We start from the raw sequence: 144179 nt of genomic DNA, 5'->3' as shown, positions 1-144179 counted from the left end.
TGACTCGTCTTTCAACACCAATGACACCAACGCACTTTTCATTGGCGCCATTTGGTTCATTGGAATTCCAGTTTTCGAAATTTCCAACCAAAGATGAGTTTCCCCATGTGAGTATACTCTCACTAGGGTTATTTGCATCACACCAATAACAAAATTTCCACAAATGCGTTCCAGGCGAAGCTTCTGTTACCAAAGATAGGACTTCATCAATAGCACTTTGTATTTGTTCATTCAGAATTTGGACAAGGTGTGATCCTGATTGTGCGCATGCTGATGCAGCATCTGGTTTATTGTAGGTATGGCTGAAAAAGGACAACGCATACTTGTCCACTGTAGTAGTTGTAATTAATCCTGCAAAAGATTGAAAAACTCAAGTTTGAATTAGTTGTCAGTAAAATGCAAACCACGACGCTAGATGTCGCTAAAACAAGACCTTGAAATCATAGAATACTAAGTAACATCATAAAAAAAATAAAAAGTAAAATCATAGTATAGAGTATACTATGTTGAAATCATAGTTACCACCAAGGAAAATCATAGAATACTAAGTTGCCATACACTTGCTATAATTTTCGCTGGAGTTTGCAATTAAACTTGGAGCAATAACTTTTAAAATCATTGCTTGGAGTAAGGCAAGGAGACCCAGTTTTTGTTTTATGTATAGAATGTCTTGCGACAGCATTTAAAAAGGCCAACTTTCCAGGCATTGAAATTAACCAACACGAATTTATAGTTTTAATGTGTGCAGACGATATAATCGTTTTTTGGAAGGCGCCTTTTTTAAAAATTAATCGGGAGAAGATATGTTTGGCGGCCTCGGCGTGATTGACATTCACCTACCTTCTTGCACTAAACTTAAAATGCTTTTAAAAAACTACACGATGATGAGGTTAAAGAATTTTTAGAAGGTGATGGAAATGCTCTTTTGCAACAAAAACTGGTTAGAAACAATTTTAAATGGAAATGTAATCTCCACGATTGAGGCGAATCTTACCCTCATGATCCACTATTGGAGCTTGTATGGAAAAAGTTTTTGGAACGTGTAACGTTTATGCCGTGACGTAATGAGAGTGACTTAGCAGTTCGTACCAGGAAGTGTAACTCCCATTTTCTAGAACGACACAGGAGAATCGCTCGTAACATGTAATTATGTATCGCGGTTCTCACGCAAGCCGCATAACTGGTTAATATGAATTGCCTATAAATCTCTGGTTTCTGTGGCCCGAATTCATTCCACATCGTGGAATCGCCACTCCGCGCTGGGCTTCTGCCTAGTGTAGTTTCACCATTCCATTCTACATTTTGGTTCGCCTTGAGCGTAGAATCACCGTCTGTATATTCTACTCTGGGGCTCAGTTGTATTCTGCACATATATCTTTCGTCTTTGGTGAATAAAACAAACTAACACAAGTTTGGTTAGTTACAAAGAGGAGTCAGGAGTCAGGGAAACGCAGATCGCAGTTGAACACGTAATCAACACACCAATTCCTGCAAACGCTTGGTTTACGTCCTATGTGACATACGACACAATTGAAAAAAATTGCGGTCGTCGAATTCATCAAACTTTTCTTGAAATTTTTCCCCGAATGGAAATGTGGACTGTTTCCCACCACACAAATCCCATGTCAATTCTATAAATCAAACTTTACACGCCCGGATCAAAACAAAAGGCATTTATTGTTTACTTTGTAACATACGTCACAGAAACCAGTGCTTGTATTGCGTAATGTTTTGCGTGCAGCTTTGCACATGTATTGCATAATCCCATAATGTGACACAAATGATTTAGCCATCGAATGTTCTCGAGTAAAGTGATTCATTCAATATCCAGTTTACCACATAAAATGTTCTCCTATGCTTATATCACATCACACCTATGTTCTCGTATTAGGTATATTACTTCAAGCGCCTCATGATATCACGTGACATTATTGACCAATCAGCGCTCAGTGAGCAGAGCTTTAAAACAGCCCAGTGTCTACCTGTAAAGCCTATTCAGTCTAGTCTATTCTATTCTACTCGCTGCTATTCTATTGTAATCTGTTTGGTGACAAGACAATGCTATTATTACTTAGACTCTACAAGCTATTCGCCGGCTTGGGATTTCTTCCCACAGCCTGATAATAAACTGTTTATTTGGGGTGAGGGAAGGTAAACCCTTACAACTTCAACAAAAAGGCTGTCAACCGAAAGCACAATATATTTGGGACAAAAGATTTAGAGAACAAATCCGATACGGCATCTTGTTTATCAGCATGTTTAGGTGCTTATCAACCATACGAGCCAAACTAAGAAGCTTCCAAATTGAATTGAATCTTAACGCCGTGACAAGCAACGAGTAACTACAATCGTTTGGGGAAATAAAGAGTATCACGTGCTTTTTTGCAAGAAGTAGAAACTGTTTGTCATCTTTTTTGTTCGTGCCCTATTGTCATTGTGTACTGGGGTGATGTTATTTCATTTTAGGCGAAAAAATACGACGAAATAGAAATTTAACAGATTCTGAAAAACTATTTGGAATTCACTCGGATATATAGCCTACATGATAAACTTTTCATAGATTGTGCGTTTGTAGCAGACTTGTTATTTACATGAGCAAGTACGTGAAAAAGAATCCGCCCATTTCTTAATTTGTTAATTTTTTGAACAATGCACATGCGCTTACTGTGAATTATACATAGCAAAAAAACACTGTATACCTTCAAAAAACTAAATGGTCGTGTACTGTCTGAAATATCCCACGTAATTTGTTATGTCTGCGGTTTGCATTGTTTTAATTTCAAGTGCATGTTCGAAGAGTATTTACATTTTTTACTCATTGACTGTGATAAACAACATCACAAACTTATCAAGCCAACTTAAAGATGAAACGAACTTTTCTCCTGGATCAAATTTATTTTCCAAAACTTAGATCACAAAAATACTGAGGTCATTTTATTGTTACATAGTAAATTATGTGGAGCAACCACACAAAATTGTTGGGTTTAGTTTGCATTAACAAATCACACTTACCTTGACCAATAGAAGGTTGAAGCAAAGCATGAAGCACGACAAGAATCAACCAAGAAATCATTGGGTTTGTAACAACTTACAACTATAAACTTTCGACGCAAAACACTACAAGATAAACATCCAGAGTTGTTTATAAACATTGACACAAATAAATTATTGTATTACAGAAGAGAATACAATGTTTACAACAGTTGCAACTATTATTCTGGGCTGATGTTAACTCTTCTACATATCCTGAACTCCCGGCAGCAGTTCTACGTAGACAGCATGAGTCAATTGTTATTCCTGTGTGTGGAGCCACACCATGAGTGTTTAATACGTGAATCATCAACTATATACCTCCTGCATGAAATAACAACTCTATAAAACGACGTCATGTTTTTTCCGCAGTTGCTATAGTTATGTCTAAGATCTTTGGAGTAATTTAAATACGCCCCCTATGGTTTTTAAGCATCTTTACGAATTAACACTTTTGTGGTATTATATGTCAGTATACCTTAATATTCTGTACGTTGGAGAGTTTAAATGTACTTCCTGAGGCAAAAACTTATATTAATTGTGTATAAGCTGCAGACAGATGGCCACTGTTTCGACCTAAAAGGTCTCATCAATGCAGCTGGTGTGACTATAAGACGATGATTGTATAGTCACCACAAGTGGAAGTCTTCTTGGCCGTTTGGTCAGCAAAGTCGTCTTATAGTCATACCAGCTGCACTGATGAGACATTTTAGGTCGAAACAGTGGCCATCTGTCTGCAGCTTATACACAATTCATATTATTGGCTCCACATTACTTAACTTATGTTAATGTCGCTTACAATGTCAAAGTGTGTGAAGCAACTTCTATCTGTAACACACGAATGTAGCGCTTTACTGACATCTACCGGAACTATCCACCACAGAATTTGCAGATTCGTTTTGGTACGGTCTTGCTGCATAGTAATTATTCTGTTCTTTTTCTGCACTATGCAGTATACAACATACTGAAACATTCTAACAATAATTTTAAAAAAATAATGTCGAACAAACAAATATATTTCTTGAGCTTTGCTTGGCCATAGTGGTTCCACCTTGTTTTCTTCGTAAGCTTGCACCTGGTTTGGTGCCCAACGGATAACGGTGATTATATAGTCACCACAAAGTGGAAGTCTTTGCTTGGCCGTTTGGTCAGCAAAGTCGTCTGATAGTCACACCAGCTGCACTGATGAGACCTTATAGGTCGAAACAGTGGCCATCTAGCTGTCTGCAGCTTATACACAAATATATTTCTGTTTTTGATGTTATAATTCACTAGTATATTGCAAAAATGAACAAGATGTTTTGTATGTACCCAGACCTTTCTACTACAGAGGTGGTGAGTTTTCTACATAGTTTTTCAAAAATTGTTGTAGCTGTGGTTTAAGTAATTGTAAAAATACATGTAAAGCTTTGTTGTTACCATACACTTTTATTTACACGTTTTGTACCCATAGCAGAAAGTATTACATGTAGGCTTACAAGAAAAACAAAATCGAAATCAGCAAAACACGAACGTAAAAAGAAGTGTTTGTCAATATAGGTTAAATAAAGATTCGTTCTTGTATCCGAACATCACAGGTTGGAATAAATAATTTTGGACGGGAGGTAACTTTTCATAGCTCTGCACAGCATGAGATATTCATCCTAAAAATATGACGTCATGAGGCCAATAATATGTTTAAAGTAAACTGTATACAGGACATTATAGGTCGAAACAGTGGTCCTGTATGTAGCATACGTTAAGTGTTAAGTTATCATCCTCTGTCCTATGTTGTTATTGCTGGAATTAAACAATGCCTGAATACCCTGTTTGAAAAATAAAGAGAATAATTGGCAAACATTAGCCCCTTTTTACCTGAGTTCGAACCATAAGTGGTCTCATATCCCGTAAATCTTTGACAGTTCTGAAAATATCGATCCAGCATTCATTTCTACATCGGTCCACGAGGTTGGAGAGAGCACAGAAGATCCCGGACAAACCAGCTCCATCTCTGCATCAACAACAAATTTGTGATAGATATTGGCAAGCAATAATGTTACTGTGGGGACGACCGCAATACCTGCAATGTACAACAATCGGACGACTGTCTTGTTTCATTGAGTGCGCTTCTCCAACCAGCTGAATTAAACGATCAATCATCACACTTTCCTCACCCAGGTTTGTCACGTCACATTGAAGATGCGTCACTGTTCTCTGTTATAAAGGTAGCTGTATGCTTAATACGTCACCTGCAGCGACCGTAGATATTAAAAAATTACTTTAATAGGGAACCTTTTCGGCGTTCCGGGTACGTGGGACAGGTCATGCCAATTGGATAGTAAGGCTAATAGTTAATTTTGTCCCTTAACAACACTACTATATACACATATTTAAAGGAGGAAACGCCAATATTAACGTTACGTACTATTGGGAAGTGTTTTCATAACTTTCACAAGTAGCAAATGATTCACCACGAAATTGCAAGCGTCGGCCACTTATAAGATTATAGAGCCCCAACACAAATCTTTAAATAAGTTTTAAGTCGATGGGTCACTGTATCATTATTGGATAACTACAGTATATAAATATATATACAGCCTCGTGGAAGACAAAATTACCGAGTCGTCAGGATCTTCCACATGAAAGTCGCGCCTCATAATACCGGGTGTCGATTGATTTTTCGTTGTCATGGTAACGTTCAGGTAACTGAACTGAAGTTGGGTGTTGACGTCGTCCGTCCAATACCGGAAACTCGATCTCTGGTGTAAATGCGTTGTAATGAGATTACGAAAATCACAAGAAAGAACATGTGGATCAACTGACTGTCTATGGATGTTGTTACGAATGTAACTACAGCTTTTTTATATCAATCACCACATTCCAAAAAGTAATTTACTTTGTCTGTAGACGTAAGCATGACTATCCCAGCCACGTTGTAAGATGAAACCATCTGCCAGAAGATTTCAGCGTTTTGCGAAGTTGGACCTTGTGTTACGATGAAGGCGTTGGTCCCGTCATAACCCTAAATGTAGTATTTGCAAATCTTTGTCCATTTTTTGTTGGTTCGTAGTTCATACCAACGTCAAGGTAGATTTCGAAATTACGCATTACGTAATACATGATACATAACATGACCCGTGGCCATGCGTAGATTTACCTGCACGAATGATGCATTGATGTAAGAGTTGTCACCAAGTTGCACAAGTGAGCGATTATCTGTGAGAAAAATTACCTTATATTTTACAAAAAGCGATGTTTATCGTGGGTTACTCACATGGCAACACGGTGTTGTCGCGACTTGATGCGATGTTGGAAGTTTTTCGAGCAATAGATTGATTTGTGTCAATGGGAGAAACCACGTCCAACAACTTGAATTCAGTCTCCAACCTGAAACGTGAAAATGGCTTCAAACATGTAACACAACAAACCTGTCATATGAAAATAAACCGAAATCGCAATAACATTAATCCTTAAAAAAGAATGTCAACACGATGTGTTTATTGCGATCCAAGTAGTAAAAGTGTCCAGTCTGTAGTTGTAAGCTGGTTGTTACGTTAAACTACAATTATGATCATACTGAAAAATTTGCATAGGGGCTGTTTGGATTTCATTGGAAAAACATCCGCACGTTTGTAGCACATTTTATATTGTGTTACTTACTGTTCTTGTCTGGCACAATTCTGAGCGAAGTTGTTACATGAAAAGTCAGTGGATCCAATCACGTGAATTTCTGCAAGCAGCTTATGGACTAGAATGTATTGGTTCTAAAAAGATTGAAGGAATTCTCTACGTTTGTGTAAACATGTATAACAGAGACGAATGCCCGATTATAATTGGCAATTATGGAAACAATTTTCATGGAAAATCAATGCAGGAAGTGAAGTCTTCAAATAATACAGGGCATATATTTTCGAGCTTGTCAATACTCACAAGGTTTTGAACCATGTCGCATCTCTGCTTCCGCATATTCAGCACAGCAGTAAACACGTCGACCCTTCCTTCTGCCGACATTTGCTCCTGCAGAATGTCCAAGGCAATGTAGGTACCTGTTCTTCCAGCGCCAGCACTTAAAACAATAGACAAGGTTTAAGGAAACTGTGTGTAACATAAATAAGTTGCAAACAAAACGATTTAAGCATTTTCAAAATGTTATTCCCGAACAACCCGTGAGAAAAGTGATTTTAATTTGCACAAACAATTGTTCATGGTCTTAATCACAGTTTTACCACAAAGCAATGACAACAAACTTTATTCAAAACAAATCACTTGAGATTGCGCAAACCTGCAATGAACAAGAACAGGGGAATCATCCTCGCCTCGGCTTTCTTCAACCACTTGGTGGAGCCGGAGAAGCGGAGTTGTGCAAACGGGAACCCCGTGGTTGGGCCAGGTCGAGTAGTGGCACTGAGTCACCACGCGGTATTGCTGTACACAAATACACGTTACACGTAGATTACGAATCTGGCATGATGATGACACTCGTAGTTCTGTGCAACGCCACCAACTTCCGGGTCCAAGTATTCCCGGTTTCGCAAACGTAGGAATTTTTAATTTCGCAACTAAAATTTATCGAGCATATAAACTAGAATATGACAAATCCATATGTTTAAGAGTGTTTAAAACTATGTTGTGAGTTCTTTGTTTTACCGACTGGTCGCTCTGAAAGATAGAGAATGTGCGAACGATGTAGCTCCCAAAACTTTTCTCTCGTGTAGCTTTAACGAAGAATTTCCCGTACTGGATATCTTCGTTTACTTCAGGCCAATATTTCTCACATTTATACTACAAAATATGATAAAGTATTTGTATGTTGTTTGCTGGAAAGGGCTTGGAGTCGTAAAAAAGCTCACTTTGCCGTTTTCCCAGATGTTGGTTAGCATGACGATAACCTTGCAGTTATTTTCCCATATCATCTGCCAGAAGTGTTCGGTGGTTGTGAACACAGGGGCCTGAGCGGCGATGAATTTAACGTTGCCAGAGTAACCCTTGTGGTTTAACAACACAACATGTTTATTTTCATTGGAAATTGTGTACTGATTATAGTTTTAGAAAGTCTTCTTTTTACAAAAGTATATGTGAACTCTACCGTATAATACACAGCATAACAATCAACACTAAATATGGGTATGACGCATAGTGTGCATTTAGGTGTTTACGCAACCAGCTTAGCGAGAGAAGTCAATACTTACTGTGACAAACGACGCGTTAATGTAGTCGTTGCTCTCAACCTCTTCCGTCTCCAGCTTCACTCGGTTGAAGTTATCTGCACATAATTTTGCATTGGATAAGTTTTTTCCTTGTGTGTTTTTTAAAGGGTCTTACATGGAAGGTTGTTTTTGTATTTGTTTCGGTCTTTGTTGTGATTTGCCCTTGCAACGGTTTGATCCAAAACAATTTGTTCCGAAACTTGTTTTAATTCCTGTTTAAAGTAAAAAAAAATAGTTTTACTGAATTTATCGTTATTATCTTCCTAGCTACAGCACTAATTAAAAAACTACCAGAACACTTACATGTAGTAAAATATAATTGTGCGACTACTTCGGTCTTAAAATATGACAAAGCGAAGGCAGAATTAGTTAATAGTTGCAAAGTTATGTTGAAGAATAAACATAAAAAAGAAAATGCCAGATACAAGAGCACATATGTAAATTAAAGTTCCAGCATACGGACATATTGTGTAATACCTCAAACTGTGATTTCAACTTTGCGGAATCACGTGTGTAGTTGTCATATGTTCTGAGTAATTGGTTGAGTGCGATAGAATGATCTAAACCTATGTTGGCATACACGCTAAACCCAGTGTTTGCGTACACAGCTTCATCATTATGTTGCAGGCCTGCATCATACAAGGAAGCGCATGGTTATGCATAACTAAGAAACTTACTATATCAGAACGATCGCAATGCAAAGAACGATTCCAAGCCCCAGGTTACTGTACATGTTATTCAATAAGTGATAGCGTGTTTAAACCTTCGCTTTGGTTCCAGACATTATTTGTTCGTTCGTTAACAACATGTTTTCCAGATGTATTTGAGCCCTTTTCCGCCTTTCTCTTCCTTCAAAACACGAGTTTTATTGAGGTGTAAAACAGAATAAGCACACCATTAGCTCAAACTTGAACCTGTAGAAAATGATTCCGGCCACAATTAAGACAAGCAATAGGAACACGACACAACTTCCAACTATAATACCTGCAATAAAATGCTTGTACCACCTAACTGAACCTTACATGTACAATAGCAAACTATCCAATACAAAATGTAGAATAGCCATAGTATACTTTTTTTTGTATAGAAAACGTTAAACAGAAGCATTGAGAATCAACCTATTGGCAAATCTTTGGGTGGAAGTTGTGTGGGTTGAGGTTCTGTGTTCTTGGTCATTTTAACAGGTTGACTGGATTTCACAGCAACAGAGCTACCAGTTGCAGTTGTGGATACAACGAAAAAACTGTTGTACAAAATCAATAAATGGTGGTTTATTGTAGTTAAAAAAACATGCATACAAACTTGTAAAGTTTTGTGATGTTTAATGGCTTGTTGGTGCAATTGTAAGTTTCGAAGTTGGGTAATGAAAAGTTTATCCTCACTTGACAAGAAGTTTGTTCACCATCGCCAATTGTTTTAGAAATTGAGTTCCCACTAAATCTATGAAGTATATTAAGTCAATTACGGTTCCTGCATTTATTATGAAGTAACCAGTACCTTGGTATAGCTATAGCACAATACCACCCAGACTCTACATCACTAAGAACTTTTTTTAATTGATTCCAGGTTGAAGTTCTACTAAATGAACTGTTTTTCTCTTGACCAATGATCAATCCAACGACAAAATAGCAACTTCAAAAGAAATTAATATTTTGGAACAACAATTTAAAAATGAAGTGCAAAATTACACTTTTTTGTTATTTTTCCATGTTAGCATGGAAAACAAAAGCCATTGGGCTTACAAAGTTTTAGGTTGTGAAAACAAATGACTTTCATTCAAAATGATTACAGATGAGTACCTAATGGGTCCATTCATTTCATCTGCAGCAAATATAGTTAATGACAGGCCATTAGGAAACTTTGTTGGTGTGGAAATAACATCAGGCTCTGCAAAAAAAAACACCAAAAGAATATTGCCATGTTAAAAATGGCTTGAGTTCAGACTAACCTGTTGGTGGTGCAATACATTGGCCGTGAGCTACAAGGTGTAACTCAGTTTTTGAACAACTCAAGACTTGAACAGAAACAGAAACTTTTCGGTTTGGCAACACTTTGAACTCATAGGAATGTGAGGAGTTGCTTATGTTGCCGACTGGGAATTCATCCACAGCCACTTTTTGCCATGAAGCTAGTTGTGTTGACTTTGATGATAAGAGGTTCAATGTACTTGTTTTTTTAAGCAGAACAATATATTTAATTATTATTGCAGAACACAAGATATTGTATTTTGTTTAATGCATACCAAGTGTACAGATACTTTCATGACAAGCATTTGAGAAATATATTTTGATTTGTTTTAATGTATAGCCCTACCTTTAATCCAGTAACCTTGATGGAGTTTACATTATTTGGCCACATCCAAGTAATTGTACATTTTTTCTTGTTCATTGATAACAAAATATTTTTTAGACGAATGCTTGAAGTTGTCAATACAGTTTCAATCGGTGCAGGAAAATTCCACAATTGTGGAAAGAGCTTGACCTAGAATTAAATTGGCATCGACATAAAGCACACAGAAATACCAATTTGTTTGTAGCAAAATGAACCTGTATAATGTAATCTTGCATAGGATGGAGGTCTTTGAGTAATGTTTGATACCCATGATTTGCAGATGATTGCACTGTTTCTGTTTTGTCATACACTGTTTGCATTCCAGTAGATGTGTTAGTCACAATGTTTAGATTAAATGTAAGGTTTCCATTGAAACCAGTCATGTCTCTCCATCTAACAGCAAGTTGGTTGGTTGCACATGTTACAGGTCCAGATGGAAGAAATGTAATTGGCAAGGCTAAAATTACAAACAAACTACACTCAACAAATTGTAATGGTCGTAAAAACCGTAATAACGTGAATGTTCAATAAAAATAAAATTTTCATTATTTTATCACGAAAACAAAAAACTACCTTCAAACTGACAAATAAAATAGTGGAGTTCATTACAACTGGATGTTTTCCACAAAAACTCAGAATTCACATTTCCATTGTTGGAATAAACAACACACTCATGTGTCCCTGATGATCCAGTATGCCAAGGTTGAAAGGTTGAATCTATTTGATTGAATTGAAATACATTTGAGTTAAACATAATTTTGTAGTGAGGCAAACACCTCGCTACTTACTTAGCTGTGTACCATTGACCCAAAAATATTGACCATTCTCTTTTTTTGCTCCTATGTAGGCTGAAAAAGCAATAATAAATTAATTATTGATGAATTTATATGCTTAAATCACTTGAGCTAGCATTACTTACTTAACATTACTAAACTAGCCATAACACTAGATGATCAAACTATATGCATAAGATGCTTACCTGATGTATCTGCTGCAATCCAATACCCTGTACTCGCATAAAAGTTTGCCCTTTGCTGAACAAACTGATGTATTTGTTGACTTGTAACAATAGCCAGGTGGGAATTTAAACCATATTTCTGACAGTGAGTTTCTCCATCTTGATAACTTTTTTTAGTCGATGAAAACAAATAATAGTTTTGGTCAAAATAATCCAAACCTAAACATAAAATTTTGCTTTTAAATTAGATACTTGTGGACAAATGAAGTTGATTGCTTACCAAACGTGAAAAAGTTGCTCACGTTGCCATAGGAATTGATAGCATGACATGAAATATTGGCTTGTGGTCCCAAAATTAGAGGATTATAAATAAAAAGTGTTGTTTCCACAGTTTGATGATTTATCTTATGTGTGAAGATATAAATTGGCATAGCTTGGTTGCTTGATGTCACACTATTTCCATTAACATTCCAACTAACTGTAGATAAAGGCAAAGAACAGAAAGTGCAAGTGAGATTGAGCTGTTGAGAAAATGGTACAGCTGCTGTGTTCCCTGGTAGAGAACTAACAAGTTGTGGAGTGGATTCAACTGTGAAAAAATGAAGATCAGTGGAACAAGTACATATAACTATGGTATAAAACAAACCATAAACTTGTGCACTTAGTTGGACTTCTTCTGTAACATTTTGAGGCCCAACTGTATTAGAGGCTTTGCAAATATAAATTCCTTCATCAGATTTTGATGCATCTTTCAGAACAAGACGTGAAACCACGGAATTAACTCCTGATGTTTGGGTTATTTGGTGTATGAGCCATGAAGCATCAAAGGGAATTGGAGTAGGTCCTCTATATAGTAGCATATTTTTATATGAAATAAAAACCTAACCACATGACTAACCTGTACCAAGTGACAGTAGGAACAGTGTATCCACCTGAGATACAGTCAATGTAGGCTCCACTTCTGTCAACTCCAACAGTTAGGTTGGAAGTTGATAAAGAAATTTTAGCAGGTACTAAAAAAATATTCACACCAATTACAACTAATACCTTCAATAGAAAATAAATATCACACTTACCATAAACTGTAAAGTGAATTGATTGTGCTTCAGGATTAGTTGAATAACTCATCTTTCCAAACAAGGTCAAAATGTAAATACCAGCATAAGAAGGCGATTGAATGCTTATTGAATAGTTAAATAATTGGGGTTCACCATTCAATGATATCAAGTTGGTTCCAATAGTACTGTCATTCGTTGCAGTATTGATTGTTGAGACGTTTACTATTTCTTTATACCATGTTTTGCCAGATATGTAAATGTTTGTAAAATTGTGCACAACAAAACTTGTCAAATCCAGAATTAACAACTCTATAAAAATAAAATTTAAATGTATGTGTGAGGTAGGCAAGTACAGTAAAAAGAAAATGTGATACCTTTTTGGCACATGTAGTAGTTTAGCAATTTACTACATTCAAAATCAATCCATTTTCCAACAACAGCAGTTAGTCTTTTATCACCAACAACACCAACGCATTTTTCATGGTCGTAATTAGGATCGTGTGAATTCCAGTTTTGGTAATTTCCAACCAAAGATGAGCTTCCCCATGTCAGTATATTTGCACTAGGATTATTTGCATCACACCAAAAAGAAGATTTCCACAAATGCGTATCAGACGAAGTTACTGTTACCGAAGATAGAAGGACTTCAATAGCACTTTGTATTTGTTGATTTAGAATTTGGACAAGATGTGATCCTGATTGTGCGCATGCTGATGCAGCATCTGCCTTATTGTAGGTATGGGTGAAAAAGCACAACGCATACTTGTCCACTGTAGTAGTTGCAATTAATTCTGCAAAAGATTGAAGAACTCAAGTTTGAAACCAGTTGTCAGTAAAATGCAAACCACGACGCTAGATGTCGCTAAAACTAGACCTTGAAATCATAGTTAGGTACCATCATAGAATATTAAAAGTTCTAGTATTCTAGGTTTTAGTATTCTCACTATAATTTTCGCGAGTTTGCAATTAAACGTGGAGTAAGGCAAGGAGACCCACTTTTCATTCTATGTGTAGAATGTCTTGCGAGAGCATTTGAAAAGGCCAACTTTCAAGGCATTGAAATTAACCAACACGAATTTACAGTTTCAATATTTGCAGACGATATAATCTTTTTATGGAAGGGACCTTATCAAATTTCTTTGGAGTTCAAAGTGGGAAAGAGTTCGAAGGTATACGATATGGTTTAATGTAGACGAAGACGTCCTTGGCGTGATTGACAACTACGTTCTTACAATAAACTTATATTTGATTAAAAATACCTTTTTGCCTTGTTTTTAAAAATGCATTTTTGCAACAAAAACTGGTAGCCAATTACAAATGGAAATGTAGAGGTCGATTCTCCACGATTGGGGTTAATTTTACCATTACAATCTGTACGATCCACTGTGGGAGCTTGCAATAGTTTTCATGAAACGCTTGGTATGCGACCAAACAATTAACCATTATAGTTTAATGCAAAAAAATGTAAATGTCAACGCAAAACCCGGGTTGGTGACTTCATTTATTAAAGCGGGGATGTTATTTCAGGCAGATTTAAATGAGATGTGGCATACAACACAATTGCAGAAAATCGCGGTTGATAGCCAAACAATGTTGATCTTCAAATATTTCATATCCGTAAACTTTCGCTCTTTTATGTTCAATTGTTTTTTACCGATTTTTTTAATTGGTGCTTTTTGCTTTTTTTCACAATTGTTGAAGGATATAGCCTACTACGCGATTCGCTTAAATCAGTTATTTTCAAAGTGGGCGCCAGAGAATTCTATGGTATAGAATAGAGGCGCTGAAAATAAATGCACAATTTAGTGTTAAAGTGTTTACATGTGTCATGCGATCATGAATTAAAGTTAGGTTTTCGTGTCTGAGTTGATATTATCTTCATACAAAAGCAAAGTTAACATGTCATGAGCTTTTGCCAATTAAGGGAACGTTTCAAGTAAAAAATACGGTATTTTATAGCAGTATTCTTTACCTGTAGGCCAACTGGTCAAAAATATAAAGAGTATGTTTTAATAGTAATTTATGTTAAACGAATTTGTTGGGTTTTGTTTGCACTTACCTTGACCAATAGAAGGTTGAAGCAAAGCCTGAAACACGACAAGAATCAACCAATAAATCATTGGGTTTGTAACAACTTACAACTATAAACTTTCGACGCAAAACACTTAAAGATAAACGTCCAGAGATGTTAATAAATATTGACACAGATAAATTGTTGTAGAAGGCTATTACAGAAGAGAATACACTGTTTGCAGCTGTTTCAACTAATATTCTGGTTTAATGTTAACTCTTCTACCAATCCTGAACCTCCGACAGCAGTTCTTTGTAGACACAATGAGTCAATTATTATTCCTGCGTGTGGAGCCGCATCATGAGTGTTTAAATCGCGAATCATCAACTACATACCTTCTGTATGAACTAACAACTCTAAAAAACGATGTCACGTTTTATCCGCAGTTGCAAATTATGTCTAAGATCTCTAGAGTAATTTAAATAGGCCCACATGGTTTTGGGGCATCTTTACAATTTAACACTTTTGTGGTGTTGTATGTCAGTAGGCTATACCTTAATATTCCGTACGTTAAAGAGTTAAAATGTACTTCCTGAGGCAAAAACTTATGTTAATGTCGCTTACAATGTCCTTGTGTCAAAAATGAATCCAAATGGTTGCCTGTGCCAAATTATCAGCCAACGATTATCGTATTTAGATCCGTCATTTTTTTGTGACGCATTTGCGTCAATTTAGTTATATTTGTTATTTTACTCTTTTTGTTTTGATGTGGTGACTGAAAAACTTTTGCAAGTACAATTAGTCTGTTAAAAAAATTTGAAATGCCAATGCTTTCAAGTCAATATCGAAGCGTAAAAATATCTGGTGTCAATGCATGGTTCGATGTAGTTTACACATCATTAGTTGTACCATAAAACAGAAAAAAGTGTTTTCACTGAAAACAGTCAAATTTATTGCCATAGATTCGTATCTTGCACTCCCAAAGAAAGCTTTGCAATCACTTCTACAGAATATTGTCAAAATAGAGTGACCGAAAGTGTGTAAGGCAACTTCTATCTGTAAGACACCAAAGTGGCGCTTTACTGACATCTACCGGGACTATCAGCCAGAAGATTTACAGATTTCGTTGTGGTAGTCAACAGCCTTGTTGCAGAGTAATTATTCTGTTCTTTTTCTGCATTATGCAATAAATGTATACACAACATACGGAAACATTCAATGATTTGAAAAATTAATGTTGAAACAAACAATATAAATATGTTTTTGATGTTATAATTCACTAATATATTGCAAAAATGAACAAGATGTTTTCGATGTACCCAGACCTTTCTGCTACGGAGGTGGTGAGTTTTCTACACGGCTTTTAAGAATTGTTGTAACTGTGGTTCAAGTAATTGTAAAAACGCATGTCTTCTGCAAAGCTCTGTTGTTCCCATACACTTTTATTTACACGTTTTTTACACATAGCAGAAAGTTTTACATATAACAAGAAAAACAAAATCGCAATCAGCAAAACACAAACGTAAAAAAAAGTGTTTATTATCAATAAGTCAAATAAACATTCGTTCTTGTATCCGAACATCACAGGTTGGAATAAATAATTTTTGACGGGAGGTAACTTTTCATAGCTCTGCACAGCATGAGATATTCATCCTAAAAATATGACGTCATGAGGCCAATAATATGTTTAAAGTAAACTGTATACAGGACATTATAGGTCGAAACAGTGTTCCTGTATGTAGCACACGTTAAGTGTTAAGTTATCATCCTCTGTCCTATGTTGTTATTGCTGGAATTAAACAATGCCTGAATACTCTTCCGTTTAAAAAATAAAGAAAATAATTGGCAAACATTAACCCCCTTTTACCTGAGTTCGAACCATAAGTGGTCTCATATCCCGTAAATCTTTGACTGTTCTGAAAATATCGATCCAGCATTCATTTCTATATCGGTCCACGAGGTTAAAGAGAGCACAGAAGATCCCAGACAAACCAGCTCCATCACTGCATGAACAACAAAATTTGTGACAGATATTGGCAAGCAATAATGTTACTGTGGGGACAACGGGAATACCTGCAATGTACAACAATAGGACGACTGTCTTGTTTCATCGAGTGCGCTTCTTCAACCAGCTGAATTAAACGATCAATCATCACACTTTCCTCACCCAGGTTTGCCACGTCACATTGTAGATGCGTCACTGTTCTCTGTTATAAAGGTAGCTGTATGCTTAATACGTTAGCTGCAGCAACCATAGGTGTTAAAAAATTGCTTTAATAGGGAACTTTTTCGGCGTTTCAGGTACGTGGGGCATTCATACCAATTGGATAGTGAAGCTTATAGTTAATTTTGTCCCTTAACAACACTACTATCATAGGCGCCTAGTCCGGGGGTGCAGGGGGGGGGGGGGGGGGGGGGCGCCCACCCAGGTTTTGAAAAAAAGAAAACGAGTGGTTATGACGCGCGTCTGTCCGCACCATGTAACTCGTCGCATTTGTAACGTTCGAAGATAATAAGACCTAAAAACAATGTGTTTCTTACACGACGCACGAAAATATGTTGACCTAGTTTCGCTTGCGTAACTGACATCGGTTGTTGCAACGTCAGTCTCGCAGTATGATATGCCAATAGGTTCTTATTGGTCGTGTCGTAGACCGATCTCGTGTGTTCATCGTTAACCCTGCCCTTTTGGCTAACACGCCTCATGCATTGAAATTCAAACACAGTTTTTCGATACTTGATGACGTCATAGTAACAAATTATGACGTCATAATATAGCCGCCCCCCCTGGAAAAATGAAAACTAGGCGCCTATGACTACTACATACACATATTTAGGGTGGGAACGCCAATACTAACGTTACGTACTATTGGGAAGTGTTTTCGTAACTTTCACAAGTAGCAAATGATTCACCACGAAATTGCAAGCGTCGGCCACTGATTAGATTATAGAGCCCCAACACAAATCTTTAAATAAGTTTTAAGTTGATGGGTCACTGTATCATGATTGGATAACCACAGTATATAAATATATATACAGCCTCGTGGAAGACATCATTACCGAGTCGTCAGGATCCTCCACGAAAAAGTCGCGCCGCATAATACCGGGTGTCGATTGAATTTTCGTTGTCATGGTAACGTTCAGGTAACTGAACTGAAGTTGGGCGTTGACGTCGTCCGTCCAATACTGGAAACTTGATCTCTGGTGTAAATGCGTGGCAATGAGATTTCGAAAATCACAAGAAAGAATATGTGGATCAACTGACTGTCTATGGACGTTGTTACGAATGTAACTACAGCTTTTTTATATCAATCACCACATTTGACGTCATATATCATAACGTTCTAAAATGTAATTTACTTTGTCTGTAGACGTAAGCATGACGATCCCAGCCACGTTGTAAGATGAAACCATCTGCCAGAAGATATCAACGTTTTGCGAAGTTGGACCTTGTGTTACGATGAAGGTGTTGGTCCCGTCATAACCCTAATGGAAGTGTTTACAATTCTTTGTCCATTTTTTGTTGGTTCGTAGTTCATACCAACGTCAAAGTAGATTTCGAAATTACGCATTACGTAATACATGATACATAACATGACCCGTGGTCATGCGTAGATTTACCTGCACGAATGATGCATTGATGTAAGAGTTGTCACCAAGTTGCACAATTGAGCGATTATCTGTAAGAAAAATTACCTTATAATATACAAAAAGCGATGTTTGTCGTGGGTTACTCACATGGCAACACGGTGTTGTCGCGACTTGATGTGATGTTGAAAGTTTTTCGAGCAATAGATTGATTTGTGTCGATGGGAGAAACCACATCTAACAACTTGAATTCAGTCTCCAACCTGAAACGTGAACATGGCTTCAAACATGTAACACAACAAACCTGTCATATGAAAATAAACCGAAATTGCAATAACATCAATCCTTAAAACAGAATGTCAACACGATGTGTTTATTGCGATTCAAGTAGTAAAAGTGTCCAGTCTGTAGTTGTAAGCTGGTTGTTACGTTAAACTACAATTATGATCATACTGATAAATTTGCATAGGGACTGTTTGGATTTCATTGGAGAAAGCATCCGCACATTTGTAGCACAATCATATTGGGTTACTTACTGTTCTTGTCTGGCACAATTCTTGGCGAAGTTGTTACATGAAAAGTCAGTGGATCCAATCACGTGAATTTCAACAAGCAGCTTATGGACGAGAATGTATTGGTTCTAAAAAGAGTGAAGGAATTATCTACGTCTGTGTAAAGATTTATAACAGAGACGAATGCCGGATATAATTGACAAGTATGGTAACAATTTTCATTGAAAATTAGTGCAGGAAGTGTGAAGTCTTCAAACAATACAGGGTGTATATTTTCGAGCTTGTCAATACTTACAAGGTTTTGAACCATTTCGCATCTCTGCTTCCTCATATTCAGCACAGCAGTAAACACGTCGACCCTTCCTTCTGCCGACATTTGCTCCTGCAGAATGTCCAAGGCAATGTAGGTACCTGTTCTTCCAGCGCCAGCACTTAAAACAATAGACAAGGTTTGAAGAAACTGTGTGTAACATAAATAAGTTGTAAACAAAAAGATTTATGCATTCTCAAAATGTTATTCCCGAACAACCCGTGAGAAAAGTGACGTCAATTTGCACAAACAATTGTTCATCGTCGTAATCACATTTTTACCACAAAGCAATGACAATAAATTTTATCTGAAACAAATTACTTGTGATTGCGCAAACCTGCAATGAACAAGAACAGGGGAATCATCCTCGCCTCGGCTTTCTTCAACCACTTGGTGGAGCCGGAGAAGCGGAGTTGTGCAAACGGGAACCCCGTGGTCGGGCCAGGTCGAGTAGTGGCACTGAGTCACCACGCGGTATTGCTGTTCACAAATACACGTTACACGTAGATTACGAATCTGGCATGATGGGGACACTCATAGTCCTACGTAACGCCACCAACTTCCGGGTACAAGTATTCCCGGTTTCGCAAACGTAGGAATTTTTGATTCCGCAACTGAAATTTATCGAGCATATAAACTAGAATATGACAAACCCATATGTATTAAGAGTGTCTAAAACATAAAACTTTGTTGTGAGTTCTTTGTTTTACCGACTGGTCGCTCTGAAAGATGGAGAATGTGCGAATGATGTAGCTTCCAAACCATTTCTCTTGTGTTGTTTTAACAAAGAATTTCCCACACTGGATGTCTTCGTTTACTTCAGGCCAATATTTCTCACATTTATGCTGCAAAATATGATAAAGTATTTGTATGTTGTTTGCTGGAAAGGGCTTGAAGTCGTAAAAAAAGCTCACTTTGCCGTTTTCCCAGATGTTGGTGAGCATGACGATAACCTTGCAGTTATTTTCCCATATCATCTGCCAGAAGTGTTCGATGGTTGTGAACACGGGGGCCTGAGCGGCGATGAATTTAACGTTGCCAGAGTAGCCCTTGTAGTTTAACAACACAACATGTTTAGTTTGATTGGAAATTGTGTACTGATTATAGTATTAGAAAGTTTTCTTTTCACAAAAGCATAAATAAACTCTACCGTATAATATACAGCATAACAATCAACACTAAATTTGTTTAAGATACCTTGCAATACTAAACATTGAATTCACGTCGTAGAACAGTGCCCTACACCAACATAAACAAACCACTATTGGTCTGAAACGTTTCGTGCTTTCCAGTGAATAATAAAGGATATCATATCGCCTCCTTTAAGATTAGTCCCTATTTCTGATTGGGCGTCTTTGTTTTTTTTAGCAATTCAAGTTGATTATTCTAAATAATAATAGAGAATAAAAAGACTGGCCCATACTGCTATGAACATTGTCATGTTTGAAAAACTTATGCCATCATCATTTGAACTTTTTCAAACATGACAATGTTAATAACAATATGGGCCAGTGTTTTTGTTCTCGAAATTATGCGTAAATTCGTGATTTGTGTTCCTAAACTGTTTATCTCCAATAATTTTAAATTCATGTCGTTTTCTGTCATTTGCTAACATGGTTTGTATGACATTATGATAATACCCTTGGCAAAGAAGTCATAATGTTCAGTTTCTGTAGTACCATAACACTTTGGCTACATCAAAAGAAAAAAAAACGTATCCTTCTTCCAGTCGTCCCTATTTTAGGTTCAAGGTTGACGGCAACCAATTGTATGACATATAGTGTGCATTTAGATGTTTACACAACCAGCTTACCGAGGGCAGTCAATACTTACTGTGACAAAGGACGCGTTAATGTAGTCGTTGCTCTCAACCTCTTCCGTCTCCAGTTTCACTCGGTTGAAGTTATCTGCACATAATTTTGCATTGGATAAGTTTTTTTACTTGTGTGTTTTTTAAAGGGTCTTACATGGAAGGTTGTTTTTGTATTTGTTTCGGTCTTTGTTGTGATTTGCCCTTGCAACGGTTTGTTCCAAAACAATTTGATCCGAAACTTGTTTTAATTCCTGTTTAAAGTAACAAAAAATAGTTTTACTGAATTTATCGTTATTGTCTTCCTAGCTACAGCACTAATTAAAAAACTACCAGAACACTTACATGTAGTAAAATATAATTGTGCGACTACTTCGGTCTTAAAATATGACAAAGCGAAGGCAGAGTTAGTTAATAGTTGCAAAGTTATGTGGAAGAATAAATATAAAAAAGCTAATGCGAGATACAAGAGCACATATGTAAATTAAAGTTCCAGCATACGGACATATTGTGTAATACCTCAAACTGTGATATCAACTTTGCGGAATTACGTGTGTAGTTGTCATATGTTCTGAGTAATTGGTTGAGTGCGATAGAATGATCTAAACCTATGTTGGCATACACACTAAACCCAGTGTTAGCGTACACAGCTTCATCATTATGTTTCACGCCTGCATCATACAAGGAAGCGCATGGTTATGTATAACTAAGAAACTTACTATACCAGAACGATCGCAATGCAAAGAACGATTCCAAGCCCCAGGTTACTATACATGTTATTCAATAAGTGATAGCGTGTTTAAACCTTCGCTTTGGTTCCAGACATTATTTGTTCGTTCGTTAATAACATGTTTTCCAGATGTTTTTGAGCTCTTTTCCGCCTTTCTTTTCCTTCAAAATACAAGTTTTATTGAGGTGGACAACAGAATAAGCACACCATTAGCTCAAACTCTAACCTTTTGAAAATGATTCCGACCACAATTAAGACAAGCAATAGGAACACAACACAACTTCCAACTATAATACCTGCAATAAAATGCTTGTACCACCTAACTGAACCTTACATGTACAATAGCAAAATATCCAATGCAAAATGTAGAATAGCCATAGTATACTTTTTTTGTATAAAAAACGTTAAACAGAAGCATTGAGAATCAACCTATTGGCAAATCTTTGGGTGGAAGTTGTGTGGGTTGAGGTTCTGTGTTCTTGCTCATTTCAACAGGTTGACTGGATTTCACAGCAACAGAGCTACCAGTTGCAGTTGTGGATACCACGAAAAAACTGTTGTACAAAATCAATAAATAGTGGTTTATTGTAGTTAAAAAACATGCATACAAACTTGTAAAGCTTTGTGCTGTCTAATGGCTTGTTGGTGCAATTGTAGGTTTCGGATATAGGTAATGAAAAGTTTATCTTAACTTGACAAGAAGTTTGTTCACCATCACCAATTGTTTTAGAAATTGAGTTTCCACTAAATCTATGAAGTATATGAAGTCAATTGCGGTTCCTGCATTTATTATGAAGTAACCAGTACCTTGGTATAGCTATAGCACAATGCCACCCAGATTCTACATCACTAAGAACTTTTATTAATTGATTCCAGGTTGAAGTTCTACTAAATGAACTGTTTGTCTCTTGACCAATGATCAATCCAACGACAAAATAGCAACTTCAAAAGAAATTCATATTTTAGACCAACAATTTAAAAATGATGTGCAAAATTATACTTTTTTGTTATTTTTCCATGTTAGCATGGAAAACAAAAGCCATTGGGCTTACAAAGTTTTAGGTTGTGAAAACAAATGACTTTCATTCAAATGATTACAGATGAGTACCTAATGGGTCCATTCATTTCATCTGCAGCAAATATAGTTAATGACAGGCCAATAGGAAACTTTGTTGGTGTGGAAATAACATCAGGTTCTGCAAAAAACACAAAAAGAATATTGCCATGTTAAAAATGGCTTGACTTAAGACTAACCTGTTGGTGGTGCAATACATTGGCTGTGAGCTACAAGATGTAAATCAGTTTTTGAACAACTCAAGACTTGAACAGAAACAGAAATTTTTCGGTTTGGCAACACTTCGAATTCATAGGAATGTGAGGAGTTGCTTATGTTGCCGACTTGGATTTCATCCACAGTCACTTCTTGCCATGAAGCTAGTTGTGTTGAATTTGATGATAAGAGGTTCAATGTACTTGTTTTTTTAAGCTGTACAATAGAACTAATTATTATTGCAGCACACAAGATATTGGATTTTGTTTAATGCATACCAAGTGTACAGATACTTTCGTGAGACTCAAGCATTTGAGAAATTTATTTTGGTTTGTTTTCATGTATAGCCCAACCTTTAATCCAGTAACCTTGATGGAGTTTACATTATTTGGCCACATCCAAGTAATTCTACATTTTTTCTTGTTCATTGATAACAAAATATTTTTTAGACGAACGTTTGAAGTTGTCAATACAGTTTCAATCAGTGCAGGAAAATTCCACAATTGTGGAAAGAGCTTGACCTAAAGTTTAATTGGCAGCGACATAAGGCACACAGAAACACCAATTTGTTTGTAGCAAACTAAACCTGTATAATGTAATCTTGCATAGGATGGAAGTCTTTAAGTAATGTTTGATACTCATGATTTACAGATGATTGCACTGTTTCTGTTTTGTCATACACTGTTTGCATTCCAGTAGATGTGTTAGTCACAACGTTTAGATTAAATGTAAGGTTTCCATTGAAACCAGTCATGTCTCTCCATCTAACAGCAAGTTGGTTGGGTGCACATGCTACAGGACCAGATGGGAGAAATGTAACTGGCAAGGCTAAAATTACAAAAAAATGCACTCAACAATGTTTAATGGTTGTAAAAACTGTGATAATGTGAATGTTCAGTAGAAATGTCAGTAGGATCATCATTATTTTGTATTGATGACAAAAAATTACCTTTAAACTGACAAATAAAATAGTGTAGTTCATTACAATTGGATGTTTTCCACAAAAACTCAGAATTCACATTTCCTTTGTTTGAATAAACAACACACTCATGTGTTCCTGATGATCCAGCATGCCAAGCTTGAAAGGTTGAATCTGTTTGATTGAATTAAAATACATTTGAGTTGAACATAATTTTGTAGTGAGGCAAACACCTCGCTACTTACTCAGCTGTGTACCATTGACCCAAAAATATTGACCATTTTGTGATTTTGCTCCTATGTAGGCTGAAAAAGCAACAATAAATTAATTATTGATGAATTTATATGCTTGAACCACTTGAGTTAGCATTAATTACTTGTAACATTACTAAACTAGCCATAACACTAGATGATCAGACTATATGCATATGATGCTTACCTGATGTATCTGCTGCAATCCAGTGCCCTGTACTAGCATAAAAGTTTGCCCTTTGCTGAACAAACTGATGTATTTGTTGACTTGTAACAATGGCCAGGTGGGAATTTAAACCATATTTCTGACAGTGAGTTTCTCCATCTTGATAACTTTTTTGAGTCGTTGAAAACAAATAATAGTTGTGATCAAAATAGTCCAAACCTAAACATAAAATTTTGCTTTTAAATTAGATACTTGTGGACAAATAAACTTGATTGCTTACCAAGTATAAAAAAGTTGCTCACGTCACCATAGGAATTTATTGCATGACATGAAATATTGGCTTGAGGTCCCAAAATTAGAGGATTATAAATAAAAAGTGTTGTTTCCACAGTTTGATAATTTATCATATGTGAGTAGATATAAATTGGCATAGCTTGATTGCTTGATGTCACACTATTTCCATTAACATTCCAACTAACTGTAGATAAAGGCAAAGAACAGAAAGTGCAAGTGAGATTGAGATGTTGAGAAAATGGTAAAGCTGTTGTGTTCCCTGGTAGAGAACTAACAAGTTGTGGAGTGGATTCAACTGTGAACAAATGAAAATCAGTGGAACAAGTACATATAACTATGGTATAAAACATACCATAAACTTGTGCACTTAGTTGCACTTTTTCTGTAACATTTTGAGGCCCAACTGTATTAGAGGATTTGCAAATATAAATTCCTTCATCAGATTTTGATGCATTTTTCAGAACAAGACGTGAAACCACTGAATTAACTCCTGATGTTTGGGATATTTGGTGTATGAGCAATGAAGCATCAAAGGGAATTGGAGTAGGTCCTCTATATAGTAGCATATTTTTATATAAAATAAAAACATCTCCACATGACTAACCTGTACCAAGTGACAGTAGGAACAGTGTATCCACCTGAGATACAGTCAATGTAGGCTCCACTTCTGTCAACTCCAACAGTTAGGTTGGAAGTTGATAAAGAAATTTTAGCAGGTACTAAAAAAATATTTACACCAATTACAGCAAATACCTTGAGAGAAAATAAATGTTTTATTTGCAATATGGGACTACTCCAACACACTTACCATAAACCGTAAAGTGGATTGATTGTGCTTCAGGATTAGTTGAAGAACTCATCTTTCCAAACAAGATCAAAATGTAAATACCAGCATTAGATGGCGATTGAATGCTTATTGAATAGGCAAATGAATGGGGTTCACCATTCAATGATATCAAGTTGGTTCCAATAATACTGTCATTTGTTGCAGTATTAATTGTTGAGATGTTTACTACTTCTTTAAACCATGTTTTGCCAGATATGGAAATATTTGTAAAATTGCGCACTACATAACTTGTCAAATCCAGAATTAACAATTCTACACAAAAAAAAAAAATTGTGAGTCAGGCTAAGACAATAAAAAGCAAAGGCAACAAGGATACTTTTTTGACATATGTAGTAGTTTAGCAGTTTACTGCAAGGAAAATCAATCCATTTCCCCAAAATATTTTGACCGTTGATTCGTCTTTCAACACCAATGACACCAACGCACTTTTCATTGGCGCCATTTGGTTCATTGGTAACGTTATTCCAGTTTTGGTAACTTCTAACCAAAGATGAGCTTCCCCATGTGAGTATATTCTCACTAGGGTTATTTGCATCACACCAATAACAAAATTCCCACAAATGCGTTCCAGACGCTTCTGTTACCAAAGGTAGGACTTCATCAATAGCACTTTGTATTTGTTCACTCAGAATTTGGACAAGATGTGATCCTGATTGTGCGCATGCTAATGCAGCATCTGCCTTATTGTAGGTATGGTTGAAAAAGTACAACGCATACTTGTCCACTGTAGTAGTTGTAATTAATTCTGCAAAAGATTGAAGAACTCAAGTTTGAAACCAGTTGTCAGTAAAATGCAAACCACGACGCTAGATGTCGCTAAAACAAGACCTTAAAATCACAGAATACTTTTAAAGAGTAAAATCATAGTATAATAGAGTATACTATGTTGAAATCATAGTTACCACCAAAAAAAATCATAGAATACTAAGTTGCCATACACTTGCTATAATTTTTGCTGGAGTTTGCAATTAAACTTGGAGCAATAACTTTTAAAATCATTGCTTGGAGTAAGGCAAGGAGACCCACTTTTTATTTTATGTATAGAATGTCTTGCGACAGCATTTAAAAAGGCCAACTTTCCAGGCATTGAAATTAACCAACACGAATTTATAGTTTCAATGTGTGCAGACGATATAATCGTTTTTTGGAAGGCGCCTTTTTTAAAAAATTAATCGGGAGAAGATATGTTTGGATGTAGACGAAGGCGGCCTCGGCGTGATTGACATTCACCTACCTTCTTGCACTGAACTTAAAATGGTTTAAAAAAACTACACGATGATGAGGTTAAAGAATCTTTAGAAGGTGGTGGAAATGCTCTTTTGCAACAAAAAGTGGTTAGAAACAATTTTAAATGGAAATGTAATCTCCACGATTGTGGCGAATCTTACCCTCATGATCCACTGTAGGAGCTTGTATGCAAAAAGTTTGGAACGCTTGGTTTACATCCTATGTGACATACGACACAATTGCGGTTTAACACCCAACAATGTTGATTTTGTCGAATTTATTAAACTTATCTTGAAATTTTCCCCCGAGTGGGAATTTTGAGTGTTTTCCACCATACAAATCCCATGTCAATTCGATAAATCTAGCTTTACACGCCCGGATCAAAACAAAATACATTTATTGTTTACTTTAACAAAAAGGTTGGTCATAAACCGAAAGCACAATAGGCTATAGGCCTATTTGGGACAAAAGAATTAGAGAACAAATCCCATACGGCACCTTGTTTATAAACATGTTTAGGTGCATATCAACCATAGAAGACAAACTAAGAAGCTTCCTAATTAAATTGAATCTTAGTGCCGTGACTAGCAACAAGCAATTACAATCGTTTATGGGGGAATACATAGTAGCCTATGTGCTTTTTTGAAGGAAGGAAGTAGAAACTTTGAATAAAAAAGCCAAAGCTAAGATGCTGTTGATCATTTTTTGAGTAAACGTTTCGAACCTATAATTGGTTCATCATCAGTACCACATCAGTTTACTTGAAATGATTAACAGCATCTTATAGCTTTGTTTTTTTTTCAAAGTTATTAACTCCAATTATTTTGCAAAGTAGAAACTGTTTGTCATTTTTTTTGTTCGTACCCGATGGTCATTGTGTACTAGGAAAATGTTATTTTATTTTAAGAGCAAAAATACGACGAAATCTAAATTTAACAGATTCTGAAAAACTATTTGGAATTCACTCGGATATAGCCTACATGGTAAACTTTTCATAGATTGTGCGTTGTAATGTGGCAGACTTGTTATTTGCATGAGCAAGTATACGTGGAAAAGAAATTTTTTGAACAATGCACATGCGCTAACTGTGAATTATACATAGCAAAAAAAACACTGTATACCTTCGTGAAACTAAATGGTCGTGTACTGTCTGAAATATCCCACATAATTTGTTACGTCTGCGGTTTACTTTTTTAAAATTTCAAGTGTTTGTTCGAAGAGTATTTACATTTTTTACTCATTGACTGCGATAATTAACATCACAAACTTATTAAGCCAAATTAAAGTTGAAACGAACTTTTCTCCAGAGTGGAGTTTATTTTCCAAAACTTTAATCACAAAAATACTGCGGTCATTTTATTGTTATGTAGTAAATTATGAAACAACCACACAAATTTGTTGGGTTTTGTTTGCATTAACAAATCACACTTACCTTGACCAATAGAAGGTTGAAGCAAAGCCTGAAGTACGACAAGAACCAACCAAAAAATCATTGCGTTTGTAACAACTTACAACTATAAACTTTAGACGAAAAACACTACAAGATAAACATCCAGAGACGTTTATAAACATTAACACGGATAAATTGTTGAATTACAGAAGAGAATACAATGTTTACAACTGTTGCAACTATTATTCTTGGCTGATGTTAACTCTTCTACCAATCCTGAACCCCCGACAGCAGTTCTTTGCAGACAGCATGAGTCAATTGTTATGCCTCTGTGTAGAGCCACACTGTGAGTGTTTAATTCGTGAATCATCAACTATTTACCTCCTGCATGAACTAACAACACTATAAATCGACATTATGTTTTGCAAAGTTATGTCTCTTTGGAGTAATTTAAATACGTACCCATGGTTTTTAAGCATCTTTACGTATTAACACTTTTGTGGTATTATATGTCAGTATACCTTAGTATTCTGTACGTTGAAGAGTTTAAAGGTACTTCCTGAAGCAAAAACTTGTGTTAATGTCGCTTACAATGTTCTTGTGTCAAAATTGAATCTAAATGGTTGGTCATGACAAATTTATCAACTAACGATTGTTGTATTTATTCGTCATTTTTCTGTGACACATTTACTACAATTCGGATACATCTGTGTTTATACTTATTTTACTTTAATTTGGTGAAAAATTAACTTGGTTTGAAAGTACAGTTGGGCTGGTAAAAATTGATAATACCAATGCCTTCATGTCAACGTCGAAGCGTAAAATTGCTGGTGTCAATGCATGGTTCGATGCAGTTTACTCATTATTAATTGTACCACAAAAACAGAAAAAAATGCGTTTTCACTGAAAAGAGTCCAACTTATTGTCATTGATCTATGTCTTGCGCTCCCGAAAAAAGCACTACAACGTTATTCGACAAACTACTGTCGGAATAGAGTGACCGAAAGTGTGTTAAGCAACTTCTATCTGTAACACACGAATGTAGCGCTTTAATGACATCTACCGGAACTATCCACCACAGAATTTGCAGATTCGTTGTGGTACGGTCTTGCTGCATAGTAATTATTCTGTTCTTTTTCTGCACTATGCAGTATACAACATACGGAAACATTCTAACAATGATTTAAAAAAATAATGTCGAACAAACAAATATATTTCTTGAGCTTTGCTTGGCCATAGTGTTTCCACCTTGTTTTCTCCGTAAGCTTGCACCTAGTTTGGTGCCCAACGGATAACGGTGATTATATAGTCACCACAAAGTGGAAGTCTTTGTTTGGCCGTTTGGTCAGCAAAGTCGTCTGATAGTCACACTAGCTGCACTGATGAGACCTTATAGGTCGAAACAGTGGCCATCTAGCTGTCTGCAGCTTATACACAAATATATTTCTGTTTTTGATGTTATAATTCACTAGTATATTGCAAAAATGAACAAGATGTTTTGTATGTACCCAGACCTTTCTGCTACGGAGGTGGTGAGTTTTCTACACAGTTTTTTAAAAATTGTTCTAGCTGTGGTTTAAGTAATTGTAAAAATACATGTAAAGCTTTGTTGTTTACCACACACTTTTATTTACACGTTTTTGTACAAATAGCAGAAAGTATTACATGTAACAAGAAAAACAAAATCGAAATCAGCAAAACACAAACGTAAAAAGAAGTGTTTATCATCAATAAGTCAAATAAACATTCGTTCTGGTATTCGAACATCACAGGTTGGAATAAATAATTTTGGACGGGAGGTAACTTTTCATAGCTCTGCACAGCATGAGATATTCATCCTAAAAATATGACGTCATGAGGCCAATAATATGTTTAAAGTAAACTGTACACAGGACATTATAGGTCGAAACAGTGGTCCTGTATGTAGCATACGTTAAGTGTTAAGTTATCATCATCTGTCCTATGTTGTTATTGCTGGAATTAAACAATGCCTGAATACTCTTCTGTTTGAAAAATAAAGAGAATAATTGGCAAATTAGCCCCCTTTTACCTGAGTTCGAACCATAAGCGGTCTCATATCCCGTAAATCTTTGACAGTTCTGAAAATATCGATCCAGCATTCATTTCTACATCGATCTACGAGGTTAAAGAGAGCACAGAAGATCCCGGACAAACCAGCTCCATCTCTACATGAACAACAAAATTTGTGATAAATATTGGCAAGCAATAATGTTACTGTGGGGATGACCGCAATACCTGCAATGTACAACAATCGGTCGACTGTCTTGTTTCATCGAGTGCGCTTCTCCAACCAGCTGAATTAAACGATCAATCATCACACTTTCCTCACCCAGGTTTGCCACATCACATTGAAGATGCGTCACTGTTCTCTGTTATATAGGTAGCTATATGCTTAATACGTCACCTGCAGCAACCATAGACGGTAAAAAATCACTTTAATAGGAAACCTTTTCGGCGTTTCAGGTACGTGGGACAGGTCATGCCAATTGGATAGTAAGGCTAATAGTTAATTTTGTCCCTTAACAAAACTACTATATACACATATTTAAAGGTGGGAACGCCAATACCAACGTTACGTACTATTGGGAAGTGTTTTCGTAACTTTCACAATTAGCAAATGATTCACCACGAAATTGCAAGCGTCGGCCACTTATTAAATTATAGAGCCCCAACACAAATCTTTAAATAAGTTTTAAGTCGATGGGTCACTGTATCTTTATTGGATAACTATAGTATATAAATATATATACAGCCTCGTGGAAGACAACATTACCGAATCGTCAGGATCCTCCACGAAAAAGTCGCGCCTCATAATACCGGGTGTCGATTGATTTTTCGTTGTCATGGTAACGTTCAGGTAACTGAACTGAAGTTGGGTGTTGACGTCGTCCGTCCAATACTGGAAACTTGATCTCTGGTGTAAATGCGTTGTAATGAGATTTCGAAAATCACAAGAAAGAACGTGGATCAATTGACTGTCTTTGGACGTTGTTACGAATGTAATTACAGCATTTTTACATTAATCATCACATTTGACGTCATATATCATAACGTTCTAAAATGTAATATACTTTGTCTGTAGACGTAAGCATGACGATCCCAGCCATGTTGTAAGATGAAACCATCTGCCAGAAGATTTCAGCGTTTTGCGAAGTTGGGCCTTGTGTTACGATGAAGGCGTTGGTCCCGTCATAACCCTAATTTACAATTTTTGTCCATTTTTTGTTGGTTCATAGTTCATACCAACGTCAAGGTAGATTTCGAAATTACGCATTACGTAATACATGATACATAACATGACCCGTGGTCATGCGAAGATTTACCTGCACGAATGATGCGTTGATGTAGAAGTTGTCACTAAGTTGCACAAGCGAGCGATTATCTGTGAGAAAAATTACCTTATATTTTACAAAAAGCGATGTTTGTCGTGGGTTACTCACATGGCAACACGGTGTTGTCGCGACTTGATGTGATGTTGGAAGTTTTTTGAGCAATAGATTGATTTGTGTCAATGGGAGAAACCACATCTAACAACTTGAATTCAGTCTCCAACCTGAAACGTGAACATGGCTTCAAACATGTAACACAACAAACCTGTCATATGAAAATAAACCGAAATTGCAATAACATTAATCCTTAAAAAAGAATGATGTGTTTATTGCGATCCAAGTAGTAAAAGTGTCCAGTATGTAGTTGTACGCTGGTTGTTACGTTAAACTACAATTATGATCGTACTGATAAATTTGCACAGGGGCTGTTTGGCTTTCATTGGAGAAAGCATCCGCACATTTGTAGCACAATCATATTGGGTTACTTACTGTTCTTGTCTGGCACAATTCTTGGCGAAGTTGTTACATGAAAAGTCAGTGAATCCAATCACGTGAATTTCTGCAAGCAGCTTATGGACTAGAATGTATTGGTTCTAAAAAGAGTGAAGGAATTCTCTACTTCTGTGTAAACATGTTTTACAGAGACGAATGCCGGATATAATTGAGAATTATGGTAACAATTTTCATGGAAAATCAGTGCAGGAAGTGTGAAGTCTTCAAATAATACAGGGCATATATATTTAAGCCTGTCAATACTCACGAGGTTTTGAACCATGTCGCATCTCTGCTTCCTCATATTCAGCACAGCAGTAAACACGTCGACCCTTCCTTCTGCCGACATTTGCTCCTGCAGAATGTCCAAGGCAATGTAGGTACCTGTTCTTCCAGCGCCAGCACTTAAAACAATAGACAAGGTTTAAGGAAACTGTGTGTAACATAAATAAGTTGCAAACAAAACGATTTAAGCATTCTCAAAATGTTATTCCCGAACAACCCGTGAGAAAAGTGATTTTAATTTGCATAAACAATTGTTCATGGTCTTAATCACAGTTTTACCACAAAGCAATGACAACAAACTTTATTTGAAACAAATTACTTGTGATTGCGCAAACCTGCAATGAACAAGAACAGGGGAATCATCCTCGCCTCGGCTTTCTTCAACCACTTGGTGGAGCCGGAGAAGCGGAGTTGTGCAAACGGGAACCCCGTGGTTGGGCCAGGTCGAGTAGTGGCACTGAGTCACCACGCGGTATTGCTGTACACAAATACACGTTACACGTAGATTACGAATCTGGCATGACGGTGACACTCATAGTTCTATGCAACGCCACCAACTTCCGGGTACAAGTATTCCCGGTTTCGCAAACGTAGGAATTTTTAATTCCGCGACTGAAATTTATCGAGCATATAAACTAGAATATGACAAATCCATATGTATTAAGAGTGTCTAAAACATAAAACTATGTTGTGAGTTCTTTGTTTTACCGTCTGGTCTCTCTGAAAGATGGAGAATGTGCGAATGACGTAGCTTCCAAAACATTTCGTCTTGTGTTGCTTTAACAAAGAATTTCCCATACTGGATGTCTTCGTTTACTTCAGGCCAATATTTCTCACATTTATGCTACAAAATATGATAAAGTATTTGTATTTTGTTTGCTGGAAGGGCTTGAAGTCGAAAAAAGCTCACTTTGCCGTTTTCCCAGATGTTGGTTAGCATGACGATAACCTTGCAGTTATTTTCCCATATCATCTGCCAGAAGTGTTCGATGGTTGTGAACACAGGGGCCTGAGCGGCGATGAATTTAACGTTGCCAGAGTAGCCCTTGTGGTTTAACAACACAACATGTTTAGTTTCATTGGAAATTGTGTAATGATTATAGTTTTAGAAAGTCTTCTTTTTACAAAAGAATATGTGAACTCTACCATATAATACACAGCATAACAATCAACACTAAATATGGGTATGACGCATAGTGTGCATTAAGGTGTTCACACAACCAGCTTAGAGAGAGAAGTCAATACTTACTGTTACAAACGACGCGTTAATGTAGTCGTTGCTCTCAACCTCTTCCGTCTCAAGTTTCACTCGGTTGAAGTTATCTGCACATAATTTTGCATTGGATAAGTTTTTTTACTTGTGTGTTTTTTAAAGGGTCTTACATGGAAGGTTGTTTTTGTATTTGTTTCGGTCTTTGTTGTGATTTGCCCTTGCAACGGTTTGTTCCAAAACAATTTGATCCGAAACTTGCTTTAATTCCTGTTTAAAGTAACAAAAAATAGTTTTGCTGAATTTATCGTTATTTTCTTCCTAGCTACAGCACTAATTAAAAAACTACCAGAACACTTACATGTAGTAAAATATAATTGTGCGACTACTTCGGTCTTAAAATATGACAAAGCGAAGGCAGAGTTAGTTAATACTTGCAAAGTTATGTTGAAGAATAAATATAAAAAAGAAAATGCCAGATACAAGAGCACATATGTAAATTAAAGTTCCAGCATACGGACATATTGTGTAATACCTCAAACTGTGATATCAACTTTCCGGAATCACGTGTGTAGTTGTCATATGTTCTGAGTAATTGGTTGAGTGCGATAGAATGATCTAAACCTATGTTGGCATACACACTAAACCCAGTGTTAGCGTACACAGCTTCATCATTATGTTTCACGCCTGCATCATAAAAGGAAGCGAATGGTTATGTATAACTAAGACACTTACTATACCAGAACGATCGTAATGCAAAGAACGATTCCAAGCCCCAGGTTACTGTACATGTTATTCAATAAGTGATAGCGTGTTTAAACCTTCGCTTTGGTTCCAGACATTATTTGTTCGTTCGTTAACAACATGTTTTCCAGATGTATTTGAGCTCTTTTCCGCCTGTCTCTTCCTTCAAAACATAAGTTTTATTGAGGTGGAAAACAGAATGAGCATACCATTAGCTCAAACTCTAACCTGTAGAAAATGATTCCGGCCACAATTAAGACAAGCAATAGGAACACGACACAACTTAGAACTATTATTCCTGCAATAAAATGCTTGTACCACCTAACTGAACCTTACATGTACAATAGCAAAATAGCCAATACAAAATGTAGAATAGCCATAGTATACTTTTTTTGTATAGAAAACGTTAAACAGAAGCATTGAGAATCAACCTATTGGCAAATCTTTGGGTGGAAGTTGTGTGGGTTGAGGTTCTGTGTTCTTGCTCATTTCAACAGGTTGACTGGATTTCACAGCAACAGAGCTACCAGTTGCAGTTGTGGATACCACGAAAAAACTGTTGTACAAAATCAATAAATGGTGGTTTATTGTAGTTAAAAAACATGCATACAAACTTGTAAAGCTTTGTGCTGTCTAATGGCTTGTTGGTGCAATTGTAGGTTTCGGATACAGGTAATGAAAAGTTTATCTTAACTTGACAAGAAGTTTGTTTACCATCACCAATTGTTTTAGAAATTGAGTTTCCACTAAATCTATGAAGTATATGAAGTCAATTGCGGTTCCTGCATTTATTATGAAGTAACCAGTACCTTGGTATAGCTATAGCACAATACCACCCAGATTCTACATCACTAAGAACTTTTTTTAATTGATTCCAGGTTGAAGTTCTACTAAATGAACTGTTTGTCTCTTGACCAATGATCAATCCAACGACAAAATAGCAACTTCAAAAGAAATTCATATTTTAGAACAACAATTTAAAAATGATGTGCAAAATTACACTTTTTTGTTATTTTTCAACGTTAGCATGGAAAACAAAAGCCATCGGGCTTACAAAGTGTTAGGTTGTGAAAACAAATGATTTTCATTCAAAATGATTACAGATGAATACCTAATGGGTCCATTCATTTCATCTGCAGCAAATATAGTTAATGACAGGCCAATAGGAAACTTTGTTGGTGTGGAAATAACATCAGGTTCTGCAAAAAACACCAAAAGAATATTGTCATGTTAAAAATGGCTTGATTTCAGACTAACCTGTTGGTGGTGCAATACATTGGCCATGAGCTACAAGATGTAAATCAGTTTTTGAACAACTCAAGACTTGAACAGAAACAGAAACTTTTCGGTTTGGCAACACTTTGAATTCATAGGAATGTGAGGAGTTGATTATGTTGCCTACTTGGATTTCATCCACAGTCACTTCTTGCCATGAAGCTAGTTGTGTTGAGTTTGATGATAAGAGGTTCAATGTACTTATTTTTTTAAGCTGTACAAAATATTTAATTATTATTGCAGAACACAAGATATTGGATTTTGTTTAATGCATACCAAGTGTACAGATACTTTCATGACAAGCATTTGAGAAATATATTTTGATTTGTTTTAATGTATAGTCCTACCTTAAATCCAGTAACCTTGAAGAAGTTTACATTATTGGGCCACATCCAGGTAATTCTACATTTTTTCATGTTCATTGATAACGAAATATTTTTGAGAATAACACTTGAAGTTGTCAATACAGTTTCAATCGGTGCAGGAAACTTCCACAATTGTGGAAACAGCTTGACCTAGAATTAAATTGGCATCGACATAAAGTACACAGAAACACCAATTTGTTTGTAACAAAATGAACCTGTATAATGTAATCTTGCATAGGATGGAGGTCTTTAAGTACTGTTTGATACTCATGATTTACAGATGATTGCACTGTTTCTGTTTTGTCATACACTGTTTGGATTCCAGTAGATGTGTTAGTCACAACGTTTAGATTAAATGTAAGGTTTCCATTGAAACCAGTCATGTCTCTCCATCTAACAGCAAGTTGGTTGGTTGCACATGCTACAGGTCCAGATGGGAGAAATGTAATTGGCAAGGCTAAAATTACAAAAAACTACATTCAAAAAATTGTAAAGGTTGTAAAAACTGTAATAATGTGAATGTCCAATAAAAATAAAATTTTCATTATTTTATCGTGAAATCAAAAACCTACCTTTAAACTGACAAATAAAATAGTGGAGTTCATTACAACTGGATGTTTTCCACAAAAACTCAGAATTCACATTTCCATTGTTTGAATAAACAACACACTCGTGTGTCCCTGAAGATCCAGCATGCCAAGCTTGAAAGGTTGAATCTGTTTGATTGAATTAAAATACATTTGAGTTAAACATAATTTTGTAGTGAGGCAAACACCTCGCTACTTACTTAGCTGTGTACCATTGACCCAAAAATATTGCCCATTCTGTGATATTGCTCCTATGTAGGCTGAAAAAGCAACAATAAATTAATTACTGATGAATTTATATGCTTAAATCACTTGACATAGCATTACTTACTTGTAGCATTACTAAACTAGCCATAACACTAGATGATCAGACTATAGGCATTAGACACATACCTGATGTATCTGCTGCAATCCAGTGCCCTGCACTCGCATAAAAGCTTGCCCTTTGCTGAACAAACTGATGTATTTGTTGACTTGTAACAATAGCCAGGTGGGAATTTAAACCATATTTCTGACAGTGAGTTTCTCCATCTTGATAATTTTTGTGAGTCGATGAAAATAAATAATAGTTATGATCAAAATAATCCAAACCTAAACATAAAATTTTGCTTTCAAATTAGATACTTGTGGACAAATGAAGTTGATTGCTTACCAAACGTGAAAAAGTTGCTCACGTCGCCATAGGAATTGATAGCATGACATGAAATATTGGCTTGTGGTCCCAAAATTAGAGGATTATAAATAAAAAGTGTTGTTTCCACAGTTTGATAATTTATCTTATGTGAGTAGATATAAATTGGCATAGCTTGATTGCTTGATGTCACACTATTTCCATTAACATTCCAGCTAACTGTAGATAAAGGCAAAGAACAGAAAGTGCAAGTGAGATTGAGCTGTTGAGAAAATGGTAAAGCTGCTGTGTTCCCTGGTAGAGAACTAACAAGTTGTGGAGTGGATTCAACTGTAAACAGATGACAAATCAGTGGAACAAGTACATATAACTACATGGTATAAAACATACCATAAACTTGTGCACTTAGTTGCACTTCTTCTGTAACATTTTGAGGCCCAACTGTATTAGAGGCTTTGCAAATATAAATTCCTTCATCAGATTTTGATGCATTTTTCAGAACAAGACGTGAAACCACTGAATTAACTCCTGATGTTTGGGATATTTGGTGTATGAGCAATGAAGCATCAAAGGAAATTGGAGTATGTCCTCTATATAGTAGCTCATTTTTATACAAAAAAATAAAAACATCTCCACATGACCAACCTGTACCAAGTGACAGTAGGAACAGTGTATCCACCTGAGATACAGTCAATGTAGGCTCCACTTCTGTCAACTCCAACAGTTAGGTTGGAAGTTGATAAAGAAATTTTAGCAGGTACTAATAAAATATTCACACCAATTACCTTAAGAGAAAATACATGTTTCATTGGCAATATGGGACTACTCCAACACACTTACCATAAACCGTAAAGTGAATTGATTGTGCTTCAGGATTAGTTGAAGAACTCATCTTTCCAAACAAGGTCAAAATGTAAATACCAGCATTAGATGGCGATTGAATGCTTATCGAATAGTTAAATAATTGGGGTTCACCATTCAATGATATCAAGTTGGTTAGAATTGTGATGTCATTCGTTGCCGTATTGATTGTTGAGATGTTTACTATTTCTTTATACCATGTTTTGCCAGATATGTAAATGTTTGTAAAATTGTGCACAACAAAACTTGTCAAATCCAGAATTAACAATTCTATAAAAGTAAAACAAAATGGTAGACTAGTACAATAAAAAGCAAAGGCACATATGCTACCTTTTTGACATATGTAGTAGTTTATCAGTTTACTGCAAGGAAAATCAATCCATTTTCCCAAAATAAATTCACCTACATATCGTTTTCTAACACCAATCACACCAACGCATTGTTCATTCTCGCCATTTGGATCACGGAAATCCCAGTTTTGGAAATTTCCAACCAAAGATGAGCTTCCCCATGTGAGTATATTTCCAGTAGGATTATTTGCATCACACCAATAAGAAAATATTCCCGAATTCGTTCCAACCAAAGCTTCTGTTACGTCAACCAACGATTGTAGGACTTCATCAATAGCACTTTGTATTTGTTGACTCAGAATTTGGACAAGGTGTGATCCTGATTGTGCGCATGCTGATGCAGCACCTGGCTTATTGTAGGTATGGTTGAAAAAGTACAACGCATACTTGTCCACTGTAGTAGTTGCAATTAATTCTGCAAAAGATTGGAGAACTTAAGTATGGTCACTTACACTTACTATAATTGTCGTCGGAGTTAGCCATTATTCTTGGAGTAAGGCAAGGAGATCCACTTTTCCCGCCCTTTTCATTCTATGTGTAGAATGTCTTGCGACAGCACTTAAAAAGGCCAACTTTCAAGGCATTGAAATTAACCAACACGGAATTATAGTTTCAATGGTTTAATAAACTACACGATGATGAGGTTAAAGAATCTTGGAAGGTGATGGAAATGCTCTTTTGTAACAAAAACTGGTTAGAAACAATTTCAAATGGAAATGTAATCTCCACGATTGAGGCGAATTTTACTCTTACGATCCACTGTTGGAGCTTGTACCGTATGCAAATTTAAAACGCTTGGTTTACGTCCTATGTGACATACGACACAATTGCAGAAAATTGCGGTTGAACGCCCAACATTGAACTTTTCTTCAAATTTCCCCCGAGTGGGAATGTGGACTATTTCCCACCACACAAATCCAATGTCAATTCTATAAATCAAACTTTACACGCCCGGATCAAAACAAAAGACATTTATTGTTTACTTTGTAACATACGTCACAGAAACCAGTGCTTGTATTACGTAATGTTTTGCGTGCAGCTTTGCACATGTATTGCATAATCCCATAACGTGACACAAATGATTTAGCCATCGAATGTTCTCGAGTAAAGTGAGTCATTCAATATCCAGTTTACCACATAAAATGTTCTCCTATGCTTATGTCACATCACACCTATGTTCTCGTATTATATTACTTCAAGCGCCTCATGATATCACGTGACATTATTGACCAATCAGCGCTCAGTAAGCAGAGCTTTAAAACAGCCCAGTGTCTACCTGTAAAGCCTATTCAGTCTATTCTATTCTACTCGCTGCTATTCTATCGTAATCTATTTGGCGACAAGACACTGCTATTATTACTGAGACTCTACAAGCTATTCGCCGGCTTGTGATTTCTTCCCACAGCCTGATAATAAACTGTTTATTTGGGGTGAGGGAAGGTAAACCCTTACAACTTCAACAAAAAGGCTGTCAACCGAAAGCACAATATATTTGGGAAAAAAGATTTAAAGAACAAATCCCTATGAAAAAAAACCTTGCTTATAAGCATGTTTAGGTGCATATCAACCATACAAGCCAAACTAAGAAGCTTCCAAATTGAATTGAATCTTAACGCCGTGACAAGCAACGAGCAGTTACAATCGTTTGGGGAAATAAAGAGTATCACGTGCTTTTCTGCAAGAAGTAGAAACTGTTTGTCATCTTTTTTGTTCGTGCCCTATTGTCATTGTCTACTGGGATGATGTTATTTCATTTTAAGCGAAAAAATACGACGAAATAGAAATTTAACAGATTCTAAAAAACTATTTGCAATTTTTTGAACAATGCACATAGGCTAACTTTAAATTATACATGGCAAAAAAACACTGTATACCTTCAAAAAACTAGATGTCGTGTAGGTACTGTCTGAAATATCCCACGTAATTTGTTATGTCTGCGGTTTACATTTTTTTAATTTCAAGTGCATGTTCGAAGAGTATTTACATTTTTTACTCATTGACTGCCATCATCAACATCGCAAACTTATCAAGCAAACTTAAAGTTGAAACGAACTTTTCTCCTGAGTGAAGTTTATTTTCCAAAACTTTGATCACAAAAATACTGCGGTCATTTTATTGTTATACAGTAAATTATGTGAAACAACCACACAAAATTGTTGGGTTTTGTTTGCATTAACAAATCACACTTACCTTGACCAATAGAAGGTTGAAGCAAAGCCTGAAGCACGACAAGAACCAACCAAAAAATCATTGGGTTTGTAACAACTTACAACTATAAACTTTCGACGCAAAACACTAAGATAAACATGCAGAGTTGTTTATAAACATTGACACAAATAAATTATTGTATTACAGAAGAGAATACAATGTTTACAACAGTTGCAACTATTATTCTGGGCTGAGGTTAACTCTTCTACCGATCCTGAACTCCCGGCAGCAGTTCTTTGTAGACAGCATGAGTCAATTGTTATGCCTGTGTGTGGAGCCACACCATGAGTGTTTAATACGCGAATCATCAACCATATACCTCCTGCATGAACTAACAACTCTATAAAACGACGTCATGTTTTTATCCGCAGTTACGACGAGCCTAAAATCTATGGAGCAATCATAATCGGACCCTGGATCTCATGTTTGCTATCATCTATACAAGTTTTGGGTGATGTCGGTACCCCTATTCTGTATAGGTCGATTAGTTTAATGGACTTCCCCTGAGGACGAAACTTGTGGCAATGTAGTTTATAATGTCCCTGTGTTAAGACGGAATCAACTGGTTGGCCGCGGCCAGTTTAATAGGCAACGGTTGTTGTATTCATCTACCATCTTACTGTTACCCCCACAGGCCCACCAAGTGATCTACATCTGTTTAGTTACTTTTTTGTTTGCGGTAATTTAGTAAATGTATTTTTACCAGAACCCCATCTGTTTATTATGTATTGTTTGAATAAAGCGTAAAAAACAAAATCAAACAAAAAATACAAAAATGACAGGTTTGTTGGGCGTCGTTGTTATGGCAGAGAAGATTGCACTTTAGCCCCACCTAGTGTACATATATTTAACACACAGATGCATTGCAAGTAAAAATTAATGAAAATCATACTTCTTAAACTTAAGGATGCGATTATTTCATCAACACTTCACTAAATACATTAAAGGAAACAAGCATAATACAACCGGAGACAAACAAACATTTACAAAAAGGATTTTTATAAAAAAAGATTGATTTGTGGCTCATTGGATTCTTGTATCTAAACGTCACAGGTTGGCGTAGATACTTTGAGAGGAGAGATGACTTTCCATAGCTTTGTACAACATCCGATATTCATCCTAAAAAAAGATGTTTTTATTGAAGCAATCTAAGGAAATAACAAGTGCAACACATTTAAACTTCCACATTCACATTTCACTCACGTCATGCCTCTACTAAATATTTACAAAGTTATCATTACGTTTTATTGACAACGTGCAAAACCATTACGAAACTGTATTGGAATAAAATGCACCAGATGAATTTTTATTTTACCTGATTTCGAACCATGAGTGGCCTCATATCCCGTAAATCTTTGACTGTTCTGAAAATATCGATCCTATGTTCGATTCTACATCGGTCCACGAGGTTGGAGAGAGCACAGAAGACCCCGGACAAACCAGCTCCATCTCTGCATGAACAACAAATTTGTTATAGATGTTGACAAGCAATAATGTTACTGTGGGGACGACCGCAATACCTGCAATGTACAACAATCGGACGACTGTCTTGTCTCATCGAGTGCGCTTCTCCAACCAGCTGAATTAAACGATCAATCATCACACTTTCCTCACCCAGGTTTGCCACGTCACATTGAAGATGCGTCACTGTTCTCTGTTATACAGGAAGCTATATACTTAATGGTTGCCATCAAGGACAAACATATTAAAGACTAGAACAAACCATTATTAGATTATTTCAAAGTCCTAATTCATGCGTCAGGGCACAAGAAATAATATGGCTGACTAAATGTCATCATCATAAGCTTATGATGAAAACACCCAACAAAAGGACATATTTTATGTCACGTTTTGGCAAATATTGAATCAGAAAAAAAATGGCATTATTATGTGTGAACCAATAACTGTTCCGACTGCTTCAAGGAAAGGAAAAGTGCGGACAACATTTAGGCATATACAGAGAAACTTGCAATTCTGCAACATTACCGAATCGTCAGGATCTTCCACGTTAAAGTCGCGCCTCATAATACCGGGTGCAGATTGATTTTTCGTTGTCATGGTAACGTTTAGGTAACTGAACTGAAGTTGGGAGTTGACGTCGTCCGTCCAATACTGAAAACTTGATCTCTGTAAATATTTATGTTAAAATAATAGAATTTGCGAATTGCAAATACACCTGTAAGACTGTGTATCGTGTATAAATGTTAATTCGATCAAAATACTTTTACGTAACTCAAATTATTTAACCATCAGGCGCTGCAACTAACGTTTAACAATCCCGCATTTTCATATACACCACATCTATATTGTGAGGCTATAAAAAAGTAATTTACTTTGTCTGTAGACGTAAGCATGACGATCCCAGCCACGTTGTAAGATGAAACAATCTGCCAGAAGATTTCAGCGTTTTGCGAAGTTGGACCTTGTGTTACAATGAAGGCGTTGGTCCCGTCATAACCCTATAGATTTATATAAAGCCATTTTTATGTGCTGTATTTCCTCTGTGCCAAGGATTAATGGCTCTGTTCATGTTTGCACGCAAGATGCTGAAATTTTTAACATGATTTACCTGCACAAATGATGCATTGATGTAAGCATCGGCAAGGTTCACAAGGGAGCGATCATCTGCGAATGAAAAATATCGTTGTTAGTGCTAATTTTTTACAGATATTACATACACAAACTCTATAGCAGTTACGATATTTATGATAAATGATAACAGAAACTATTTTGTAGAAGCAAGTGAGCCTGAATGTTTAGTGAGCACTGTTTTAATGACTAGCCAGACACAACCAGACCGGACTCAACCAGTTGTACTGATGAGACCTTACACATCATAATATTGAGCACTGTCTGCAGCTCTAATTTGGTTTGGTGATTTTATGTTGTCACTTTGGTGCAAAAAGCGATGTTTATCGTGGGTTACTCACATGGCAACACGGTGTTGTCGCGACTTGATGTGATGTTGGAAGGTTTTCGAGCAATAGATTGATTTGTGTCAATGGGAGAAACCACATCTAACAACTTGAATTCAGTCTCCAACCTGAAGAATAATAATTTGCCATTAGGATCTGAGACACAAATCTCACAGTAATCAACCACAAAACCTGTTTTTGTATGTGCCGCTGTAAGTCTACATACGTTTCTTCGTTCAAACGACACAAAACGAGCAAATACTATCAAAATCATTTTATACTCTTACATATGCCAAGTGATTATCGCAAAACCACCATGTCTTAATAATTGCTGGTTTTTAAATTCTTTAATTGTGCAACATTTCAGTAAATGGAGAAAAAACTGCAATGTGTTTGTCATGCAATCGTATTAAATCATACTGTTCATCTGTGGAGTGATGCTGGATAAAATCATCGCATGACATGTCAGTGGATCCCATCAAGTGAACTTCAACAAGCAGCTTATGGACGAGAAGGTATTGATTCTAAAAAATGGAACTGTTGTTTCTATGGTATTGCAAGGATGTCCCTCATAGCAGGGACGAATGCTTGATGAAAAATGTTGTGACAACTTGCTATTTAGTTGTGTGGGTTGAGAGGAAAAGATAATTACGAGCCAGTCAATACTCACAAGGTTTTGAACCATGTCGCATCTCTGCTTCCTCATATTCAGCACAGCGGTAAACACGTCGACCCTTCCCTCTGCCGACATTTGCTCCTGCAGAATGTCCAAGGCAATGTAGGTTCCTGTTCTTCCCACTCCAGCACTTTAAACAATACGAAATGCTTTTAACGAAAAACTATTGACGATACAAAACCGTTTTCGCCATATTGCAACGATAACCGTGACGTAGAATTAATGTTATTTAAGTTTTGTATAAGACGTCCTTGTTTGGCCGACATGTTTTTGCGGGAATAAATTCCACACTTAGTTTGCCAAATCCGTATAACAGCTACACTGGGCAACTTTGTTCAGTTGTGAAGAGTTCCGTTGGTCTCGGTATTCAATAATAATACAATCATTTATCGATTTGAAATATGGATTTAAATAATAGTTTTCACCTGCAATGAACGAGGATGGGTGAAGCATTCTCGACCTGGCTTTCTTCAACCACTTGGTGGAGCCGGAGAAGCGGAGTTGTGCAAACGGGGACCCCGTGGTCGGGCCAAGTAGAGTAGTGGCACTGAGTCACCTCATAACATCTCTGTACACACAACACATTATGAACGCTTTTGTCTTGTTGGCATTTGTGTGAACCGCGCTTGGAGCAATGACGGAAGTTTCGACCACGCGTGGGGTTTCCAGAAAGCAGTTTGTAACTTTCGGTTTAGATCAACTTGCGATGAAGAAAGTTAGGTACAGAAAGCGACAAAAAGATTTACCGACTGGTCGCTCCTAACTAGGGAGAATGTGCGACGAACGTAGCTTCCAAAACTTTCCTCTTGTGTTGTTTTCACAGAGAATTTGCCGAAATGAACCTCTTCGTTTACTTCGGGCCAATATTTTTCACATTTTTGCTAAAAAAACAAGAGTTCAAAGAAGTGTAGCGAAAAAAACATGGGAATCGCCGACCAAACTACACTCTTCCTTAAAAACGAACAATCAAGCGTCAACAAACGCCATTTACGTCATAACTCACTTTCCCGCTTTCCCTGATGTTGGTGAGCATGACGATAACCTTGCAGTTATTTTCCCATATCATCTGCCAGAAGTGTTCGGTGGTTGTGAACACAGGGGCCTGAGCGGCGATGAATTTAACATTTCCGTTGTAACCCTAGACAAACATGGAAAAATAATGTCATTAGGACTCGATTTAGAGATTCAAGGTCCTTTACAAATTTTAAAAATGCAAAAGATTTCTGTACATTTTGTATTTTGCAAAACAGCTGTGGAAAAAATACAACATTATGTCTTTGCCAAAACAGCGTGAACTCGCGAACAAGATTGTCTGCAGTTTTGGTAGAGGTTTATTCAAATTGACAACAAGCTCACAGCCAGTAGTATAAAACAAGGCCCATTTTAAAATCAACATGCGATATACGTAGGCATTGTGTTGTACTGCCCACAACGAAAACGCAACTCGTATGAAACATAGCAGCTCTATTGTGCGTGGGGAAACCTGCATTAATCAGTCCCGCATGGGGTTAACACTTACCGTGATGAACGACGCATTAATATAATCGTTGGTTCCGTTGTTTCCTTGTAGTCCCACGCGGTTGAAGTCAACTGCGAATAAAGTTGACTGGATTCACGTCGGTTGCAATGGAAGTCTGATATTGTGTAGCGATTGTTTACAATTTTACTACTGTTTTTTTTTTACTAATACGCATTTTTTATGTCGGGACGTTGCAGTTAACGAGAAGGCAAAACTTATTTACTGTTTTCCCAATTACATTACAAATAAACAGCAATATTCTTCAATACAATAACTGAAAGGTTAAGTATAAGAGGACGACATAAAAAAAGGGAAATTGGGAAGCGACCTTACATGGGACAATGTTTTTGTATCTGTTTCGGTCTCTGTTGCGGTTTTCCTGTGCAACGGTCTGATTCAAAACAATTTGACCCGAGGCTATTTTCAACTCCTGGTAGAAGCGAAATAGTGGTTAGAACGCGGAAGTAGTATTACAAACCATGAATAATGTCGCAACCAACACAGCATACTGAAAAGAAGTTTTACAAAAACACAAAGCCTGCTTGGTTGAGGTAATGTTATATTTGTGATAAATCAAACACAAATTACATCAAACGGTTTTATAGTTGTGACGTAATGACACATTATACGACGCTTTTGCTTGCAAACACATATTTTCTCTCAAAACCAAATAATTATTGTCTTACGTTTGAATTATTTTATGGAGGTGCGTTTTGTCTGATTTTTCGATAATAATATGGTTTATAACTTAAGGAGTCTGGAAGGAAAGGCGGGAAACCCACATACCTCATACAGTGCTTTTAATCTAGCCGGTTCCTGTATGTAGTTGTTATAAGTCCTAAGGAGTTTGCCGACAGAAATTGAATGTCCAATATCCGTGTTGATATAAACCGCCTCAACATTATCCGGGAAGTCTTCATCTTGAAACAACACGCAACTGTTTAAAGAAGCAATACTAGTGCGATACACATCATTTAGTGTTCATGATTGGACTTAAGACACGACATTGAATTTATCCCACAATTTAAATTACACTGTATGAAGAAACGTATTTAAACCTTCATTGTGAATCGGCACGGCGTTTGTTGGTTGGTAAACCACGGCACTTTGAGGAGTTTTCGATGTCTTTTTTGCTTTTCTTTTTCTGCAAAACGATTTTGTGCAAGCTTTGTCGACTACGACCGATTATATATTATTTCATCACTTCTGGTGTGCGTTGTATATGTAAATTTGTATATTTGGCGTTACTTTGGACACTTGACATAAAAAAGAAAGAGGTATTCAACAAATTCACCTGTAGAAAATCATCACGACCACAAGCAAGATGAGCAACAAGATCAATCCGACACATATTCCAATTATCATACCTGAAATAGAAATTGTAACAACCTGTACTAAAACGGAAAACCATCATAAAAGGTATGTTGCAGCAAACCTAAAGGCGGGACATTCACAGGAGGGGGATTGCTGATTACAACACGAGGGCTGGATTTCACAGCAATGGCGTTACCAGTTCCAGTCGTCGAAACAACAAATAAACTGCATGGAAACACCGTTATACTTTAACAGCTGGATCTTAAAATTCCATGTAAAGTTAAGCCAACCTGTACAGCTGGGAATCGTTTAAAGGCTTGTTGTTGCATGTATATGTTTCAGAAACAGGCAATGAATAGTTCATCTTCACATCGCAAGACGTCTGATCACCGGTGCCAATTGTTTTAGAAATGGAATCAACAATAAATCTGAGGCATATCAACATACATGTAGTGCAAGCAACGTCAAGAAGGTCAAAGGTACATTACCTTGGAATAGCTATTGCGCAGTGCCACCCAGGTGACCTATTTTGAAGAATGCTTAGTAACTGGCTCCAAGTTGTTATTTCTGATGAGTTGTTTGTTTGACCAACTGCCAGCCCAACAACGAAATAGCAACTGGAAAATATAAGAGTTGTTACTAAAGATTTATTTTTCCAAATCAAGCCTAAAATCATTTGGATGCAGTTTGTTGTTCTTTACAATGCCTTACAATACCCAATAGTGCTGCAGTTACTTACAGTATCACAAGGAAAATACCTGAGTGGTCCATTCATTTCACTTGCAGGAAAGATAGTTATTGAAAGTGTGTTGGGAAACTTTGCAGGAGGAAGTATTACATCCGGTTCTGTTTGAACATGAATATCATATGTGTAGGTGCAGTTGTTAAATTAATTTATTAATAAACTATACCTCTGGGTGGTGTTACACACTGGCCCTGAGCTACAACAGACAATCCAGTTTCAGAACAAGTCAGAACTTGCAATGACGCAGAAACTTTTCGATTTGGCAATACTTCAAACTCATAGGAATGTGTTGAGTTGCTTATGTTGCCGACTGGGATATCATCCACGGTCACTTCTTGCCATGAAGCCAATTGAGTTGTGTACAGATTTAAGGTACTTGTTTTATTCAGCTGCAAAATACAATTCAAAATTTTTGGGTTTGAAGTATAGGGAAATTTGCAAACTCTTTCTGTGGTATTACCTTAAATCCTGTTATTTCAATGAAGTGTATATTTTTTGGCCACATCCAAGTAATTTTGCATTTTTTTATGTTTTTTAGTAAGAAAGTATTGCTGACTTGACCAGGAATAACCTTTGAAGTTTCCAAGACACTTTCCATTGGTGCAGGAAAATTCCACAATTGGGGAAACAACTTGACCTTCAGTGAATGCTGTTACTTAATAGCGAATGGTTGTTTGGCAAAATGTACCTGTATTTTGTATTTTTGCAATAAATTGAGGTTTGTCAGTAATGTTTGATACTCATGATTTGCAGATGATTGCACTGTTTCTGTTTTGTCATACACTGTTTGGATTCCATTAGATGTGTTAGTCACAACGTTTAGATTAAATGTAAGGTTTCCTTTGAAACCAGTCATGTCTCTCCATCTAACAGCAAGTTGGTTGGTTGCACATGTTACAGGTCCAGATGGAAGAAATGTGATTGGCAAGGCTAAAATTACAAAAAACTACACTCAACAAATTGTAAAGGTTGTAAAAACTGTAATAATGTAAATGTTTAGCAAAAATAAAAAGTTTCATTATTTTATTGTAAAATCAAAAACCTACCTTTAAACTGACAAATAAAATAGTGGAGTTCATTACAATTGGATGTTTTCCACAAAAACTCAGAATTCACATTTCCATTGTTTGAATAAACAACACACTCGTGTGTACCTGATGATCCAGTATGCCAAGCTTGAAAGGTTGAATCTATTTGATTGAATTTAAATACATTTGAGTTATTTTTGTAGTGAGGCAAACACCTCGCTACTTACTCAGCTGTGTATTGACATTGACCCAAAAATGTTGACCATTCCGTGTTTTTGCTCCTATGTAGGCTGAAAAAGCAATAATAAATTAATTATTGATGAATTTATATGCTTAAATCACTTGAGTTAGCATTAATTACTTGTAACATTACTAAACTAACAATAACACTAGCTGATCAGGCAATAGGCATAAGATGCATACCTGATGTATCTGCTGCATTCCAGTGCCCTGTACTTGCATAAAATTTCACCCTTTGCTGAACAAACTGATGTATTTGTTGACTTGTGACAATAGCCAGGTGGGAATTTAAACCATATTTCTGACAGTGAGTTTCTCCATCTTGATGACTTTTTTGAGTCGATGAAAACAAATAATAGTTGTGGTCAAAATAATCCAAACCTAAACATAAAATTTTGCTTTTAAATTAGATACTTGTGGACTGATGAAATAAGTGGTTGTTTACCAAATGTGAAAGAGTTGCTCACGTTGCCATAGGAATTTATGGCATGACATGAAATATTGGCTTGAGGTCCCAAAATTAGAGGATTATAAATAATAAGTGTTGTTTCCACAGTTTGATAGTTTATCATATGTGAGTAGATATACATTGGCATAGCTTGGTTGGTTGATGTCACACTATTTCCATTAACATTCCAACTAACTGTAGATAAAGGCAAAGAACAGAAAGTGCAAGTGAGATTGAGCTGTTGAGAAAATGGTACAGCTATTGTGTTGCCTGGTAGAGAACTAACAAGTTGTGGAGTGGATTCAACTGTGAAAACATGAAAATCAGTGGAACAAGTACATATAACTATGGTATAAAACAAACCATAAACTTGTGCACTTAGTTGGACTTCCTCTGTAACACTTGGAGATCCAACTGTATTAGAGGCTTTGCAAATATAAATTCCTTCATCAGATTTTAATGATTTTTTCAGCACAAGACGTGAAACAACTGAATTAACTCCTGATGTTTGGTTTATTTGGTGTATGAGCAATGAAGCATCAAAGGAAATTGCAGTAAGCCCTCTTAAGATACAAGAATATATTTTTTGTATAAAATAAAAACATCTCCACATGACCAACCTGTACCAGGTGACAGTAGGAACAGTGTATCCACCTGAGATACACTTAATGAAGGCTTGACTTCTGTCAACTCCAACAGTTAGGTTGGAAGTTGATAAAGAAATTTTAGCAGGTACTAAAAAAATATTTACACTAATTAAAACAAACTTTGAGAGAAAATAAATGTTTCATTGGCAATACGGGACTACTACAATCTGCTTACCATAAACCGTAAAGTCGATTGATTGTGCTTCAGGATTAGTTAAAGAATTCATCCTTCCAAACAAGGTCAGAATGTAAATACCCGCATTAGATGGAGATTGAATGCTTATTGAGTGGTTAAATAATTGGGGTTCATCATTCAATGATATCAAGTTGGTTAGAATTGTGCTGTCATTTGTTGCAGTATTGATTGTTGAGACGTTTACTATTTCCTTAAACCATGTTTTGCCAGATATGTAAATGCTTGTAAAATTGTGCACAACAAAACTTGTCAAATCCAGAATTAACAATTCTATAAAAATAAAATTTAAATACATAATTGTGAGGTAGGCTAGTACAATAAATGCAAAGGCAAATATGATACCTTTTTGACATATGTAGTATTTTAGTGGAAAATTAGTACAATGAACGTCAACCCATTTTCCCACAACATGTTGACCGCCATTTAGTCTTCTAACACCAGCAACACAAACACATTTTTCATCCTCGCCATTTGGTTCCTTGGAATTCCAGTTTTGGAAATTTCCATCCAAAGATGAGCTTCCCCATGAGAGTATTTTTCTTCTAGGGTTATTTGCATCACACCAATAACAAGATTTCCACCACTGCCTTTCAACCGAAGCTTCTGTTACGTCAACCAACGATTGTAGGACTTCATCAATAGCACTTTGTATTTGTTCATTCAGAATTTGGACAAGATGTGATCCTGATTGTGCGCATGCAGATGCAGCATCTGGCTTATTGTAGGTATGGTTGAAAAAGTACAACGCATACTTGTCCACTGTAGTAGTTGTAATTAATTCTGCAAAAGATTGAAAAACTCAAGTTTGAATTAGTTGTCAGTAAAATGCAAACCACGATGCTAGATGTCGCTAAAACAAGACCTTAAAATCATAGATACCGCATACATAACTATAATTGTCGTCGGAGTGGAGTGGAGTGGAGTAATGCAAGAAGACCCATTTTCCCCTACCCTTTTTATTTTATCAAAAGAATCTAACCAAAAGAAAATTTAACGACCAACAATAAAAATTTCTTAGGCGTTCGACGTGAAAAAAAAGTTGGAAGAGAGACGATATGTTTGGTTGTAGTAGACGAAGACGTTTTCCGCGTGATTGACATTAACTACTTTCCTGCACTAAACTCAAAACGGTTAAAAAAAACTACACGACAATGGGGTTAAAGAATTGGAAATCCATTTTTGCAACAAAAACAGGTTGGAAACAATTTGGAATGGAAATGGGAAGGTAGATTCTCCACGATTGGGACGAATTTAACCCTTAATTAAGGCCGGGTCCACACACACGCTTTACGCTGGCGGATTCTTTGTTTATTTCATTATACGCCGAGCGTGCGGACGTACGCTCGGGACATTAAAACATACAAAGATATACGCCGAGCGTGCGGACGTACGCTCGGGACATTGAAACAAACAAAGATTCCGCCGGCGCAAAGCGCGAGTGTGGACCTGGCCTAAGATCTTTGCGATCCTTTGTAGGAGCTTGCAAAATTTTTTTAAAACGGTTGGTTTACAACCGATCTATCGACCATTATGGTTCAATGCCCAAGCAAAATACCACACAAAACCCGGGTTAATGGATATATTCATTGAAGCGGGGATTTCATTGCAGGCAGACATTTTAGACTCGAATGGAGAGTATATGGCATCATAGAATACTGCTTTGGTATTCTATGGTGGAATATACGACACAATTGTTGATTTCGTGGAATTTATGAGGCTTGTCTTCAAATTTAACTGATTCTAAAAAAACTATTTGGAATTTACTCGGATATAGGCTACATAGTAAAATTTTCTTAAATTGTGCGCTTTTATGTGGCAGATTTGTTATTTACTTTTATAAATTTGTTAATTTTTTGAACAATGTACGTAGCTGTGAATTTTTACAAGTTAGTGGTGCTTTTTGCTTTTCTACAATGTATTATTGAGGGATCTACTACGCGATTCGCCTAAATCAGTTATTTTCAAAGTGGACGCCAGAGCCCCAGGCGAGCGTTTGTAGGATTGTAGAATACTAAATATGAAATTCTATGGTAGGATACAGGCGCTGAGAATAAATGCGCAATTTAGTATTTAGTGGTTGCAGGTGTTATGCGATCATGAAGTAAAGTCATGTTTTCAGTGCAAATTATGTTTGAGAAGCTGGTGGTTTTGTTTAGTCAGTTTTGTTTGAATTTAGGTCGATATTGTCTTCATACAAAAGCAAAATAAATCAAACCTTACACATGTCGTGATTTTTTTGCCAAAAACGGGGGGTTTCAAACCACCAAGCTCTTTAGGGGCGGTAATGCAAAAAATCAGGAGAAGAACGCCACCTCCAAGCTGTTTAAAAAAAATGGTACTTCGAAGCAGATATTTTCTACCTGTATTCCTACTGTTCAAAAATATGAAGAGTATGTTCTGAAAGTATTTACATTTTTTACTTATTAACTGAGATAACAAACTTATCTAACTAATTTAAAGTTGAAACGAACTTTACTACTGCGTGAAGTTTATTTTCCAAAACTTTGATCACAAAAATACTGCAATCATTTTACTGTTAAATAGTAATTTATGTTAAACGGTCACACAAAATCATTGGGTTTTGTTTGCACTTACTTTGTTCAATAGAAGGTTGAAGCAAAGCCGGAAACACGACAAGAATCAACCAAGAAATCATTGGGTTTGTAACAACTTACAACTATAAACTTTCGACGCAAAACACTACAAGATAAACACGCAGAGTTGTTTATAAATATTGACACAGATAAATTGTTGTATTACAGAAGGGAATACATGTTTACAACTGTTGCAAATGTTATTCTGGTCTGATGTTAACTCTTCTAACAACTCTATAAAACGACGTCATGTTTTATCCGCAGCTGCTATAGTTATGTCTAAGATCTTTGGAGTAATTTGAATAGCCCCCCTATGGTTTTCAAGCATCTTTACAAATTAAAACTATTGTGGTATTATATGTCAGAAGAGTTAAAATGTACTTCCTGAGGCAAAAACTTACGTTAATGCTGTCGCTTACAATGTCCTTGCGTTAAAATCAAATTCAACTGGTTGACTGCGACTTAAAAAATATAATGCCAATGCTTTCAAGTCAACAGCGAAGCGTAAAATAGCTGGTGTCAATGCATGGTTCGATGCAGTTCACTCATTAATAATTGTACCATAAAACAGAAAAACATGCGTTCTCACAGCAAACAGTCAAACTTATTGCCATCGATATATGTCTTGCACTCCAAAAGAAAGCTTTATAACCTTATTCAACAAACTAGTTTCGGAATAGAATGACCGAAAGTGTGTAAGACAACTTCTGTCTGTGACACACCTATGCAGCGCTTTACTGACATATAGCGGAACTATCCACCAGAAAATATACAGATTCGTTGTGGTACGGTTTTGCTGCATAGTAATTATTCTGTTCTTTTTCTGCATTATACAACATATGGAAACATTCCAACAATGACCTTCCTGCTACGGAAGTGGTGAGTTTTCTACACGGCTTTTAAGAATTGTTGTAGCTGTGGTTTAAGTAATTGTAAAAATACATGTCTCCTGTAAATCGCTGTTATTTACTTTATTTACACGTTTTTGTACACATAGCAGAAAGTATTACATGTAGCCTAACAAGAAAAACAAAATCGCAATCAGCAAAACACGAACGAAAAAGAAGTGTTTATCAATAGATTAAATAAAGATTCGTTTGATTCTTGTATCTGAACATCACAGGTTGTGGAGTAAGTACTTTGGGAGGAGAGGTAACTTTTCATAGCTCTGCACAGCATGATATATTCATCCCAAACATATGACGTCATGAATTGTTATATTTACGCAATGAGGCCAAAAATATGTTTCAAGTAAACTGTACACAGGACATTATAGGTCGAGACAGTGGTCCTATGCAGCATACGTTAAGTGTTAAGTTGTCATCCTCTGTCCTATGTTGTGATTGCTGGAATTAAACAATGCCTGAATACTCTTCTGTTTGAAAAATAAAAAGAATAATCACCAAACAATAGCCCCTTTTTACCTGAATTCGAAGCATGAGTGGTCTCACTATGGTCTCATATCCCGTAAATCTTTGACAGTTCTAAAAATATCGATCCTATGTTCGATTCTACATCGGTCCACAAGGTTGCAGAGAGCACAGAAGACACCGGACAAACCAGCCCCATCTCTGAATAAACAACAAAATTGTGATAAACATTGACAAGCAATAATGTTACTGTGGGGACAACCGCAATACCTGCAATGTACAACAATAGGACAACTGTCTTGCCTCATTGAGTGAGCTGAATTAAACGATCAATCTTCACACTTTCCTCACCCAGGTTTGCCACGTCACATTGTAGATGCGTCACTGTTCTCTGTTTATAGGAAGCTATATGCCACACTATGAGTGCTTAATTCGTGAACCATCAACTATATACCTCCTTCATGAACTAACAACTCTATAAAATGACGTCATGTTTTATTCGCAGTCACGACGAGCCTAAAATCTTTGGAGCAATCATAATCGGACCCTGAATCTCATGTTTGCTATCATCTGTACAATTTTACAGTTTTTGGGTAATGTCAGTACCCCTTTTCTGTAGGTCAATTAGTTTAAACGGACTTCCCCTGTGGAGAAAACTTGTGTCAATGTCCCTGTATTAAGACGGAATCAACTGGTTGGCCGCGGCCAGTTTAATAGGCAACGGTTGTTGTATTCATCTACCATCTTACTGTTACCCCCACAGGCCCACCACGTGATCTACATCTGTTTAGTTACTTTTTTGTTTTCGGTAATTTAGTGAATGTATTTTTACCAGAACCCCATCTGTTTATTATGTATTGTATAAATAAAGCGTAAAAAAGAATCGCAAACGTTCAATATCAGACAAAAAATACAAAAATTACAGGTTTGTTGGGCGTCGTTGTTATGGCAGAGAAGATTGTACACCTAGTGTACATATTTTTAACACACAGATGCATTGCAAGTAAAATTTATTGAAAATCATACTTCTTAAACTTAAGGATGCGATTATTTCCTCAACACTTCACTAAATACATTAAAGGAAACAAGCATAATACAACCGGAGACAAACAAACATTTACAAAAAGCATTTTTATAAAAAAAGATTGATTTGTGGCTCATTGGATTCTTGTATCTAAACGTCACAGGTTGGCGTAGATACTTTGAGAGGAGAGGTGACTTTCCATAGTTTTGTACAACATCCGATATTCATCCTAAAAAAAGTTTTTTTTATTGAAGCAATCTAAGGAAATAACAAAATTGGTTAAAATTTTGGGAAATAACAAGTGCAACACATTTTAACTTCCTCATGTATATTTCAACCTTCAAGGAACGCACGTTAAACTCACGTCATGCCTCCACTGAATATTTACAAAGTTATCATTACGTTTTATTGACAATGCGCAAACCATTACGAATCTGTATTGCGATAAATTGTACCAGATGAATTTTTATTTTACCTGATTTCGAACCATAAGTGGCCTCATATCCCGTAAATCTTTGCCTGTTCTGAAAATATCGATCCTATGTTCGATTCTACATCGGTCCACGAGGTTGGAGAGAGCACAGAAGACCCCGGACAAACCAGCTCCATCTCTGCATAAACAACAAATTTGTTATAGATATTGGCAAGCAATAATGTTACTGTGGGGACAACCGGAATACCTGCAATGTACAACAATCGGACGACTGTCTTGTCTCATCGAGTGCGCTTCTCCAACCAGCTGAATTAAACGATCAATCATCACACTTTCCTCACCCAGGTTTGCCACGTCACATTGAAGATGCGTCACTGTTCTCTGTTATACAGGAAGCTATATACTTAATGGTTGTCATTAAGGACAAACATATTAAAGTCTAGAACAAACCATTATTAGATTATTTCAAAGTCCTAATTCATGCGTCAGGGCACAAGAAATATTATGGCTGAATAAATGTCATCATCATAAGCTTATGATGAAAACACCCAACAAAAGGACATATTTTATGTCACGTTTTGGCAAATATTGAATCAGAAAAAAATGTCATTATTATCTGTGAACCAATAATTATTCCGACTGCTTCAACAAGAAAAGGAAAAGTGCGGACAACATTTAAGCGTATACAGAGAAACTTGCAATTCTGCAACATTACCGAATCGTCAGGATCTTCCACGTTAAAGTCGCGCCTCATAATACCGGGTGCCGATTGATTTTTCGTTGTCATGGTAACGTTTAGGTAACTGAACTGAAGTTGGGAGTTGACGTCATCCGTCCAATACTGGAAACTTGATCTCTGTAAATATTTATGTTAAAATAACAGAATTGCAAATGCACCTGTAAGACTGTGTATTGTGTATACATGTTAATTCGATCAAAATACTTTTACGTAACTCAAATTATTTAACCATCAGGCGCTGCAACTAACGTTTAACAATCCCACATTTGTCATTTACACCACATCTATATTGTGAGGCTATAAAAAAGTAAATTACTTTGTCTGTAGACGTAAGCATGACGATCCCAGCCACGTTGTAAGATGAAATCATCTGCCAGAAGATTTCAGCGTTTTGCGAAGTTGGACCTTGTGTTACGATGAAGGCGTTGGTCCCGTCATAACCCTATAGGTTTATATAAAGCCATTTTTATGTGCTGTATTTCCTCTGTGCCAAGGATTAATGGCTCTGTTCATGTTTGCACGCAAGATGCTGAAAATTTGTAACATGATTTACCTGCACAAATGATGCATTGATGTAAGCATCGGCAAGGTTCACGAGGGAACGATCATCTGCGAATGAAAAAAATCGTTGTTAGTGCTAATTTTTTACAGATATTACATACACAAACTCTATAGCAGTTACGATATTTATGATAAATGATAACAGAAACTATTTTGTAGAAGCAAGTGAGCCTCAATGTTCAGTGAGCACTGTTTTTGTAACTAGCCCGACACAGCCAGACCGGACTAAACCAGTTGTACTGATGAGACCTTACACATCATAATATTGAGCACTGTCTGCAGTTTCCAATTTGGTTTAGTTATTTTATGTTGTTACTTTGGTGCAAAAGCGATGTTTATCGTGGGTTACTCACATGGCAACACGGTGTTGTCGCGACTTGATGTGATGTTGAAAGTTTTTCGAGCAATAGATTGATTTGTGTCAATGGGAGAAACCACATCTAACAACTTGAATTCAGTCTCCAACCTGAGAAGCGAAAAATTTGCCATTAGAATCTGAGACACAAATCTTACAGTAATCAACCACAAAACCTGTTTTTTTATGTGCCGCTATAAGTCTACATACGTTTCTTCGTTCAAACGACACAAAATGAGCAAATACTATCAAAATCATTTTATACTCTTACATACTATACCAAGTCATTATCGCAAAACCACAATATATTAATAATTGCTGGTTTTTGAATTCTTCAAATGTGTAACATTTCAGTGAATGGAGAAAAAACTGCAATGTGTTTGTCATGCAATCGTATTAAATCATACTGTTTATCTGTGGAGCGATGCTGGATGAAATCATCGCATGACATGTCAGTGGTTCCCATCAAGTGAACTTCAACAAGCAGCTTATGGACGAGAAGGTATTGATTCTAAAAAATGGAACTGTTGTTTTTATGGTATTGCAAGGATGTCCCTCATAGCAGGGACAAATGCTTGATGAAAAATGTTGTGACAACTTGCTATTTAGTTGCGTGGGTTGAGAGGAAAATATAATTACGAGCCAGTCAATACTCACAAGGTTTTGAACCATGTCGCATCTCTGCTTCCTCATATTAAGCACAGCAGTAAACACGTCGACCCTTCCCTCTGCCGACATTTGCTCCTGCAAAATGTCCAAGGCAATGTAGGTTCCTGTTCTTCCCACTCCAGCACTTTAAACAATACGAAATGCTTTTAACGAAAAACTATTGACGATACAAAACCGTTTTCGCCATATTGCAACGTTAACCGTGACGTATAGAATTAATGTTATTTAAGTTTTGTATAAAACGTCCTAGTTTGGCCGAAATGTTTTTGCGGGAATGAATTCCACACTTAGTTTGCCAAATCCGTATGACAGCTACACTGGGCAACTTTGTTCAGTTGTGAAGAGTTCCGTTGGTCTCGGTATTCAATAATAATACAATCATTTATCGATTTGAAATATGGATTTAAATAATAGTTTTCACCTGCAATGAACGAGGATGGGTGAAGCATTTTCGCCCTGGCTTTCTTCAACCACTTGGTGGAGCCGGAGAAGCGGAGTAGTGCAAACGGGGACCCCGTGGTCGGGCCAAGTCGAGTAGTGGCACTGAGTCACGTCATGACATCTCTGTGCACACAACACATTATGCGCACGGGAATACGAACGCTTATATCCTCTTCATGTTTGTGTAAACCGCGCTTGGAGCAATGACGGAAGTTTCGACCACGCGTGGGGTTTCCAGAAAGCAGTTTGTAACTTTCGGTTTAGATCAACTTGCGATAAAGAAAGTTAGGTACAGAAAGCGACAAAAAGATTTACCGACTGGTCGCTCCTAACTAGGGAGAATGTGCGACGAACGTAGCTTCCAAAACTTTCCTCTTGTGTTGTTTTCACAGAGAATTTGCCAAACTGAACCTCTTCGTTTACTTCGGGCCAATATTTTTCACATTTTTGCTTAAAAAACAAGAGTTCAAAGAAGTGTAGCGAAAAAAACATGTGAATCGCCGACCAAACTACACTCTTCCTTAAAAAGGAACAATCAAGCGTCAACAAACGCCATTTACGTCATAACTCACTTTCCCGCTTTCCCTGATGTTGGTGAGCATGACGATAACCTTGCAGTTATTTTCCCATATCATCTGCCAGAAGTGTTCGGTGGTTGTGAACACAGGGGCTTGAGCGGCGATGAATTTAACGTTTCCGTTGTAACCCTAGACAAACATGGAAAAAAATATCATTGGGACTCGATTTAGAGATTCAAGGTCATTTACAAATTTTAAAAATACAAAAGATTTCTGTACATTTTGTATTTCGCAAAACAGCTGTGGAAAAAATACAATATTATTTAATTGCCAAAACAGCGAGACCTCGCGAACAAGATTGTCTGGAGTTTTGGTAGAGGTTTATTCAAAATGACAACAAGCCCACAGCGGGTAGGATAAGGCTGTGCAAACTTTAAAATCAACATGCGATATACGTAGGCATTGTGTGGTATTGACGCAACGCAAACAAACCCGGGAAGGAAACTACCGAAACGCAACTCGTATGACACATAGCAGCTCTGTTGTGCGTGGGGAAACCAGCATTAATCAGTCCACTTACCGTAGTGAGCGACGCATTAATGTAATCGTTGGTTCCGCTGTTTCCTTGTAGTCTCACGCGGTTAAAGTCAACTGCGAAGAAAGTTTACTGGATTCACGTCGGTTGCAATGATGGGAGTCTGATATTGTGCAGCAATTGTTTGCAGTTAACGAGAAGGCAAAACACATTCACTGTTTTCCCAATTACATTACAAATAAACAGCAGTATTCTTCAATATAATGACTGAAAAGTTAAGTATAAGATGACGACATAAATAAATAAAACATATGTGAAATCGGAAAGCGACCTTACATGGAACAATGTTTTTGTATCTGTTTCGGTCTCTGTTGCGGTTTTCCTGTGCAACGGTCTGATCCAAAACGATTTGACCCGAGGCTATTTTCAACTCCTGGAAGAAGCGAAATAGTGGTTAGAACGCGGAAGTAGTATTACAAACCATGAACAATGACGCAACCAACACAACATACTGAACAGAAGTTATACAAAAACACAAAGCGTGCTGCTGGGTTGAGATAATGATGTGTTTGTGATACATCAAACACAAAATTACATTAAATGTTTGGTTTTACAGTTGTGACGTAATGACACATTATACGACGCTTTTGCTAGCAAACACATATTTTGTCTCAAAACCAAATAATTATTGTCTTACGTTTAAATTATTTTATGGAGGTGCGTTTTGTCTTATTTTTCGATAATAACATGGTTTATAACTTTAGGAGTCTGGAAGGAGAGGCGGGAAATGCACATACCTCATACTGTGCTTTTAATCTAGCCGGTTCCTGTATGTAGTTGTTATAAGTCCTAAGGAGTTTGCCGACAGAAATTGAATGTCCAATATCCGTGTTGATATAAACCGCCTCAATATTATCCGGGAAGTCTTCATCTTGAAACAACACGCAACTGTTCAATTAAGGAATAGTAGTGCATCAATACATGAGGTTTGCAGGCTTGGCAGCCCAGGCAATGCAGCCTAGCTGGATCAGCCACTTTTTCCCGACAAGTCGGAGCAAGATTTGAAAAATCAAGCTCCCTGTGAGGTTTGAACTCATGACCCTTGGCTAACCAGGCCCAACGCTACCAACTGGTAGCTCAGTGGTTTTACAGGGTAAACTGTGGCCAAGGTACACTAGTGCGCAAGCGCACAACTTGCCAGGCAACCTTCACATATACAGGGGATCTCTACCACCGTATCAGATAACTCAGTAATATTACATGCAATGGCATGATAGGCAGGATCGCGCCACTGCGCAGGTCCTTGCTTGGCGATCACAGCTAACGTATCGCGATCATGAGGTTTGCAGGCTTAGCAGCCCAGACAATGCAGCCTAGCTGGATCAGCCACTTTTTCCCGACAAGTCAGAGCAAGATTTGAAAAATCAAGCTCCCGGTGAGGTATGAACTCACGACCCTGGGCTAAACAGGCCCAACGCTCTACCAACTGAGCTACAGGAGCTCAGTGGTTTCACGAGGTATATTGTGGGCCGATCCTGCCTATCATGCTATTGCATGTAATATTACTGCGTTACTCGTGCAATAAACATCATTTAGAACTCGTCATTAAACTTAAGACACAACATTGGATTTATCCCACAATATTAATTACACTGTATGAAGAAGCTCATTCGAACCTTCATTGTGAATCGGCACGGCGTTTGTTGGTTGGTAAACCACGGCATTTTGAGGAGTTTGCGATGACTTTTTTGCTTTTCTTTTTCTGTAAAACGTTTTTGTGCAAGCTTTTTCGACTACGACCAATTATATATTATTACATCACTTCTGGTGTGCGATGCATATGTAAATTTGTATATTTGACGGTATACCTGTAGAAGATCATCACGACCACAAGCAAGATGAGCAACAAGAACAGTCCGACACATATTCCAATTATCATTCCTGAAATGGAAATTGCAATAACCTGTACTAAAACGGAAAACCATCATAAAAGGTATGTTGCAGCAAACCTAAGGACGGGAGAATCACAGGAAGGGGTTTGTTGATTGCAACAGGAGGGCTGGATTTCACAGCAATGGCGCTACCAGTTCCAGTCGTCGACACAACAAATAAACTGCATGGAAACACCGTTATAATTTACCAGCTGGATCTTAAAATTCCACGTAAAGTTACGCAAACCTGTACAGCTGGGAATCGTTTAAAGGCTTGTTGTTGCATGTATATGTTTCAGAAACAGGCAATGAATAGTTCATCTTCACATCGCAAGACGTCTGATCACCGGTACCAATTGTTTTAGAAATGGAAGTACCAATAAATCTGAGGCATATCAACATACATGTAGTGCAAGCAACGTCAAGAAGGTCACAGGTACATTACCTTGGAATAGCTATTGCGCAGTGCCACCCAGGTGACCTATTTTGAAGAATGCTTAGTAACTGGCTCCAAGTTGTTATTTCTGATGAGTTGTTTGTTTGACCAACTGCCAGCCCAACAACGAAATAGCAACTGGAAAATATAAGAGTTGTTACTAAAGATTTATTTTTGGTTATTTTTCCAAATCAAGCCTAAGATCATTTGGACACAGTTTGTTGTTCTTTACAATGCCTTACAATACCCAATAGTGCTGCAGTTACTTACAATATCACAAGGAAAATACCTGAGTGGTCCATTCATTTCACTTGCAGGAAAGATAGTTATTGAAAGTGTGTTGGGAGACTTTGCAAGAGGGAGAATTACATCAGGTTCTGTATGAACATGAATATCATATGCGTGGGTACAGTTGTTAAATTAATTTATTTATAAACTATACCTCTGGGTGGTGTTACACACTGGCCGTGAGCCACAACAGCCAATCCAGTTTCAGAACAAGTCAGAACTTGCAATGACACAGAAACTTTTCGATTTGGCAATACTTCAAACTCATAGGAATGTGTGGAGTTGCTTATGTTGCCGACTGGGATTTCATCCACAGTCACTTCTTGCCATGAAGCCAATTGAGTTGTGTACAGATTTAAGGTACTTGTTTTATTCAGCTGCAAAATACAATTAAAAATTTTTGGGTTTGAACTATAGGGAAATTTGCAAACTCTTTCTGTGGTATTACCTTGAATCCTGTAATTTCCATAAAGTGTATATTGTTTGGCCACATCCAAGTAATTTTGCATTTTTTGATGTTCTTTATTAAGAAAGTATTGCCGACTTCACCAGGAATAACCTTTGAAGTTTCCAAGACACTCTCCATTGGTGCAGGAAAATTCCACAATTGGGGAAACAACTTGACCTTCAGTGAATGCATTACATACAACATAAATATTGAATGGTTGTTTGGCAAAATGTACCTGTATTTTGTATTTTTGCAATAAATTGAGGTTTGTGAGTAATGTTTGATACTCATGATTTACAGATGATTGCACTGTTTCTGTTTTGTCATACACTGTTTGCATTCCAGTAGATGTGTTAGTCACAACGTTTAGATTAAATGTAAGGTTTCCTTTGAAACCAGTCATGTCTCTCCATCTAACAGCAAGTTGGTTGGCTGCACATGTTACAGGTCCAGATGGAAGAAATGTAATTGGCAAGGCTAAATTTACAAAAAAATACACTCAACAAATTGTAAAGGTTGTAAAAACTGTAATAATGTGAATGTTCGGTAAAACTGAAAATTTTCATTATTTTATCATAAAATCAAAAACCTACCTTTAAACTGACAAATAAAATAGTGGAGTTCATCACAATGGGATGTTTTCCACAAAAACTCAGAATTCACATTTCCATTGTTTGAATAAACAACACACTCGTGTGTCCCTGATGATCCAGTATGCCAAGGTTGAAAGGTTGAATCTATTTGATTGAATTTAAATACATTTGAGTTATTTTTGTAGTGAGGCAAACACCTCGCTACTTACTCAGCTGTGTACCATTGACCCAAAAATATTGACCATTCTGTGTTTTTGCTCCTATGTAGGCTGAAAAAGCAATAATAAATTAATTATTGATGAATTTATATGCTTAAATCACTTGAGTTAGCATTAATTACTTGTAACATTACTAAACTAACAATAACACTAGCTGATCAGGCAATAGGCATAAGATGCATACCTGATGTATCTGCTGCATTCCAGAACCCTGTACTTGCATAAAATTTCGCCCTTTGCTGAACAAACTGATGTATTTGTTGACTTGTGACAATAGCCAGGTGGGAATTTAAACCATATTTCCGACAGTGAGTTTCTCCATCTTGATAACTTTTTTGATTCGATGAAAACAAATAATAGTTGTGGTCAAAATAATCCAAACCTAAACATAAAATTTTGCTTTTAAATTAGATACTTGTGGACTGATGAAATAAGTGATTGTTTACCAAATGTGAAAGAGTTGCTCACGTTGCCATAGGAATTTATAGCATGACATGAAATATTGGCTTGAGGTCCCAAAATTAGAGGATTATAAATAAAAAGTGTCGTTTCCACAGTTTGATAGTTTATCATATGTGAGTAGATATACATTGGCATAGCTTGGTTGGTTGATGTCACACTATTTCCATTAACATTCCAACTAACTGTAGGTAAAGGCAAAGAACAGAAAGTGCAAGTGAGATTGAGTCTTTGAGAAAATGGTACAGCTATTGTGTTGCCTGGTAGAGAACTAACAAGTTGTGGAGTGGATTCAACTGTGAAAAAATGAAAATCAGTGGAACAAGTACATATAACTATGGTATAAAACAAACCATAAACTTGTGCACTTAGTTGGACTTCTTCTGTAACACTTGGAGATCCAACTGTATTAGAGGATTTGCAAATATAAATTCCTTCATCAGATTTTAATGATTTTTTCAGCACAAGACGTGAAACAACTGAATTAACTCCTGATGTTTGGGATATTTGGTGTATGAGCAACGAAGCATCAAAGGGAATTGGAGTAAGCCCTCTTAAGATAAAACAATATATTTTCTATATAAAATAAAAACATCTCCACATGACCAACCTGTACCAAGTGACAGTAGGAACAGTGTATCCACCTGATATACAGTCAATGTAGGCTTGACTTCTGTTTACTCCAACAGTTAGAGTAGAAGTTGATAAAGAAATTTTAGCAGGTACTAAAAAAGTATTCACACCAATTACAACAAATACCTTAGGAGAAAAAAAATATTTTCGTTTGCAATATGAGACTACTACAATTTGCTTACCATAAACTGTAAAGTGGATTGATTGTGCTTCAGAATTAGTTGAAGAGCTCATCTTTCCAAACAAGGTCAAAATGTAAATGCCAGCATTAGATGGCGATTGAATGCTTATTGAATAGTTAAATAATTGGGGTTCACCATTCAATGATATCAAGTTGGTTCCAATAATACTGTCATTTGTAGCAGTATTAATTGTTGAGATGTTTACTATTTCCTTAAACCATGTTTTGCCAGATATGTAAATGTTTGTAAAATTGTGCACTACAAAACTTGTCAAATCCAGAATTAACAATTCTACACAAAAAAATTGTGAGTTGGGCTAGTACAATAAAAAGCAAAGGGAATTAGGATACCTTTTTGACATATGTAGTATTTTTGCAAAGCACTGCAAGGAAAATCAATCCATTTTCCCAAATCATATTGAACACCTCTTCGTTTTCTAACAGCAGCAACACCAACACATTTTTCATTTTCGCGATTTGGTTCACCGAAATCCCAGTTTCGGTAATTTCCAACCAAAAATGAGCTTCCCCATGTGAGTGTATTTCCACTAGGATTATTTGCATCACACCAATAACAAGATGTCCACCAACTCGTTCCAGCCGAAGCTTCTGTTACGTCAACCAACGATTGTAGGACTTCATCAATAGCACTTTGTATTTGTTGACTCAGAATTTGGACAAGATGTGATCCTGATTGTGCGCATGCAAATGCAGCATCTGCCTTACTGTAAGTATGGTTGAAAAAGTACAACGCATACTTGTCCACTGTAGTAGTTGTAATTAATTCTGCAAAAGATTGAAAAACTCAAGTTTGAAACCAATTGTCAGTAAAATGCAAACCACGACGCTAGATGAGACCTTGAAATCATAGATACCGTACACTTACTACAATTGTCGTCGGAGTTTGCAATTAATCTTGGAGTAAGGCAAGGAGACCACTTTCCCCACACGCATTTTATGTGTAGAATGTCTTGCGAGAGCATTTAAAAAGGCCAATTTTCAAGGCATTGCATTAACCAACACGAATTTAAAGTTTCAATGCTTGCAGACGATGTAATTGTTTTACGGAGTGGGCCTTATTTAAAAAATTAAACGTTCAATATTCAAATGTCTTTGGGGTTAGAAGTGCGAAATTGTTAGAAGAGAGACAAAATGTTTGGATGTAGACGAACACCTCCTTGGCGTGATTGACACTAAACTTAAAATGGTTTAAAACACTACTCGATGATGAGGTTAAAGAATCTTGGAAGGTGATAGAAATGCCCTTTTGCAAAAATAATTGGTAGTGTAGCAACACGCATGTTTCCCTAATTAATTCTTCACACATTTGGAACACAGACGGACCGAATGCTGCAGACGGTGTTAGGCCTTCCTGCAGAACTCGCACAGTCTTCTGGCATCCGGCTCGACGACAAACCTTTTTTTCATTGTAACTTGTTAAATACCCGTTCGCACTTTGCTCGGTCAATTCGTGGTCATCATTCGCTTTCGATATTCTCTGCCATTTTACTTTGCCACCCAACTAGTCTCGGTCACTTAACTAACAACTGGCACGCGGTAGAAGTTACTCGCTCAGTCACTAACGCGCTTGGAACAAATTAAATTTAACGCCGCCTGACATTGCAAACGTGTGTTTCAATTAATACATAAGTCTGCTCTCGGAGTCGAAATTAGTATTAACAGCAAGAACACGCAAGCAGACTTAGCCTCAGTTATAGCAGCCGACCGGAAACAATTGGTACGCTGCAGTAGCCAATTTTGAATGTAGATGTTGATTGTCCACGATTGAGGCTAATTTTAACCTTACGATCTGTGCATTCCTCTGTAGGTGCTTGCAAAAAGTTTTTTTAAACGCTTGGTTTGCGACCAAATAATGGACCATTACAGTTTAATGCAAAAAATGTAAAATAGAAAGCAAAACCCGGGTTTATGGCTTCATTCATCAAAGCGGGGATTTTATTTCAGGCAGATTTGAATTGACTTGAATGGAGAGTTTGTGGCATACGACACAATTGCAGAAAATTGCGGTTTAACGCCCAATAATGTTGATTCGAAATTTGTCATGTCCGTTCACTTTCGCTCTTTCATGCTTCAATTGTTTTTTTACAGGTTAGTGGTGCTTTTTGCTTTTCTTACAACGTATTGTTGAAGGATATAGCCTACTACGCGATTCGCTTAAATCAGTTATATATTAAGTGGTTACATGTGTTATGCGATCATGAATTAAAGTTATGTTTTCGTCTTTGAGTTGATATTGTCTTCATACAAAAGCAAAATTAACATGTCATGATTTTTTTGCCAATTAAGGGGACGTTTCAAATCACCAAGCTCGTCAGGGGCGGTAAGGCAAAAATCAGGAGATAAAGCATAAGAACGCCACCTCCAAGTTAGTTAAAAATACGGTTCTTTGAAGCAGTATTCTCTACCTGTAAGCCTACTGGTCAAAAGTGTGAAGAGTATGTTCTAATGGTATTGACTGCGATAAACAACATTACAAACTTATTAAACCAATTTAAAGTCGAAACCAACTTTTCTACTGCGTGAACTTTATTTTCCAAATCTTTGATCACAAAAATACTGCAGTCATTTTATTGTTAAATAGTAATTTATGTTAAACGATCACACAAAATTATTGGGTTTTGTTAGCACTTACCTTGCTGAATAGAAAGTTGAAGTAAAGCCTGAAGCACGACAAGAATCAACCAAGAAATCATTGGGTTTGTAACAACTTACAACTATAAACTTTCGACGCAAAACACCTAAAAGATAAACATGCAGAGTTGTTTATAAACATTGACACAGATAAATTGTTGTGGCCTATTACAGAAGAGAATACAATGTTTACAACTGTTGCAACTATTATTCTGGTCTGATGTTAACTCTTCTACCAATCCTGAACCCACGACAGCAGTTCTTTGCAGACAACATGAGTCAATTGTTGTGCCTGTGTGTGGAGCCACATCATGAGTGTTTAAATCGTGAATCATCAGCTAAATATATCTCCTGCATGAACTTACAACTCCATAAAACGACATCATGTTTTATCCGCAGTCACGACGAGCCTAAAATCTTTGGAGCAATTATAATCGGACCCTGGATCTCATGTTTGCAATCATCTATACAAATTTACACTTTTTGGGTGATGTCAGTACCCCTGCTCTGTAGGTCAATTAGTTAAAACGGACTTCACCTGAGGCCAAAACTTGTGTCAATGTCGTTTACAATGTCTCTGTATTAAAGCGGAATCAACTGGTTGGCCGCGGCCAGTTTAATAGGCAACGATTGTATTAATCCGCCATCTTACTGTTACCCCACAGGCCGACCAGGTGATCTAAATTTGTTTGTTTACTTTTCTGTTTGCGGTAATTTAGTGAATGTATTTTTAACCGAACCCCATCGGTTTATTATGTATTGAGTAAATAAAGCGTAAAAAAGAATCGCAAACGTTCAATATCAAACAAAAAATACAAAAGTTACAGGTTTGTTTGGCGTCGTTGTTTTGGCAGAGAAGATTGTGCTTTAGCCCCACCTAAGGTACATATTTTTAACACACATACGCATTGCAAGAAAAATTTCATAAAAATCATATTTCTTAAACTTAAGGATGCGATTATTTTGTCAACACTTTACTAAATACATTAAAGGAAACAAGCATAATACAACCTGGGACAAACAAACATTTACAAAAAGGATTTTTATAAAAAGATAGATTTGTGGCTCGTTGGATTCTTGTATCTGAACTTCACAGGTTGGCGTAGATACTTTGAGAGGAGAGGTGACTTTCCATAGCTTTGTACAACATCCGATATTCATCCTAAAAAAAGGTTTTTATTCATTGAAGCAATGTAAGGAAATAACAAAATTGGTTGAAATTTTGGGAAATAACAAGTGCAACACATTTTAACTTCCTCATGTATATTTCAACCTCCAAGGAACGCACGTTAAACTCACGTCATGCCTCTACTGAAAATTTGCAAAGATATCATTACGTTTTATTGACAACGCGCAAACCATTACGAATCTGTATTCGGATAAAATGCACCGGATGAATTTTTATTTTACCTGATTTCGAACCATAAGTGGCCTCATATCCCGTAAATCTTTGACTGTTCTGAAAATATCGATCCTATGTTCGATTCTACATCGGTCCACGAGGTTGGAGAGAGCACAGAAGACCCCGGATAAACCAGCTCCATCTCTGCATCAACAACAAATTTGTTATAGATGTTGACAAGCAATAATGTTAGTGTGGGGACGACCGCAATACCTGCAATGTACAACAATCGGACGACTGTCTTGCCTCATCGAGTGCGCTTCTCCAACCAGCTGAATTAAACGATCAATCATCACACTTTCCTCACCCAGGTTTGCCACGTCACATTGTAGATGCGTCACTGTTCTCTGTTATACAGGAAGCTATATACTTAATGGTTGTCATTAAGGACAAACATATTAAAGTCTTGAACAAACCATTATTAGATTATTTCAAAGTCCTAATTCATGCGTCAGGGCACAAGAAATATTATGGCTGACTAAATGTCATCATCATAAGCTTATGATGAAAACACCCAACAAAAGGACATATTTAATGCCACGTTTTGGCAAATATTGAATCAGAAAAAAATGTCATTATTATCTGTGAACCAATAATTATTCCGATTGCTTCAAGAAAAGGAAAGTGCGGACAACATTCATTTAGGCGTATACAGAGAAACTTGCAATTGTGCAACATTACCGAGTCGTCAGGATCTTCCACGTTAAAGTCGCGCCTCATAATACCGGGTGCCGATTGATTTTTCGTTGTCATGGTAACGTTCAGGTAACTGAACTGAAGTTGGGAGTTGACGTCGTCCGTCCAATACTGGAAACTTAACCTCTGTAAATATTTGTGTTAAAATAATAGAATTTGCGAATTCAACTGTAAGACTGTGTATCGTGTATAAATGTTAATTCGATCAAAATACATTTACGTAACTCCAATTATATAACCATTAGGCGCTGCAACTAACGTTTAACAATCCCGCATTTTCATATACACCACATCTATATTGTGAGGCTATAAAAAAGTAATTTACTTTGTTTGTAGACGTAAGCATGACTATCCCAGCCACGTTGTAAGATGAAACCATCTGCCAGAAGATTTCAGCGTTTTGCGAAGTTGGACCTTGTGTTACGATGAAAGCGTTGGTCCCGTCATAACCCTATAGGTTTATATAAAGCCATTTTTATGTGCTGTATTTCCTCCGTGCCAAGGATTATTGGCTCTGTTCATGTTTGCACATAAAATGCCGATAATTTTAACATGATTTACCTGCACAAATGATGCATTGATGTAAGCATCGGCAAGGTTCACAAGGGAACGATCATCTGCGAATGAAAAAAATCGTTGTTATTTGTTCATTTTACAGATATTACATACGCAAACTCTATAGCAGTTACGATATTTATGATAAATGATAACATAAACTATTTTGTAGAAGCAAGTGAGCCTCAATGTTTAGTGAGCACTGTTTTTATAACTAGTTAGACACAGCAAGACCGGACTAAACCAGTGGTACTGATGAGACCTTACACATCATAATAGTGAGCACTGTCTGCAGCTCCACGTTAGTTGACTTTATGTTGTCACTTTGGTGCAAAAAGCGATGTTTATGGTGGGTTACTCACATGGAAACAAGGTATTGTCGCGACTTGATGTGATGTTGAAAGTTTTTCGAGCAATAGATTGATTTGTGTCAATGGGAGAAACCACATCTAACAACTTGAATTCAGTCTCCAACCTGAAGAGTGAAAATTTGCCATTACGATCTGAGACACAAATCTCGCCACGGCACCGGAGTAATCAACCAGAAAACCAGTTTTTTATGTGCCGCTCTGAGTCTACATACGTTTCTACGTTCAAACGACAGAAAATTACCAAATATTCTCAAAATCATCACATGCTCTTACATACTATGCCAAGTCATAACGCAAAACCACCATCTCTTAATAATTTCAGTGAATGGAAAAAAAGCTGCAATGTGTTTGTCATGCAATTGTATTAAATCATACTGTTCATCTGTGGAGTGATGCTGGGTAAAATCGTCGCATGACAAGTCAGTGGATCCCATCAAGTGAACTTCAACAAGCAGCTTATGGACGAGAAGGTATTGGTTCTGAAAAATGGAACTGTTGTTTATATGGTATTGCAAGGATGTCCCTCATAGCAGGGACGAATGCTTGATGGAAAATGTTGTGACAACTTGCTGTTTAGTTGCGTGGGTTGAGAGGAAAATATAATTACGAGCCAGTCAATACTCACAAGGTTTTGAACCATGTCGCATCTCTGCTTCCTCATATTCAGCACAGCAGTAAACACGTCGACCCTTCCCTCTGCCGACATTTGCTCCTGCAGAATGTCCAAGGCAATGTAGGTTCCTGTTCTTCCCACTCCAGCACTTTAAACAATACGAAATGCTTTTAACGAAAAACTATTGACGATACAAAACCGTTTTCGCCATATTGCAACGATAACCGTGACGTAGAATTAATGTTATTTAAGTTTTGTATAAGACATCCTAGTTTGGCCGACATGTTTTTGCGGGAATGAATTCAACACTTAGTTTGCCAAATCCGTATAACAGCTACACTGGGCAACTTTGTTCAGTTGTGAAGAGTTCCGTTGGTCTCGGTATTCAATAATAATACAATCATTTATCGATTTGAAATGTGGATTTAAATAATAGTTTTCACCTGCAATGAACGAGGATGGGTGAAGCATTCTCGCCCTGGCTTTCTTCAACCACTTGGTGGAGCCGGAGAAGCGGAGTTGTGCAAACGGGGACCCCGTGGTCGGGCCAAGTCGAGTAGTGGCACTGAGTCACCTCATAACATCTCTGTACACACAACACATTATGCGCACGAAAAAACGAACGCTTTTGTCTTGTTGGCATTTGTGTGAACCGCGCTTGGAGCAATGACGGAAGTTTCGACCACGCGTGGGGTTTCCAGAAAGCAGTTTGTAACTTTCGGTTTGGATCAACTTGCGATGAAGAAAGTTAGGTACAGAAAGCGACAAAAAGATTTACCGATTGGTCGCTCCTAACTAGGGAGAATGTGCGACGAACGTAGCTTCCAAAACTTTCCTCTTGTGTTGTTTTCACAGAGAATTTGCTAAACTGAATCTCTTCGTTTACTTCGGGCCAATATTTTTCACATTTTTGCTAAAAAAACAAGAGTTCAAAGAAGTGTAGCGAAAAAAACATGTGAATCGCCGACCAAACTACACTCTTCCTTAAAAAGGACAATCAAGCGTCAACAAACGTCATAACCCACTTTGCCGTTTTCCGTGATGTTGGTGAGCATGACGATAACCTTGCAGTTATTTTCCCATATCATCTGCCAGAAGTGTTCGATGGTTGTGAACACAGGGGCCTGAGCGGCGATGAATTTAACATTTCCGTTGTAACCCTAGACAAACATGGAAAAATAATATCATTAGGACTCGATTTAGAGATTCAAGGTCATTTACAAATTTTAAAAATACAAAAGATTTCTGTACATTTTGTATTTTGCAAAACAGCTGTGGAAAAAATACAACATTATGTCATTGCCAAAACAGCGTGAACTCGCGAACAAGATTGTCTGCAGTTTTGGTAGAGGTTTATTCAAATTATAACAAGTCCACAGCCAGTAGTATAAGACAAGGCCCATTTTAAAATCAACATGCGATATACGTAGGCATTGTGTTGTACTGCCCACAACGAAAACGCAACTCGTATGAAACATAGCAGCTCTATTGTGCGTGGGGAAACCTGCATTAATCAGTCCCGCATGGGGTTAACACTTACCGTGATGAACGACGCATTAATATAATCGTTGGTTCCGTTGTTTCCTTGTAGTCCCACGCGGTTGAAGTCAACTGCGAATAAAGTTTACTGGATTCACGTCGGTTGCAATGGAAGTCTGATATTGTGTAGCGATTGTTTACAAATTTACTACTGTTTTTTTTTTACTAATACGCATTTTTTATGTCGGGACGTTGCAGTTAACGAGAAGGCAAAACTCATTTACTGTTTTCCCAATTAGATTACAATTAAACAGCAATATTCTTCAATATAATGACTGAAAAGTTAAGTATAAGATGACGACATAAAAAAAAGGGAAATTGGAAAGCGACCTTACATGGGACAATGTTTTTGTATCTGTTTCGGTCTCTGTTGCGGTTTTCCTGTGCAACGGTCTGATCCAAAACAATTTGACCCGAGGCTATTTTCAACTCCTGATAGAAGCGAAATAGTGGTTAGAACGCGGAAGTAGTATTACAAACCATGAACAATGACGCAACCAACACAGCATAGTGAAAAGAAGTTTTTACAAAAACACAAAGCCAGCTGGGTTGAGGTAATGTTATATTTGTGATACATCAAACACAAAATTACATCAACTGGTTTTATAGTTGTGACGTAACGACACACTATACGACGCTTTTGCTTGCAAACACATATTTTGTCCATCTCAAAACCAAATAATTATTGTCTTACGTTTGAATTATTCTATGGAGGTGCGTTTTGTCTTATTTTTCGATAATAATATGGTTTATAACTTTAGGAGTCAGGAAGGAAAGGAGGAAAAGCCACATACCTCATACAGTGCTTTTAATCTAGCCGGTTCCTGTATGTAGTTGTTATAAGTCCTAAGCAGTTTGCCGACAGATATTGAATGTCCAGTATCTGTGTTGATATAAACCGCCTCAACATTATCCGGGAAGTCTTCATCTTGAAACAACACGCAACTGTTTAAAGAAGCAATACTAGTGCAATACACATCATTTAGTGTTCATGATTGGACTTAAGACACGACATTGAATTTTTCCCACAATTTAAATTACACTGTATGAAGAAACGTATTTAAACCTTCATTGTGAATCGGCACGGCGTTTGTTGGTTGGTAAACCACGGCACTTTGAGGAGTTTTCGCTGTCTTTTTTGCTTTTCTTTTTCTGCAAAACGATTTTGTGCAAGCTTTGTCGACTACGACCGATTATATATTATTTCATCACTTCTGGTGTGCGTTGTATATGTAAATTTGTATATTTGGCGTTACTTTGGACACTTGACATAAAAATGAAAGAAGTATTCAACAAATTCACCTGCAGAAAATCATCACGACCACAAGCAAGATGAGCAACAAGAACATTCCGACACATATTCCAATTATCATTCCTGAAATGGAAATTGTAATAACCTGTACTAAAACGGAAAACCATCATAAAAGGTATGTTGCAGCAAACCTAAGGACGGGGGAATCACAGGAGGGGGATTGCTGATTGCAACAGGAGGGCTGGATTTCACAGCAATGGCGCTACCAGTTCCAGTCGTCGAAACAACAAATAAACTGCATGGAAACACCGTTATAATTTAACAGCTGGATCTTAAACCTCCACGTAAAGTTACGCAAACCTGTACAGCTGGGAATCGTTTAAAGGCTTGTTGTTGCATGTATATGTTTCAGAAACAGGCAATGAATAGTTCATCTTCACATCGCAAGACGTCTGATCACCGGTGCCAATTGTTTTAGAAATGGAATCGCCAATAAATCTGTGGCATATCAATAAACGTGTAATGCAAGCAACGCCAAGAAGGTCACAGGTACATTACCTTGGAATAGCTATTGCGCAGTGCCACCCAGGTGACCTATTTTGAAGAATGCTTAGTAACTGGCTCCAAGTTGTTATTTCTGATGAGTTGTTTGTTTGACCAACTGCCAGCCCAACAACGAAATAGCAACTGGAAAATAAAAGAGTTATTATTGAGGATTTTTTTGTTTTTTTTTTCCAAATCAAGCCGAAAATCATTTGGACAAAGTTTGTTGTTCTTTACAATGCCTTACAATACCCAATAGTGCTGCAGTTACTTACAATATCACAAGGAAAATACCTGAGTGGTCCATTCATTTCATTTGCAGGAAAGATAGTTATTGAAAGTGTGTTGGGAGACTTTGCAGGAGGGAGAATTACATCCGGTTCTGTTTGAACATGAATATCATATGTGTAGATGCAGTTATTAAATTAAATTATTAATAAATTATACCTCTGGGTGGTGTTACACACTGGCCGTGAGCCACAACAGCCAATCCAGTTTCAGAACAAGTCAGAACTTGCAATGACACAGAAACTTTTCGATTTGGCAACGCTTCAAACTCATATGAATGTGTGGAGTTGCTTATATTGCCGACTGGGATTTCGTCCACAGCCACTTCTTGCCATAAAGCCAATTGAGTTGTGTACAGATTTAAGGTACTTGTTTTATTTAACTGCAAAATGCAATTAAAAATTTTTGGGTTTGAACTATTGGGAAATTTGCAAACTCTTTCTGTGGTATTACCTTGAATCCTGTAATTTCCATAAAGTGTATATTGTTTGGCCACATCCAAGTAATTTTGCATTTTTTCATGTTCTTTTTTAGGAAAGTATTGCCGACTTCACCAGGAATAACCTTTGAAGTTTCCAAGACACTCTCCATTGGTGCAGGAAAATTCCACAATTGGGGAAACAACTTGACCTTCAGTGAATGCATTCATACAACATAAATAGTGAATGGTTGTTTGGCAAAATATACCTGTATTTTGTATTTTTGCAATAAATTGAGGCTTGTGAGTAATGTTTGATACTCGTGATTTACAGATGATTGCACTGTTTCTGTTTTGTCATACACTGTTTGCATTCCAGTAGATGTGTTAGTCACAACGTTTAGATTAAATGTAAGGTTTCCTTTGAAACCAGTCATGTCTCTCCACCTAACAATAAGTTGGTTGGCTGCACATGTTACAGGACCAGATGGAAGAAATGTAATTGGTAAAGCTGTTAAAAATAAGGGTAGTTTACTAACTATTTTTGTCATTACATATAATGATTTCATTCTGGTGTAAACTAGAGTAACATTATATTGGATAACATTGTACTGTTTTATGTTTCAAAAAGCATTTTTGGTACAAAATACCTAGCTTGGAAATTTTAGAATGAAAAATACCAAAAAAATACTTCACCTTTGAATTGGCAAATAAAGTGGCGGAGATTATTACATGCACTTGTTTTCCATAGAAATTTGGGATTGTCTGTTACCATATTTGAATAATAGACGCAATCATATCCCCGAGATCCCAATGGTTCTCCAGGGTACCATGGTTGAAATGATGGATCTGCTCAGTGGGGCTTTCATAAGTTAACAAATTAATTTATTATTCATATTCTTCACTTACCAAGCTGTGTACCATTCCACCAAAAATAGCCCCCGCTGCGCTTTTCTGCTCCATTGTACGCTACAAACCAATACAAAAAAAATGGTTAACAAGCATTTTTATATCTTAACCGATCGTAGTACAAAACCATCACCAAACAGTAGATATGCTATTACACTAACTTTAATCTGCTAGATACCTGATGGTTGTTCTGACATCCAGTGCCCTGCATTTGCATAAAACTTTCCTCTTTGCTGAACAAAGTTATGTACTTGTTCAGTTGCAATGATTGCAAGATTAGCATTTGCACCATATTGCTGACAACGGGTTGTTGCAGTTTGATAAGATCCCAGAGTTGATGAAAACAAATAATAGCTTTTGTCAAAATAATCCAAATCTAAAAATATATGTGCACAATGTGTAAGAACTGTGTATAGAAACTTGGGATTAAAACAAGTTTACCCAAAGTAAATGATTTGGATCCAGATCCATAAGAATTTACAGCTTGACATGAAATGTTCGCTTTGGGTCCCAATATTAGAGGGTTATAAATAACAATTGAACTTTGAACAGTTTGGTAATCCAACTGATTAGAGAACACATAAATTGGTGTGGTTTGATCGTGTGAGATCACAACATTGTCATTAACATTCCAATGAATCACAGGTAAATGTAGAGCTCGAAAAGTGCAACTTAAATTAAGTTGTCCAGAAAAAGTTACAGCTGCTGTGTTGCCTGGTACCGTAGTTACATATTGTGGTATAGTTTCAACTGCAAAACAAAGAAAATGAACAGTGAAATATATAACAAGTCGGGTAAAAAGTTACAAGATATATATACCATAAACTCGAGCACTCATTTGGGCTGTTTTTGAGATAGAAGATCCAACTGTATTGGATGCTTCGCAAACGTAGATTGCTTCATCAGATTTCAATGCCTTAGTCAATACAAGCCTGGAAACTACTAAATTAACTCCTGAAGATGTGGTAATTTGGTTCACCGAAAAAGAGGCACCAGAGGGTAGTGGATTTGATCCCCTACAGAGATAAAACAAATTCATATTTCAAAGAACTTGCTCTGGCTGACCAACCTGAACCAAGTGACAGAAGGAACAGTGTAACCAGATGAGATACAATCAATGTAGGCTTGACTTCTATCAACTCCAATAGTTAAGTTGGATGTCGACAAGGTAATTTTTACAGGCACTATTGAGTAAAAAATTGTAGCTTTGTAAAGCCAATTTTAAAACCAACCTCTGTTTTTTTACTTAATTTTTTAATGCCCTCAAGGCCGTATCTCTGTATTGCTATGGAAAAGAGTTTCGTGGTTGGGAAATGCCCTTCTTAAACTCCAGCGTAACATAGTTAATTGTATGTAACAATGCAATGGGTCATGCATAGGTGCTAGTGTTTTGGATGAATGAGCGCAAATGAACAGGCTGTTGCCAGTGCGATTTTGGGGCAGTTTTACTATGGTTTTCAGGGTTATTAGTCAGGCAGTAAGTTAGAAGATGGTGCAGCTGAACATGTAGCGGAAAAACTACCAAAATATTGAGGTGGATTTCGTGGAAAAATGAATCGCAGAAAGTATGCTCAATTTGTGATTATCTGTTAGTCTCGACCCTTGTCTAGGAATTCTGGTCAAAATTATATTCGAGATAACTACTTTAACCGCTCCCCCAGGGGAATTTTGTCCCCCTGTTGGACATTATTTTGGCTAAAAAAGCAAAAAAAAGTGTAGGGTTGTTTTGTGAAAAAATAAATCACAGAAAGTACCCTTCATTTGCAACAAAGTTGCAAGACTTAATTGTGAGATACGGCCTTAAACATATGCTGTAGATCTTACCATACACTGTAAAGTAGGTTGACTGCTGTACTGGTATAGATGATGCTATTATTTTGCCAAATATGGTTAATATTTGGTTGCCGGCATCAGATGGTGATTGAATGCTCATGGAAAAGTTAAACAATTGAGGAGGACCAGATGATGAAAACAAGTTGGTACCTACTGCACTGATATTAGTTGCAGTATTTATTGTCGAAATATTTACTATTTCAGTAAACCATGTCTTTCCTGACACAAATATTTCTGAATTGGTCACTACAAAACTTGTTGTGTCCACAATCTGCAATTCTAAGACACAAGTTTATCAAATACAGTTCTAAGATGTGATTTATGAGAAAAAACAACAACTATACCTTGCTGACATATGTAGTAATCTAGCAACTTTAAACAAGCAAAATCAATCCATTGTCCTGCTATGTTTGAATGGCCATTTAAAGTTGTCATTCCAGCAATTCCAATGCATCTCTCCCCATTATTATTTGGTTCATTGGTTTTCGTCAACCAATTTACGTAGTTTCCCGGAATATTTGTACTGCCCCAGTTCAGCACACTTCCAGATGGGTTGTTGCCATCGCACCAATAACACGATTGAAGGCTACTTCCTGATGCTCTTGGAATCAACACTTGGTCAATTGCGTCTTGGATTTGTCGATTCAAAATACGAACAAGAGTTGATCCTGAGCGAAACCGAGTGCAAGCAGAGGCTGCATTGGCTTTCGAGTAGCTGTGATCGAAGAAATACAACGCGTATTTGTCCACAGCAGTAGTTGTTATCAGCTCTATAAGAACGAACACACAATTTTACCAGCATGCACGCAGACGTATTTCTGCGCTCCCAAACTTTGTTTAAAAACTGGCGCGTTCAACGAAGATACTAAAATATGACTTTGTTAAGGGTTTTTGAAGAGCACAAGTTTGAAAAACTCTTCACCAAAGATTATGCTGTAGCATCTCTTTGTGAATTTCACTTCTTTAAAATTGAATTTTCTTTTCTGAACGGATCGGCTAAATTGGCCAGAGAAAGTCAGGGCCGGTCCGAGTTCCTCTAAAAACCCATAATTGGCATCGTAGGTATTGTAGGCGGTAGATGCTAAAGAACCAACTCACAGCCATGTCGGCATTTGTGATCCCTAATATAAGTCTGTGAGTGAAACATAGTAGCATATTGAGCAAGCGCCCGACCCACATACCAAGAAAAAAACCTGATCGAGATTCGTGCCCAGGATGTCCCGGATTCAAATCCCGGCGTGGTAAAAAAAAATACACTCACTAGAATTGTCGAAGTAAGGCAAAAATACCCACTTTTCCCGCCCTTTTAATTTTATAGAATGTCTTGCGGCAGCATTTTAAAAGGCCACCTTTCAAGGCATTGAAATTAACCAACACGAATTTAAAGTTTCAGTGTTTGCAGACGATATAATCTTTTTATTGAAGGGATCTTATTTAAAAATTTAACGTCCAATATTTGTTTCGAAGTGGGAAAGAGTTAGAAGAGAGACGATATGTTTTGATGTAGACAAAGACGTCTTTGGCGTGATTAACATTGAAAACTACCTCTTTACACTAAACTTAAGATGGTTTGGAAAACTACACGATGATGAGGTTAAATAATCTTGGAAGGTGATAGAAATGCCTTTTTGCAAAAAAAAACTGGAAGCCAATTTTAAATGGAAATGCAGAGGTCGATTTTCCACGATTGAGGCTAAATTTACCTTGCGATCCGTGCGATCCACTGTTGGAGCTTGCAAAAGTTTTTTAAAACGCTTGGTATACGACCAAACAATCGACCATTAGGTTTAATGCAAAAAAATGTAAAATACAACGCAAAACCCGGGTTTATGGCTTCATTCACCAAAGCGGGGATTTTATTTTAGGTAAATTTGAATTGACTTGAATGGAGAGTATATCTATGGCGGAATATACGACACAATTGCAGAAAATTGCGGTTAAACGCCCAACAATGTTGATCTCGAAATTTTTCTTTCCGTTCACTTTCGCTATTTTATGTTTCAATTATTTTTTTTACTGGTTAGTGGTGCTTTTTTGCTTTTCTGCTTATTTGTTTTTTTTACAACGTAATGTTGAGGGATTTACTACGCGATTCGCCTAAATCAGTTATTCTGAAAGTGGGCGCCAGAGAATTCTATGGTAGGATAGATGAGGCACTGAGAATAAATGCGCAATTTAGTATTTAGTGGTTACAAGTGTTATGCGATCATGAAATAAAGTTATGCTTTTAGTGCAAATTAAATTTGAGAAACTGGTGGTTTTGTTTCGTCAGTCTTGTTCGTCTTTAAGTTTGATATTGTTTTTATACAAAAGCAAAAATTAACATATCATGATTTTTTTGCCAATTAAGGGGACGTTACAAATTACCAAGCTCTTCAGGGGCGGTAAGGCAAAAATCAGAAGATAAAGCATAAGAACGCCACCACCAAGTTGGTTAAAAAATACGGTATTTTGTAGTAATATTCTCTACCTGTAGGCCTACTGGTCAAAAATATGAGTAGCCTATGTTCTGAAAGTATTTACATTTTTTACCCATTGACTGAGATAAACAGCAAACTTATCAAACTAATTTAAAGTTGAAACGACATTTTCTCCCGAGTGTAGTTTATTTTCCAATTACAAAACTTAATCACAAAAATACTGCAGTCATTTTATTGTTAAATAGTAATTTATGTTAAACGATCACACAAAATGAATGGGTTTTGTTTGCACTTACCTTGTTCAATAGAAGGTTGAAGTAAAGCCTGAAACATGACAAGAATCAACCAAGAAATCATTGGGTTCGTAAAACTTATACAACTATAAACTTTCGACGCAAAAAGCTAAAAGATAAACATGCAGAGGTGTTTATTAATATTGACACAGATAAATTGTTGTAGTACAGAAGAGAATACAATGCTTACAGCTGTTGCAACTATCATTCTGGTCTGATGTTAACTCTTCTACCAATCCTGAACCCACCACAGCGCAGTTCTTTGCAAACAACATGAGTCAATTGTTATTCCAGTGTGTGGAGCCACACTATGAGTGTTCAATTCGTGAATCATAAACTATATACCTCCTGCATGAACTAACAACTCCATAAAACGACGTCATGTTTTATCCGCAGTCACGACGAGCCAAAAATCTTTGCAGCAATAATAATCGAACACTGGATCTCATGTTTGCAATCATCTATACAAATTTACACTTTTTGGGTGATGTCAGTACCCCTGCTCTGTAGGTCAATTAGTTAAAACGGACTTCACCAGAGGCCAAAACTTGTGTCAATGTCGTTTACAATGTCTCTGTATTAAAGCGGAATCACTGGTTGGCCGCGGCCAGTTAAATAGGCAACGGTTGTTGTATTCATCCGCCATCGTACTGTTACCCCTACAGGTCGACCAGGTGATCTAAATTTGTTTGTTTACTTTTCTGTTTGCGGTAATTTAGTGAATGTATTTTTAACCGAACCCCATCGGTTTATTGTGTATTGAGTAAATAAAGCGTAAAAAAGAGTCGCAAACTTGCAATATCAAACAAAAAATACAAAAATTACAGGTTTGTTTGGCGTCGTTGTTTTGGCAGAGAAGATTGTACTTTAGCCCCACCTAAGGTACATATTTTTAACACACATACGCATTGCAAGAAAAATTTCATAAAAATCATATTTCTTAAACTTAAGGATGCGATTATTTTGTCAACACTTTACTAAATACATTAAAGGAAACAAGCATAATACAACCTGAGACAAACAAACATTTACAAAAAGGATTTTTATAAAAAGATTGATTTGTGGCTCGTTGGATTCTTGTATCTGAACTTCACAGGTTGGCGTAGATACTTTGAGAGGAGAGGTGACTTTCCATAGCTTTGTACAACATCCGATATTCATCCTAAAAAAAGCAATGTAATCATTGAAGCAATGTAAGAAAATAACAAAATTGGTTAAAATTTTGGGAAATAACAAGTGCAACACATTTTAACTTCCTCATGTATATTTCAACCTCCAAGGAACGCACGTTAAACTCACGTCATGCCTCTACTGAATATTTGCAAAGATATCATTACGTTTCATTGACAACGCGCAAACCATTACGAATCTGTATTAGGATAAAATGCACCGGATAAATTTTTTTTTACCTGATTTCGAACCATAAGTGGCCTCATATCCCGTAAATCTTTGACTGTTCTGAAAATATCGATCCTATGCTCGATTCTACATCGGTCCACAAGGTTGGAGAGAGAATAGAAGACCCCGGATAAACCAGCTCCATCTCTGCATCAACAACAAATTTGTTATAGATGTTGACAAGCAATAATGTTAGTGTGGGGACGACCACAATACCTGCAATGTACAACAATAGGACGACTGTCTTGCCTCATCGAGTGCGCTTCTCCAACCAGCTGAATTAAACGATCAATCATCACACTTTCCTCACCCAGGTTTGCCACGTCACATTGCAGATGCGTCACTGTTCTCTGTTATATAGGAAGCTATATACTTAATGGTTGTCATTAAGGACAAACATATTAAAGTCTAGAACAAACCATTATTAGATTATTTCAAAGTCCTAATTCATGCGTCAGGGCACAAGAAATATTATGGCTGACTAAATGTCATCATCATAAGCTTATGATGAAAACACCCAACAAAAGGACATATTTAATGCCACGTTTTGGCAAATATTGAATCAGAAAAAAATGTCATTATTATCTGTGAACCAATAATTATTCCGATTGCTTCAAGAAAAGGAAAGTGCGGACAACATTCATTTAGGCGTATACAGAGAAACTTGTAATTGAGCAACATTACCGAATCGTCAGGATCTTCCACGTTAAAGTCGCGCCTCATAATACCGGGTGCCGATTGATTTTTCGTTGTCATGGTAACGTTCAGGTAACTGAACTGAAGTTGGGAGTTGACGTCGTCCGTCCAATACTGGAAACTTGATCTCTGTAAATATTTATGTTAAAATAATAGAATTTGCGAATTCAACTGTAAGACTGTGTATCGTGTATAAATGTTAATTCGATCAAAATACTTTTATGTAACTCAAATTATATAACCATCAGGAGCTGCAACTAACGTTTAACAATCCCGCATTTTCATATACACCACATCTATATTGTGAGGCTATAAAAAAGTAATTTACTTTGTCTGTAGACGTAAGCATGACGATCCCAGCCACGTTGTAAGACGAAACCATCTGCCAGAAGATTTCAGCGTTTTGCGAAGTTGGACCTTGTGTTACGATGAAGGCGTTGGTCCCGTCATAACCCTATAGGTTTATATAAAGCCATTTTTATGTGCTGTATTTCCTCCGTGCCAAGGATTATTGGCTCTGTTCATGTTTGCACATAAAATGCCGATAATTTTAACATGATTTACCTGCACAAATGATGCATTGATGTAAGCATCGGCAAGGTTCACAAGGGAACGATCATCTGCGAATGAAAAAAATCGTTGTTATTTCTTCATTTTTTACAGATATTACATACGCAAACTCTATAGCAGTTACGATATTTATGATAAATGATAACAGAAACTATTTTGTAGAAGCAAGTGAGCCTCAATGTTTAGTGAGCACTGTTTTTATAACTAGTTAGACACAGCAAGACCGGACTAAACCAGTTGTACTGATGAGACCTTACACATCATAATAGTGAGCACTGTCTACAGCTCCATGTTAGTTGACTTTATGTTGTCACTTTGGTGCAAAAAGCGATGTTTATGGTGGGTTATTCACATGGAAACACGGTATTGTCGCGACTTGATGTGATGTTGGAAGTTTTTCGAGCAATAGATTGATTTGTATCAATGGGAGAAACCACATCCAACAACTTGAATTCAGTCTCCAACCTGAAGAGTGAAAATTTGCCATTACGATCTGAAACACAAATCTCGCCACGGCACCGGAGTAATCAACCAGAAAACCAGTTTTTTATGTGCCGCTCTGAGTCTACATACGTTTCTACGTTCAAACGACAGAAAATTACCAAATATTCTCAAAATCATCACATGCTCTTACATACTATGCCAAGTCACAACGCAAAACCACCATCTCTTAATAATTTCAGTGAATGGAAAAAAAGCTGCAATGTGTTTGCCATGCAATTGTATTAAATCATACTGTTCATCTGTGGACCGATGCTGGGTAAAATCGTCGCATGACAAGTCAGTGGATCCCATCAAGTGAACTTCAACAAGCAGCTTATGGACGAGACTGTATTGATTCTAAAAAATGGAACTGTTGTTTCTATGGTATTGCAAGGATGTCCCTCATAGCAGGGACGAATGCTTGATGAAAAATGTTGTGACAACTTGCTATTTAATTGCGTGGGTTGAGAGGAAAATATAATTCGAGCCAGTCAATACTCACAAGGTTTTGAACCATGTCGCATCTCTGCTTCCTCATATTCAGCACAGCAGTAAACACGTCGACCCTTCCCTCTGCCGACATTTTCTCCTGCAGAATGTCCAAGGCAATGTAGGTTCCTGTTCTTCCCACTCCAGCACTTTAAACAATACGAAATGCTTTTAACGAAAAACTATTGACGATACAAAACCGTTTTCGCCATATTGCAACGTTAACCGTGACGAAGAATTAATGTTATTTAAGTTTTGTATAAGACGTCCTTGTTTGGCCGACATGTTTTTGCGGGAATGAATTCCACACTTAGTTTGCCAAAACCGTATAACAGCTACACTGGGCAACTTTGTTCAATTGTAATGAGTTCCGTTGGTCTCGGTATTCAATAATAATACAATCATTTATCGATTTGAAATATGGATTTCGAATAATAGTTTTCACCTGCAATGAACGAGGATGGGTGAAGCATTCTCGCCCTGGCTTTCTTCAACCACTTGGTGGAGCCGGAGAAGCGGAGTTGTGCAAACGGGGACCCCGTGGTCGGGCCAAGTCGAGTAGTGGCACTGAGTCACCTCATAACATCTCTGTACACACAACACATTATGCGCACGAAAAAACGAACGCTTTTGTCTTGTTGGCATTTGTGTGAACCGCGCTTGGAGCAATGACGGAAGTTTCGACCACGCGTGGGATTTCCAGAAAGCAGTTTGTAACTTTCGGTTTAGATCAACTTGCGATGAAGAAAGTTAGGTACAGAAAGCGACAAAAAGATTTACCGACTGGTCGCTCCTAACTAGGGAGAATGTGCGACGAACGTAGATTCCAAAACTTTCCTCTTGTGTTGTTTTCACAGAGAATTTGCCGAAATGAACCTCTTCGTTTACTTCGGGCCAATATTTTTCACATTTTTGCTAAAAAAACAAGAGTTCAAAGAAGTGTAGCGAAAAAAACATGTGAATCGCCGACCAAACTACACTCTTCCTTAAAAAGGAACAATCAAGCGTCAACAAACGTCATAACCCACTTTGCCGTTTTCCGTGATGTTGGTGAGCATGACGATAACCTTACAGTTATTTTCACATATCATCTGCCAGAAGTGTTCGATGGTTGTGAACACAGGGGCCTGAGCGGCGATGAATTGAACGTTTCCGTTGTAACCCTAGACAAACATGGAAAAATAATGTCATTAGGACTCGATTTAGAGATTCAAGGTCCTTTACAAATTTTAAAAATACAAAAGATTTCTGTACATTTTGTATTTTGCAAAACAGCTGTGGAAAAAATACAACATTATGTCATTGCCAAACCAGCGTGAACTCGCGAACAAGATTGTCTGCAGTTTTGGTAGAGGTTTATTCAAATTGACAACAAGCTCACAGCCAGTAGTATAAAACAAGGCCCATTTTTAAAATGAACATGCGATATACGTAGGCATTGTGTTGTACTGCCCACAACGAAAACGCAACTCGTATGACTCATAGCAGCTCTATTGTGCGTGGGGAAACCTGCATTAATCAGTCCCGCACGGGGTTAACACTTACCGTGATGAACGACGCATTAATATAATCGTTGGTTCCACTGTTTCCTTGTAGTCTCACGCGGTTGAAGTCAACTGCGAATAAAGTTTACCGGATTCACGTCGGTTGCAATGGAAGTCTGATATTGTGTAGCGATTGTTTACAATTTTACTACTGTTTTTTTTACTAATACGCATTTTTTATGTCGGGACGTTGCAGTTAACGAGAAGGCAAAACTCATTTACTGTTTTCCCAATTACATTACAAATAAACAGCAATATTCTTCAATACAATAACTGAAAGGTTAAGTATAAGAGGACGACATAAAAAAAGGGAAATTGGGAAGCGACCTTACATGGGACAATGTTTTTGTATCTGTTTCGGTCTCTGTTGCGGTTTTCCTGTGCAACGGTCTGATTCAAAACAATTTGACCCGAGGCTATTTTCAACTCCTGGTAGAAGCGAAATAGTGGTTAGAACGCGGAAGTAGTATTACAAACCATGAATAATGTCGCAACCAACACAGCATACTGAAAAGAAGTTTTACAAAAACACAAAGCCTGCTTGGTTGAGGTAATGTTATATTTGTGATAAATCAAACACAAATTACATCAAACGGTTTTATAGTTGTGACGTAATGACACATTATACGACGCTTTTGCTTGCAAACACATATTTTCTCTCAAAACCAAATAATTATTGTCTTACGTTTGAATTATTTTATGGAGGTGCGTTTTGTCTGATATTTCGATAATAATATGGTTTATAACTTAAGGAGTCAGGAAGGAAAGGAGGAAAAGCCACATACCTCATACAGTGCTTTTAATCTAGCCGGTTCCTGTATGTAGTTGTTATAAGTCCTAAGCAGTTTGCCGACAGATATTGAATGTCCAATATCTGTGTTGATATAAACCGCCTCAACATTATCCGGGAAGTCTTCATCTTTAAACAACACGCAACTGTTTAAAGAAGCAATACTAGTGCAATACACATCATTTAGCGTTCATGATTGGACTTAAGACACGACATTGAATTTATCCCACAATTTAAATTACACTGTATGAAGAAACGTATTTAAACCTTCATTGTGAATCGGCACGGCGTTTGTTGGTTGGTAAACCACGGCATTTTGAGGAGTTTGCGATGTCTTTTTTGCTTTTCTTTTTCTGCAAAACGTTTTTGTGCAAGCTTTGTCGACTACGACCGATTATATATTATTTCATCACTTCTGGTGTGCGTTGTATATGTAAATTTGTATATTTGGCGTTACTTTGGACACTTGACATAAAAATGAAAGAAGTATTCAACAAATTCACCTGTAGAAAATCATCACGACCACAAGCAAGATGAGCAACAAGATCAGTCCGACACATATTCCAATTATCATACCTGAAATAGAAATTGTAACAACCTGTACTAAAACGGAAAACCATCATAAAAGGTATGTTGCAGCAAACCTAAAGGCGGGACATTCACAGGAAGGGGATTGCTGATTACAACACGAGGGCTGGATTTCACAGCAATGGCGCTACCAGTTCCAGTCGTCGACACAACAAATAAACTGCATGGAAACACCGTTATACTTTAACAGCTGGATCTTAAAACTCCACGTGAAGCTACGGAAACCTGTACAGCTGGGAATCGTTTAAAGGCTTGTTGTTGCATGTATATGTTTCAGAAACAGGCAATGAATAGTTCATCTTTACATCGCAAGACGTCTGATCACCGGTACCAATTGTTTTAGAAATGGAATCGCCAATAAATCTGTGGCATATCAACATACATGTAGTGCAAGCAACGTCAAGAAGGTCAAAGGTACATTACCTTGGAATAGCTATTGCGCAGTGCCACCCAGGTGACCTATTTTGAAGTATGCTTAGTAACTGGCTCCAAGTTGTTATTTCTGATGAGTTGTTTGTTTGACCAACCGCAAGCCCAACAACGAAATAGCAACTGGAAAATATAAGATTTATTATTAAGGATTTATTTTTGGATATTTTTCCAAATCAAGCCGAAAATCATTTGGACACAGTTTGTTGTTCTTTACAATGCCTTACAATACCCAATAGTGCTGCAGTTACTTACAGTATCACAAGGAAAATACCTGAGTGGTCCATTCATTTCACTTGCAGGAAAGATAGTTATTGAAAGTGTGTTGGGAAACTTTGCAGGAGGAAGTATTACATCCGGTTCTGTTTGAACATAAATATCATATGTGTAGGTGCAGTTGTTATATTAATTTATTAATAAACTATACCTCTGGGTGGTGTTACACACTGGCCCTGAGCTACAACAGACAATCCAGTTTCAGAACAAGTCAGAACTTGCAATGACGCAGAAACTTTTCGATTTGGCAATACTTCAAACTCATAGGAATGTGTTGAGTTGCTTATGTTGCCGACTGGGATATCATCCACGGTCACTTCTTGCCATGAAGCCAATTGAGTTGTGTACAGATTTAAGGTACTTGTTTTATTCAGCTGCAAAATACAATTAAAAATTTTTGGGTTTGCACTATAGGGAAATTTGCAAACTCTTTATGCGGTATTACCTTAAATCCTGTTATTTCAATGAAGTGTATATTTTTTGGCCACATCCAAGTAATTTTGCATTTTTTTATGTTGTTTAGTAAGAAAGTATTGCTGACTTCACCAGGAAAAACCTTTGAAGTTTCCAAGACACTTTCCATTGGTGCAGGAAAATTCCACAATTGGGGAAACAACTTGACCTTCAGTGAATGCTGTTACTTAATAGCGAATGGTTGTTTGGCAAAATGTACCTGTATTTTGTATTTTTGCAATAAATTGAGGTTTGTGAGTAATGTTTGATACTCATGATTTACAGATGATTGCACTGTTTCTGTTTTGTCATACACTGTTTGCATTCCAGTAGATGTGTTTGTCACAACGTTTAGATTAAATGTAAGGTTTCCTTTGAAACCAGTCATGTCTCTCCATCTAACAGCAAGTTGGTTGGTTGCACATGTTACAGGTCCAGATGGAAGAAATGTAATTGGCAAGGCTAAATTTACAAAAAACAACACTCAACAAATTGTAATGGTTGTAAAAACTGTGATAATGTGAATGTTCAGCAAAAATGAAAAGTTTCATTATTTTATCATAAAATCAAAAACCTACCTTTAAACTGACAAATAAAATAGTGAAGTTCATTACAATTGGATGTTTTCCACAAAAACTCAGAATTCACATTTCCATTGTTTGAATAAACAACACACTCATGTGTCCCTGATGATCCAGCATGCCAAGGTTGAAAGGTTGAATCTATTTGATTGAATTTAAATACATTTGAGTTATTTTTGTAGTGAGGCAAACACCTCGCTACTTACTCAGCTGTGTACCATTGATCCAAAAAAATTGCCCATTTTGTGTTTTTGCTCCTATGTATGCTGTAAAAGCAATTGTAAAAAAAATATTGATGAATTTATTATGCTTAAATCACTTGAGTTAGCATTACTTACTTAACATTACTAAACTAGCCATAACACTAGATGATCAGACAATAGGCACAAGACACATACCTGATGTATCTGCTGCAATCCAGTGCCCTGCACTCGCATAAAATTTCGCCCTTTGCTGAACAAACTTATGAATTTGTTGACTTGTAACAATAGCCAGGTGGGAATTTAAACCATAATTCTGACAGTGAGTTTCTCCATCTTGATAATTTTTTCGAGTCGATGAAAACAAATAATAGTTGTGATCAAAATAATCCAAACCTAAACATAAAATTTTGCTTTTGAATTAGATACTTGTGGACAAATGAAGTTGATTGCTTACCAAACATGAAAAAGTTGCTCACGTCGCCATAGGAATTTATGGCATGACATGAAATATTGGCTTGTGGTCCCAAAATTAGAGGATTATAAATGAAAAGTGTTGTTTCCACAGTTTGATAATTTATCTTATGTGAGTAGATGTAAATTGGCATAGCTTGATTGCTTGATGTCACACTATTTCCATTAACATTCCAACTAACTGTAGATAAAGGCAAAGAACAGAAAGTGCAAGTGAGATTGAGCTGTTGAGAAAATGGTACAGCTGCTGTGTTCTCTGGTAGAGAACTGACAAGTTGTGGAGTGGATTCAACTGTGAACAAATGAAAATCAGTGGAACAAATATATATAACTATGGTATAAAACATACCATAAACTTGTGAACTTAGTTGCACTTCTTCTATAACATTTTGAGACCCAACTGTATTAATGGCTTTGCAAATATAAATTCCTTCATCAGATTTTGATGCATTTTTCAGAACAAGACGTGAAACCAATGAATTAACTCCTGATGTTTTGGATATTTGGTGTATGAGCAATGAAGCATCAAAGGGAATTGGATAATAAAAACCTATCCACATGACCAACCTGTACCAAGTGACAGAAGGAACAGTGTATCCCCCTGAGATACAGTCAATGTAGGCTTGACTTCTTTTAACTCCAACAGTTAGGTTGGAAGTTGATAAAGAAATTTTAGCAGGTACTAAAAAAATATTTTTCCAATTACAACAAATAATTTGAGAGAAAATAAATGTTTCATTTGCAATATGGGACTACTCCAAACCGCTTACCATAAACTGTAAAGTGAATTGATTGTGCTTCAGGATTAGTTAAAGAATTCATCTTTCCAAACAAGGTCAAAATGTAAATACCAGCATCAGATGGCGATTGAATGTTTATTGAATAGTTAAATAATCGGGGTTCACCATTCAATGATATCAAGTTGGTTCCAATAATACTGTCATTTGTTGCCGGATTGATTGTTGAGAAGTTTACTATTTCCTTATACCATGTTTTGCCAGATATGTAAATGTTTGTAAAATTGTGCACAACAAAACTTGTCAAATCCAGAATTAACAACTCTATGAAAAAAAATTTAAATATATGTGTGAGGTAGGCAAGTACAGTAAAAAGCAAATGTGATACCTTTTTGACACATGTAGTAGTTTAGCAATATACTGCATCTAAAATCAATCCATTTTCCAACAACAGCAGTTAGTCTATTATCACCAACAACACCAACGCATTTTTCATCCTCGTGATTTGGATCATTTAAATTCCAGTTTTGGTAACTTCCAACCAAAGATGAGCTTCCCCATGTCAGGTTCCTTTTACTAGGGTTATTTGCATCACACCAAAAGGAAGATTTCCACAAATGCGTTTCAGACGAAGTTACTGTTACTGTTACCGAAGATAGAAGGACTTCAATAGCACTTTGTATTTGTTGATTTAGAATGTGGACAAGATGTGATCCTAATTGGGCGCATGCTGATGCAGCATCTGCCTTATTGTAGGTATGGGTAAAAAAGTACAATGCATACTTATCCACTGTAGTAGTTGCAATTAATTCTGCAAAAGATTGAAAAACTCAAGTTTGAAACCAGTTGTCAGTAAAATGCGAACCACGACGCTAGATGTCGCTAAAACTTGACCTTGAAATCATAGTTACCATCATGGAATATTAAAAAAAAGGGTGAAAAAAAAAATAAAAAAAAATCATGGAATATTAATATTAAAAAAAAAAAATCATAGAATATTAAAAGTTCTGGTATTCTAGGTTTTTGTATTCCTACTATAATTTGCGCGAGTTTGCAATTAAACGTGGAGTAAGGCAAGGAGACCCACTTTTCATTCTATGTGTAAAATGTCTTGCGAGAGCATTTAAAAAGGCTAACTTTCAAGGCATTGAAATTAACCAACACGAATTTACAGTTTTAATATTGGCAGACGATATAATCTTTTTATGGAAGGGACCTTATCAAATTTCTTTAGGGTTCAAAGTGGGAAAGGGTTCGAAGGGATACGATATGGTTTGATGCAGACGAAGACGTACCGGTACTTGGCGTGATTGACAACTACGTTCTTACAATAAACTTATAATTGATTAAAAATATCTTTTTGCCTTTTATTCAAAAATGCCTTTTTGTAACAAAAACTGGTAGCCAATTACAAATGGAAATGTAGAGGTCGATTCTCCACGATTGGGGCTAATTTTACCATTACAATCTGTGCGATCCACTGTGGGAGCTTGCAATAGTTTTCTTGAAACGCTTGGTATGCGACCAAACAATTAACCATTATAGTTTAATGCAAAAAAAAATGTAAGTGACAACGCAAAACCCGGGTTTATGACTTAATTCATTAAAGCGGAGATTTTATTCCAGGCAGATTTGAATGAGATGTGGCATACAACACAATTGCAGAAAATTAAACGCCAAACAATGATGATTTTCAAATTTTTCATATTCATAAACTTTCGCTCTTTTATGTTTCCGTTGTGTTTTACATTTGTTTTCATTGGTGCTTTTTGCTTTTTTCACAATTGTTGAAGGATATACTACGCGATTCGCCTAAATCAGTTATTCTCAAAGTGGGCGCCAGAGAATTCTATGGTATAGAAAAGAGGCGCTGAAAATAAATGCACAATTTAGTATTAAAGTTGTTACATGTGTCAGGCGATCATGAATTAAAGTTAGGTTTTCGTGTTTGAGTTGATATTGTCTTCATACAAAAGCAAAATTAACATGTCATGAGTTTTTGCCAATTGAGGGAACGTTTCAAATAACCAAGTTCGTCGGGGGTGGTAAGGCAAAAATCAGGAGATAAAGCTTAAGAACGCCACATCTAAGTTGGTTAAAAAATACGGTATTTTATAGCAGTATTCTTACCTGTAGGCCAACTGGTCAAAAATATAAAGAGTATGTTTTAATAGTAATTTATGTTAAACGAATTTGTTGGGTTTTGTTTGCACTTACTTTGACCAATAGAAGGTTGAAGCAAAGCCGGAAACACGACAAGAATTAACCAATAAATCATTGGGTTTGTAACAACTTATACAACTATAAACTTTCGACGCAAAACACTTAAAAGATAAACATCCAGAGATGTTAATAAATATTGACACAGATAAATTGTTGTAGAAGGCTATTACAGAAGAGAATACACTGTTTGCAGCTGTTTCAACTAATATTCTGGTCTAATGTTACTTCTACCAATCCTGAACCTCCGACAGCAGTTCTTTGTAGACACAATGAGTCAATTATTATTCCAGCGTGTGGAGCCACACCATGAGTGTTTAAATCGCGAATCATCAACTACAAACCTTCTGTATGAACTAACAACTCTAAAAAACGATGTCACGTTTTATCCGCAGTTGCAAATTATGTGTAAGATCTCTGGAGTAATTTAAATAGGCCCACATGGTTTTTGTGCGTCTTTACAATTTAACACTTTTGTGGTGTTGTATGTCAGTATACCTTAATATTCCGTACGATAAAGAGTTGAAATGTACTTCCCGAGGCAAAAACTTATGATAATGTCGCTTACAATGTCCTTGTGTCAAAATTGAATCCAAATGGTTGCCTGTGCCAAATTATCAGCCAACGATTATCATATTTAGATCAGTCATTTTTTTGTGACGCATTTGCGTCAATTTAGTTATATTTGTTATTTTACTCTTTTTATTTTGATGTGGTGACTGAAAAACTTTTGCAAGTACAATTAGTCTGTTAAAAAAAATATAATGCCAGTGCTTTCAAGTCAATATCGAAGCGTAAAAAAGCTGGTGTCAATGCATGTAGTTTACACATCAGTAGTTGTACCATAAAACAGAAAAAAAGCGTTTTCACTGAAAACAGTCAAACTTATTGCCATAGATTCGTGTCTTGCACTCCCAAAGAAAGCTTTGCAATCACTTCTACAGAATATCCGAAATAGAGTGACCGAAAGTGTGTAAGGCAACTTCTATCTGTAAGACACCAAAGTGGCGCTTTACTGACATCTACCGGAACTATCAGCCAGAAGATTTACAGATATCGTTGTGATAGTCAACAGCCTTGCTGCAGAGTAATTATTCTGTTCTTTTTCTGCATTATGCAATAAATGTATACACAACATACGGAAACATTCAATGATTTGAAAAATTAATGTTGAAACAAACAATATATATTTATACATATATATATATGTTTTTGATGTTATAATTCACTAATATATTGCAAAAATGAACAAAATGTTTTCGATGTATCCTGACCTTCCTGCCACGGAGGTGGTAAGTTTTCTATACGGCTTTTAAGAATTGTTGTAGCTGTGGTTTAAGTAATTGTAAAAATGCATGTCCTTTGTAAAGCTCTGTTGTTACCATACACTTTTATTTTCACGTTTTTGTGGACATAGCAGAAAGTATTACATATAACAAGAAAAACAAAATCGCAATCAGCAAAACACGAACATAAAAAGAAGTGTTTATCAATAGGTTAAATAAAGATTCGTTCTTGTATCCGAACATCACAGGTTGGAATAAATAATTTTGGACGGGAGGTAACTTTTCATAGCTCTGCACAGCATGAGATATTCATCCTAAAAATATGACGTCATGAGGCCAATAATATGTTTCAAGTAAACTGTATACATGACATTATAGGTCGAAACAGTGGTCCTGTATGTAGCATACGTTAAGCGTTAAGTTATCATCCTCTGTCCTATGTTGTTATTGCTGGAATTAAACAGTGCCTGAATACCCTTCTGTTTGAAAAACAAAGAGAATAATTGGCAAACATTAGCCCCTTTTTACCTGAGTTCGAACCATAAGTGGTCTCATATCCCGTAAATCTTTGACTGTTCTGAAAATATCGATCCTATGTTCGATTCTACATCGGTCCACGAGGTTGGAGAGAGCACAGAAGATCCCGGATAAACCAGCTCCATCTCTGCATAAACAACAAAATTTGTGATAGATATTGGCAAGCAATAATGTTACTGTGGGGACAACCGCAATACCTGCAATGTACAACAATAGGACGACTGTTTTGTCTCATTGAGTGCGCTTCTCCAATCAGCTGAATTAAACGATCAATCATCACACTTTCCTCACCCAGGTTTGCCACGTCACATTGTAGATGCGTCACTGTCCTCTGTTATAAAGATAGCTGTATGCTTAATACGTCAGCTGTAGCAACCATAGATGTTACAAAATCAATTTAATAGGGAACCTTTTCGGCGTTTCAGGTACGTGAGACAGGCCATACCAATTGGATAGTAAGGCTAATAGTTAATTTTGTCCCTTAACAACACTACTATATACACATATTTAGGGTGGAAACGCCAATACTAACGTTACGTTCTATTGGGAAGTGTTTTCGTAACTTTCACAAGTAGCAAATGATTCACCACGAAATTGCAAGCGTCCGCCACTTATTAGATTATAGAGAACACAAATCTTTGAATAAATTTTAAGTCGATGGGTCACTGTATCATTATTGGATAACTACAGTATATAAATATATATACAGCCTCATAGTAGACACGATTACCGAGTCGTCAGGATCTTCCACATGAAAGTCGCGCCTCATAATACCGGGTGTCGATTGATTTTTCGTTGTCATGGTAACGTTCAGGTAACTGAACTGAAGTTGGGTGTTGACGTCGTCCGTCCAATACTGGAAACTTGATCCCTGGTGTAAATGCGAGGTAATAAGATTTCGAAAATCACAAGAAAGAACATGTGGATCAACTGACTGTCTATGGACGTTGTTACGAATGTAACTACAGCATTTTTATATCAATCACCACATTTTCTAAAACGTAATTACTTTGTCTGTAGACGTAAGCATGACGATCCCAGCCACGTTGTAAGATGAAACCATCTGCCAGAAGATTTCAGCGTTTTGCGAAGTTGGACCTTGTGTTACGATGTAGGCGTTGGTCCCGTCATAACCCTAATGGAATTATTTACAATTTTTGTCCATTTTTTGTTGGTTCATAGTTCATACCAACGTCAAGGTAGATTTCTAAATTACGCATTACGTAATACATGATACATAACATGACCCGTGGCCATGCGAAGATTTACCTGCACGAATGATGCGTTGATGTAGAAGTTGTCACTAAGTTGCACAAGCGAGCAATTATCTGTGAGAAAAATTACCTTATCTTATACAAAAAACGATGTTTATCGTGGGTTACTCACATGGCAACACGGTGTTGTCGCGACTTGATGCGATGTTGGAAGTTTTTTGAGCAATAGATTGATTTGTGTCAATGGGAGAAACCACATCTAACAACTTGAATTCAGTCTCCAACCTGAAACGTGAACACGGCTTTAAACATGTAACACAACAAACCTGTCATATGAAAATAAACCGAAATTGCAATAACATTAATCCTTAAAAAAGAATGTCAACACGATGTGTTTATTGCGATCCAAGTAGTAAAAGTGTCCGGTATGTAGTTGTACGCTGGCCGTTACGTTAAACTACAATTATGATCATACTGATAAATTTGCACAGGGGCTGTTTGGATTTCATTGGAGAAAGCATCCGCACATTTGTAGCACAATCATATTGTGTTACTTACTGTTCTTGTCTGGCACAATTCTTGGCGAAGTTGTTACATGAAAAGTCAGTGGATCCAATCACGTGAATTTCAACAAGAAGCTTATGGACGAGAATGTATTGGTTCTAAAAAGAGTGAAGGAATTATCTACGTCTGTGTAAACATTTATAACAGAGACGAATGCCGGATATAATTGACAAGTATGGTAACAATTTTCATGGAAAATTAGTGCAGGAAGTGTGAAGTCTTCAAACAATACAGGGTGTATATTTTCGAGCTTGTCAATACTTACAAGGTTTTGAACCATTTCGCATCTCTGCTTCCTCATATTCAGCACAGCAGTAAACACGTCGACCCTTCCTTCTTCCGACATTTGCTCCTGCAGAATGTCCAAGGCAATGTAGGTACCTGTTCTTCCAGCGCCAGCACTTTAAACAATAGACAAGGTTTGAAGAAACTGTGTGTAACATATATAATTTGTAAACAAAAAGATTTATGCATTTACAAAATGTTATTCCCGAACAACCCGTGAGAAAAGTGACGTCAATTTGCACAAACAATGGTTCATCGTCGTAATCACATTTTTACCACAAAGCAATGACAATAAATTTTATCTGAAACAAATTACTTGTGATTGCGCAAACCTGCAATGAACAAGAACAGGGGAATCATCCTCGCCTCGGCTTTCTTCAACCACTTGGTGGAGCCGGAGAAGCGGAGTTGTGCAAACGGGAACCCCGTGGTCGGGCCAGGTCGAGTAGTGGCACTGAGTCACCACGCGGTATTGCTGTTCACAAATACACGTTACACGTAGATTACGAATCTGGCATGATGGGGACACTCATAGTCCTACGTAACGCCACCAACTTCCGGGTACAAGTATTCCCGGTTTCGCAAACGTAGGAATTTTTAATTCCGCAACTGAAATTTATCGAGCATATAAACTAGAATATGACAAACCCATATGTATTAAGAGTGTCTAAAACATAAAACTTTGTTGTGAGTTCTTTGTTTTACCGTCTGGTCGCTCTGAAAGATGGAGAATGTGCGAATGATGTAGCTTCCAAACCATTTCTCTTGTGTTGTTTTAACAAAGAATTTCCCACACTGGATGTCTTCGTTTACTTCAGGCCAATATTTCTCACATTTATGCTGCAAAATATGATAAAGTATTTGTATGTTGTTTGCTGGAAAGGGCTTGAAGTCGTAAAAAAAGCTCACTTTGCCGTTTTCAAAGATGTTGGTGAGCATGACGATAACCTTGCAGTTATTTTCCCATATCATCTGCCAGAAGTGTTCGATGGTTGTGAACACGGGGGCCTGAGCGGCGATGAATTTAACGTTGCCAGAGTAGCCCTTGTGGTTTAACAACACAACATGTTTAGTTTGATTGGAAATTGTGTACTGATTATAGTATTAGAAAGTCTTCTTTTTATGAAAGCATAAATGAACTCTACCGTATAATACACAGCATAACAATTATCACCAAATTTGTTTAAGATACCTTGAAATACTAAACATTGAATTCACGTCGTAGAACAGTGCCCTACACCAACATAAACAAACCACTATTGGTCTGAAACGTTTCGTGCTTTCCAGTGAATAATAAAGGATATCATATCGCCTCCTTTAAGATTAGTCCCTATTTCTGATTGGGCGTCTTTGTTTTTTTTAGCAATTCAAGTTGTTTATTCTAAATAATAATAGAGAATAAAAAGACTGGCCCATATTGCTATTAACATTGTCATGTTTGAAAAACTTATGCCATCATCAGTTTGAAAGTTTTTCAAACATGACAATGTTAACAACAATATGGGCCAGTGTTTTTGTTCTCGAAATTATGAGTAAATTCGTGATTTGTGTTCCAAAGCTGTTTAGCTCCGATAATTTTAAATGCATGTCGTTTTCTGTCATTTGCTAACATGGTTTTTATGACATTATGATATTACCCTTGGCAAAGAAGTCATAATGTTCAACTTCTGTAGTATCGTAACACTTTGGCTGCATCAAAAGAAAAAAAACGTATCCTTCTTCCAGTCGTACTTATTTTAGGTTCGAGGTTGACGGCAACCAAGTGTATGACGAATAGTGTGCATTTAGGTGTTTACACAACCAGCTTACCGACGGCAGTCAATACTTACTGTGACAAACGACGCGTTAATGTAGTCGTTGCTCTCAACCTCTTCCCTCTCCAGTTTCACTCGGTTGAAGTTATCTGCAGATAATTTTGCATTGGATAAGTTTTTTTACTTGTGTGTTTTCTAAAGGGTCTTACATGGAAGGTTGTTTTTGTATTTGTTTCGGTCTTTGTTGTGATTTGCCCTTGCAACGGTTTGTTCCAAAACAATTTGTTCCGAAACTTGTTTTAATTCCTGTTGAAAGTAAAAAAAACTAGTTTTACTGAATTTATCATTATTTTATTCCTAGCTATAGCACTAATTAACAAAAATTCCAGAACACATACATGTAGTAAAATATAATTGTGGGACTACTTCGGTCTTATATGACAAAGCGAAGGCAGAATTAGTTAATAGTTGCAAAGTTATGTTGGAGAAAAAATATAAAAAAGCTAATGCGAGATACAAGAGCACATATGTAAATTAAAGTTCCAGCATACGGACATATCGTGTAATACCTCAAACTGTGACATCAACTTTGCGGAATCACGTGTGTAGTTGTCATATGTTCTGAGTAATTGGTTGAGTGCGATAGAATGATCTAAACCTATGTTGGCATACACGCTAAACCCAGTGTTAGCGTACACAGCTTCATCATTATGTTTCACGCCTGCATCATACAAGGAAGCGCATGGTTATGCAGAACTAAGAAACTTACTATACCAGAACGATCGTAATGCAAAGAACGATTCCAAGCCCCAGGTTACTGTACATGTTATTCAATAAGTGATAGCGTGTTTAAACCTTCGCTTTGGTTCCAGACATTATTTGTTCGTTCGTTAACAACATGTTTTCCAGATGTATTTGAGCTCTTTTCCGCCTGTCTCTTCCTTCAAAACATAAGTTTTATTGAGGTGGAAAACAGAATAGCACACCATTAGCTCAAACTCTAACCTGTAGAAAATGATTCCGGCCACAATTAAGACAAGCAATAGGAACACGACACAACTTCCAACTATTATACCTGCAATAAAATGCTTGTACCACCTAACTGAACCTTACATGTACAATAGCAAAATATCCAATGCAAAATGTAGAATAGCTATAGTATACTTTTTTTGCATAGAAAACGTTAAACAGAAGGATTGAGAATCAACCTATTGGCAAATCTTTGGGTGGAAGTTGTGTGGGTTGAGGTTCTGTATTCTTGCTCATTTTAACAGGTTGACTGGATTTCACAGCAACAGAGCTACCAGTTGCAGTTGTGGATACCACGAAAAAACTGTTGTACAAAATCAATAAATGGTGGTTTATTGTAGTTAAAAAACATGCATACAAACTTGTAAAGCTTTGTGCTGTCTAATGGCTTGTTGGTGCAATTGTAAGTTTCGAGGTTGGGTAATGAAAAGTTTATCTTAACTTGACAAGAAGTTTGTTCACCATCACCAATTGTTTTAGAAATTGAGTTTCCACTAAATCTATGAAGTATATTAAGTCAATTGCGGTTCCTGCATTTATTATGAAGTAACCAGTACCTTGGTACAGCTATAGCACAATACCACCCAGACTCTACATCACTAAGAACTTTTTTTAATTGATTCCAGGTTGAAGTTCTACTAAATGAACTGTTTGTCTCTTGACCAACGATCAATCCAACGACAAAATAGCAACTTAAAAAGAAATTCATATTTTAGACCAACAATTTAAAAATGATGTGCAATATTACACTTTTTTGTTAATTTTCCATGTTAGCATGGAAAACAAAAGCCATTGGGCTTACAAAGTTTTAGGTTATGAAAACAAATGATTTTCATTCAAAATGATTACAGATGAATACCTAATGGGTCCATTCATTTCATCTGCAGCAAATATAGTTAATGACAGGCCAATAGGAAACTTTGTTGGTGTGGGAATAACATCAGGTTCTGCAAAAAAAAACACCAAAAGAATATTGCCATGTTAAAAATAGCTTGAGTTCAGACTAACCTGTTGGTGGTGCAATACATTGGCCATGAGCTTCAAGATGTAAATCAGTTTTTGAACAACTCAAGACTTGAAAAGAAACAGAAACTTTTCGGTTTGGCAACACTTCAAACTCATAGGAATGTGAGGAGTTGCTTATGTTGCCGACTGGGATTTCATCCACAGTCACTTCTTGCCATGAAGCAGGTTGTGTTGAGTTTGATGATAAGAGGTTCAATGTAATTGTTTTTTTAAGCTGTACAATAGATTTAATTATTATTGCAGAACACAAGATATTGGATTTTGTTTAATGCATACAAGTGTACAGATACTCTCATGAGACTCAAGTATCTGAGAAATATATTTTGGTTTGTTTTCATGTATAGTCCTACCTTAAATCCATTAACCTTGATGGAGTTTACATTATTTGGCCACATCCAAGTAATTCTACATTTTTTCATGTTCATTGATAACGAAATGTTTTTTAGAATAACACTTGAAGTTGTCAATACAGTTTCAATCGGTGCAGGAAAATTCCACAATTGTGGAAAGAGCTTGACCTAGAATTAAATTGGCATCGTCATAAAGCACACAGAAACACCAATTTGTTTGTAGCAAACTAAACCTGTATAATGTAATCTTGCATAGGATGGAGGTCTTTAAGTAATGTTTGATACTCATGATTTGCAGATGATTGCACTGTTTCTGTTTTGTCATACACTATTTGCATTCCAGTAGATGTGTTAGTCACAACGTTTAAATTAAATGTAAGTTTTCCATTAAAACTGGTCATATCTCTCCATCTAACAGCAAGTTGGTTGGGTGCACATGCTACAGGACCAGATGGAACAAATGTAATTGGCAAGGCTAAAATCACAAAAAAATACACTCAAAACTGTAATAACGTTAATGTTCAATAAAAATAAAATTTTCATTATTTTATCATGAAAACAAAAAACTACCTTTAAACTGACAAATAAAATAGTGGAGTTCATTACAATTGGATGTTTTCCACAAAAACTCAGAATTCACATTTCCATTGTTTGAATAAACAACACACTCATGTGTCCCTGATGATCCAGCATGCCAAGCTTGAAAGGTTGAATCTATTTAATTGAATTGAAATACATTTGAGTTAAACATAATTTTGTAGTGAGGCAAACACCTCACTACTTACTTAGCTGTGTACCATTGACCCAAAAATATTGACCATTCTGTGATTTTGCTCCTATATAGGCTGAAAAAGCAATAATAAATTAATTATTGATGAATTTATATGATTAAACCACTTGCGTTAGCATTACTTACTTATAACATTACTAAACTAGCCATAACACTAGATGATCAGACTATATGAATAAGACACATACCTGATGTATCAGCTGCAATCCAGTGCCCTGTACTTGCATAAAAGTTTGCCCTTTGCTGAACAAATTGGTGTGTTTGTTCACTTGTAACAATGGCCAGGTGGGAATTTAAACCATATTTCTGACAGTGCGTTTCTCCATCTTGATAATTTTTTTGAGTCGTTGAAAACAAATAATAGTTTTGGTCAAAATAGTCCAAACCTAAACATAAAATTTTGCTTTTAAATTAGATACTTGTGGACAAATGAAGTTGATTGCTTACCAAACGTGAAAAAGTTGCTCACGTTGCCATAGGAATTGATAGCATGACATGAAATATTGGCTTGTGGTCCCAAAATTAGAGGATTATAAATAAAAAGTGTTGTTTCCACAGTTTGATGATTTATCTTATGTGTGAAGATATAAATTGGCATAGCTTGATTGCTTGATGTCACACTATTTCCATTAACATTCCAACTAACTGTAGATAAAGGCAAAGAACAGAAAGTGCAAGTGAGATTGAGCTGTTGAGAAAATGGTGCAGCCGTTGTGTTCCCTGGTAGAGAACTAACAAGTTGTGGAGTGGATTCAACTATAAACAAATGACAAATCAGTGGAACAAGTACATATAACTATGGTATAAAACAAACCATAAACTTGTGAACTTAGTTGCACTTCTTCTGTAACATTTTGAGGCCCAACTGTATTAGAGGCTTTGCAAATATAAATTCCTTCATCAGATTTTGATGCATTTTTCAGAACAAGACGTGAAACCACTGAATTAACTCCTGATGTTTGGGATATTTGGTGTATGAGCAATGAAGCATCAAAGGCAATTGGAGTAGGTCCTCTACATAGTAGCATATTTTTATACAAAATAAAAACCTATCCACATGACTAACCTGTACCAAGTGACAGTAGGAATAGTGTATCCACCCGAGATACAGTCAATGTAGGCTCCACTTCTGTCAACTCCAACAGTTAGGTTGGAAGTTGATGAAGAAATTTTAGCAGGTACTAATAAAATATTCACACCAATTACAACAAATACCTTGAGAGAAAATACATGTTTCATTTGCAATACGGGACTACTCCAACACACTTACCATAAACTGTAAAGTGGATTGATTGTGCTTCAGGATTAGTTGAAGAACTCATCTTTCCAAACAAGGTCAAAATGTAAATACCAGCATTAGATGGCGATTGAATGCTTATTGAATAGGCAAATGAATGGGGTTCACCATTCAATGATATCAAGTTGGTTCCAATAATACTGTCATTTGTTGCCGGATTGATTGTCGAGATGTTAACTACTTCCTTAAACCATGTTTTGCCAGATATGGAAATGTTCGTAAAATTGCGCACTACATAACTTGTCAAATCCAGAATTAACAATTCTATACAAAAAAAATGTGAGTCAGGCTAAGACAATAAAAAGCAAAGGCAATAAGGATACTTTTTTGACATATGTAGTAGTTTAGCAGTATACTGCAAGGAAAATCAATCCATTTTCCAAAAACATTTTGACCGTTGACTCGTCTTTCAACACCGATGACACCAACGCACTTTTCATTGGCGCCATTTGGTTCATTGGTACCGGTATTCCAGTTTTGGTAACTTCCAACCAAAGATGAGCTTCCCCATGTGAGTATACTCTCACTAGGGTTATTTGCATCACACCAATAACAAAATTCCCGCAAATGCGTTCCAGACGCTTCTGTTACCAAAGGTAGGACTTCATCAATAGCACTTTGTATTTGTTCACTCAGAATTTGGACAAGATGTGATCCTAATTGTGCGCATGCTAATGCAGCATCTGTCTTATTGTAGGTATGGTTGAAAAAGTACAACGCATACTTGTCCACTGTAGTAGTTGTAATTAATTCTGCAAAAGATTGAAGAACTCAAGTTTGAAACCAGTTGTCAGTAAAATGCAAACCACGACGCTAGATGTCGCTAAAACAAGACCTTAAAATCACAGTATACTTTTAAAGAGTAAAATCATAGTATAATAGAGTATACTACCGTATTTTACGGACCATAAAGCGCACCCGATTATAAGGCGCACTGTCAATAAATTGCTTTGATTAGTTTTTTGTTCATACATAAGGCGCACCGGGCTATAGAACGCAACGTATTTTAAGGAGTATGGGTTACCGTATAAAGCTCATTAAACAAAAACTTGTTACGTAATAAATGTAAGCAAGTCACAATAGTATGAATATCACAGTTGCTAGTTGCTTTTACCGTAGTTTATTGTGTAAGACGGTGGTTTATTTATAATAGTATCGGTACTGGTTTTGAGTGTAGGCAATAAAGCACTACTTGATCCATACATTAGGCGCACCGGCATATAAGGCGCACGATCAATTTATGAGGAAAAAAAGGATTTAAGTTGCGCCTTATGGTCCGTAAAATACGGTATGTTGAAATCATAGTTACCACCAAAAAAAATCATAGAATACTAAGTTGCCATACACTTGCTATAATTTTTGCTGGAGTTTGCAATTAAACTTGGAGCAATAACTTTTAAAATCATTGCTTGGAGTAAGGCAAGGAGACCCACTTTTTATTTTATGTATAGAATGTCTTGCGACAGCATTTAAAAAGGCCAACTTTCCAGGCATTGAAATTAACCAACACGAATTTATAGTTTCAATGTGTGCAGACGATATAATCGTTTTTTGGAAGGCGCCTTTTTTAAAAAATTAATCGGGAGAAGATATGTTTGGATGTAGACGAAGGCGGCCTCGGCGTGATTGACATTCACCTACCTTCTTGCACTGAACTTAAAATGGTTTAAAAAAACTACACGATGATGAGGTTAAAGAATCTTTAGAAGGTGGTGGAAATGCTCTTTTGCAACAAAAAGTGGTTAGAAACAATTATAAATGGAAATGTAATCTCCACGATTGAGGCGAATCTTACCCTCATGATCCACTGTAGGAGCTTGTATGCAAAAAGTTTGGAACGCTTGGTTTACATCCTATGTGACATACGACACAATTGCGGTTTAACACCCAACAATGTTGATTTTGTCGAATTTATTAAACTTATCTTGAAATTTTCCCCCGAGTGGGAATTTTGAGTGTTTTCCACCATACAAATCCCATGTCAATTCGATAAATCTAGCTTTACACGCCCGGATCAAAACAAAATACATTTATTGTTTACTTTAACAAAAAGGTTGGTCATAAACCGAAAGCACAATATGCTATAGGCCTATTTGGGACAAAAGAATTAGAGAACAAATCCCATACGGCACCTTGTTTATAAACATGTTTAGGTGCATATCAACCATAGAAGACAAACTAAGAAGCTTCCTAATTAAATTGAATCTTAGTGCCGTGACTAGCAACAAGCAATTACAATCGTTTATGGGGGAATACATAGTAGCCTATGTGCTTTTTTGAAGGAAGGAAGTAGAAACTTTGAATAAAAAAGCCAAAGCTAAGATGCTGTTAATCATTTTTTGAGTAAACGTTTCGAACCTATAATTGGTTCATCATCAGTACCACATCAGTTTACTTGAAATGATTAACAGCATCTTATAGCTTTGTTTTTTTTTTCAAAGTTATTAACTCCAATTATTTTGCAAAGTAGAAACTGTTTGTCATTTTTTTTTGTTCGTACCCGATGGTCATTGTGTACTAGGAAAATGTTATTTTATTTTAAGAGCAAAAATACGACGAAATCTAAATTTAACAGATTCTGAAAAACTATTTGGAATTCACTCGGATATAGCCTACATGGTAAACTTTTCATAGATTGTGCGTTGTAATGTGGCAGACTTGTTATTTGCATGAGCAAGTATACGTGGAAAAGAACCCAACCATTTCTTAATTTGTTAATTTTTTGAACAATGCACATGCGCTAACTGTGAATTATACATAGCAAAAAAAACACTGTATACCTTCGTGAAACTAAATGGTCGTGTACTGTCTGAAATATCCCACATAATTTGTTACGTCTGCGGTTTACTTTTTTAAAATTTCAAGTGTTTGTTCGAAGAGTATTTACATTTTTTACTCATTGACTGCGATAATTAACATCACAAACTTATTAAGCCAAATTAAAGTTGAAACGAACTTTTCTCCAGAGTGGAGTTTATTTTCCAAAACTTTAATCACAAAAATACTGCGGTCATTTTATTGTTATGTAGTAAATTATGAAACAACCACACAAATTTGTTGGGTTTTGTTTGCATTAACAAATCACACTTACCTTGACCAATAGAAGGTTGAAGCAAAGCCTGAAGTACGACAAGAACCAACCAAAAAATCATTGCGTTTGTAACAACTTACAACTATAAACTTTAGACGAAAAACACTACAAGATAAACATCCAGAGACGTTTATAAACATTAACACGGATAAATTGTTGAATTACAGAAGAGAATACAATGTTTACAACTGTTGCAACTATTATTCTTGGCTGATGTTAACTCTTCTACCAATCCTGAACCCCCGACAGCAGTTCTTTGCAGACAGCATGAGTCAATTGTTATGCCTCTGTGTAGAGCCACACTGTGAGTGTTTAATTCGTGAATCATCAACTATTTACCTCCTGCATGAACTAACAACTCTATAAATCGACATTATGTTTTGCAAAGTTATGTCTCTTTGGAGTAATTTAAATACGTACCCATGGTTTTTAAGCATCTTTACGTATTAACACTTTTGTGGTATTATATGTCAGTATACCTTAGTATTCTGTACGTTGAAGAGTTTAAAGGTACTTCCTGAAGCAAAAACTTGTGTTAATGTCGCTTACAATGTCCTTGTGTCAAAATTGAATCCAAATGGTTGGTCATGACAAATTTATCAACTAACGATTGTTGTATTTATTCGTCATTTTTCTGTGACACATTTACTACAATTCGGATACATCTGTGTTTATACTTATTTTACTTTAATTTGGTGAAAAAAAAACTTTGTTTGAAAGTACAGTTGGGCTGGTAAAAATTGATAATACCAATGCCTTCATGTCAACGTCGAAGCGTAAAATTGCTGTCAATGCATGGTTCGATGCGCTCCCGAAAAAAGCACTACAACGTTATTCGACAAACTACTGTCGGAATAGAGTGACCGAAAGTGTGTTAAGCAACTTCTATCTGTAACACACGAATGTAGCGCTTTAATGACATCTACCGGAACTATCCACCACAGAATTTGCAGATTCGTTGTGGTACGGTCTTGCTGCATAGTAATTATTCTGTTCTTTTTCTGCACTATGCAGTATACAACATACGGAAACATTCTAACAATGATTTAAAAAAATAATGTCGAACAAACAAATATATTTCTTGAGCTTTGCTTGGCCATAGTGTTTCCACCTTGTTTTCTCCGTAAGCTTGCACCTAGTTTGGTGCCCAACGGATAACGGTGATTATATAGTCACCACAAAGTGGAAGTCTTTGCTTGGCCGTTTGGTCAGCAAAGTCGTCTGATAATCACACCAGCTGCACTGATGAGACCTTATAGGTCGAAACAGTGGCCATCTAGCTGTCTGCAGCTTATACACAAATATATTTCTGTTTTTGATGTTATAATTCACTAGTATATTGCAAAAATGAACAAGATGTTTTGTATGTACCCAGACCTTTCTGCTACGGAGGTGGTGAGTTTTCTACACAGTTTTTTAAAAATTGTTCTAGCTGTGGTTTAAGTAATTGTAAAAATACATGTAAAGCTTTGTTGTTTACCACACACTTTTATTTACACGTTTTTGTACAAATAGCAGAAAGTATTACATGTAACAAGAAAAACAAAATCGAAATCAGCAAAACACAAACGTAAAAAGAAGTGTTTATCATCAATAAGTCAAATAAACATTCGTTCTGGTATTCGAACATCACAGGTTGGAATAAATAATTTTGGACGGGAGGTAACTTTTCATAGCTCTGCACAGCATGAGATATTCATCCTAAAAATATGACGTCATGAGGCCAATAATATGTTTAAAGTAAACTGTATACAGGACATTATAGGTCGAAACAGTGGTCCTGTATGTAGCATACGTTAAGTGTTAAGTTATCATCCTCTGTCCTATGTTGTTATTGCTGGAATTAAACAATGCCTGAATACTCTTCTGTTTGAAAAATAAAGAGAATATTTGGCAAACATTAGCCCCCTTTTTACCTGAGTTCGAACCATAAGTGGTCTCATATCCCGTAAATCTTTGACAGTTCTGAAAATATCGATCCAGCATTCATTTCTATTTCGGTCCACGAGGTTGGAGAGAGCACAGAAGATCCCGGACAAACCAGCTCCATCACTGCATGAACAACAAATTTGTGATAGATATTGGCAAGCAATAATGTTACTGTGGGGACAACCGGAATACCTGCAATGTACAACAATAGGACGACTGTCTTGTCTCATCGAGTGCGCTTCTCCAACCAGCTGAATTAAACGATCAATCATCACACTTTCCTCACCCAGGTTTGCCACGTCACATTGTAGATGCGTCACTGTCCTCTGTTATAAAGATAGCTGTATGCTTAATACGTCAGCTGCAGCAACCATAGATGTTACAAAATCAATTTAATAGGGAACCTTTTCGGCGTTTCAGGTACGTGAGACAGGCCATACCAATTGGATTGTGAAGCTAATAGTTAATTTTGTCCCTCAACAACACTACTATATACACATATTTAGGGTGGAAACGCCAATACTAACGTTACGTACTATTGGGAAGTGTTTTCGTAACTTTCACAAGTAGCAAATGATTCACCACGAAATTGCAAGCGTCCGCCACTTATTAGATTATAGAGAACACAAATCTTTGAATAAATTTTAAGTCGATGGGTCACTGTATCATTATTGGATAACTACAGTATATAAATATATATACAGCCTCATAGTAGACACGATTACCGAGTCGTCAGGATCTTCCACATGAAAGTCGCGCCTCATAATACCGGGTGTCGATTGATTTTTCGTTGTCATGGTAACGTTCAGGTAACTGAACTGAAGTTGGGTGTTGACGTCGTCCGTCCAATACTGGAAACTTGATCCCTGGTGTAAATGCGAGGTAATAAGATTTCGAAAATCACAAGAAAGAACATGTGGATCAACTGACTGTCTATGGGCGTTGTTACGAATGTAACTACAGCATTTTTATATCAATCACCACATTTTCTAAAACGTAATTACTTTGTCTGTAGACGTAAGCATGACGATCCCAGCCACGTTGTAAGATGAAACCATCTGCCAGAAGATTTCAGCGTTTTGCGAAGTTGGACCTTGTGTTACGATGTAGGCGTTGGTCCCGTCATAACCCTAATGGAATTATTTACAATTTTTGTCCATTTTTTGTTGGTTCATAGTTCATACCAACGTCAAGGTAGATTTCTAAATTACGCATTACGTAATACATGATACATAACATGACCCGTGGCCATGCGAAGATTTACCTGCACGAATGATGCGATGATGTAGAAGTTGTCACTAAGTTGCACAAGCGAGCAATTATCTGTGAGAAAAATTACCTTATCTTATACAAAAAACGATGTTTATCGTGGGTTACTCACATGGCAACACAGTGTTGTCGCGACTTGATGTGATGTTGGAAGGTTGTCGAGCAATAGATTGATTTGTGTCAATGGGAGAAACCACATCCAACAACTTGAATTCAGTCTCCAACCTGAAACGTGAACACGGCTTTAAACATGTAACACAACAAACCTGTCATATGAAAATAAACCGAAATTGCAATAACATTAATCCTTAAAAAAGAATGTCAACACGATGTGTTTATTGCGATCCAAGTAGTAAAAGTGTCCGGTATGTAGTTGTACGCTGGCCGTTACGTTAAACTACAATTATGATCATACTGATAAATTTGCACAGGGGCTGTTTGGATTTCATTGGAGAAAGCATCCGCACATTTGTAGCACAATCATATTGGGTTACTTACTGTTCTTGTCTGGCACAATTCTTGGCGAAGTTGTTACATGAAAAGTCAGTGGATCCAATCACGTGAATTTCAACAAGAAGCTTATGGACGAGAATGTATTGGTTCTAAAAAGAGTGAAGGAATTATCTACGTCTGTGTAAACATTTATAACAGAGACGAATGCCCGATTATAATTGACAAGTATGGTAACAATTTTCATGGAAAATTAGTGCAGGAAGTGTGAAGTCTTCAAACAATACAGGGCATATATTTTCGAGCCTGTCAATTCTCACAAGGTTTTGAACCATGTCGCATCTCTGCTTCCTCATATTCAGCACAGCAGTAAACACGTCGACCCTTCCCTCTGCCGACATTTGCTCCTGCAGAATGTCCAAGGCAATGTAGGTACCTGTTCTTCCAGCGCCAGCACTTTAAACAATAGACAAGGTTTGAAGAAACTGTGTGTAACATAAATAAGTTGTAAACAAAAAGATTTATGCATTTACAAAATGTTATTCCCGAACAACCCGTGAGAAAAGTGACGTCAATTTGCACAAACAATGGTTCATCGTCGTAATCACATTTTTACCACAAAGCAATGACAATAAATTTTATCTGAAACAAATTACTTGTGATTGCGCAAACCTGCAATGAACAAGAACAGGGGAATCATCCTCGCCTCGGCTTTCTTCAACCACTTGGTGGAGCCGGAGAAGCGGAGTTGTGCAAACGGGAACCCCGTGGTCGGGCCAGGTCGAGTAGTGGCACTGAGTCACCACGCGGTATTGCTGTTCACAAATACACGTTACACGTAGATTACGAATCTGGCATGATGGGGACACTCATAGTCCTACGTAACGCCACCAACTTCCGGGTACAAGTATTCCCGGTTTCGCAAACGTAGGAATTTTTAATTCCGCAACTGAAATTTATCGAGCATATAAACTAGAATATGACAAACCCATATGTATTAAGAGTGTCTAAAACATAAAACTTTGTTGTGAGTTCTTTGTTTTACCGTCTGGTCGCTCTGAAAGATGGAGATGTGCGAATGATGTAGCTTCCAAACCATTTCTCTTGTGTTGTTTTAACAAAGAATTTCCCACACTGGATGTCTTCGTTTACTTCAGGCCAATATTTCTCACATTTATGCTGCAAAATATGATAAAGTATTTGTATGTTGTTTGCTGGAAAGGGCTTGAAGTCGTAAAAAAAGCTCACTTTGCCGTTTTCAAAGATGTTGGTGAGCATGACGATAACCTTGCAGTTATTTTCCCATATCATCTGCCAGAAGTGTTCGATGGTTGTGAACACGGGGGCCTGAGCGGCGATGAATTTCACGTTGCCAGAGTAGCCCTTGTGGTTTAACAACACAACATGTTTAGTTTGATTGGAAATTGTGTACTGATTATAGTTTTAGAAAGTCTTCTTTTTACAAAAGCATATGTGAACTCTACCGTATAATACACAGCATAACAATCAACACTAAATTTGTTTAAGATACCTTGAAATACTAAACATTGAATTCACGTCGTAGAACAGTGCCCTACACCAACATAAACAAACCACTATTGGTCTGGAACGTTTCGTGCTTTCCAGTGAATAATAAAGGATATCATATCGCCTCCTTTAAGATTAGTCCCTATTTCTGATTGGGCGTCTTTGTTTTTTTTAGCAATTCAAGTTGTTTATTCTAAATAATAATAGAGAATAAAAAGACTGGCCCATACTGCTATGAACATTGTCATGTTTGAAAAACTTATGCCATCATCAGTTTGAACGTTTTTCAAACATGACAATGTTAACAACAATATGGGCCAGTGTTTTTGTTCTCGAAATTATGAGTAAATTCGTGATTTGTGTTCCAAAGCTGTTTAGCTCCGATAATTTTAAATGCATGTCGTTTTCTGTCATTTGCTAACATGGTTTTTATGACATTATGATATTACCCTTGGCAAAGAAGTCATAATGTTCAACTTCTGTAGTATCGTAACACTTTGGCTGCATCAAAAGAAAAAAAACGTATCCTTCTTCCAGTCGTACTTATTTTAGGTTCGAGGTTGACGGCAACCAAGTGTATGACGAATAGTGTGCATTTAGGTGTTTACACAACCAGCTTACCGACGGCAGTCAATACTTACTGTGACAAACGACGCGTTAATGTAGTCGTTGCTCTCAACCTCTTCCCTCTCCAGTTTCACTCGGTTGAAGTTATCTGCAGATAATTTTGCATTGGATAAGTTTTTTTACTTGTGTGTTTTTTAAAGGGTCTTACATGGAAGGTTGTTTTTGTATTTGTTTCGGTCTTTGTTGTGATTTGCCCTTGCAACGGTTTGTTCCAAAACAATTTGTTCCGAAACTTGTTTTAATTCCTGTTGAAAGTAAAAAAAACTAGTTTTACTGAATTTATCATTATTTTATTCCTAGCTATAGCACTAATTAACAAAAATTCCAGAACACATACATGTAGTAAAATATAATTGTGCGACTACTTCGGTCTTATATGACAAAGCGAAGGCAGAATTAGTTAATAGTTGCAAAGTTATGTTGGAGAATAAATATAAAAAAGCTAATGCGAGATACAAGAGCACATATGTAAATTAAAGTTCCAGCATACGGACATATCGTGTAATACCTCAAACTGTGACATCAACTTTGCGGAATCACGTGTGTAGTTGTCATATGTTCTGAGTAATTGGTTGAGTGCGATAGAATGATCTAAACCTATGTTGGCATACACGCTAAACCCAGTGTTTGCGTACACAGCTTCATCATTATGTTTCACGCCTGCATCATACAAGGAAGCGCATGGTTATGCAGAACTAAGAAACTTACTATACCAGAACGATCGTAATGCAAAGAACGATTCCAAGCCCCAGGTTACTGTACATGTTATTCAATAAGTGATAGCGTGTTTAAACCTTCGCTTTGGTTCCAGACATTATCTGTTCGTTCGTTAACAACATGTTTTCCAGATGTATTTGAGCTCTTTTCCGCCTGTCTCTTCCTTCTTCAAAACATAAGTTTTATTGAGGTGGAAAACAGAATAGCACACCATTAGCTCAAACTCTAACCTGTAGAAAATGATTCCGGCCACAATTAAGACAAGCAATAGGAACACGACACAACTTCCAACTATAATACCTGCAATAAAATGCTTGAACCACCTAACTGAACCTAACATGTACAATAGCAAAACATCCAATGCAAAATGTAGAATAAACAGAGTGTACTTTTTGATTTGCATAATTTGTATAGAAAACTTTAAACAGAAGCATTGAGAATCAACCTATTGGCAAATCTTTGGGTGGAAGTTGTGTGGGTTGAGGTTCTGTGTTCTTGCTCATTTTAACAGGTTGGCTGGATTTCACAGCAACAGAGCTACCAGTTGCAGTTGTGGATACAACGAAAAAACTGTTGTACAAAATCAATAAATGGTGGTTTATTGTAGTTAAAAAAAACATGCATACAAACTTGTAAAGTTTTGTGATGTTTAATGGCTTGTTGGTGCAATTGTAAGTTTCGAGGTTGGGTAATGAAAAGTTTTTTCTCACTTGACAAGAAGTTTGTTCACCATCGCCAATTGTTTTAGAAATTGAGTTTCCACTAAATCTATGAAGTATATTAAGTCAATTGCGGTTCCTGCATTTATTATGAAGTAACCAGTACCTTGGTATAGCTATAGCACAATGCCACCCAGACTCTACATCACTAAGAACTTTTTTTAATTGATTCCAGGTTGAAGTTCTACTAAATGAACTGTTTGTCTCTTGACCAATGATCAATCCAACGACAAAATAGCAACTTAAAAAGAAATAAATATTTTGGAACAACAATTTAAAAATGATGTGCAAAATTACACTTTTATGCTATTTTTCCATGTTAGCATGGAAAACAAAAGCCATCGGGCTTACAAAGTTTTAGGTTGTGAAAACAAATGACTTTCATTCAAAATGATTACAGATGAGTACCTAATGGGTCCATTCATTTCATCTGCAGCAAATATAGTTAATGCCAGGCCAATAGGCAACTTTGTTGGTGTGGAAATAACATCAGGTTCTGCAAAAAAAAAAACACCAAAAGAATATTGCCATGTTAAAAATGGCTTGAGTTCAGACTAACCTGTTGGTGGTGCAATACATTGGCCATGAGCTACAAGATGTAAATCAGTTTTTGAACAACTCAAGACTTGAACAGAAACAGAAACTTTTCGGTTTGGTAACACTTCGAATTCATAGGAATGTGTGGAGTTGCTTATGTTGCCGACTGGGATTTCATCCACAGTCACTTCTTGCCATGAAGCTAGTTGTGTTGAGTTTGATGATAAGAGGTTCAATGTAATTGTTTTATTAAGCTGTACAATATATTTAATTATTATTGCAGAACACAAGATATTGGATTTGTTTAATGCATACCAAGTGTACAGATACTTTCATGACAAGCATTTGAGAAATATATTTTGGTTTGTTTTCATGTATAGTCCTACCTTAAATCCAGTAACCTTGAAGAAGTTTACATTATTTGGCCACATCCAAGTAATTCTACATTTTTTCATGTTCATTGATAACAAAATATTTTTTAGAATAACACTTGAAGTTGTCAATACAGTTTCAATCGGTGCAGGAAACTTCCACAATTGTGGAAAAAGCTTGACCTAGAATTAAATTGCCACCGACATAAAGCACACAGAAACACCAATTTGTTTGTAGCAAACTGAACCTGTATAATGTAATCTTGCATAGGATGGAGGTCTTTAAGTAATGTTTGATACTCATGATTTGCAGATGATTGCACTGTTTCTGTTTTGTCATACACTGTTTGGATTCCAGTAGTGTTAGTGTTAGTCACAACGTTTAGATTAAATGTAAGTTTTCCAATGAAACTGGTCATATCTCTCCATCTAACAGAAAGTTGGTCGGCTGCACATGCTACAGTTCCAGATGAAAGAAATGTAATTGGCAAGGCTAAAATTACAAAAAACTACACTCAACAAATTGTAAAAGTTGTAAAAACTGTAATAACGTTAATGTTCAATAAAAATAAAATTTTCATTATTTTATCACGAAAACAAAAAACTACCTTTAAACTGACAAATAAAATAGTGGAGTTCATTACAATTGGATGTTTTCCACAAAAACTCAGAATTCACATTTCCATTGTTTGAATAAACAACACACTCATGTGTCCCTGATGATCCAGCATGCCAAGATTGAAAGGTTGAATCTATTTGATTGAATTGAAATACATTTGAGTTAAACATAATTTTGTAGTGAGGCAAACACCTCGCTACTTACTTAGCTGTGTACCATTGACCCAAAAATATTGACCATTCTCTTTTTTTGCTCCTATGTAGGCTGAAAAAGCAATAATAAATTAATTATTGATGAATTTATATGCTTAAATCACTTGAGCTAGCATTACTTACTTAACATTACTAAACTAGCCATAACACTAGATGATCAAACTATATGCATAAGATGCTTACCTGATGTATCTGCTGCAATCCAATACCCTGTACTCGCATAAAAGTTTGCCCTTCGCTGAACAAACTGATGTATTTGTTGACTTGTAACAATGGCCAGGTGGGAATTTAAACCATATTTCTGACAGTGAGTTTCTCCATCTTGATAATTTTTTTTAGTCGATGAAAACAAATAATAGTTGTGGTCAAAATAATCCAAACCTGAACATAAAATTTTGCTTTTAAATTGGATACTTGTGGACAGATAAAGTTGATTGCTTACCAAACACAAAAAAGTTGCTCACGTCGCCATAGGAGTTTATAGCATGACATGAAATATTGGCTTGAGGGCCCAAAATTAGAGCATTATAAATAAAAAGTGTTGTTTCTACAGTTTGGTAATTTATCTTATGCGAGTAGATATACATTGGCATAGCTTGATTGCTTGATGTCACACTATTTCCATTAACATTCCAACTAACTGTAGATAAAGGCAAAGAACAGAAAGTGCAAGTGAGATTGAGCTGTTGAGAAAATGGTAAAGCTGTTGTGTTCCCTGGTAGAGAACTAACAAGTTGTGGAGTGGATTCAACTGTGAACAAATGAAAATCAGTGGAACAAGTACATATAACTATGGTATAAAACATACCATAAACTTGTGCACTTAGTTGCACTTTTTCTGTAACATTTTGAGGCCCAACTGTATTAGAGGATTTGCAAATATAAATTCCTTCATCAGATTTTGATGCATTTTTCAGAACAAGACGTGAAACCACTGAATTAACTCCTGATGTTTGGGATATTTGGTGTATGAGCAATGAAGCATCAAAGGGAATTGGAGTAGGTCCTCTATATAGTACCATATTTTTATATAAAATAAAAACATCTCCACATGACTAACCTGTACCAAGTGACAGTAGGAACAGTGTATCCACCTGAGATACAGTCAATGTAGGCTCCACTTCTGTCAACTCCAACAGTTAGGTTGGAAGTTGATAAAGAAATTTTAGCAGGTACTAAAAAAATATTTACACCAATTACAGCAAATACCTTGAGAGAAAAGAAATGTTTTATTTGCAATATGGGACTACTCCAACACACTTACCATAAACCGTAAAGTGGATTGATTGTGCTTCAGGATTAGTTGAAGAACTCATCTTTCCAAACAAGATCAAAATGTAAATACCAGCATTAGATGGCGATTGAATGCTTATTGAATAGGCAAATGAATGGGGTTCACCATTCAATGATATCAAGTTGGTTCCAATAATACTGTCATTTGTTGCCGTATTGATTGTCAAGATGTTAACTACTTCTTTAAACCATGTTTTGCCAGATATGGAAATGTTCGTAAAATTGCGCACTACATAACTTGTCAAATCCAGAATTAACAATTCTACACAAAAAAAAAAAATTGTGAGTCAGGCTAAGACAATAAAAAGCAAAGGCAACAAGGATACTTTTTTGACATATGTAGTAGTTTAGCAGTTTACTGCAAGGAAAATCAATCCATTTCCCCAAAATATTTTGACCGTTGATTCGTCTTTCAACACCAATGACACCAACGCACTTTTCTTTGGCGCCATTTGGTTCATTGGTAACGTTATTCCAGTTTTGGTAACTTCCAACCAAAGATGAGCTTCCCCATGTGAGTATACTCTCACTAGGGTTATTTGCATCACACCAATAACAAAATTCCCACAAATGCGTTCCAGACGCTTCTGTTACCAAAGGTAGGACTTCATCAATAGCACTTTGTATTTGTTCACTCAGAATTTGGACAAGATGTGATCCTGATTGTGCGCATGCTAATGCAGCATCTGCCTTATTGTAGGTATGGTTGAAAAAGTACAACGCATACTTGTCCACTGTAGTAGTTGTAATTAATTCTGCAAAAGATTGAAGAACTCAAGTTTGAATTAGTTGTCAGTAAAATGCAAACCACGACGCTAGATGTCGCTAAAACAAGACCTTAAAATCATAGTATACTTTTAAAGAGTAAAATCATAGTATAATAGAGTATACTATGTTGAAATCATAGTTACCACCAAAAAAAATCATAGAATACTATGTTGAAATCATAGTTACCACCAAAAAAAATCATAGAATACTAAGTTGCCATACACTTGCTATAATTTTTGCTGGAGTTTGCAATTAAACTTGGAGCAATAACTTTTAAAATCATTGCTTGGAGTAAGGCAAGGAGACCCACTTTTTATTTTATGTATAGAATGTCTTGCGACAGCATTTAAAAAGGCCAACTTTTCAGGCATTGAAATTAACCAACACGAATTTATAGTTTCAATGTGTGCAGACGATATAATCGTTTTTTGGAAGGCGCCTTTTTTAAAAAATTAATCGGGAGAAGATATGTTTGGATGTAGACGAAGGCGGCCTCGGCGTGATTGACATTCACCTACCTTCTTGCACTGAACTTAAAATGGTTTAAAAAAACTACACGATGATGAGGTTAAAGAATCTTTAGAAGGTGGTGGAAATGCTCTTTTGCAACAAAAAGTGGTTAGAAACAATTTTAAATGGAAATGTAATCTCCACGATTGAGGCGAATCTTACCCTCATGATCCACTGTAGGAGCTTGTATGCAAAAAGTTTGGAACGCTTGGTTTACATCCTATGTGACATACGACACAATTGCGGTTTAACACCCAACAATGTTGATTTTGTCGAATTTATTAAACTTATCTTGAAATTTTCCCCCGAGTGGGAATTTTGAGTGTTTTCCACCATACAAATCCCATGTCAATTCGATAAATCTAGCTTTACACGCCCGGATCAAAACAAAATACATTTATTGTTTACTTTAACAAAAAGGTTGGTCATAAACCGAAAGCACAATATGCTATAGGCCTATTTGGGACAAAAGAATTAGAGAACAAATCCCATACGGCACCTTGTTTATAAACATGTTTAGGTGCATATCAACCATAGAAGACAAACTAAGAAGCTTCCTAATTAAATTGAATCTTAGTGCCGTGACTAGCAACAAGCAATTACAATCGTTTATGGGGGAATACATAGTAGCCTATGTGCTTTTTTGAAGGAAGGAAGTAGAAACTTTGAATAAAAAAGCCAAAGCTAAGATGCTGTTGATCATTTTTTGAGTAAACGTTTCGAACCTATAATTGGTTCATCATCAGTACCACATCAGTTTACTTGAAATGATTAACAGCATCTTATAGCTTTGTTTTTTTTTCAAAGTTATTAACTCCAATTATTTTGCAAAGTAGAAACTGTTTGTCATTTTTTTTGTTCGTACCCGATGGTCATTGTGTACTAGGAAAATGTTATTTTATTTTAAGAGCAAAAATACGACGAAATCTAAATTTAACAGATTCTGAAAAACTATTTGGAATTCACTCGGATATAGCCTACATGGTAAACTTTTCATAGATTGTGCGTTGTAATGTGGCAGACTTGTTATTTGCATGAGCAAGTATACGTGGAAAAGAAATTTTTTGAACAATGCACATGCGCTAACTGTGAATTATACATAGCAAAAAAAACACTGTATACCTTCGTGAAACTAAATGGTCGTGTACTGTCTGAAATATCCCACATAATTTGTTACGTCTGCGGTTTACTTTTTTAAAATTTCAAGTGTTTGTTCGAAGAGTATTTACATTTTTTACTCATTGACTGCGATAATTAACATCACAAACTTATTAAGCCAAATTAAAGTTGAAACGAACTTTTCTCCAGAGTGGAGTTTATTTTCCAAAACTTTAATCACAAAAATACTGCGGTCATTTTATTGTTATGTAGTAAATTATGAAACAACCACACAAATTTGTTGGGTTTTGTTTGCATTAACAAATCACACTTACCTTGACCAATAGAAGGTTGAAGCAAAGCCTGAAGTACGACAAGAACCAACCAAAAAATCATTGCGTTTGTAACAACTTACAACTATAAACTTTAGACGAAAAACACTACAAGATAAACATCCAGAGACGTTTATAAACATTAACACGGATAAATTGTTGAATTACAGAAGAGAATACAATGTTTACAACTGTTGCAACTATTATTCTTGGCTGATGTTAACTCTTCTACCAATCCTGAACCCCCGACAGCAGTTCTTTGCAGACAGCATGAGTCAATTGTTATGCCTCTGTGTAGAGCCACACTGTGAGTGTTTAATTCGTGAATCATCAACTATTTACCTCCTGCATGAACTAACAACACTATAAATCGACAATATGTTTTGCAAAGTTATGTCTCTTTGGAGTAATTTAAATACGTACCCATGGTTTTTAAGCATCTTTACGTATTAACACTTTTGTGGTATTATATGTCAGTATACCTTAGTATTCTGTACGTTGAAGAGTTTAAAGGTACTTCCTGAAGCAAAAACTTGTGTTAATGTCGCTTACAATGTTCTTGTGTCAAAATTGAATCCAAATGGTTGGTCATGACAAATTTATCAACTAACGATTGTTGTATTTATTCGTCATTTTTCTGTGACACATTTACTACAATTCGGATACATCTGTGTTTATACTTATTTTACTTTAATTTGGTGAAAAATTAACTTGGTTTGAAAGTACAGTTGGGCTGGTAAAAATTGATAATACCAATGCCTTCATGTCAACGTCGAAGCGTAAAATTGCTGGTGTCAATGCATGGTTCGATGCAGTTTACTCATTATTAATTGTACCACAAAAACAGAAAAAAATGCGTTTTCACTGAAAAGAGTCCAACTTATTGTCATTGATCTATGTCTTGCGCTCCCGAAAAAAGCACTACAACGTTATTCGACAAACTACTGTCGGAATAGAGTGACCGAAAGTGTGTTAAGCAACTTCTATCTGTAACACACGAATGTAGCGCTTTAATGACATCTACCGGAACTATCCACCACAGAATTTGCAGATTCGTTGTGGTACGGTCTTGCTGCATAGTAATTATTCTGTTCTTTTTCTGCACTATGCATTATACAACATACGAAAACATTCTAACAATGATTTAAAAAAATAATGTCGAACAAACAAATATATTTCTTGAGCTTTGCTTGGCCATAGTGTTTCCACCTTGTTTTCTCCGTAAGCTTGCACCTAGTTTGGTGCCCAACGGATAACGGTGATTATATAGTCACCACAAAGTGGAAGTCTTTGTTTGGCCGTTTGGTCAGCAAAGTCGTCTGATAGTCACACTAGCTGCACTGATGAGACCTCATAGGTCGAAACAGTGGCCATCTAGCTGTCTGCAGCTTATACACAAATATATTTCTGTTTTTGATGTTATAATTCACTAGTATATTGCAAAAATGAACAAGATGTTTGGTATGTACCCAGACCTTTCTGCTACGGAGGTGGTGAGTTTTCTACACAGTTTTTTAAAAATTTTTCTAGCTGTGGTTTAAGTAATTGCAAAATACATGTAAAGCTTTGTTGTTTACCACACACTTTTATTTACACGTTTTTGTACAAATAGCAGAAAGTATTACATGTAACAAGAAAAACAAAATCGAAATCAGCAAAACACAAACGTAAAAAGAAGTGTTTATCATCAATAAGTCAAATAAACATTCGTTCTGGTATTCGAACATCACAGGTTGGAATAAATAATTTTGGACGGGAGGTAACTTTTCATAGCTCTGCACAGCATGAGATATTCATCCTAAAAATATGACGTCATGAGGCCAATAATATGTTTCAAGTAAACTGTATACAGGACATTATAGGTCGAAACAGTGGTCCTGTATGTAGCATACGTTAAGTGTTAAGTTATCATCCTCTGTCCTATGTTGTTATTGCTGGAATTAAACAATCCCTGAATACTCTTCTGTTTGAAAAATAAAGAGAATAATTGTCAAACATCAGCCCCCTTTTACCTGAGTTCGAACCATAAGTGGCCTCATATCCCGTAAATCTTTGACTGTTCTGAAAATATCGATCCAGCATTCATTTCTACATCGGTCCACGAGGTTAAAGAGAGCACAGAATATCCCGGACAAACCAGCTCCATCTCTACATGAACAACAAAATTTGTTATAGATGTTGACAAGCAATAATGTTACTGTGGGGATGACCGCAATACCTGCAATGTACAACAATCGGTCGACTGTCTTGTTTCATCGAGTGCGCTTCTCCAACCAGCTGAATTAAACGATCAATCATCACACTTTCCTCACCCAGGTTTGCCACATCACATTGAAGATGCGTCACTGTTCTCTGATATAAAGGTAGCTGTATGCTTAATACGTCAGCTGCAGCAACCATAGATGTTAAAAAATCACTTTAATTGGGAACCTTTTCGGCGTTTCAGGTACGTGGGACAAGTCATGCCAATTGGATAGCAAGGCTAATAGTTAATTTTGTCCCTTAACAACACTACTATATACACATACTTAAAGGAGGAAACGCCAATACTAACGTTACGTACTATTGGGAAGTGTTTTCATAACTTTCACAAGTAGCAAATGATTCACCACGAAATTGCAAGCGTCGGCCACTTATTAGATTATAGAGCCCCAACACAAATCTTTAAATAAATTTTAAGTCGATGGGTCACTGTGTCATGATGGGATAACTACAGTATATAAATATATATACAGCATCGTGGAAGACAACATTACCGAGTCGTCAGGATCTTCCACATGAAAGTCGCGCCTCGTAATACCGGGTGTCGATTGATTTTTTGTTGTCATGGTAACGTTCAGGTAACTGAACTGAAGTTGGGAGTTGACGTCGTCCGTCCAATACTGGAAACTCGAGCTCTGGTGTAAATGCGTTGTAATGAGATTTCGAAAATCACAAGAAAGAACATGTGGATCAACTGACTGTCTATGGACGTTGTTACGAATGTAACTACAGCATTTTAATATTAATCACCACATTTGACGTCATATATCATAACGTTTTAAAAAGTAATTTACTTTGTCTGTAGACGTAAGCATGACGATCCCAGCCACGTTGTAAGATGAAACCATCTGCCAGAAGATTTCAGCGTTTTGCGAAGTTGGACCTTGTGTTACGATGAAGGCGTTGGTCCCGTCATAACCCTAATGGAAGTATTTGCAATTTTTGTCCATTTTTTGTTGGTTCATAGTTCATACCAACGTCAAGGTAGATTTCTAAATTACGCATTACGTAATACATGATACATAACATGACCCGTGGCCATGCGAAGATTTACCTGCACGAATGATGCGTTGATGTAGAAGTTGTCACTAAGTTGCACAAGCGAGCGATTATCTGTGGGAAAAATTACCTTATATTATACAAAAAGCGATGTCTATCGTGGGTTACTCACATGGCAACACGGTGTTGTCGCGACTTGATGTGATGTTGGAAGTTTTTCGAGCAATAGATTGATTTGTGTCAATGGGAGAAACCACATCCAACAACTTGAATTCAGTCTCCAACCTGAAACGTGAACATGGCTTCAAACATGTAACACAACAAACCTGTCATATGAAAATAAACCGAAATTGCAATAACATCAATCCTTAAAAAAGAATGTCAACACGCTGTGTTTATTGCGATTCAAGTAGTAAAAGTGTCCAGTATGTAGTTGTAAGCTGGTTGTTACGTTAAACTACAATTATGATCATACTCATAAATTTGCACAAGGTCTATTTGGATTTCATTGGAGAAAGCATCCGCACATTTGTAGCACAATCATATTGGGTTACTTACTGTTCTTGTCTGGCACAATTCTTGGCGAAGTTGTTACATGAAAAGTCAGTGGATCCAATCACGTGAATTTCTGCAAGCAGCTTATGGACTAGAATGTATTGGTTCTAAAAAGAGTGAAGGAATTCTCTACGTTTGTGTAAACATGTATAACAGAGACGAATGCCCGATTATAATTGACAAGTATGGTAACAATTTTCATGGAAAATCAGTGCAGGAAGTGTGAAGTCTTCAAATAATACAGGGCATATATTTTCGAGCCTGTCAATTCTCACAAGGTTTTGAACCATGTCGCATCTCTGCTTCCTCATATTCAGCACAGCAGTAAACACGTCGACCCTTCCTTCTGCCGACATTTGCTCCTGCAGAATGTTCAAGGCAATGTAGGTTCCTGTTCTTCCAGCGCCAGCACTTAAAACAATAGACAAGGTTTAAGAAATTTGTGAGTAACATAAACACGTTTTAAACAAAACAATTTTTGAATCTTTAAAATGTTATTTCCGAACAACCCGTGAGAAGAGTGACGTCAATTTGCACAAACAATTGTTCATCGTCGTAATCACATTTTTACCACAAGGCAATGACAATAAATTTTATCTGAAACAAATTACTTGAGATTGCGCAAACCTGCAATGAACAAGAACAGGGGAATCATCCTCGCCTCGGCTTTCTTCAACCACTTGGTGGAGCCGGAGAAGCGGAGTTGTGCAAACGGGAACCCCGTGGTTGGGCCAAGTCGAGTAGTGGCACTGAGTCACCACGCGGTATTGCTGTACACAAATACACGTTACACGTAGATTACGAATCTGGCATGATGATGACACTCATAGTCCTAAGCAACGCCACCAACTTCCGGGTCCAAGTATTCCCGGTTTCGCAAACGTAGGAATTTTTAATTCCGCAACTGAAATTTATCGAGCATATAAACTAGAATACGACAAACCCATATGTATGAAGAGTGTCTAAAACATAAAACTATGTTGTGAGTTCTTTGTTTTACCGACTGGTCGCTCTGAAAGATGGAGAATGTGCGAATGATGTAGCTTCCAAAACTTTTCTCTTGTGTTGTTTTAACGAAGAATTTCCCATACTGGACATCTTCGTTTACTTCAGGCCAATATTTCTCACATTTATGCTGCAAAATATGATAAAGTATTTGTATGTTGTTTCCTGGAAAGGGCTTGAAGTCGTAAAAAAGCTCATTTTGCCGTTTTCCCAGATGTTGGTGAGCATGACGATAACCTTGCAGTTATTTTCCCATATCATCTGCCAGAAGTGTTCGGTGGTTGTGAACACAGGGGCCTGAGCGGCGATGAATTTAACGTTGCCAGAGTAGCCCTTGTGGTTTAACAACACAACATGTTTAGTTTCATTGGAAATTGTGTAATGATTATAGTTTTAGAAAGTCTTCTTTTTACAAAAGAATATGTGAACTCTACCGTATAATACACAGCATAACAATCAACACTAAATATGGGTATGACGCATAGTGTGCATTTAGGTGTTTACACAACCAGCTTAGCGAGAGAAGTCAATACTTACTGTGACAAAGGACGCGTTAATGTAGTCGTTGCTCTCAACCTCTTCCGTCTCCAGTTTCACTCGGTTGAAGTTATCTGCACATAATTTTGCATTGGATAAGTTTTTTTACTTGTGTGTTTTTTAAAGGGTCTTACATGGAAGGTTGTTTTTGTATTTGTTTCGGTCTTTGTTGTGATTTGCCCTTGCAACGGTTTGTTCCAAAACAATTTGATCCGAAACTTGCTTTAATTCCTGTTTAAAGTAACAAAAAATAGTTTTGCTGAATTTATCGTTATTTTCTTCCTAGCTACAGCACTAATTAAAAAACTACCAGAACACTTACATGTAGTAAAATATAATTGTGCGACTACTTCGGTCTTAAAATATGACAAAGCGAAGGCAGAGTTAGTTAATACTTGCAAAGTTATGTTGAAGAATAAATATAAAAAAGAAAATGCCAGATACAAGAGCACATATGTAAATTAAAGTTCCAGCATACGGACATATTGTGTAATACCTCAAACTGTGATATCAACTTTCCGGAATCACGTGTGTAGTTGTCATATGTTCTGAGTAATTGGTTGAGTGCGATAGAATGATCTAAACCTATGTTGGCATACACACTAAACCCAGTGTTAGCGTACACAGCTTCATCATTATGTTTCACGCCTGCATCATAAAAGGAAGCGAATGGTTATGTATAACTAAGACACTTACTATACCAGAACGATCGTAATGCAAAGAACGATTCCAAGCCCCAGGTTACTGTACATGTTATTCAATAAGTGATAGCGTGTTTAAACCTTCGCTTTGGTTCCAGACATTATTTGTTCGTTCGTTAACAACATGTTTTCCAGATGTATTTGAGCTCTTTTCCGCCTGTCTCTTCCTTCAAAACATAAGTTTTATTGAGGTGGAAAACAGAATGAGCATACCATTAGCTCAAACTCTAACCTGTAGAAAATGATTCCGGCCACAATTAAGACAAGCAATAGGAACACGACACAACTTAGAACTATTATTCCTGCAATAAAATGCTTGTACCACCTAACTGAACCTTACATGTACAATAGCAAAATAGCCAATACAAAATGTAGAATAGCCATAGTATACTTTTTTTGTATAGAAAACGTTAAACAGAAGCATTGAGAATCAACCTATTGGCAAATCTTTGGGTGGAAGTTGTGTGGGTTGAGGTTCTGTGTTCTTGCTCATTTCAACAGGTTGACTGGATTTCACAGCAACAGAGCTACCAGTTGCAGTTGTGGATACCACGAAAAAACTGTTGTACAAAATCAATAAATGGTGGTTTATTGTAGTTAAAAAACATGCATACAAACTTGTAAAGCTTTGTGCTGTCTAATGGCTTGTTGGTGCAATTGTAGGTTTCGGATACAGGTAATGAAAAGTTTATCTTAACTTGACAAGAAGTTTGTTTACCATCACCAATTGTTTTAGAAATTGAGTTTCCACTAAATCTATGAAGTATATGAAGTCAATTGCGGTTCCTGCATTTATTATGAAGTAACCAGTACCTTGGTATAGCTATAGCACAATACCACCCAGATTCTACATCACTAAGAACTTTTTTTAATTGATTCCAGGTTGAAGTTCTACTAAATGAACTGTTTGTCTCTTGACCAATGATCAATCCAACGACAAAATAGCAACTTCAAAAGAAATTCATATTTTAGAACAACAATTTAAAAATGATGTGCAAAATTACACTTTTTTGTTATTTTTCAACGTTAGCATGGAAAACAAAAGCCATCGGGCTTACAAAGTGTTAGGTTGTGAAAACAAATGATTTTCATTCAAAATGATTACAGATGAATACCTAATGGGTCCATTCATTTCATCTGCAGCAAATATAGTTAATGACAGGCCAATAGGAAACTTTGTTGGTGTGGAAATAACATCAGGTTCTGCAAAAAACACCAAAAGAATATTGTCATGTTAAAAATGGCTTGATTTCAGACTAACCTGTTGGTGGTGCAATACATTGGCCATGAGCTACAAGATGTAAATCAGTTTTTGAACAACTCAAGACTTGAACAGAAACAGAAACTTTTCGGTTTGGCAACACTTTGAATTCATAGGAATGTGAGGAGTTGATTATGTTGCCTACTTGGATTTCATCCACAGTCACTTCTTGCCATGAAGCTAGTTGTGTTGAGTTTGATGATAAGAGGTTCAATGTACTTATTTTTTTAAGCTGTACAAAATATTTAATTATTATTGCAGAACACAAGATATTGGATTTTGTTTAATGCATACCAAGTGTACAGATACTTTCATGACAAGCATTTGAGAAATATATTTTGATTTGTTTTAATGTATAGTCCTACCTTAAATCCAGTAACCTTGAAGAAGTTTACATTATTGGGCCACATCCAGGTAATTCTACATTTTTTCATGTTCATTGATAACGAAATATTTTTGAGAATAACACTTGAAGTTGTCAATACAGTTTCAATCGGTGCAGGAAACTTCCACAATTGTGGAAACAGCTTGACCTAGAATTAAATTGGCATCGACATAAAGTACACAGAAACACCAATTTGTTTGTAACAAAATGAACCTGTATAATGTAATCTTGCATAGGATGGAGGTCTTTAAGTACTGTTTGATACTCATGATTTACAGATGATTGCACTGTTTCTGTTTTGTCATACACTGTTTGGATTCCAGTAGATGTGTTAGTCACAACGTTTAGATTAAATGTAAGGTTTCCATTGAAACCAGTCATGTCTCTCCATCTAACAGCAAGTTGGTTGGTTGCACATGCTACAGGTCCAGATGGGAGAAATGTAATTGGCAAGGCTAAAATTACAAAAAACTACAATCAACAAATTGTAATGGTTGTAAAAACTGTAATAATGTGAATGTCCAATAAAAATAAAATTTTCATTATTTTATCGTGAAATCAAAAACCTACCTTTAAACTGACAAATAAAATAGTGGAGTTCATTACAACTGGATGTTTTCCACAAAAACTCAGAATTCACATTTCCATTGTTTGAATAAACAACACACTCGTGTGTCCCTGAAGATCCAGCATGCCAAGCTTGAAAGGTTGAATCTGTTTGATTGAATTAAAATACATTTGAGTTAAACATAATTTTGTAGTGAGGCAAACACCTCGCTACTTACTTAGCTGTGTACCATTGACCCAAAAATATTGCCCATTCTGTGATATTGCTCCTATGTAGGCTGAAAAAGCAACAATAAATTAATTACTGATGAATTTATATGCTTAAATCACTTGACATAGCATTACTTACTTGTAGCATTACTAAACTAGCCATAACACTAGATGATCAGACTATAGGCATTAGACACATACCTGATGTATCTGCTGCAATCCAGTGCCCTGCACTCGCATAAAAGCTTGCCCTTTGCTGAACAAACTGATGTATTTGTTGACTTGTAACAATAGCCAGGTGGGAATTTAAACCATATTTCTGACAGTGAGTTTCTCCATCTTGATAATTTTTGTGAGTCGATGAAAATAAATAATAGTTATGATCAAAATAATCCAAACCTAAACATAAAATTTTGCTTTCAAATTAGATACTTGTGGACAAATGAAGTTGATTGCTTACCAAACGTGAAAAAGTTGCTCACGTCGCCATAGGAATTGATAGCATGACATGAAATATTGGCTTGTGGTCCCAAAATTAGAGGATTATAAATAAAAAGTGTTGTTTCCACAGTTTGATAATTTATCTTATGTGAGTAGATATAAATTGGCATAGCTTGATTGCTTGATGTCACACTATTTCCATTAACATTCCAGCTAACTGTAGATAAAGGCAAAGAACAGAAAGTGCAAGTGAGATTGAGCTGTTGAGAAAATGGTAAAGCTGCTGTGTTCCCTGGTAGAGAACTAACAAGTTGTGGAGTGGATTCAACTGTAAACAGATGACAAATCAGTGGAACAAGTACATATAACTACATGGTATAAAACATACCATAAACTTGTGCACTTAGTTGCACTTCTTCTGTAACATTTTGAGGCCCAACTGTATTAGAGGCTTTGCAAATATAAATTCCTTCATCAGATTTTGATGCATTTTTCAGAACAAGACGTGAAACCACTGAATTAACTCCTGATGTTTGGGATATTTGGTGTATGAGCAATGAAGCATCAAAGGAAATTGGAGTATGTCCTCTATATAGTAGCTCATTTTTATACAAAAAAATAAAAACATCTCCACATGACCAACCTGTACCAAGTGACAGTAGGAACAGTGTATCCACCTGAGATACAGTCAATGTAGGCTCCACTTCTGTCAACTCCAACAGTTAGGTTGGAAGTTGATAAAGAAATTTTAGCAGGTACTAATAAAATATTCACACCAATTACCTTAAGAGAAAATACATGTTTCATTGGCAATATGGGACTACTCCAACACACTTACCATAAACCGTAAAGTGAATTGATTGTGCTTCAGGATTAGTTGAAGAACTCATCTTTCCAAACAAGGTCAAAATGTAAATACCAGCATTAGATGGCGATTGAATGCTTATTGAATAGTTAAATAATTGGGGTTCACCATTCAATGATATCAAGTTGGTTAGAATTGTGATGTCATTCGTTGCCGTATTGATTGTTGAGATGTTTACTATTTCTTTATACCATGTTTTGCCAGATATGTAAATGTTTGTAAAATTGTGCACAACAAAACTTGTCAAATCCAGAATTAACAATTCTATAAAAGTAAAACAAAATGGTAGACTAGTACAATAAAAAGCAAAGGCACATATGCTACCTTTTTGACATATGTAGTAGTTTATCAGTTTACTGCAAGGAAAATCAATCCATTTTCCCAAAATAAATTCACCTACATATCGTTTTCTAACACCAATCACACCAACGCATTGTTCATTCTCGCCATTTGGATCACGGAAATCCCAGTTTTGGAAATTTCCAACCAAAGATGAGCTTCCCCATGTGAGTATATTTCCAGTAGGATTATTTGCATCACACCAATAAGAAAATATTCCCGAATTCGTTCCAACCAAAGCTTCTGTTACGTCAACCAACGATTGTAGGACTTCATCAATAGCACTTTGTATTTGTTGACTCAGAATTTGGACAAGGTGTGATCCTGATTGTGCGCATGCTGATGCAGCACCTGGCTTATTGTAGGTATGGTTGAAAAAGTACAACGCATACTTGTCCACTGTAGTAGTTGCAATTAATTCTGCAAAAGATTGGAGAACTTAAGTATGGTCACTTACACTTACTATAATTGTCGTCGGAGTTAGCCATTATTCTTGGAGTAAGGCAAGGAGATCCACTTTTCCCGCCCTTTTCATTCTATGTGTAGAATGTCTTGCGACAGCACTTAAAAAGGCCAACTTTCAAGGCATTGAAATTAACCAACACGGAATTATAGTTTCAATGGTTTAATAAACTACACGATGATGAGGTTAAAGAATCTTGGAAGGTGATGGAAATGCTCTTTTGTAACAAAAACTGGTTAGAAACAATTTCAAATGGAAATGTAATCTCCACGATTGAGGCGAATTTTACTCTTACGATCCACTGTTGGAGCTTGTACCGTATGCAAATTTAAAACGCTTGGTTTACGTCCTATGTGACATACGACACAATTGCAGAAAATTGCGGTTGAACGCCCAACATTGAACTTTTCTTCAAATTTCCCCCGAGTGGGAATGTGGACTATTTCCCACCACACAAATCCAATGTCAATTCTATAAATCAAACTTTACACGCCCGGATCAAAACAAAAGACATTTATTGTTTACTTTGTAACATACGTCACAGAAACCAGTGCTTGTATTACGTAATGTTTTGCGTGCAGCTTTGCACATGTATTGCATAATCCCATAACGTGACACAAATGATTTAGCCATCGAATGTTCTCGAGTAAAGTGAGTCATTCAATATCCAGTTTACCACATAAAATGTTCTCCTATGCTTATGTCACATCACACCTATGTTCTCGTATTATATTACTTCAAGCGCCTCATGATATCACGTGACATTATTGACCAATCAGCGCTCAGTAAGCAGAGCTTTAAAACAGCCCAGTGTCTACCTGTAAAGCCTATTCAGTCTATTCTATTCTACTCGCTGCTATTCTATCGTAATCTATTTGGCGACAAGACACTGCTATTATTACTGAGACTCTACAAGCTATTCGCCGGCTTGTGATTTCTTCCCACAGCCTGATAATAAACTGTTTATTTGGGGTGAGGGAAGGTAAACCCTTACAACTTCAACAAAAAGGCTGTCAACCGAAAGCACAATATATTTGGGAAAAAAGATTTAAAGAACAAATCCCTATGAAAAAAAACCTTGCTTATAAGCATGTTTAGGTGCATATCAACCATACAAGCCAAACTAAGAAGCTTCCAAATTGAATTGAATCTTAACGCCGTGACAAGCAACGAGCAGTTACAATCGTTTGGGGAAATAAAGAGTATCACGTGCTTTTCTGCAAGAAGTAGAAACTGTTTGTCATCTTTTTTGTTCGTGCCCTATTGTCATTGTCTACTGGGATGATGTTATTTCATTTTAAGCGAAAAAATACGACGAAATAGAAATTTAACAGATTCTAAAAAACTATTTGCAATTTTTTGAACAATGCACATAGGCTAACTTTAAATTATACATGGCAAAAAAACACTGTATACCTTCAAAAAACTAGATGTCGTGTAGGTACTGTCTGAAATATCCCACGTAATTTGTTATGTCTGCGGTTTACATTTTTTTAATTTCAAGTGCATGTTCGAAGAGTATTTACATTTTTTACTCATTGACTGCCATCATCAACATCGCAAACTTATCAAGCAAACTTAAAGTTGAAACGAACTTTTCTCCTGAGTGAAGTTTATTTTCCAAAACTTTGATCACAAAAATACTGCGGTCATTTTATTGTTATACAGTAAATTATGTGAAACAACCACACAAAATTGTTGGGTTTTGTTTGCATTAACAAATCACACTTACCTTGACCAATAGAAGGTTGAAGCAAAGCCTGAAGCACGACAAGAACCAACCAAAAAATCATTGGGTTTGTAACAACTTACAACTATAAACTTTCGACGCAAAACACTAAGATAAACATGCAGAGTTGTTTATAAACATTGACACAAATAAATTATTGTATTACAGAAGAGAATACAATGTTTACAACAGTTGCAACTATTATTCTGGGCTGAGGTTAACTCTTCTACCGATCCTGAACTCCCGGCAGCAGTTCTTTGTAGACAGCATGAGTCAATTGTTATGCCTGTGTGTGGAGCCACACCATGAGTGTTTAATACGCGAATCATCAACCATATACCTCCTGCATGAACTAACAACTCTATAAAACGACGTCATGTTTTTATCCGCAGTTACGACGAGCCTAAAATCTATGGAGCAATCATAATCGGACCCTGGATCTCATGTTTGCTATCATCTATACAAGTTTTGGGTGATGTCGGTACCCCTATTCTGTATAGGTCGATTAGTTTAATGGACTTCCCCTGAGGACGAAACTTGTGGCAATGTAGTTTATAATGTCCCTGTGTTAAGACGGAATCAACTGGTTGGCCGCGGCCAGTTTAATAGGCAACGGTTGTTGTATTCATCTACCATCTTACTGTTACCCCCACAGGCCCACCAAGTGATCTACATCTGTTTAGTTACTTTTTTGTTTGCGGTAATTTAGTAAATGTATTTTTACCAGAACCCCATCTGTTTATTATGTATTGTTTGAATAAAGCGTAAAAAACAAAATCAAACAAAAAATACAAAAATGACAGGTTTGTTGGGCGTCGTTGTTATGGCAGAGAAGATTGCACTTTAGCCCCACCTAGTGTACATATATTTAACACACAGATGCATTGCAAGTAAAAATTAATGAAAATCATACTTCTTAAACTTAAGGATGCGATTATTTCATCAACACTTCACTAAATACATTAAAGGAAACAAGCATAATACAACCGGAGACAAACAAACATTTACAAAAAGGATTTTTATAAAAAAAGATTGATTTGTGGCTCATTGGATTCTTGTATCTAAACGTCACAGGTTGGCGTAGATACTTTGAGAGGAGAGATGACTTTCCATAGCTTTGTACAACATCCGATATTCATCCTAAAAAAAGATGTTTTTATTGAAGCAATCTAAGGAAATAACAAGTGCAACACATTTAAACTTCCACATTCACATTTCACTCACGTCATGCCTCTACTAAATATTTACAAAGTTATCATTACGTTTTATTGACAACGTGCAAAACCATTACGAAACTGTATTGGAATAAAATGCACCAGATGAATTTTTATTTTACCTGATTTCGAACCATGAGTGGCCTCATATCCCGTAAATCTTTGACTGTTCTGAAAATATCGATCCTATGTTCGATTCTACATCGGTCCACGAGGTTGGAGAGAGCACAGAAGACCCCGGACAAACCAGCTCCATCTCTGCATGAACAACAAATTTGTTATAGATGTTGACAAGCAATAATGTTACTGTGGGGACGACCGCAATACCTGCAATGTACAACAATCGGACGACTGTCTTGTCTCATCGAGTGCGCTTCTCCAACCAGCTGAATTAAACGATCAATCATCACACTTTCCTCACCCAGGTTTGCCACGTCACATTGAAGATGCGTCACTGTTCTCTGTTATACAGGAAGCTATATACTTAATGGTTGCCATCAAGGACAAACATATTAAAGACTAGAACAAACCATTATTAGATTATTTCAAAGTCCTAATTCATGCGTCAGGGCACAAGAAATAATATGGCTGACTAAATGTCATCATCATAAGCTTATGATGAAAACACCCAACAAAAGGACATATTTTATGTCACGTTTTGGCAAATATTGAATCAGAAAAAAAATGGCATTATTATGTGTGAACCAATAACTGTTCCGACTGCTTCAAGGAAAGGAAAAGTGCGGACAACATTTAGGCATATACAGAGAAACTTGCAATTCTGCAACATTACCGAATCGTCAGGATCTTCCACGTTAAAGTCGCGCCTCATAATACCGGGTGCAGATTGATTTTTCGTTGTCATGGTAACGTTTAGGTAACTGAACTGAAGTTGGGAGTTGACGTCGTCCGTCCAATACTGAAAACTTGATCTCTGTAAATATTTATGTTAAAATAATAGAATTTGCGAATTGCAAATACACCTGTAAGACTGTGTATCGTGTATAAATGTTAATTCGATCAAAATACTTTTACGTAACTCAAATTATTTAACCATCAGGCGCTGCAACTAACGTTTAACAATCCCGCATTTTCATATACACCACATCTATATTGTGAGGCTATAAAAAAGTAATTTACTTTGTCTGTAGACGTAAGCATGACGATCCCAGCCACGTTGTAAGATGAAACAATCTGCCAGAAGATTTCAGCGTTTTGCGAAGTTGGACCTTGTGTTACAATGAAGGCGTTGGTCCCGTCATAACCCTATAGATTTATATAAAGCCATTTTTATGTGCTGTATTTCCTCTGTGCCAAGGATTAATGGCTCTGTTCATGTTTGCACGCAAGATGCTGAAATTTTTAACATGATTTACCTGCACAAATGATGCATTGATGTAAGCATCGGCAAGGTTCACAAGGGAGCGATCATCTGCGAATGAAAAATATCGTTGTTAGTGCTAATTTTTTACAGATATTACATACACAAACTCTATAGCAGTTACGATATTTATGATAAATGATAACAGAAACTATTTTGTAGAAGCAAGTGAGCCTGAATGTTTAGTGAGCACTGTTTTAATGACTAGCCAGACACAACCAGACCGGACTCAACCAGTTGTACTGATGAGACCTTACACATCATAATATTGAGCACTGTCTGCAGCTCTAATTTGGTTTGGTGATTTTATGTTGTCACTTTGGTGCAAAAAGCGATGTTTATCGTGGGTTACTCACATGGCAACACGGTGTTGTCGCGACTTGATGTGATGTTGGAAGGTTTTCGAGCAATAGATTGATTTGTGTCAATGGGAGAAACCACATCTAACAACTTGAATTCAGTCTCCAACCTGAAGAATAATAATTTGCCATTAGGATCTGAGACACAAATCTCACAGTAATCAACCACAAAACCTGTTTTTGTATGTGCCGCTGTAAGTCTACATACGTTTCTTCGTTCAAACGACACAAAACGAGCAAATACTATCAAAATCATTTTATACTCTTACATATGCCAAGTGATTATCGCAAAACCACCATGTCTTAATAATTGCTGGTTTTTAAATTCTTTAATTGTGCAACATTTCAGTAAATGGAGAAAAAACTGCAATGTGTTTGTCATGCAATCGTATTAAATCATACTGTTCATCTGTGGAGTGATGCTGGATAAAATCATCGCATGACATGTCAGTGGATCCCATCAAGTGAACTTCAACAAGCAGCTTATGGACGAGAAGGTATTGATTCTAAAAAATGGAACTGTTGTTTCTATGGTATTGCAAGGATGTCCCTCATAGCAGGGACGAATGCTTGATGAAAAATGTTGTGACAACTTGCTATTTAGTTGTGTGGGTTGAGAGGAAAAGATAATTACGAGCCAGTCAATACTCACAAGGTTTTGAACCATGTCGCATCTCTGCTTCCTCATATTCAGCACAGCGGTAAACACGTCGACCCTTCCCTCTGCCGACATTTGCTCCTGCAGAATGTCCAAGGCAATGTAGGTTCCTGTTCTTCCCACTCCAGCACTTTAAACAATACGAAATGCTTTTAACGAAAAACTATTGACGATACAAAACCGTTTTCGCCATATTGCAACGATAACCGTGACGTAGAATTAATGTTATTTAAGTTTTGTATAAGACGTCCTTGTTTGGCCGACATGTTTTTGCGGGAATAAATTCCACACTTAGTTTGCCAAATCCGTATAACAGCTACACTGGGCAACTTTGTTCAGTTGTGAAGAGTTCCGTTGGTCTCGGTATTCAATAATAATACAATCATTTATCGATTTGAAATATGGATTTAAATAATAGTTTTCACCTGCAATGAACGAGGATGGGTGAAGCATTCTCGACCTGGCTTTCTTCAACCACTTGGTGGAGCCGGAGAAGCGGAGTTGTGCAAACGGGGACCCCGTGGTCGGGCCAAGTAGAGTAGTGGCACTGAGTCACCTCATAACATCTCTGTACACACAACACATTATGAACGCTTTTGTCTTGTTGGCATTTGTGTGAACCGCGCTTGGAGCAATGACGGAAGTTTCGACCACGCGTGGGGTTTCCAGAAAGCAGTTTGTAACTTTCGGTTTAGATCAACTTGCGATGAAGAAAGTTAGGTACAGAAAGCGACAAAAAGATTTACCGACTGGTCGCTCCTAACTAGGGAGAATGTGCGACGAACGTAGCTTCCAAAACTTTCCTCTTGTGTTGTTTTCACAGAGAATTTGCCGAAATGAACCTCTTCGTTTACTTCGGGCCAATATTTTTCACATTTTTGCTAAAAAAACAAGAGTTCAAAGAAGTGTAGCGAAAAAAACATGGGAATCGCCGACCAAACTACACTCTTCCTTAAAAACGAACAATCAAGCGTCAACAAACGCCATTTACGTCATAACTCACTTTCCCGCTTTCCCTGATGTTGGTGAGCATGACGATAACCTTGCAGTTATTTTCCCATATCATCTGCCAGAAGTGTTCGGTGGTTGTGAACACAGGGGCCTGAGCGGCGATGAATTTAACATTTCCGTTGTAACCCTAGACAAACATGGAAAAATAATGTCATTAGGACTCGATTTAGAGATTCAAGGTCCTTTACAAATTTTAAAAATGCAAAAGATTTCTGTACATTTTGTATTTTGCAAAACAGCTGTGGAAAAAATACAACATTATGTCTTTGCCAAAACAGCGTGAACTCGCGAACAAGATTGTCTGCAGTTTTGGTAGAGGTTTATTCAAATTGACAACAAGCTCACAGCCAGTAGTATAAAACAAGGCCCATTTTAAAATCAACATGCGATATACGTAGGCATTGTGTTGTACTGCCCACAACGAAAACGCAACTCGTATGAAACATAGCAGCTCTATTGTGCGTGGGGAAACCTGCATTAATCAGTCCCGCATGGGGTTAACACTTACCGTGATGAACGACGCATTAATATAATCGTTGGTTCCGTTGTTTCCTTGTAGTCCCACGCGGTTGAAGTCAACTGCGAATAAAGTTGACTGGATTCACGTCGGTTGCAATGGAAGTCTGATATTGTGTAGCGATTGTTTACAATTTTACTACTGTTTTTTTTTTACTAATACGCATTTTTTATGTCGGGACGTTGCAGTTAACGAGAAGGCAAAACTTATTTACTGTTTTCCCAATTACATTACAAATAAACAGCAATATTCTTCAATACAATAACTGAAAGGTTAAGTATAAGAGGACGACATAAAAAAAGGGAAATTGGGAAGCGACCTTACATGGGACAATGTTTTTGTATCTGTTTCGGTCTCTGTTGCGGTTTTCCTGTGCAACGGTCTGATTCAAAACAATTTGACCCGAGGCTATTTTCAACTCCTGGTAGAAGCGAAATAGTGGTTAGAACGCGGAAGTAGTATTACAAACCATGAATAATGTCGCAACCAACACAGCATACTGAAAAGAAGTTTTACAAAAACACAAAGCCTGCTTGGTTGAGGTAATGTTATATTTGTGATAAATCAAACACAAATTACATCAAACGGTTTTATAGTTGTGACGTAATGACACATTATACGACGCTTTTGCTTGCAAACACATATTTTCTCTCAAAACCAAATAATTATTGTCTTACGTTTGAATTATTTTATGGAGGTGCGTTTTGTCTGATTTTTCGATAATAATATGGTTTATAACTTAAGGAGTCTGGAAGGAAAGGCGGGAAACCCACATACCTCATACAGTGCTTTTAATCTAGCCGGTTCCTGTATGTAGTTGTTATAAGTCCTAAGGAGTTTGCCGACAGAAATTGAATGTCCAATATCCGTGTTGATATAAACCGCCTCAACATTATCCGGGAAGTCTTCATCTTGAAACAACACGCAACTGTTTAAAGAAGCAATACTAGTGCGATACACATCATTTAGTGTTCATGATTGGACTTAAGACACGACATTGAATTTATCCCACAATTTAAATTACACTGTATGAAGAAACGTATTTAAACCTTCATTGTGAATCGGCACGGCGTTTGTTGGTTGGTAAACCACGGCACTTTGAGGAGTTTTCGATGTCTTTTTTGCTTTTCTTTTTCTGCAAAACGATTTTGTGCAAGCTTTGTCGACTACGACCGATTATATATTATTTCATCACTTCTGGTGTGCGTTGTATATGTAAATTTGTATATTTGGCGTTACTTTGGACACTTGACATAAAAAAGAAAGAGGTATTCAACAAATTCACCTGTAGAAAATCATCACGACCACAAGCAAGATGAGCAACAAGATCAATCCGACACATATTCCAATTATCATACCTGAAATAGAAATTGTAACAACCTGTACTAAAACGGAAAACCATCATAAAAGGTATGTTGCAGCAAACCTAAAGGCGGGACATTCACAGGAGGGGGATTGCTGATTACAACACGAGGGCTGGATTTCACAGCAATGGCGTTACCAGTTCCAGTCGTCGAAACAACAAATAAACTGCATGGAAACACCGTTATACTTTAACAGCTGGATCTTAAAATTCCATGTAAAGTTACGCAAACCTGTACAGCTGGGAATCGTTTAAAGGCTTGTTGTTGCATGTATATGTTTCAGAAACAGGCAATGAATAGTTCATCTTCACATCGCAAGACGTCTGATCACCGGTGCCAATTGTTTTAGAAATGGAATCAACAATAAATCTGAGGCATATCAACATACATGTAGTGCAAGCAACGTCAAGAAGGTCAAAGGTACATTACCTTGGAATAGCTATTGCGCAGTGCCACCCAGGTGACCTATTTTGAAGAATGCTTAGTAACTGGCTCCAAGTTGTTATTTCTGATGAGTTGTTTGTTTGACCAACTGCCAGCCCAACAACGAAATAGCAACTGGAAAATATAAGAGTTGTTACTAAAGATTTATTTTTCCAAATCAAGCCTAAAATCATTTGGATGCAGTTTGTTGTTCTTTACAATGCCTTACAATACCCAATAGTGCTGCAGTTACTTACAGTATCACAAGGAAAATACCTGAGTGGTCCATTCATTTCACTTGCAGGAAAGATAGTTATTGAAAGTGTGTTGGGAAACTTTGCAGGAGGAAGTATTACATCCGGTTCTGTTTGAACATGAATATCATATGTGTAGGTGCAGTTGTTAAATTAATTTATTAATAAACTATACCTCTGGGTGGTGTTACACACTGGCCCTGAGCTACAACAGACAATCCAGTTTCAGAACAAGTCAGAACTTGCAATGACGCAGAAACTTTTCGATTTGGCAATACTTCAAACTCATAGGAATGTGTTGAGTTGCTTATGTTGCCGACTGGGATATCATCCACGGTCACTTCTTGCCATGAAGCCAATTGAGTTGTGTACAGATTTAAGGTACTTGTTTTATTCAGCTGCAAAATACAATTCAAAATTTTTGGGTTTGAAGTATAGGGAAATTTGCAAACTCTTTCTGTGGTATTACCTTAAATCCTGTTATTTCAATGAAGTGTATATTTTTTGGCCACATCCAAGTAATTTTGCATTTTTTTATGTTTTTTAGTAAGAAAGTATTGCTGACTTGACCAGGAATAACCTTTGAAGTTTCCAAGACACTTTCCATTGGTGCAGGAAAATTCCACAATTGGGGAAACAACTTGACCTTCAGTGAATGCTGTTACTTAATAGCGAATGGTTGTTTGGCAAAATGTACCTGTATTTTGTATTTTTGCAATAAATTGAGGTTTGTCAGTAATGTTTGATACTCATGATTTGCAGATGATTGCACTGTTTCTGTTTTGTCATACACTGTTTGGATTCCATTAGATGTGTTAGTCACAACGTTTAGATTAAATGTAAGGTTTCCTTTGAAACCAGTCATGTCTCTCCATCTAACAGCAAGTTGGTTGGTTGCACATGTTACAGGTCCAGATGGAAGAAATGTGATTGGCAAGGCTAAAATTACAAAAAACTACACTCAACAAATTGTAAAGGTTGTAAAAACTGTAATAATGTAAATGTTTAGCAAAAATAAAAAGTTTCATTATTTTATTGTAAAATCAAAAACCTACCTTTAAACTGACAAATAAAATAGTGGAGTTCATTACAATTGGATGTTTTCCACAAAAACTCAGAATTCACATTTCCATTGTTTGAATAAACAACACACTCGTGTGTACCTGATGATCCAGTATGCCAAGCTTGAAAGGTTGAATCTATTTGATTGAATTTAAATACATTTGAGTTATTTTTGTAGTGAGGCAAACACCTCGCTACTTACTCAGCTGTGTATTGACATTGACCCAAAAATGTTGACCATTCCGTGTTTTTGCTCCTATGTAGGCTGAAAAAGCAATAATAAATTAATTATTGATGAATTTATATGCTTAAATCACTTGAGTTAGCATTAATTACTTGTAACATTACTAAACTAACAATAACACTAGCTGATCAGGCAATAGGCATAAGATGCATACCTGATGTATCTGCTGCATTCCAGTGCCCTGTACTTGCATAAAATTTCACCCTTTGCTGAACAAACTGATGTATTTGTTGACTTGTGACAATAGCCAGGTGGGAATTTAAACCATATTTCTGACAGTGAGTTTCTCCATCTTGATGACTTTTTTGAGTCGATGAAAACAAATAATAGTTGTGGTCAAAATAATCCAAACCTAAACATAAAATTTTGCTTTTAAATTAGATACTTGTGGACTGATGAAATAAGTGGTTGTTTACCAAATGTGAAAGAGTTGCTCACGTTGCCATAGGAATTTATGGCATGACATGAAATATTGGCTTGAGGTCCCAAAATTAGAGGATTATAAATAATAAGTGTTGTTTCCACAGTTTGATAGTTTATCATATGTGAGTAGATATACATTGGCATAGCTTGGTTGGTTGATGTCACACTATTTCCATTAACATTCCAACTAACTGTAGATAAAGGCAAAGAACAGAAAGTGCAAGTGAGATTGAGCTGTTGAGAAAATGGTACAGCTATTGTGTTGCCTGGTAGAGAACTAACAAGTTGTGGAGTGGATTCAACTGTGAAAACATGAAAATCAGTGGAACAAGTACATATAACTATGGTATAAAACAAACCATAAACTTGTGCACTTAGTTGGACTTCCTCTGTAACACTTGGAGATCCAACTGTATTAGAGGCTTTGCAAATATAAATTCCTTCATCAGATTTTAATGATTTTTTCAGCACAAGACGTGAAACAACTGAATTAACTCCTGATGTTTGGTTTATTTGGTGTATGAGCAATGAAGCATCAAAGGAAATTGCAGTAAGCCCTCTTAAGATACAAGAATATATTTTTTGTATAAAATAAAAACATCTCCACATGACCAACCTGTACCAGGTGACAGTAGGAACAGTGTATCCACCTGAGATACACTTAATGAAGGCTTGACTTCTGTCAACTCCAACAGTTAGGTTGGAAGTTGATAAAGAAATTTTAGCAGGTACTAAAAAAATATTTACACTAATTAAAACAAACTTTGAGAGAAAATAAATGTTTCATTGGCAATACGGGACTACTACAATCTGCTTACCATAAACCGTAAAGTCGATTGATTGTGCTTCAGGATTAGTTAAAGAATTCATCCTTCCAAACAAGGTCAGAATGTAAATACCCGCATTAGATGGAGATTGAATGCTTATTGAGTGGTTAAATAATTGGGGTTCATCATTCAATGATATCAAGTTGGTTAGAATTGTGCTGTCATTTGTTGCAGTATTGATTGTTGAGACGTTTACTATTTCCTTAAACCATGTTTTGCCAGATATGTAAATGCTTGTAAAATTGTGCACAACAAAACTTGTCAAATCCAGAATTAACAATTCTATAAAAATAAAATTTAAATACATAATTGTGAGGTAGGCTAGTACAATAAATGCAAAGGCAAATATGATACCTTTTTGACATATGTAGTATTTTAGTGGAAAATTAGTACAATGAACGTCAACCCATTTTCCCACAACATGTTGACCGCCATTTAGTCTTCTAACACCAGCAACACAAACACATTTTTCATCCTCGCCATTTGGTTCCTTGGAATTCCAGTTTTGGAAATTTCCATCCAAAGATGAGCTTCCCCATGAGAGTATTTTTCTTCTAGGGTTATTTGCATCACACCAATAACAAGATTTCCACCACTGCCTTTCAACCGAAGCTTCTGTTACGTCAACCAACGATTGTAGGACTTCATCAATAGCACTTTGTATTTGTTCATTCAGAATTTGGACAAGATGTGATCCTGATTGTGCGCATGCAGATGCAGCATCTGGCTTATTGTAGGTATGGTTGAAAAAGTACAACGCATACTTGTCCACTGTAGTAGTTGTAATTAATTCTGCAAAAGATTGAAAAACTCAAGTTTGAATTAGTTGTCAGTAAAATGCAAACCACGATGCTAGATGTCGCTAAAACAAGACCTTAAAATCATAGATACCGCATACATAACTATAATTGTCGTCGGAGTGGAGTGGAGTGGAGTAATGCAAGAAGACCCATTTTCCCCTACCCTTTTTATTTTATCAAAAGAATCTAACCAAAAGAAAATTTAACGACCAACAATAAAAATTTCTTAGGCGTTCGACGTGAAAAAAAAGTTGGAAGAGAGACGATATGTTTGGTTGTAGTAGACGAAGACGTTTTCCGCGTGATTGACATTAACTACTTTCCTGCACTAAACTCAAAACGGTTAAAAAAAACTACACGACAATGGGGTTAAAGAATTGGAAATCCATTTTTGCAACAAAAACAGGTTGGAAACAATTTGGAATGGAAATGGGAAGGTAGATTCTCCACGATTGGGACGAATTTAACCCTTAATTAAGGCCGGGTCCACACACACGCTTTACGCTGGCGGATTCTTTGTTTATTTCATTATACGCCGAGCGTGCGGACGTACGCTCGGGACATTAAAACATACAAAGATATACGCCGAGCGTGCGGACGTACGCTCGGGACATTGAAACAAACAAAGATTCCGCCGGCGCAAAGCGCGAGTGTGGACCTGGCCTAAGATCTTTGCGATCCTTTGTAGGAGCTTGCAAAATTTTTTTAAAACGGTTGGTTTACAACCGATCTATCGACCATTATGGTTCAATGCCCAAGCAAAATACCACACAAAACCCGGGTTAATGGATATATTCATTGAAGCGGGGATTTCATTGCAGGCAGACATTTTAGACTCGAATGGAGAGTATATGGCATCATAGAATACTGCTTTGGTATTCTATGGTGGAATATACGACACAATTGTTGATTTCGTGGAATTTATGAGGCTTGTCTTCAAATTTAACTGATTCTAAAAAAACTATTTGGAATTTACTCGGAAATAGGCTACATAGTAAAATTTTCTTAAATTGTGCGCTTTTATGTGGCAGATTTGTTATTTACTTTTATAAATTTGTTAATTTTTTGAACAATGTACGTAGCTGTGAATTTTTACAAGTTAGTGGTGCTTTTTGTTTTTCTACAATGTATTATTGAGGGATCTACTACGCGATTCGCCTAAATCAGTTATTTTCAAAGTGGACGCCAGAGCCCCAGGCGAGCGTTTGTAGGATTGTAGAATACTAAATATGAAATTCTATGGTAGGATACAGGCGCTGAGAATAAATGCGCAATTTAGTATTTAGTGGTTGCAGGTGTTATGCGATCATGAAGTAAAGTCATGTTTTCAGTGCAAATTATGTTTGAGAAGCTGGTGGTTTTGTTTAGTCAGTTTTGTTTGAATTTAGGTCGATATTGTCTTCATACAAAAGCAAAATAAATCAAACCTTACACATGTCGTGATTTTTTTGCCAAAAACGGGGGGTTTCAAACCACCAAGCTCTTTAGGGGCGGTAATGCAAAAAATCAGGAGAAGAACGCCACCTCCAAGCTGTTTAAAAAAAATGGTACTTCGAAGCAGATATTTTCTACCTGTATTCCTACTGTTCAAAAATATGAAGAGTATGTTCTGAAAGTATTTACATTTTTTACTTATTAACTGAGATAACAAACTTATCTAACTAATTTAAAGTTGAAACGAACTTTACTACTGCGTGAAGTTTATTTTCCAAAACTTTGATCACAAAAATACTGCAATCATTTTACTGTTAAATAGTAATTTATGTTAAACGGTCACACAAAATCATTGGGTTTTGTTTGCACTTACTTTGTTCAATAGAAGGTTGAAGCAAAGCCGGAAACACGACAAGAATCAACCAAGAAATCATTGGGTTTGTAACAACTTACAACTATAAACTTTCGACGCAAAACACTACAAGATAAACACGCAGAGTTGTTTATAAATATTGACACAGATAAATTGTTGTATTACAGAAGGGAATACATGTTTACAACTGTTGCAAATGTTATTCTGGTCTGATGTTAACTCTTCTAACAACTCTATAAAACGACGTCATGTTTTATCCGCAGCTGCTATAGTTATGTCTAAGATCTTTGGAGTAATTTGAATAGCCCCCCTATGGTTTTCAAGCATCTTTACAAATTAAAACTATTGTGGTATTATATGTCAGAAGAGTTAAAATGTACTTCCTGAGGCAAAAACTTACGTTAATGCTGTCGCTTACAATGTCCTTGCGTTAAAATCAAATTCAACTGGTTGACTGCGACTTAAAAAATATAATGCCAATGCTTTCAAGTCAACAGCGAAGCGTAAAATAGCTGGTGTCAATGCATGGTTCGATGCAGTTCACTCATTAATAATTGTACCATAAAACAGAAAAACATGCGTTCTCACAGCAAACAGTCAAACTTATTGCCATCGATATATGTCTTGCACTCCAAAAGAAAGCTTTATAACCTTATTCAACAAACTAGTTTCGGAATAGAATGACCGAAAGTGTGTAAGACAACTTCTGTCTGTGACACACCTATGCAGCGCTTTACTGACATATAGCGGAACTATCCACCAGAAAATATACAGATTCGTTGTGGTACGGTTTTGCTGCATAGTAATTATTCTGTTCTTTTTCTGCATTATACAACATATGGAAACATTCCAACAATGACCTTCCTGCTACGGAAGTGGTGAGTTTTCTACACGGCTTTTAAGAATTGTTGTAGCTGTGGTTTAAGTAATTGTAAAAATACATGTCTCCTGTAAATCGCTGTTATTTACTTTATTTACACGTTTTTGTACACATAGCAGAAAGTATTACATGTAGCCTAACAAGAAAAACAAAATCGCAATCAGCAAAACACGAACGAAAAAGAAGTGTTTATCAATAGATTAAATAAAGATTCGTTTGATTCTTGTATCTGAACATCACAGGTTGTGGAGTAAGTACTTTGGGAGGAGAGGTAACTTTTCATAGCTCTGCACAGCATGATATATTCATCCCAAACATATGAC

At 36.6% G+C, this 144179-nt stretch overlaps 4 protein-coding genes and 1 non-coding gene across 8 annotated transcripts; all 5 read right to left on the bottom strand.

The window, feature by feature from the left end:
• Positions 1–41030: 41030 nt before the first annotated feature.
• On the bottom strand, positions 41031–67161 carry LOC145910481 (receptor-type tyrosine-protein phosphatase T-like). Of its 4 annotated transcripts, none has more exons than XM_082997618.1 (33): positions 67054–67161; positions 64752–65186; positions 64402–64692; positions 64197–64311; positions 63940–64139; positions 63574–63882; positions 63312–63509; positions 63119–63178; positions 62910–63053; positions 62552–62793; positions 62317–62493; positions 62023–62245; positions 61870–61957; positions 61590–61718; positions 61392–61529; positions 61223–61326; positions 61082–61154; positions 60890–60975; positions 60011–60144; positions 59550–59646; positions 59259–59329; positions 44841–44975; positions 44584–44718; positions 44263–44405; positions 43832–43967; positions 43582–43685; positions 43177–43289; positions 42816–42871; positions 42580–42705; positions 42233–42373; positions 41767–41900; positions 41562–41697; positions 41031–41365 (listed from the first exon to the last, which is right to left on the bottom strand). In XM_082997618.1, the coding sequence occupies exons 1-33, from the start codon at positions 67112–67114 to the stop codon at positions 41294–41296; spliced, it is 4806 nt and encodes a 1601-aa protein (XP_082853744.1). In that variant the 5' UTR covers positions 67115–67161; the 3' UTR covers positions 41031–41293. The 4 variants fall into 4 exon arrangements, with proteins under 4 accessions (XP_082853744.1, XP_082853745.1, XP_082853743.1 ...); XM_082997619.1 differs by lacking the exons at positions 59259–59329; positions 59550–59646; positions 60011–60144; ... (4 more) ...; positions 61590–61718; positions 61870–61957 and adding exons at positions 45357–45427; positions 45690–45786; positions 46143–46276; ... (4 more) ...; positions 47159–47287; positions 47429–47516; XM_082997617.1 differs by lacking the exons at positions 41031–41365; positions 41562–41697; positions 41767–41900; ... (7 more) ...; positions 44584–44718; positions 44841–44975 and adding exons at positions 54829–55191; positions 55438–55573; positions 55643–55776; ... (7 more) ...; positions 58476–58610; positions 58733–58867.
• Trnan-guu (transfer RNA asparagine (anticodon GUU)) lies at positions 60641–60714 on the bottom strand. Its single transcript has one exon. It is a non-coding gene; the product is annotated as a tRNA-Asn (tRNA).
• A 640-nt stretch (positions 67162–67801) lies between the features above and the next one.
• LOC145910482 (uncharacterized) lies at positions 67802–105441 on the bottom strand. Its single transcript, XM_082997621.1, has 33 exons — positions 105336–105441; positions 77816–78241; positions 77463–77750; positions 76708–76822; positions 76458–76654; positions 76080–76388; positions 75817–76014; positions 75639–75698; positions 75426–75578; positions 74999–75240; positions 74765–74941; positions 74471–74693; positions 74318–74405; positions 74039–74167; positions 73841–73978; positions 73672–73775; positions 73531–73603; positions 73295–73380; positions 73023–73156; positions 72564–72660; positions 72230–72300; positions 71715–71849; positions 71468–71602; positions 71133–71275; positions 70702–70837; positions 70452–70555; positions 70068–70180; positions 69712–69767; positions 69476–69601; positions 69136–69276; positions 68668–68801; positions 68463–68598; positions 67802–68214 (listed from the first exon to the last, which is right to left on the bottom strand). Exons 1-33 carry the CDS (start codon positions 105394–105396, stop codon positions 68143–68145), a joined length of 4800 nt encoding a protein of 1599 aa, XP_082853747.1. The 5' UTR covers positions 105397–105441; the 3' UTR covers positions 67802–68142.
• LOC145911305 (uncharacterized) lies at positions 81015–89319 on the bottom strand. Its single transcript, XM_082998606.1, has 28 exons — positions 89139–89319; positions 88880–89077; positions 88688–88747; positions 88479–88622; positions 88121–88362; positions 87893–88069; positions 87599–87821; positions 87446–87533; positions 87166–87294; positions 86968–87105; positions 86799–86902; positions 86658–86730; positions 86422–86507; positions 86150–86283; positions 85697–85793; positions 85366–85436; positions 84849–84983; positions 84601–84735; positions 84266–84408; positions 83834–83969; positions 83585–83688; positions 83201–83313; positions 82843–82898; positions 82607–82732; positions 82267–82407; positions 81799–81932; positions 81594–81729; positions 81015–81346 (listed from the first exon to the last, which is right to left on the bottom strand). The coding sequence occupies exons 1-28, from the start codon at positions 89287–89289 to the stop codon at positions 81275–81277; spliced, it is 3546 nt and encodes a 1181-aa protein (XP_082854732.1). The 5' UTR covers positions 89290–89319; the 3' UTR covers positions 81015–81274.
• A 25996-nt stretch (positions 105442–131437) lies between the features above and the next one.
• Positions 131438–140412, bottom strand: LOC145910599 (uncharacterized). Its single transcript, XM_082997785.1, has 31 exons — positions 140361–140412; positions 140159–140273; positions 139902–140101; positions 139536–139844; positions 139274–139471; positions 139078–139140; positions 138869–139012; positions 138511–138752; positions 138283–138459; positions 137989–138211; positions 137836–137923; positions 137566–137694; positions 137368–137505; positions 137199–137302; positions 137058–137130; positions 136822–136907; positions 136550–136683; positions 136097–136193; positions 135764–135834; positions 135248–135382; positions 134991–135125; positions 134670–134812; positions 134239–134374; positions 133989–134092; positions 133584–133696; positions 133223–133278; positions 132987–133112; positions 132640–132780; positions 132174–132307; positions 131969–132104; positions 131438–131772 (listed from the first exon to the last, which is right to left on the bottom strand). The coding sequence occupies exons 1-31, from the start codon at positions 140410–140412 to the stop codon at positions 131701–131703; spliced, it is 4074 nt and encodes a 1357-aa protein (XP_082853911.1). The 3' UTR covers positions 131438–131700.
• Between the last annotated feature and the right edge of the window lie 3767 nt (positions 140413–144179).

Source organism: Ascidia mentula, chromosome 8 (assembly GCF_947561715.1).
Source record: "Ascidia mentula chromosome 8, kaAscMent1.1, whole genome shotgun sequence".
Lineage (NCBI taxonomy): Eukaryota > Metazoa > Chordata > Ascidiacea > Phlebobranchia > Ascidiidae > Ascidia > Ascidia mentula.
Note: the sequence above shows the minus strand (reverse complement) of the source record. Positions and strands in the feature narration are given on the sequence as shown.

Excerpts from the sequence above, each read along its gene's own strand:
- LOC145910481 (XM_082997618.1), bottom strand. The coding sequence starts at position 67,114 with ATGATTTCTTGGTTGATTCTTGTCGTGCTTCAGGCTTTACTTCAACTT. Across the intron at positions 61,530-61,589 it reads TGCGCAATAGCTATTCCAAG|ATTTATTGGTACTTCCATTT; the intron begins GTAATGTACCTG and ends GATATGCCTCAG. Across the intron at positions 41,901-42,232 it reads TGGAAGATCCTGACGATTCG|AGAACAGTGACGCATCTTCA; the intron begins GTAATGTTGCAG and ends CCTGTATAACAG.
- LOC145911305 (XM_082998606.1), bottom strand. The coding sequence starts at position 89,289 with ATGCCAATTTACATCTACTCACATAAGATAAATTATCAAACTGTGGAA. Across the intron at positions 84,984-85,365 it reads TTAATGCGTCGTTCATCACG|GGTTACAACGGAAACGTTCA; the intron begins GTAAGTGTTAAC and ends ATGTTTGTCTAG. Across the intron at positions 83,314-83,584 it reads CATCGGTCCACAGATGAACA|GTTGGAGACTGAATTCAAGT; the intron begins GTATGATTTAAT and ends TTCACTCTTCAG.
- LOC145910482 (XM_082997621.1), bottom strand. The coding sequence starts at position 105,396 with ATGATTTTTTGGTTGGTTCTTGTCGTACTTCAGGCTTTGCTTCAACCT. Across the intron at positions 78,242-105,335 it reads TCAACCTTCTATTGGTCAAG|AGCTGATAACAACTACTGCT; the intron begins GTAAGTGTGATT and ends TCGTTCTTATAG. Across the intron at positions 76,655-76,707 it reads CCTTCTGTCACTTGGTTCAG|GGGATCAAATCCACTACCCT; the intron begins GTTGGTCAGCCA and ends TTATCTCTGTAG.
- LOC145910599 (XM_082997785.1), bottom strand. The coding sequence starts at position 140,412 with ATGAATTCTTTAACTAATCCTGAAGCACAATCAATCGACTTTACGGTT. Across the intron at positions 132,105-132,173 it reads CCGATTGTTGTACATTGCAG|AGATGGAGCTGGTTTGTCCG; the intron begins GTATTGCGGTCG and ends TTGTTCATGCAG. Across the intron at positions 131,773-131,968 it reads CACTCATGGTTCGAAATCAG|GATGAATATCGGATGTTGTA; the intron begins GTAAAATAAAAA and ends ATCTTTTTTTAG.